Source organism: Phalacrocorax carbo, chromosome 5, assembly GCF_963921805.1.
Source record: "Phalacrocorax carbo chromosome 5, bPhaCar2.1, whole genome shotgun sequence".
Classification (NCBI taxonomy): Eukaryota; Metazoa; Chordata; class Aves; order Suliformes; family Phalacrocoracidae; genus Phalacrocorax; species Phalacrocorax carbo.
Genome location: NC_087517.1, coordinates 49,748,081 through 49,869,976, shown reverse-complemented (window position 1 = coordinate 49,869,976; position 121,896 = coordinate 49,748,081). Strand labels below are relative to the sequence as shown.

The 121,896-nt window shown below is 44.3% G+C and overlaps 2 protein-coding genes and 2 long non-coding RNA genes across 6 annotated transcripts; 3 read left to right on the top strand and 1 right to left on the bottom strand.

The window, feature by feature from the left end:
* Nucleotides 1-3,144: 3,144 nt before the first annotated feature.
* PAMR1 (peptidase domain containing associated with muscle regeneration 1) lies at nt 3,145-61,971 on the bottom strand. Of its 3 annotated transcripts, none has more exons than XM_064452340.1 (12): nt 61,722-61,971; nt 49,644-49,820; nt 48,765-48,893; nt 41,294-41,408; nt 35,855-36,072; nt 31,684-31,791; nt 14,248-14,418; nt 11,204-11,416; nt 9,517-9,583; nt 6,697-6,929; nt 5,445-5,740; nt 3,145-4,199 (listed from the first exon to the last, which is right to left on the bottom strand). In XM_064452340.1, the coding sequence occupies exons 1-12, from the start codon at nt 61,792-61,794 to the stop codon at nt 3,663-3,665; spliced, it is 2,337 nt and encodes a 778-aa protein (XP_064308410.1). In that variant the 5' UTR covers nt 61,795-61,971; the 3' UTR covers nt 3,145-3,662. The 3 variants fall into 3 exon arrangements, with proteins under 3 accessions (XP_064308410.1, XP_064308411.1, XP_064308412.1); XM_064452341.1 differs by having other exon boundaries at nt 14,248-14,397; XM_064452342.1 differs by lacking the exon at nt 14,248-14,418 and having other exon boundaries at nt 61,722-61,970.
* Nucleotides 46,619-84,799, top strand: LOC135313449 (uncharacterized). Its single transcript, XR_010373092.1, has 4 exons — nt 46,619-46,694; nt 55,979-56,081; nt 78,321-78,520; nt 83,069-84,799. It is a non-coding gene; the product is annotated as an uncharacterized LOC135313449 (long non-coding RNA).
* Nucleotides 84,800-96,603: 11,804 nt separating this feature from the next.
* LOC135313447 (uncharacterized) lies at nt 96,604-113,483 on the top strand. The gene is made up of 4 exons (XR_010373091.1): nt 96,604-96,915; nt 106,175-106,359; nt 107,621-107,761; nt 112,445-113,483. It is a non-coding gene; the product is annotated as an uncharacterized LOC135313447 (long non-coding RNA).
* FJX1 (four-jointed box kinase 1) lies at nt 97,286-100,185 on the top strand. Its single transcript, XM_064452339.1, has one exon. It carries the CDS (start codon nt 98,002-98,004, stop codon nt 99,280-99,282), a length of 1,281 nt encoding a protein of 426 aa, XP_064308409.1. The 5' UTR covers nt 97,286-98,001; the 3' UTR covers nt 99,283-100,185.
* Nucleotides 113,484-121,896: the final 8,413 nt, after the last annotated feature.

Below are 121,896 nucleotides of genomic sequence, written 5' to 3'. Positions count from 1 at the left end.
CTTTCCATCCAAGTCTGAAGAACCCCGTGTCCCGTTTCAAAGGGAACAAATGTTTCTGCCGTAGCCTGTTCCCTCCGCGCCAAGGAGGTGGCCATGCGGGAAGGTCCCCACTGCGACTGGGAGCTGCAAGGCTGCAGGGGATGCACACCTGAGCAAAGGCTGCCCGACCCTGCCCACTGCTCCTGCTCCCCCAGGACACCTTTCCTGCAACCCAGCAGCTTCCAGTACCTGTTCTTAAAGGTGGCAGGATGCAGCTTAGCATGCATTCCCCAGTCCTAACCAAATGCATATTTCTGCATCTAATCTTACCAGGGACTGAAGTTTTCAAGGGAAACAAGTTACCAGAGCAATTCCATTAGTTACTGAAGGTACGTATGCCTGAGAAGACCATGCACTTCAGTACGTCCATTTCCTTACAGTGCTAGTTTTCAGCTAAGCACCCTAGCTTTTGGAAGGAATTTAATGCACCCCCAGCCCCAAAAACATACGAAGGGAGAAGTATAAATCAATTGGCATAAGAACGCAGAGACTGATTTGCTCTTTTTTCATAGCAATCTCTTTACCGCCTTTCCAGAATGCACAGCTCTTTTCCTCGGAGGGAAGATGTGTTGCTATCCATGTTGTGCTATTTCACACCCTATCTCCAACAGATGGCACAGATCCTCACCTGTTTAGAAAGAGATCTTTGAAATTGTTTACGTCTTAAAAATAGATCCTAGCTATCAAAGGGATTGGTGATTCCAGCTAATAGGTTGGGGGTTTTTTCAAACATTCATCCCCTATTTTTCCTCATTGGCGTTAGATGTTAACCCCTGTTCTGCTCAGGCTGTGAGTATGGAACCGCTGTGGGTCAGCCTGCCGGACAGGGTGGATAAGCTGATTTGTAATTCCTACGAAGACTAGGCCTGGATATGTTGATATGACTGCCCACCCGTACGTGTGAATACATACATCATAGAACAATAGAAATAAAACATTATGGTTGCATTTAGAGATCAGCCACCATTGAATTTAGGATTCAAATATCATTGAGGTCAAGAAGTAGGACCAAGTGCTACAGCTAATTCCTCTTTCTGTAACAGGATTATGCTAAAATCTGAATCCTGGGGTTGGGAGAAGCCTGGCTGTATTCTTGCTTCTGTTTTCTTTGAAGAGCATCATGACTGCGAAGAGAAGGGGGATTGAATTCTGCTGTGCATGCACAGCTGTAGCAACCTCCTCCTGTGATTTTCATTCCATGAATTCCTTCAAGTTTCTCTTCAGGAACATACTTTTGTGTGATATACAGCCAGTGAGCAGCTAAGTTGTTGCTGCTCAAGCCCAGAAACTTTCAGTTATTCCTTGCCAGATCTGCGAGTCGTTTGAAGCCAAATGGGGGCGGCGTTCAGCACCGTGAAGGAGTTAGAAGATCAGAAAATACTAGGCATGGCTGATCTTTAGGAAAAGAAGAGTGAGGGCTAAAGCTGGAGTTAACACAGACTGTTGCAGATCTGTGTGGACTGCCTGGTTCTCTACTGGACAAATCTTAGAGGGAGAAGAAAACATTTAGGGCCTCTTCTTCTCTTGCAGTTGTAGCTATGCTATGGAGAGCAGTGCAGTCATGGTGTCATAACTGAGAAAAGAACCAGCTCACAGACCTTTATAATTTATGTTTTAGAAGATAATTTCTCTTACCATTGGAGTGTAGAGACTCTTATTTAATGTAATCATGGAAGAGCTCTGACTGGGCAAGCCAGGCTCCAACAAACAATTCTATTTCTTTCACATTTCGTTCTTCATCAGTAGTGTAAGGAAGAAACACATGTTGACTTTCTGCAAGTTTTCCCTTCTCCAAAACTGTCACCTAATTTCCTCTAACCCCTTCTGTCAGCGGGGGAGTACCACATGTTCACTGGCATGTGTTCCTCCCAGCAGAGGAATGAAACACATCTTACTTTTCACATTTAATTCAGAATTTTTGTTGCTGTTGTTGCCATGCAGTTTGTCAGCCAAGCATAATCTTCTGGCAGGAAAAGACAGAAAAACAAGGTAAAGAGAAGCAATATACTTTGGTTGTAGCCCTTAAACTTTTGGATTCAAGCAACATTGCCTGGTTCTATCGCCAGCAAAACAAAGAAAAGTGCAAAAGCATGACACATGAAGTCTTTCTGCCCAGGAAAGCAAAAAATAAATTACACAGAATGACCTCCAATACTAATTGCCCTTTTAGTAGCAATTTTCAGATCCAAAGGTAGGCAGAAACTAGTGAATGCTAAGAAAAAAGATTTCACTGCATAGAGAATCAGAGCTGAGATTGGGCTTGTTAGCTTGCAGTTGCCGTAACTGTGCAGTAGGCTAGGCAGAACACGACTTCAGGCTCTGAGTCCTTGGTGAGACTACTAAATCCTTTCATCAGATCCCTGGCCTTCACATCCAAGTATTGCTGTGAGCTGCTTTGGGACAATAGTAATTTGGAGGTCCTACAAATTCCAGGGCATCATAGATGACTTATCCAGGAGTCATTACTGATGGGAGATGTTCCCCTGTCACTCCTCCCCAACTTTTTCTAGGGCTCATATCTAGTCTTTAGCCACAACTGAATAGAGAATGATTTCGTGAAAGAGCAGTGAGTAAGGACCATGAGGAGACCAAAGTCTCTCCCCTGGACAATGTGCCCAATGGGAGAATTTTACACTTGGATGTCAAAGGGTCCAGTCAAGAAAAGCCTCTGCTAAGTGAGAGGCCTGGACATTATTCTTCACCCTGAAGAGTTATGGAGGAGTTGTTTTGCCACAAAACTATTTGAACTGATGGAAACCAGAAGTTTTTCTGAGGTTTTCATAGGTCTTTGAAATAATCCACAAGGAAAAAAATGTTTCAAAATGTATGTTTCAGGTTTTCATCTGTTCAGAATACAAGGTGGGAGAGAACTCCCCTGCACATTTCATTGCAATGATTCATGTACAACAATAGCAGCACTGGATGTATTAGGGGAAAAAAAATCTTGTTATTTATGTAGTAATTGAAATTTGTGCTAATTCTGCCTTTCAGCGAGCCTGAAGAGTCCCAAGTGAGTCACATGCAAACAGACAAGGGCAGTAGAGAGTCCCTAGAGCATGACACAGATAAAGCAACACAGAATCTAAATAATGTCAGACATGGGTATGTAGGTTAAAAAAACAAACCGCGGTTTATTTAAATGTGTAAAGTACTTGGGAGGGAAAAAGATTACATTGTACTATGGCAATAGAGACAGCACATACTGTAACAAGCTCATCCATTGTAATGAATTCAGGCTACTCTTTCCAGTCTCCTAATCCGCTCAGTCACACAGATCTTTGGGAGACGCTTGCCGTCGATTTCTCTAGGGGACTCCACACTACAGATTTATTTCAGTGAGAATTTGCTGTCCTGTTTCTCTATGTCAGACTGAGGAGCAGAGCATCATCCTCCCACCAGGGGAGACAGGCGAAATATGGCAAAACTTCTCATGCACTAAGACCCTCTGTCATGCGTTATGTAAATCTAGCCTGATGGAACGTCTGACCCTAGGACAAATCACCAGGCTGTCTGCCTTAACCTTATCCCAGATGTGGCTCATCACTGGGATGAGAAGCCTAAAGCAGCAGAGACTGAGAGAGTTATTATGATAGTTATAAAATCCCATTTCCAGGCAGAGTGTTTTATTTCAGGTTCTTCTCAATCCAGTCTTTGAAGGGAAGAGCTTTGGTGTAGCCACTGTAGAGTTCTAGGCTGCAAGTCTTATCATAACCCCAGCTCACTAATCCCATCAGGTGCCACCTGAGCTCAGGAGATGCTTTTCCTGGCAGAGTTATGGCTGCAATCCCACCAGTCTCAGCAGGGCAGATGTTAGAAAAGGCTGTGTGGTCTTGTTTGGCACAGAACATGCTGTCAGTGATGCTGACTTGTATCCCATTATCCTCATACTGTTGCTCACACAACAGTGAATCCACCATCCGAACAGCTCCCATGCGGATTGTGTCATTCTTGTATCCCGGATCTTTAATGTCAGCCAATACCTTCCAGCCAGTAACCATTATTTTTAAATCCTCTGTGGATGAAGTCAAGTCATGAGAAGATGACAAGCAAATGGGTTGAACACGACTGCTGATTCTGGCTTTGTCCAACAGTTTTATGATAGCTATGTCAGAGTCAAGTAATATAGGGTCATAATTGGGATGCACTATGATGGCAGAAATCTGGGGAGGAAAGAGATTAGGAAGAATTGTAGAGTTAACAGCGATGGCAAGTCAGCAGCACTCTTTCCATACCACTATAATATGTGTTCAGTTTGCGTACTTCTCCTCTACCCTCCACTCCCAAACTATTTTTTCACCATAGTGGTCACTCAAATGAGAAACACGCAAAGAGATCAAGCATCTTCTGACTTTTTTTTTTTGCCTTGGGTTTCAGGACAGTTTTTATTGCATGAAACTCTTCCTAATGAAAAGCAGTCAGGACATTTTCAGCAAAATGAGGAATTAATGTGCAGTTCAAGCTTTTTCCACTGTTCACTGAAAAAATTTTACCTGACATGCCTATAGAATTTGAAGGGGACAGGGGGTGTGGGGGTGTGCTTTGAATTAGAACATTATCTTCATATTGAAATTCAACCATCTTCCCATCCAAAAAGAATACTAGAAATACATTACATAATGTTGGGGCTAAACCTTTACTGCTAGTGATGAAACACTACAAGAACAGATAGGATTTATGTAAGGAAATACTGTAAAAAATATATTTCCTTACAGAAAAAGTCTGAAAAAGCTGGGATTAAAGAAAGAAACTCAAAAGGGGGAGGCAGGGGGGGAAGGTCAAATTAACTACGATTTCTTGGATAAAATCCATTAATTAACTCACATACCTCCCCACTCCAAAAAAGAGACACACACAGCCAAAACTGCTGTATTTCTCCCCATTTTTATTTCAGTCTTTCTAGTTTTACTTCAAAAAACCAAACCACTCTGGTGAGCCCGAGGTGCTATTTTTGGAGTTGGAGTCAGACATGAACTTCTTTTGAGTTTAGAGCTGTACAGCCTTGGGGCTGAGATGTGAAATGCACTCATGGCATCAAACCAGGATCCAGAGCACAAGTGTTTCATAAATTATGCTAATCACTTTCGACAGTAGCTGGCATCTCTTCTACTTTCTTTCTGGCAATATCACTCAAGACATTATGGCCCATGGAACCTGAGCTGTTTTCTTAGTAGTCTGTGTTAGGGGGTGAACATACAAGTTGGACAGTGTCAGGGGAATTTAATGAACTACAGCATGTGCCCTCCTTGTGCCATGACAGCTCTGTCAGTTGAGTCTCTATATATGCATTTCAGAGAACAGTGTGTAAACCAATATACTGCTCAAAGGATAACCTTTTTCTCTGCATACAAGAAGGATGTGAGCAGCATCTGTCTGTGCTCATCTTTTTCCGCTCCCAGCAGACTTACCCGCAGGTTCTGGATGGCCTTTTCATCCCTGTCATCGTCTCTGTAGAATTTCCCCAGAACCACCTTGAGCTCTGCTGTCTTGAGTACGATGGTCTTGCCCAGGTCAGTGACGCAGTGAGCTGCCACCACCACAGTGCGCTCATTCACCAGGGCCCCGCTGCAGATAAGGATCCAGGCCCCTTTACGGAGGCTGTTCTCCTTCACCCCGTTGGCTATCCGATAGATTGCTGCTTGCCAGGGCCACCTGGTAGAGGTCACTGTCTTCTGAAGGGTGATGTTTTCTGCTTTTCCACAGACTGAGGAAACATGAGCCAAGAACGAGGTAACGCCTTTTCCCCACCAAAGAATCTGAATATCACTCTCGCTTCCCGCTTAGGATGTGCCAAAAGAAACCAAACTGCAATGGTTAGCATGAGGGACAGCTTTCTAATTAACTTCTGTCTCCAACTTGCAAAATTATAAGAATATTTTATATAGCTTTTTAAAAAAATCTTTCAATTTTTCCATTATTATCTGAATTCCTGGCTGAAGCAGGAATATGGTTTTAGCACTTCAGCAGGTGAATTTTCATGACACCCTTATCAAGCTGCACTATAATGAGATGGCTGCATAAAGAAATGGAAAGAACACCTCTAATTCTTGCTTATAATAAAACACCATAAAGCCAGCAATGCACTAAAACTAACCCTAGGCAGTCACAGTGTGGTTGTGAGGTCCTCTCCTAGAACAGACCTTGGCACAGATGAGTTCATGCCTATGAGAACAGACTTGTCTTGCAACAAAAACCTTGAAGCAAATGCATCTAAATCAACAGCCATCCTGGGGAAAAGAAAAAGTTCTGCCCTGTTCTAGGAATATATTACCCAGGCTCGGACCTGGGGTAAAATCTCCTGTATTAGGAAAGGTTTACTTCAGTTGAAAGAGTTACGTCACATGGTCACATTTTTTAGTCTCCCGTAGGACTTTTTTTTCCCCTAGGATGTAGTGTGCGTATGCCCATAGTGAAAAAGTTTGAATGAAGTACTTTTCAATACAAGAGATTATCTCAAAGCAAAACCACAAACAAGAACTTTAAAACTTCTACCGGTGGATAAGAAGAGCCGTGTATCCTCCAAGCTTTATTGCTCCTGTCTCCCAGCTGGAAGCATAGGCAGCCTACACCACTGGGACTCCCTAATTATCTAAGATGAATACAGATCCTGTTCCCCCATCCACCCAGAGATGTGTGCATTTTTTTCCCTTGGAGACTCACTTGGAATACACACAGGGGCTCTCCCACTCCATTTTCCTGTCTTCAGACAAGTCCTCCTGCTGCTACCCAGGCGGCGATAGAAAGGAGAAATGCACTCGTACTGCAGCTGAGTGTGCAGATGCTGGTACCCTGGGGGCAGTTCTCCAAATGGCAGTGCTGGCTTCTTAGTTGGATAGATTTCAAGCTTTTGCTTGCTGAATGCAGATGAGTAAAGTTGATGCAAAGGTGTTTCCCTATTTCAAGGCACAAAGAAGACAAGGTAATAATAATAATATTATAAAAGTGATTATTAACATAGCTATATCACCAGCTGTGTTAAGTATCATTTCAAGGCATGAAGTTTGCTTGTGAAATAAGGCAAAAATGTAATTCTAACGTAGTTTAGCAAAACTCCCATTTGCATCCCAGCTATTTTTTTTACATAGATGTAGAATCATAGAATCATAGAATGGCTTGGGTTGGAAGGGACCTTTAGAGGTCATCTAGCCCACCCCCCCTGCACTGAGCAGGGACATCTTCAACTAGATCACGTTGGTCAGAGCCCGTCCAACCTGACCTGGAATGTCTCTAGAGATGGGGCATCAACCACCTCTCTGGGCAACCTGTTCCAGGTCTTCACCACCCTCATTGTAAAAAATTTCTTCCATATATCCAGTCTAAATCTACCCTCTTTTAGTTTAAAACCATTACCCCTTGCCCTGTTACAACAGGCCTTGCTAAAGAGATTGACCCCATCTTTCCTTATAAGCCCCCTCTAAGTACTGAAAGGCTGCAATAAGGGTCTCCCTGGAGCCCTCTCTTCTCCAGGCTGAACAACCTCAACTCTCTCAGCCTGTCCTCATAGGAGAGGTGCTCCAGCCCTCAGGATCATCTTCATGGCACACATATATAAATACATATAAGTTTATAAATTTTCTATTTGTATCTTTTTCTTTTTTTTTTTTTCATTTTATGGTTTCTGGATTGCAACCAGTTGTCTCTGAATGTGGAAGTTTTTCCCATTCATAAAAGGACTGAGATACCATGTTTTTAAATAAAGAAATTACACTGGAAGTTGGCATTGCCATAATTAATTCTCACTAGAGAAGAGTTAGGCACATCTTTTCTCTAGTGACCATTTTAATAGGCAGTATTAGGAATCGATTCAGATTAAATCATGTTGATAAAGTTGCTTGATTTAGCAATTAACAGAGATAATTGCCTCACCACAGAGATTTCATAATTGCAATAACCACCAAGCTTCCATTTAGAAATTGTACTGATTAGCTGAAACATGGCACATAATTAAAAAAAAAATATATGCACCAGCCTAGATACAGACCATAAGGTTGACTACAGTCATACTTAAATTTTCATCACTTAGAATGTGTCCCTTGCTTTAATGCTTAAATGCACACATCTACAGAAAAAACTATTTACATCTGAAGAATTCAGAAGGAAATTAATTTCCCTTGAGATTTCTGGTACTGCCTGCATCCAGAAAAGCTGTAAGAATGGTTTTTCACATGGTAATTCCATTTTTGATCACAGAGAGACACAGACTGCCTCCATCATGTAGGATCTGTCAGGCAATGCATAGCAGCACTGAAGGAAAGTAATCTTATTAAGAACAAAAGCAATGGCAAGTTTCTTGTATTTTGGAAGAAGGATGAGAGCTGCTGTGGTAATGCTTAGACTGCCAGGGTCCCATTCCCTACTCACATCTGACCTTGCAATATTGCATAATCCACACTTCGCCTCACTATTAATCTTTGAAATGGAGATCCTACTTCAAGGGATAAAAACAGTCCACGAACATGAGCTGCCATCATGATGCTATGGAGGTGGGGGCATGTATGCGCTCTCATATAGCTGGAGTTAATATCTGAAACATTTAGCATAAAAAGACCTGTGTTCAAAAGTGAGCTGAGAAATTTAAGCAAGAAAAATCCCCTGATGGCTAGTAAAGCCTCTTGGTGGCTTCTCAGGGGCATCTCTACAATCATACATTGCAGAGCTGGAGAGTGGGAGAGTATTTGGGATGTACATGCTGGCCTTGTCCCTAAAGTCTTCTCTAGGCATCTGCTACTGCCCATTGCCAAAGACAGGATATGGCTTGAGCTGCACTTTTATTCTGACCTGGAATGGCTGTTCTTAAGACCAAAGATGAGAACAGTCCTTGCACTACATCTAAAAATAAATTAATTATTTACTGCAAAAAAAAAAAAGGAAAAACCTGAAATGAGAAAGTACTACTTGGACAAAAATGAACCTGAACATTGCAGCATAACTAATTCAGATTGGGCTTATTTTAAGAAATCAGCAGAAGGGTAAGCCCAGACAGGGTCCAGTCTTTTATTCCTTCCCCCCTTCCTACTCTACTTCCTCCTCTCCCCCATGCCTACCCCAAACTCAACTTTATATCAGTTGTGCTATATCGCTTTGGGTGGTGAAACTTAATGGAAGCAGGTTACCTTGCTACACCCCCTTCTCTCCTTGTGCTTTCCCCACTCATTTCTTCACTAAGACAGCACGTATTCATATTTTAAGACACATCATTAGACCCAGGGAACTGTTCTCAGACTTTTGTCATAGCCTGTCATAAGCTTGCAAGTCTAATTCTGGCATCATCCAGTAGTTTGCACATCTCTGCGCATTTCTTCCTGGCTGCCTCCAGCAGCTTGCAAACCTGTGCTTAATCAGACCTCCCCTCCCAGCAGCTCTCATTGCTTGCTTATCAGTGGAGTTGTAGGAATGGCTGCTCAGGCAGGCTAAACACACAGAGTGGAAAAGAAATCACATTTTTTTCTTTAAACTGTAGTTGAGATATTGCATTCTCACCTTGACTGAACCTGCATTGGAAGCACTTTCTGTCTCACCAGGTCAGAGATCTTTGGCTCTCTGCAGGCTAGAAAAAATATAATGTTGCATAGTACTTTTCCACATTCACAGCTCAAGTGTTATGGTTCATACACATTTCTACTCTTTCCTCTCACTAGCTATAGTGGACTGGATTAAGAAAAGAGGCAGTAAGTTACATGCATTAAAATAAAGATAGGCCCTAAAACCTAAAGCCTTGGAAAAATACTTCCCCACACATCACCAGATCTAACCCATTTACTGGGGTGGAAGCAACTGAGCGTCTTCTGCACTGGCACTTTCAGCCATGGAGGAAGATTTGTCTGTCAGTGTGTCTGAACGGTAGACTTAAGCCATGACAGCTGATGGTCTGGAATTTGAGTAAACTTTTGCAAAAATGGAATTTTATTAAAAAATACTTAAATTCCATCTGTGCAGCCACACACAGCTAATCCCAGTGACTTGGCATACGGAGAAAGGCCGCACGATGTTACTGACTTCTAAGAGTCTTTTTGCTTGTGCACCCTTTGGAAGGAGCTGGAGACTGATTAAAAGGAATACCTCAGAGTTACCTGAATATACACAAAATTACAGAAGGGAGACCCAGGATTTCTAATTTTGCATATTCCGTTTATTTACTTTAAGAGCAGGATAAAATATTCAGGTTTATCCATTCAAATAAGTGTGCTACGATCTCCTTCCTTCTGCGCACAGTGGAAGAAAAGGAATTTTGCAGGATGGATTTTATCTGTATGCCTGATCACTTGTGTTCTGTGGGATTTAACAATATCCAGCTCTTTGCAATTACTGTATGTATTAACCTTTATGTCGCTATCAAAGTTAACATCAATAAAGATGCTTTCCACAAATTATTATAATCAATAAAGATGCTTTCCACAGATGATTATATGCTTCAGGGAGAGAGTATTTCCATCTAGAATAGCAGAATAAAGCAAATTCCCTGGGGGACAGATATATTTCCTTATATTATCATTACTTCAGTTAAAAAAAAATCCATTACAATATGTGTCAAACAATTGCTTTGGGAAAATTAATTTGGCAGGTCCCCAGCCCAAATTCATTCATCTATTCAGGGTTTCAGACATGCTTAAAGTAGCTGCAGGTCAACAGCATAAATCCCTTTCTGGAAAAGTATTTAAAGATGTGTTTCAGTGTTTTGATGAATACAGATAGTTTAAGCATGTCCTCTAGTGGTTTTCTGAACCAAACCTTCAAGGCTCCAACCTCCAGGCTTGGCCTTTTACACTCATGACTGGTCCAGTTGATTTAAAAGGGTTGTGAGAGGAAAGCTCGGCCCTATGACAGAAACTCTGACTAGACAATTATTTCCTCCTATTTCAGTTCCCTCCTGTTCTTCTTTGATTTTGCTCTTACGCAGGTTTGATCCTAGAATGAATGTAACAAGGGTCTTTGGGAACATTCCTTTCCATGTTTAAAGATGGAAACATCTTCTGGAATCGCTGGCATCTTCTCTGGCTGAGTTTAGCAGCTAGTAGAGCTGGCAAACTACCAATCTCAGTATCAGGTGTCAGCGAGGTGGTTTGTTCTTAGCAAAAATGATTGTTTGACCAGTGTAAATTATATAAAACAAAGTCCAGTAAAGCCATAGCAGCTTTTGTGAGTTGTGGTAAAAAAGATTGTAAACTACCTTTTATGCAGATTGGCTGCTTCCCTGACCATTGTCCATCATCTTGGCAGGTCCTCTGTTCATTCCCACTAAGAACATACGAGTTGTTACAAAAGAAAGCAATGACTGTGCCAATTTTTGCATAGCGTCCATTCAGGAGCCCAGTGTCTTCTACTACTCTTCTGTAGCCATTGAGAGGGCCACCAGGATCTGAGCAGTTTTTTTCATCTAGAACTAATGATAGGGGAAAAAAATAGTAACTATTTTATCAAGTTTACAGCGCCATTTTCACCCATTAGATTGCTTGGTATTTCATTCAGATGTTACTACACAATCTATACTTTATTAAAGATGCCTTTTTGAGACCCATCTGGGATCTCTGTCTTCAAAAAGGTCAAATATTAAAGAAGAAATGATAATATACAGATGTCTGTTTTTAATACACACTTTAGTCTTCACTGAAAGCGTAAGATTCCTAAATTGTTAGAGAGACCTTAAAATGTAGCCGACAATCCTGAAAAAGAACCTTGACTTTACATGATGTCAATGTCCCATTAACATTAACAGGGCTACTTCAAGAGCATAAAAGGATGCACTTAAACTATATGCAGGAAACAGGCCCTTGGCATTCTTCTCCCTTTTCTGTACTTTCAGTACTTCACTGGACTTGGATAATAAAACTAGACTACTTAATTTTACTTTTCTGTTTGGCTCCTTTTTCATTTCTTAGCACTGAGAAAGAGATTTCAATAACCCAGGGAAATACAGGAATTGAAAGAGAACCCAGGGAAGTGGTTGACTCGGCCACATTGGACACTTTTAAGAGTCACCTGGACAGGGTGCTGGGCCATCTTGTTTAGACTGTGCTCTTCCTAGAAAGGTTGGACTAGATGATCCCTGAGATCCCTTCCAACCTGAGATTCTGTGATTCTGTGTGAGAGATATATATATATATTTACTGATACTAAAAATTTAATATGGAAAGCTTACTTATGCTAGATTCTGCCTATAAAACCTCTTTTACTTCCTCCTTCCCAATATTTTCCCCTTCTTCTTATTTGTTGTTGTGGCTTTTTCTCTCAATAAAATTAAATTTTTGGCCTAAATCTGGATGACAGTATTCCCTGATGTGATGCTAATAAATGTTTTTCCCTATATTTTGCACTCCTCTGCTCTTTCTATTTAGCAGCCAAAAAAGTACTTTTTTTTTTTCTTTGGATTTCATCTCAGTTTCCTTGTCAGGCTGATAGTAACATGCAATTCTGTTTAATTCCTCTGTCTGATATCCCATTGGATGATAACCAGTGAACATCTAGTTTAGACAGCTAGTGTTGGTGCTGCTCTGCTTATGGAGGGCTGAGAAGACGGAGACATATCAATTGACCAGAAATCACCTTTTCACGTCATTGCTTCAGACACGGCTGCCTGCTGAGCCTCACTTCACAAAAGCACCAACGTATAATAAAGCAATTAAATATTTCTTTAAATGCCTGTGAAGTCAGCACAGTAACAGTGCATAGGTATGGCCCTGTCCTGTTCTTGTATCCTCATGTCACCAGACAGAGCACAGCTCAGCAAAGCACATAAGCACATAGCTGAACGTAACACGTTCAATGAAGAGCATATGCTCTTAACATTGCGTATATAATTCAAGATAAGCATATATTTCAGTGCTTGCTTTAACAACATTGGATTTTAGCATATGCTGAAGTTTGTATATGTACTTAAATACTTTTCCACATGAGTCATATTCAGTAAACAAAGAGGATGTCTGAACTTCCTCTCACCCAGAAGGGAGAAGGAGAGCCCTGTCTCCTTTTAATTTGGCTCCATTTTTCTTCTCTGTACCTCACAGGCTCTCCTACTTGTGAACCACAAGTGACTGAGACTTGATAACAGCTAAAGGCGACAGGGAATCACCCACAGTGTAATGCTTTATTTGCAAGTTGCTTTCTGCACTGATATCTAGCCTAGAGGCATCATCTGATGAGTGGAGTGCATGTTTCTAAATATACCTAAGCTCAACCAAATAAGTCAATGAAGGCCTTCTCTTATTTCATCCTATGCCTATCATTAACTTGGACAGTAATTCTCTTCTTCCCTAAGCTCAGGGTTATGACTTTTTTAATGGATTAAAAACAAAGATAAAACATCTGGGAAAGAGAGACCTAAATTACACCACCTAGCACTTCAGTAACAGCCAAGTCTAGAGACAGATCTTTCAATAGATCTTTAGCCAAGGACATCATGCAGCAGGGACTTTAGCACAATCCTGATATTACATTTACTGCAACTGGAGACATTCTCTTCAGATAGAAGAATGCCCATTGTTTGCTCTTTCAGATGAACTTATATACAGCCCTGTCACAACACTCCTCCCAAAATTTATGTTGTTTGCCACAACACACTTGTAAAAGCACTTTTCCAATTGATACAGATTATTCTGGAATATTGAAACAATATTGTGCAATACAAAGCAACTAAAGGAAAATTAAAAGCCTCTTTGGGTGAGAAGAGGGGCTTGGAATTTCTCAGCTGAATCAATGTGAATGGTAGGCATGCCAACTTGCATAGCCAAAATGAACGGAAGTTTCTCTTTTATCAGTTTTTCTCTAGGATGGGAATTCTGTTGAAATAAGAGTCTAGTCTTCATGCAGTAAGCCCCCAGTCACCTCCACAGAGTGCACCAGACTTCTGCAGAGAAGGTATCAGAGGTACACAGTAATGGAAGTAGCTATTCATTGTTGCACAATGTCTGTCACTTGATTTTGGTCCTAGACACTTTCAGTCTGTGTTAAGAAGGATGTATGCCTAAAGTCTTTGAAAAAAATTATTTTTCGGTCATTTGATGTTTCAGTCAGACCATTATATAAGCAAGTCTTGCAGGCTTGAGCTCCAGCAGAGTAAAATAAGAATCTCTACTGCTTTTTAAAGACAGGAAGACAAAAGAACATCATGTTAAGCCATGGATCTTCCAAATTTCAAGTGAGATTTGGATATTCTAGTTTCATGTGAATACATTGGCCGAAACATTTGATAAGAATCAAAACTTAAAGTGACCTTACCACATTCAGGATGATGTGTTGACCAAATCCCATCAAGCTGACAGTAGGCAACACGACTGCCTTTTAAGCTGTAACCTGCGTTGCACTTGAAGTAAACCTGGGCCCCGTATTTAAAGTCATCTCCTTCCACAATACCATGAGCGGGAGCACCTGGAGTCCTACACATCACCACTGACAGTTCAGATATTTCAAAAAAATCCACTTTATTACAAAAACAGGACTGTGTTAGGATGATTTTTTATTTAGAACATTGAAAAACCAATTCAAATGGCCACAGGAGTCAAAATTACAAGACAGGTATATGCCAATCTTTAGAAAGTTGTTTAGACATCAGTTCTACACACACTTACATATATGCCACTTTTCAAAACATATTTAGATCCACTCAGTTCCATGGGATTACTCAGAAGTGTGAAGTGATGATGTGTCTGAGTGTTTGTATCATTAGGGTTAATTTGCTCAAAATATTAGTACTTGAAGCACTTCCTATCTTAACAGGGGTTTTCAATGGACTACCATGCTTGGTAAAGAAAAAGTTTAGATCCTTAAAAGCCTTATATTGAAATTCTTTCAAATTCTTCTTTCCATTTTTATATAGTGTTTCAGATAACCTCACTGAAATATTAAAGCACCACTATTTGTGTAGGTCATACATTATCATAATGACATTAAAAAGGAACTTTGATATTTACTGAACTGTGATATTTACCCTTTCCACAGGGTTTGCTCTATTGGGACAATACTTAGAGATAATGGTCTATGTAGCTACTGCAAGTAGTAAATATTAAACACGGTAAGCAAGATTTCTCTGAGAGCATCAAACCAGCCACACTGAAAAAGAACAAAGGTCCATCCAGCACAGAAACCTGTCTTCAATGGTGGTAAACAGTAGATTTGATGGAAGGAATATAAAAACAGAGCAAACATATAGAATACTTTCCTGGCATATTCTGGCAGCATTCAGCAATCTGGGGCTCAAGGACTACCTGAACTACAATGGTATTTTTGGTATAACATACCCTGGTGATTTTTTAACAATTTGTTCAAGTATTTTCTAAACTGAACTATATACTTGGTGTCCACGAGTTCTACAGACTAAGTGTCGTGTGAAAAATACACTGCTTGCTTTGGTTTTGTTTTTCTCCTGCCACCTGATAATTTCATTGGATGCTCTACTTTCTCCATAATGAGACACAGAGAACATCCATGCCCTATTCACCTTCTCCAAATCACTTTTTAAAAACAATTTTCTGTATGTAGAAACTATATGTAAGTAAGTATTTCTGTATGTAGAAATTACAACAACGTAGGAAACAGGTTTTTTTACTATCTACACAGTTATCCATCTCTCTGTGTGTCTCTGGCTTTGCCTGGCCACTCATTGTGGAAAACTGCATAGGAAAGGATTCAGTGCAAGATTTAGATATGCATATGGATTTTTTACCTGGGAGCTGTGTTACTCCGCTGAAGATAGATAGATGAATGTTAAAGAGCTCATCCTTACTTTATGCTTTTAGAATATGACTTTCTCTGTTTTGCCTCATAACAAGTTGCTTCCTAACCTACAGCCAAATTTTGATCCTTACACTTCCAGAGGAAGAACTTTTCTAAGGCCTCAGCCCTGTAGTCCTTACAGAGTACACATGAATGCATCTATTTATATGGATTGTAGACCATCCAATTATTCACGTAAGGCAGAGATTCTTGAGTAACAGTCCTAAAGCAGCAGCATTCACAGGAAAAAGGGTCCACAGAAATTCCCCTCATTTTACAGATTACTACAAACATCAAACAATGAGTTGGCAGAATCATTTGTGCACTAGTAGCACAAGCCTTGGAAAGAACAACTGTCTAATACTTAAGCCTTAGAGATGGGCCCAGACTGACAGTTCCAAACCAAAACACATCCAGTTAGGAGAGCTCAACATTTTCTCTTGGCTGCAAGTGTTCTGAATCAGTGTCATCCTTAGAGAAAGAGTAATGATAAATACTCAACAAAATTCACTCCTAGCCCTTGATGTTTCTCATGCGAAATATAGTCACAGATACATATACATGCATATATAGGTGCATATGTGTATACACAAGCACATGCATAAATGAAAGGGAAATAATGGGAGCAGAGATTTTCTACTATTTTAAATTCTCAGAACACTTGTCTTCCTCGTCATGATCTTTGCTCTCCCGGTCACTCCCTCCATATCTTTCTCTGAACAGGAATTTATTTCACTACATTTATATTTCTCTCTTTCAATGTAAAGTCACACTCAGCTTGTCAAATGAGAAAAGAAGATCACTGGAAACATCTATGCACCACTCAGAGTTCTTCTTTTTATCATAAATACAGGTTTTCTGTTTTGCTTGTGGTCCAGGTCAGCTCTGCAGAACAAATGTTTTGGTGCTTTTGTGTTCTAGGTCCATCCTGGAAAAAATGTCACCAAGCTACACTTACTTTTTTTTCCACAAACTGTAAGTATTTGTTCTTGTTCAGTGTCTTAAGTGATTAAGATAGTTTATAGTCCTTTTGATTTGCTTTGTTTGTCAGACTTTCTTTAGATTCTCTGTGATGGTATGGCCCAGCTGGAAAAACTCTGGTTTTATTTATGATGTAAATTCAGTGTTGCGTGCACAGATTCATTTAGTACTAGAACTATGGCCTAGAGTAGAGGATATGGAAGCAGAAGGTCATGAGATCTAATCATAGCTATAAAACTGTGGCCATGGGTAAGTTGCTTCATCTGCTGTATGTAACAAATGAGAGCACCCCTTTCCTCACAGGGATGTTAAAATCATTAGCTCATACCCACTTGTGTCACAGAGTCACCGTAGGGTTTCTCTGATGGCAAAACAGGGAAGTATTATTAATAGATATGTCCCTTTTGTTTCCCATGCCTTTACCTACTGGTTGTCTGTTCTACTGTAACCTTATGGCCTGTCCTGTTCTCTAAACTTTGCCACTGGAAGCACAGCCACTCATTTTATTTTTTCTTTGGCTCATTTTGTAAGTGCATTCTTTCTCTCTACAAATCAAATGTATTGTTTTGAATCTTGAGATCTGCCCTGCATCTCAGCACCACAGCTGAGCTCTCTGTTTTCAGCTATATTATCTAGCCTGAAAGACACATACAGTTACTCTAGTACCTGCCTCCACTGCTCTGGTTTAAGCTCTATAGCTTTTTTCCCTCTTCAGTTTGACTTCTTTTTATCCCTTTCACCTAATATGTTTCAGGCAGCTCTTCTGCACCTTTTCCCTTCAGGCAATGGAGCTTTGAACAGTCATTGTGAAGGGAATCCTAGCCCCGGTGTGCCTCCTCCAATTCTCTCTTATCTTTTTGTAGATACCTTCCCATCAAGAACACAAATCTGATGGGTTCTCACATATTTCAGAATGTGCAGTATATTCCATTGAATTTTAGGACATCCTCCTTTGAGATATGTTATTGAAGTCTTTCAACATTCTCTCCTGGTGTAAGACTATATCCAACTCTCCAACAGATGTTTCTCAGAAGTAAAAAGAAAGGAAAAGAACATTTTGTGAATGTCATTCATACCTAGCTCTGCCCTTCCCCTCTGGATACACACTAGCCATAAAATCCAACCACCTGAGCTGACCCAATTGTCTTCAGTTTCTAAGCTCTCTAAGATATTTGATATGATTTCAGATTCCCTTGCCTAGGCAGGATGGGCCTGATTCTGCCATCTACTGAGTATTTCTTAAATCAGTCCTCCTTCTCTGTGTGGTCCAGCTTTCACAGTCATGCAGGCTGGATCCCGCTCCACAACCCTCACCCACCCACAGCTATCCCCATCCCACCTTGTATCCATCCCCAGCTACATCTGTGCTTGGCCTAGCCTGACTGCTACAGTGCTACAGCTGTGAGCCATTTGGATGGCACTTCCTTGGGAAGCAGGTGGTGGGCTGGCCTGGAACACTCCATGGTCTTAAACTGTCCGTAGGCCGCTAGTTAGACTGCTCTGCTCCACATGAAATAAATGAGTCCTACTACCCTGTGACTCTGGTTACTTAACTTCAAGGTGTCTTAGGCATGCTATGGTGTCATCACACCTATAGAGATTCTGGTGAAATTCTATCTAGAAAACAATAGGAAAACTGGAGACATTTCAGGAAAAGGTGAAACTAATGTTAGGGAAATACAATCTTGAGAATGACTAAGAGCTAAGAATGAGCACCCCAGTCATGCAAAAGCTAAAAACTACAATAATCTAAAATCTAAAACCAGAAAGGATACAGTAAAATGTTTAAAGGAAGACAAAGAGGTATATTCAGGCAGGATGAAGTTAAGAACAGGAGAATTCTTGCTCAAGAAAAACTCTATGAAAGTCTCGTTGACAAATGTTTGAAAGGCATAGTAGGATGTAAGTGGAAATTATGAGTTTCATCATTTGAAAATTGAAACTTCAGCTAAATAAAACTGGAACAACTTTGGAGAGAACAGGGCAGCACTAGCAAGCCCATTATGAGCTGAGATATTTTTTTTTATTTTAATTTTTCCATATTTTGCTACACAGTGTTCTTCCTGGGAAGCTCCACAATTAGTCTATACCAGCATATAGGTAATCCTTGTCACTTTAGGGTCTGAGGTGAGTTTTGGCCTGATACAGCTCTGTACAGTTCATAAGAGAGCAAAGTAGGAAGGTATAAGACAAGGTGGCTACAGGCACCTCTGGCAGAAATGCTCAGCTGTGACAGTCCAGTTGTTAAGAGAATAAAAACCAGTGCTGCCTCAACTGTCTCACAGGTGCCTAAAAAACTCACAGGTTCCCAGTAAAACTTATTACCCTTCTTTCCTCTTACTTTGGTGTCTTGGAAAAAAGAGAACAGTATTTCTGTCCCATATAAAACATTAAAATGGCTCCACATTTCACAGACAACTTTCCTCAATCTGAGAAAAACTAGACTTGGAGGAACAGTAAGTCCCTGAATTTTTAAGTAAAATGTTCCATTATTAATAATACCAGTACAAATTCCTCTCCCTTTTAAATTATATGTAAGAGCTATTCCTCAGATCTGAATTATCTGCCATTTAGAAATAGTTTTCATGCTCATTTTATCAGCAGTGAGATAAATTAGATGATCTCTGAGCTACACTTTTCTCTCTTCAATATCCTTCAAATCCTGCCTGATGGAATTATCATTTGCTTTTATCCCAGGGTCCCTTCATTAAATGAACACCATTTTTGTCTGCTGCATTCCTCTCACCCATTTCCTCATTAAATAATATATACCCCCTCACACATATCATACATTATCTCTAAATTCTGCACAACCTTTCAATAATATATTGCATGCCTGAAATAAATTTCATTTCTCATTGCTGACACTAAAAAGGTGCAAGAGCTTGTAATTGTATGGAGCTTTGTTCTTAATTTGCTTACAGGATTTTTTAATACTGCTAAAGAAATTTATCTTGTTGTATATTCCCAAGTCAGAGTTTGGCTTTCAGGCTGACCCGTGCTAATGTATATAGCACATTTTGACTATCTAGTAGTGGCTCTGGGGATCATTTTTCTATGCACTTGTAATATGGCTTTCACATAAGGTGTGCTGGCATGCTCAGTGGAGGCCAAACGCTGAAAATGGCCACAGAAACTGCACTTGGTAACAAGTAGGGGAGTAGAGCAACTTCTGCTGTTATGAATCCTAGGATACCTCTTCTGCAGTGAGAGAGCGAGCTGTGGACTTGCTTTGGCAGCCCAGGTGCCACCATCTGAGGCAAACCAGTCTAATGACTGTCAGAGAAAGCCTGACAGAGACTGAAACTGAAGAAATTTAAATATCTATCCTCAGAAAGAGGACATTTTTTCAGGACAAAGCCTAAATGACATTCCTTTCTTCAGTCAACACTATCATGACCCAGGGTGCTGCTAAAAGCCACAGCAGCCCCTGAGCCAGAGAAACTCTGTGCAGGGAACCTCAGCACCAGGAGTTTGGATCCTGAGCTTTGGGGTTTCCTGGCTCCACGGCAGTGGCTGGCAAGCGCTCTGCAGGCAGAGAACCTGGAAGTCCCAGAAATCACAGCTCTAAGAGCTGTTGCTGGAGGAAGCATAACATGCAGAGTACATGGAAGTGATTCTTTTTTTTTCTCTGATTAAGAAAATTATAATTTTAAAAAATCCAGCAGAAAATATAAATTCCTTTGAAAATTTACTGCTGTGAATCCATTCTAACAGAAAACTCCCAGCCAGCTCTACCTACATGCACTCCATGCAGCTCACTGATATTCACAGTCCCTGCCTATAGCCAAGCCTCCTAAAGTCAATAGTGGCAAATCCCATCAGGTTTGACTTTTGGCCTGCAAGTCTCTGATTTGATCAAATTCTTCTTTCTGGCTTAACTTTTGTTTCGAGGGCAAGTCTGATTAAATGACTACCTGAGTATCATTATATAACATTCCTTAAAGCTTATAATCTCTGTATTTCCAAAGTTTTTTATAAAATTAGTGTCAGTCTACATTTTGCTGCTGGGGAAGCTATAGCATGGAGATATCAAGTGATTTACCTGAAGGCAAGCAGTGAGTGAGTGGCAGAGTTTGGAACAGCCCTGCCATCTTTCTTACTATATTTACAGTTAAACTGACCCAGCTTTGTGCAGAAATCAGCATTAAATAATTATACCATTACATAATCCACTCATTATTCTCAGCAGTGGTGTTTTGTACAGAGGTGATGGAGCCGTATGGGACAGGCAGTTCAGTGTGCCTGAATGCAAAGCATGGGAGCTAGGGTGGGAACCAGCTGTGAACAGCTTAGCAGTTACTGCTGGGTATTGATGCCCTTTGCAAAGCCCCATGAGTAAAGAGCAATTCTGAATACAGACTTCCAGAATTTGTTGTCTTCACTCACAACAGAGCTCATTTCCTAATCTTGGCTCATGAGCTCTGTCTGTCCATGTAAATCTCTGATACCATTTATTCCTACACATCCCTTTTCTTGCCAATGTGCATCCACAAGGTGAAGACAGCCCAGGTTCTCATAGGTTTTGCTGGCAGAAAAGAACTGACGTGGGGGAGGACTCAGATGGCTCTCCTGAGACACCATCCCTCTGCAGCTTGGCATAGCAGCCCAGAGACAGTTGATGCCTAACACAGAAGCCCACAAAGTCTAACTTTAGCAAAAAACATAAGGATATTGGTTGTCAAATTGTTTTTGGAATGGCTGTGTCCTCAAGAAGGGAATGAGGTGAGGGATTTCTGGAGGCTGTGGCTCAGAGTGCTCAGGAGAACTGCATTTTTATTCCTTCTCATAAGCAGTGAGCAGGGCTTTCAAGCAAGGGCTTTCAAGCATATGAGTTTGGCAATGGGTTTCATGAAACAGCCCACCAGCATCAGGAGGCATCAGGCCATCCTGCCATCCTGAGGCAGTGTGGCTCTGCACTCTCCTCTGCCCAGGGCTTCCAGACTTTGATGTATCAGGTCACACACACTATGAGGCAGGAGCCCTGACTCCAGGCTTATGCTTTAGGAGTCCCAGTGTTCTTGTCTGGCACCTTTCCATCTTCAAGGTTCTCTGCATGCTGGGATCATGGGCACATCATAAGTCTACTGATAGCACCATAGGATTCACGAGGTCCTGCAACACCTCATAAAGCAAGCTGTGTAAGTTGTGGAGGGAATGTCCTTCTCTCTGTGACACCGCTGACAGTCTCCTTGAGCCTGCAATCATTTCAGCGGTACTTATACTTAGAAAAGAGCCTGGCATCTTCTGAATCTGCTCTCAATATCAACTCTCAGCCCAAGCTCTCCTGAGTAAATGGTAGCAAACACTGCAGGCTCCACCATAAGGATATTAACCTTCTTGCCACCACCTCCCTGAACCTCCTACCACCCCTGCACTGGAGAGCACTGCTGACTAGGGAGCCACACATGGACAAGAAGCCCAGCTTTTCTGCTCCAGACCCTGGCAAGAGCTGGATGTGAATGAGAGCAGGAGATGCTTGGTGGCATTAGCTTTGCTATGTGATCATCATTCTTCCCCACAGCAGGAACAGACAGCTGGGAGCTGAGCCACTTTGGAGAACAGGTGGTCTTGGTCAGGACTGTCTGAAGGAAATGCATCCTGGGGGTGGTGTGTGTTTACATGGGCCATGTCTGAGGGGGCTGGTGATGTCTAGCACACTTGCTGGTCATCTTTGTTGCCCCTCAGAATTTTTGCTTTTTGGAGCTGGCAGGCTCTGTATTTTAGGTGAAAGAAGAGCGTGGTTGCAACTTTTACAACCAGAAATTAGAAGAGGGTGAACAAGGAAAGCCAAGAGTGCTAAGGTTTGGATTGAAAATTATTTTTTTTAAAGCAAAACTCTCAAAGCAGAGAACATATGTACATGCAAACACTGCAGCAGATCCTGTACAGGAAAGGGCAAGGAAACCACTGTGATAAAAAGGTGTTCACAGTGATGGCAGTATTATCTGGGATAAGAAGACTCTTGGACCTTGACCAAGATGAACAAGGATGCCCTGAACAGCTGCAGCCACACACCCAAGCATGCCTGTCACCACAGAGTCAGCAATGAGTGGGTGAGGCTTTAGGCAGAGGTCTCAGAGGTACCTCCAACCTCTGTGTTATCACAGGCACTTTAGCTGGCAAGGCTAAGATACTAACAGCCAGCTCCACAAAGGTGCCTACATTTCACTTAGGAACTGGCCTTCACTGTCAAATACAAGTCCTGGAGGGGTAACAAGGATTATTCCCCGAAAGTGTCCCCCTGCACTGCAGTAGCTTCCATTCGGGTTGCTAGCAAGGGTGGATTTTGGATAAACTATCTCTGCCCACACTCACTGGCGTTTCAAAAGACAGGAAACCCTCCACCCTCCTTCATGCCTCTTGTGATGCCCCAGGACACTTTCTCCCAGCTCCATGCCCGGCTCCAGCCACAGCTCATGCAGAAATGCTGGGACAGACAATTCACCACAAAGATTTTTGGCCTTAATTTATCCCACATGAAAGAGCCCTGGAAGTTCAAATCTCCTTTCATTGTTGCATTTTTCCAGTCCTCACATTAATCCTGGAGATGTCAAAGGAAATCATAACAAGAGCAGCTGATCAGCCAGCCCCAAGTACCAGAGATAGCAGATTTCCAGTCCTGCTCTCTGGGCCTCTTCACTTTTGCAGCAGTTCCACCAGCTAGGAATAATTACACAAAACTATGACATAATCCCTACTGAAATCCAAATCTTTTCATTCCCTTCCAGCCAATTGGAACTCACCCCTGATGTTTTCCAGCTCCCTGCTTCTGTGAATGAGACCGTATCCATGTGAAAATATGCTTGGATCACCCACTGTGATTTATTCATCCGGAGGCAATTTGGAGTTGTTGCTTACAATTAGCCACTTGATCTTTATCAGCATTGTTCTTAGCCCTTAGAAAGCTGTGTCTCTGGATACAACCTTTCCGGTACTTGGATGGCCTATTTAATTATACAACTGGACCTGTTTGTGCATGGGATACTGGAGTGAGTGAAATCCTAATGATCCTCAACATTTACTTTCACTATCACTGGCAAGAACTAATATTTAGAATAAGTTCCCCAGTGTGTCCCTTGGAAAGTATCACAATATCACACTGCAGAGGACAGCACTATCTGCTCAGGGGGAAGATTATAGGGCAACAGGGAAGCTGATATGCTCATTATTATATCAAATTACAAAGGAGAGTAAATAATCTTGAGGTGTTTCATTTTGGACATGTCAGCTTTCCAGCTAAACAGGGACAAGCCCAGGCAATGCTGAATGAGAAAGGCACTCTAAAGAAATGCTTTGAAACAATTTTTCAATTGTATTTAAATTATATTTCAAATTGTATTTCAAAGTATTGCTTTGAAACAATGCTTGTGAATATGCATTAACTGTAACAGGAAAACACCATTTAATGATATAGATTCACCCTAGCATAACTGACAGAATAGTTTATTTAGGCTTTTGCAGGGATCTGAGCTGGATTTCAGACAGAAAGGAAGATCTGGCATTGCCTGTTTAAGAAAAAGAGATGGAAATTACGAAGTGTTGAGATGAGAATGTAGGGAAAAAGAAAATGAAAGGAACTAAAAAGCAGCAGATTACTAAGGAAGTAGCAGGACAATTCGGTTGGCTGTGAAATGCAGTTCCTGAGCTCTTGAAGAAAACAAAGAAGAGTATGGGAGCCATAAGAAAGAGCAAGTGGGATACTGCCTGGTTGTTTGTAGCATCATTCCTATCACCTGGGACCATTCTGCCTTGGCAATGTTTTGTGTCAGCTGCAAAGAGTGTGCAAGACAGTGAAATCATGCCCAAGAGCGCAACAAAGGGAAGTGTGTAAGGTAGCTTGCGTCAGAGATGTTTGAGTATGAAATCCTCAGGGAGGAACAAAGCCTTCGAAAGAACTTTGTGGGGAAAAGAATGAAACTGTCAGCATCTAAGCACGCTGGTTATTCCAGCAAACTTTCAAAGTAGTCTTAAGGTTACCTCAAAGCACTTCAAGAATGTGCAGTCCGTATGTTTGCACCCCAGAGGCTACAGTGTATCAGCAGTCTTCAGAGAGGACATGGAGTGGTTAGAGGAAGACTCCAAATCTATCATCTACTCTGGGCCCTTCTGTCATTTCTTCTAGCTCAAAGAAACCCAAAAGAGATATCTTTTTCCCCTCTCAGCTAGGAGGCAGAAAACATCTCCATCAACAACTTAAAACTGTATACCAGCCCCCTGTTGTCTGTGACCTTTGCAAGAGGTGGGAGTGAGACTACAGTGTGCCAGTGATGCAGACTGGTTTTTTAGCCTGCATGCAGTTATTCTGTGCTGAAGAGCTGATTTATGCTGTACATTAGAGCAGACCTGTCAGGAAAACTTATTCTCCTAAGTGATTCAGTGATGAAACGACAGAGAAAAGTATCCTTGTCCCATCCAGCCTGGCAAGAGTACCTGGAATGTAGCTTGGTCCAACCTGTGGTTCCCTATGAAACCATTTAATGTGGTTTAGAAATACACGTCTTTTCATATGGCAGGCCTATCCTTGGATGGATTACATTAACAAAGAGACAATTTCTGATAGCAATGCCTGGGGCTGTGCTCTGGGCAGAATACCATGGGTTTTAACCAGACATGTTTCACTTTCTTAAGAACTAAAAAAACTGGCTAGTTAATAGACACTGAGAAAATAACAAAGGGACAAGAGGAGTTGTCAGTAAAGCAGATGTCCTGTCTCTTTCAGCCTTGCTGTCACCTGTGCTTACTGGAGTTTCAGAATAGTATAAAAATATTATGAGATCAAACACTGCTAAATGGTATGAGCAACTTCCTCCCAGAGACTGCATGACTTGCCCAATCCGACAGTTGTATTGACAGAGCTAAAGGAAAGAGCAGTCCTAGGGGGTAATTTTCTGCAGGCTGATTCACAAGCAGCAGTTGTTTAGTGATTGCTTCAGGTGTTTGTAGTAATTTCCATCCTCAGCCATCAACCTGATTTTTCTCTTAGGTGTTTTTGTCCTCCTATGGGGCATCTTGGATGTTTGTGTAACAGGAGCCAAACAGGTTTAGTTTATTGCTCGGTGAATTAAGACAATCCAAAACTGATGTTAGGTTACCTTATAGCACCGGACATAATGTTTGGTGGTTTGGCAGTTGCTGTGTAAACAGTTCCAGCATCCTTCTAACCAAGGGAGAAACCTCCAGGAAATACACTGAAGTGAAAACTGGGAGCAGAAATCTCTACCTCCATCTCAAGCCAAGCCCTTCAAATTGCCACACTAGGCACTAAACAATACAGATCTTGCCTCCTAAACACATGATTCTCCTGGAAAGGAGTATACTGTGGGCCAGTATGGGGCAGCAAGGTTAACATCCCAGCAAACATCTAGCCAGCATAACAATGTTCTTCTGATCAACTCAGGAAAACAAAAGAGGGCATTATCCCACCACAGCTGAACTCTGAAGGTGACTTAAAAACCTCTCTGAGGACTGCAGTACTATTATCTTACCTGGCTTTACGGAGATACATGGGTCAATGAAGCCTCCTGTATGACTGCACTGGCCATGGCTTCACGGCAGGATTATCTCACCCTGTCTGAACTGGACTGAACAGTCTTGCCCATAAAGAGCAGTTTAACCAAGTAATAGTGCTCAAGGCACAAGTAGCGATACTATGTTGCCTCTGGGAGGGAACCCCAGGAAGGTCCTGGAGAAGGAGCCACCTCTGAGAGCATCCTGCCTGTGTTCACATGACAGGGTTGCTGTATGACAGGCTAAAGGGTGATGCTGCTTTAAAGTTCCAGCCTGTAAACCCTGATGGGTCTGCAAGACCTGAGAACTGCCACATTCCAGTTACAGGTTTTTGCTAGTGTGTGGGTCTCAAGGCAGGTGAACCCTTGGATTGTGATAGTGAAAAAAAGGCCACTAGCCTTTACTCCTAGCAGCTCCAGGCACTTAAGTGCTTTGGCAGCAGCAGGACTTGTATTCTTATTTCCAACCCTATACATGCAAGCCTATAGGGAGGACAGTAGAAATGTAATGGAGAAAGAGTACTATTAATTTCATCTCTTTGACATAGCCATCAAAAATCCACCTTGACACAAGCGGGGAAGAATTCTGTCCCTTTAAAAAAGCTGTAATAAGCTATTTTCCACTGGAAAAAAATAAGCAAAGCCAACAACCAACCAAAAAAACCCTATGGCAGGGCTAGGACTAGGGAAAGTAAGAGTCATAGTTCTTTTCGGAACATTTTCCCTAACTGAAATAGGACTGATTTCCAGGCCAGAGTGGCAAGAAAGGGCAATTTGGATATACCCAAAGTTCTCCACTGTAATCATGCAATGTAGGTATGGTCTAACACATGTGACCATTGGCCATTACATTGGCCATGGAAATGGCAGTGATTATAGACAGTCATTATGGCACTCCTTGAAACCTGTTACTGAGAATCTTTCTGACAAAATTTAAAAAAACTCCAAGCATTCACTTAGAAGACTCTACATTACATGTCCATGGTTAGGTAAGAAAACTAGGGTTAATGCCCAGAACCTCTCCCAGTGCCTCATCCTAAACTGTCCTGGGATTAAAATTCTGTATAGCCTAAGCCAAGCACTGACAGCTGGGCCCCTGTAGCAGAACACGGCGGGGGATGGGGGAGTGTTAATGCTTTCTTCCTATCTTAAATATCAGTCAGCCAGTCACTAAGGGTGAGGGCATCCATAAGAACCAGCCCAAGTCACAGTTGTATGGAGTCAAGAAGGATGGAAGAGGATTATACCAGTAGTGAGAAAGGGCCTGAAAGCTATATTCAGAGGCTGGTTGGAACATAGTAAGGCCAACCCTAGGAACATCAAAGGCTACAGCAAGGAGATAGTTTATATAATTTAGTCAATTGGATTAGATCCTTCATTAGGATGCAGAACAAACCTCTTCTTGGCAGACAGGAGCGAGAAACAGAATAAAAATGGAAATCGGATCTGAGCCCTGAATTCCCCATTCAGCACGAGTTCCTCTTATTTGCATAGGAACTCTAGTTTGCCTGGCTTTGTTTGAAATAAAGGTAACAGGAAATTTCAGGGCAGGATGAGGTCAAGGTCTCTTGCTTTGGGGCCAGCAAGCCCTAGGAGGACTCTTGAGTCAGAACACCCTGTTCTCCTAGGAGGAGGACAAGAAGAGGGGGAGAGTGTTTGCCATGGGGTACCAGCAGTACCATCCCTCTACAGCTGCATCTTCAGCAGGCAAACTCAACACTGAGATGTTGGAAAAGACCTTTCTTAGTCTGAATTGAACAAGTAGTTGTCACGCTGTCCAGTCACTGACAGTTTGATACTTGAGTGGATGTTCTGTAGCATGCAGAGCACCAGGATGAGGCCACTAGTCAGCTTGTTACGTTTTCCCTAACATGCATCTTTTGCTGCTTTGTTTCAGGGTATTGCAGGCTAAGAGAACAAGATGATCTGGTTTGGAATTTTTTATAATGCCTCTGATTGCAGGATTATTTACATTAAAATCAACAGAGGTCAGACAGAAAAGCCTGAGTTTGACCTCAATCATATCAGCATGGCTAAGGGGTCACTGGGAGGGGTATGCAGGTATACTGCAAATTTAGTTTAAGATCAGAAAGAAGCCAAAGTATTTAAAATGGGAATTATTTTTCTCTACTTACTGTATCATCATAAAAAAGCATACTTATGTGTAAGAAGGTATTTGCTGCTGGTCTCTAGGACTTGTCTTTATTGTGTTTTAGGGCAGAAGAAAGAAGGGAAGATCTCACTCTATTGGTTAGCATGTTTTTTTACAATTTCATATAGATTTTTTTAAAACAGTCTCTGTTGTGAAACCAGATATATTTAGACAAAATATTTCTTGCCCTGAAACAGGACTGATTGAAATATTAACAGCTGTTAGAGAGACAAATGCCTGCATTTCACTTCATGCTGTTGAAGCCTCTAAATCACTATATTAGCCCTTCAAACTGTAAACAAAAAAAACACCCCAATTTCCTGGCTGCCGTAGTAAAAGGAAAAATAGAAGAAAAAAGAGACTGCTAGTTATAAGCAACATGTGCCTTTAATTATTTTATTAATATTGCAAATTGTAATTGATAGAACAATTAGGGTTGAATATTACCCCAGGAAAGCAGCTTAACCAATGTTGATCATCCTGTTAAATAGATGGAATTTAATTTAGCAGAGGAAAAAATCGGTTCCTTGTGGTTTATCTCATTAAGGTGATTTCTATAATTCCAATAGTGATTCCCACATCTTTAAAACTAAACTTGGTAACAGACAAAAAGACACAGCTGCATTGGGATGGTGAGGGACTTGGAAGATTTCTGATTCTGTCATGAAATATCCATAGATTAATTTGTTTAATTTGGCCATAACTTATTCCTCAATGAGATAATCCCACAGTCTCCCTTCCTCTGAAGTACGTCCCTTGGATTTCTTTAAAACCCTCATATCTCTCTGGGTACCTTCTGTTGCACCACCTCAGATCTTCTACATGCATGTAACACTAAGGGGCTCTATTTTTCTTCTCTTTTGTACTTATTTTTCATCAATGTAAATCCACTTAATTTAATGAGATTGCACCTGACTTGCTCCAAGAAAACCAGACTGAAAGAATCAGCCTCATAGTGTCCAAAGTCATATTCAATATTCCAAAAGTGACCCTTTTGTGATGGTTTTCTGCAGAAATAAATTTATTTCCTTTAGCTCCACCTCACAAGACAGCACTGTTGTTGCTGCTGTCTAACAAACAGAAAGATTCTGAGCATGACAAGATCTCCTTTTAACATTTAAACTGCAATGCTGTTCAAGAAACTACATGACTAATTTTTAAAGAATTACAGCCACAGATATTTTTTCCAGTTCTTCCCTTTGCTCTTAAAAAACAAATCAAACTCTAATTTTCTGCCTTTCCCCCCCTCCCCCCATACACTGGAAAATACTTAGGATACATTTTGGCAAAACTGAAGGAAATATCTTAAGAAAAAACTTCTTTGAAGCCACAGAGGACAGAGATTTGCCATGACGTTTTCCCACTGGGAGGTTTTCTATTCACATATAAGAAAAAAATGTCAACCTTTGTCTATGTAATAGAAGGCAGCAGTATAGGTGTTGGAAAAAATACTTCCTAGCATAAGCAAAAGGCAAGCATACAGCCACAAACATCATAAAGTAACAGTATTTTATCCACCTAAACTGTTCTTTCACAAACCAAACTACAGGGTTCCTGTCAAGTTAAAAATCTTACTGAATATATTTTTAAGTGTCTCCTCCCTTTTATTCAGTTACTAACTATACCATTCATTGTTTACAATAAGACAGAAGTCTCATCCTATTGCTTTTCAACTACCTCTGTTGTTTGCTCTGTGTGTTGCATGGGTGAAGTTTTTATGCTGGAAATACAAAAGAAAACTAGTAAAAGTATGTGAGCTTCATTTCTTGCCTTGACTGTAGTGTAGAGCCTGCCAAAACTAGGGTTGAGGTTTGCTGGAAATTTAATTAATTTGAAATTTAGGTTGTTTCTGAACCAGACAGGAATCTTTTGGTTTTTTTAACTCTCTCCTAAAGACAGTAACAGAATTAATATCACTGAGCAGTTGCAAAGAGCTCGGGAGTTTCCAGTCCCTAAATGACCTGTTAAACAACTGCTCACAGGAAAGAGGTAGCAGAAGAGACAGCCACATTAGCCCTGAGGTCAGCAACCCTCAATTTTCAGCAACCCCTTCCCTACAGAAAGCATACAAGAATCTGTGCAATCTGGCAGAATGTGGCATGCTGTTCAGGAGCAAAACATTTTCAGGCTTACAGAAAATGTAAAATTGCCTCTCCACTGGTCTGCTGGGAGAAAAGTCAAGTCTTATGAGCCACTTCCAGATATGTAGAAATCAAAAGGTCTTTTATCTCAAAATGATCCATGCAAGTTGCTACCACATCACTATGATTTAACTCCCCTGATGAAGTAAAAGCAATTCCAGGAGAGAAATCCACTCCTGACAATGGCACGGGTGGGGAAAAGATTTAGAAGTAGTGAGGTCTAGTGTATATTGGCTGCTCTGACATACGATTGAAAACTGTGGAAGCAGGCAAGGCACTCTCTGCTTTACAGCCAGATTAATGCCACAACAGGGCACAGTAAGCCATGCTTTCTGTCTTGGGCCAAATATGATGCCAAGTGGATTTCACTAGTATCACTGAAATCCTCCAGGGTCAGCTGGAGCTCTAGCTCAGTGACTTTAAATATTGCATAATGCACCTTTCAGCTAGTAGAGATGATATTGCCTTTATCATAGCATATATTGCACAATTCTTACTCCTTCTTGCTCTTTCAAGCCCTGTTAGATGAAGACATTTGCTCAAGCATAAAGAATTAAATCACTAGAACAGACAATTGATTTGAACTCATTTGAACTCAGTTATTTTACAGTTCGCTTGGCAGGACAAAAACAGGTGTATGACTATACCTACAGTGAGAGCCACTAACACAATATGGACAGAATCTACCCTTTTTCATTTGTCTTGATCCCAAGTCTCTGTTATTCATGGTGCCAGAACTCTACCTTTCCTGTGACTGTGAGGAAAGACAAACTTCCTAAGACTGACTCTGGCTAGAGCATCAAGCACAGTGCTCAGCTGGGGTTTGTGCTTTTAGAAGAGAACAGCTGATCCACACAGTGGAAACCAGCAGGCAGCTATATCTCTGTCTGATGAGCCTAGTCCATTACAAGATTTCTTGTGTGCTGTTTCCCAGCTCCAATTCTGTTTTACCTTTTTACACATAGATATAAAGGTCCAGAACTATTCAGTGGAAGCCTTCATAAACTGCAAGCAATGTGTCTTTAAAAATGCCACAAGGTCAGTGCATTCTCTGGCACTATGACTGACCTAACCTACATATCAATGCCACTCCTAACACTTAATGGCCTGCATCAGTGACAACCCTGGGGGCTGGGATACACACAGTGCCTGTACTCACAGTTTTCACAGCGATTCCCTGTATAACCAGCCAGGCAGGCACATTTGTAGGTCCCGCTTTTGTCTAGAATGCACGTTCCATCATGAAGACATGGAGATGAAGAACAAGCTATAAAAGAAAAGCAAGAACATTCAATGTCTCTCACAGGATGCGGGTCTTATCTACTCTTCCTCATGATAATTGTGTCTTGGGGTAAATTACATATTCTGGCTGAAAGTTAGGAAGACACAGTAAAGGGCTTCATGCACGTCAAAAAGCCTTCTGCTCTTCTTCCTTACTGGAAAGGGGATCTTATAGGGGTGGGCGTTTCTTTTCCCAGCACTCATCACTTACTCTTACCATCGTCCTTTATCTGTAGACAAGTGGTGAGAAAGGTAAATAATTTACAGCAAGCTCGAACAGTGTTTAGAGCGTAGCCTAAATTAAAGAAGCTTAATATCAACCTATATTTCTCCTGCTGTTCATCCTACAGTTTAAGGATAAGTTCTGGGATCCATGGTTCTGGTGGGTTTTTTGGGTCTCAAATCTTGTTGTCCCAGACTTTGGGAGTTGCTTTGCCCCTGAGCAGCACTTCTTTGGTGTTGGGTTCAGGAAGCTCTGAATGGTCTTGACGACCCTAAGTCTGCTGGGGAAGCTCTTGAACACCACAAATCCAGCAGTGATACACATCAAACTGTACATATTAGCATAAATTAATATTAGAATGTGTAACCCAAAATTTCATATCAGCAAATTCCACTGTGCAATAACGCACACGCTTTGTTTTGTGCCTGCTCTAAGGGCAGATGAGTGAGCAGAACATAATTTACTCTCAAAATACAAATAAATCATTTCCACTTAGGTTATTTTCCAGACTGAGCGTGGGTTTTAGCATACAGAAAGTAGAGCCAAAATCTCAAGATTTAGATCCAGTTTAAGATTCAAATAACTCCAGCACCCGAGGAGTTCAGGATCTGATGCCCCACTTCAAGTCCATCTTAACAAAACAAGTCTTTGCAGTGAAGTTCACATCTGGATCCATACCAGAAGTTGAGTTCAGTTGCAGCCCACATTGACTACAAAACATACTCCTTGCCATCTTAAAGAATTATCCAAGTATGCTTGATAACTTGGAGATTAAACATGGAAATCACAATTGCTAGAAAGGTCTGCATTCTAACTCATTTGCAGATCATCTTTGTGCTTCTGTGCTAAAGACATTGATTACTTTGGTTGTAACAGAAATATGAATCTTTGTACCAGCCGTTGAGTGTTGCAACCGTGAGCAACCAGCCCTGGGGGACCTATGGTGAGTTTGTGTATTATTACATTTAAAGCATTCTCTCCGCTGCAGTCCAGAATGACAGATACCAGAATCACCAGTTTTCCTTGCAAAGACTTCACTTGAAGCATAATCTTTGAGTCTGTTATACCCAGATGGCAAGAGACAAGAAATATATAGATGCCACATACGGATTTCTCTGGAGATTTCATGTGGTGATGTAACAGCAATTCATACATGGCTGGGCAATTAATACCTTCCAGGTCTCACTGGAGAGGCTGACTAACACAGTAATTAATTTATTAAAAGGAATATATATGTGGCAATTGTACTGTATCCAACTAATGCAAAATATCACTGAGAAAGAGAAGGAGAAGCAGAAGAGCTGGTACAGACTGATATTTTGTAGTCACTGGTTTGAAGCCAGTGAAGTTTCAGCTTTATCCTTGCCCCAGCTTTGTCTCATGATTCTGTAAAAGTAAGCATGTCAAGGGAACAAGGATAAGTGCCAGATATTGTCCTTGAAAATTCCTGATACTCGAAAGCGCTAAACATTTTTCTTTTTAAAGGAGTCTTGATTTCCTGGCTTCAGTCAAACAACATGGGACAGTACTACAAAAGATTAAAGCCCCTATGCTGTGTCAAAGATCACTAGCTTGGGGATACAGAAAGTAAAATGTTATTGAAATTCAATAACAGGCTTTCATCTAACTAGATCCAGCATATGTCTAATACCTAAGAGACCCTGATGCCCGCCCATCTGGCCTCCCATCCTTCTCATCTGAAGTCTGTTGAGTGACTCCTAGTCACTCATGCCAATTAGTCGTTCCCATTTAACACTTGGCATGGGATGGGACCTGCTTCCAGTCCAGGCAGCACAGCAAGTTGTGTGGTTTTGTTGTTTAATAACCACCCATGCAGTGACCTTTCCTAAAGGGGATACAGGCTTTGCAGCTTATTTTGTATCAATCAAAACCCTTCTGGCAGTTGAACCAGTGACCTCTGTGCAGTTGGTGCCACTGTGTCAACAAGCTATTACTTATAAGCCAACACAGAGCTCATAGGAAGGGAAGACAGAAAGGGAAAGAATTCAGTTCTGACAGCTCAAGATGCTTCTTCAGTCCTCTCCATTACACCACTAAGATGCTGGGGATATCAGATCACCTCCATGGCCTGGTCCTGTAAGCAGAAGTGCTGCTGCTGCTCTCATCTGCAGCACAGGCAATTGCTCTAGCAAGTTCTGTGCAATCTGTTCTGGGGACCTCAGCTTTTCCACAGTGCTGTGCACAGAAGGAAATTTCAGGGGAAATGCTTCTTTTTGAAATGTGCTGCCACCAGAGCTTTCAATCCTGTGCTGCCCCCACTTTCAATTCTATGCTGCCCCATGCATGCTGTATTCTTCCCCTACACTGTCCTGCTGGCCAGGTAATGCTTCACATAAAAAGACACTGGGAGTGTTTTAAAAGCCTTTCACTTCAGCTACACATTAGGCCAGAACAGCCTCATAATAAAGTGCACAATAAGACCTCCTCACAAACTCTAAGAAGCCCTTTGCAACGTGCCCTGTATGGATTACCACACTTGCAGCCACCCAGCCTCAGAATGATTGCCACTAAAAATGGGGCAGAAATAAAGTGCTCAACAGTACTCAGATAGCATGTGTTCCCTGCTGGGCAGCAAAACCAGAATCAATTCAGCTTGTACCATATGGAAAATGTTACTTCCCTGAGTGTAGGCAGCCCTTATGCAACACAGCCTACATCACATTCATTTGTTCTATATCACCTCTCCTGCTGTAAGCCCAGGCAAACTACCAATAGCTAACTGCTCCTGCTTTGTCACTAACAGGTCCTAAAGGTAACATTTGAAGAACAGGGCAGGCTAAGAAATGGCATAGGCACTGCATCCAGTGGTATGCACATTTCAGATTGCTGGTTACACCCCTGATCATTGCTAACAGCTGATCCACTGGAGGTTTGTGTATTTATATAAGGATTATAGAAACTAACTAAACTTCCTGAGCCAGATATACCCTGGATGACCTCATGAAATGTGGGTCACCAGGGTGTGCAGAAGGCAAGTTATGGTGAGTCATATATCCTGCAGGGTTCATCTATGGCAAAGCAGCACACTCCGATTAGCCTTCTGTGCGAGGAGTACTGTGCATAAATTTGACCAAAATTCTCCATGTAGCTAAACAAGGAAGATCCAAGAAGAGTGTAGAGGCTGCTTCAAATGCAATGGCAAAATGAAGACCCACCTACACTTTCAATGTTATTTTGCAGCCAGAAAAATGATGGAAAGCTGTATGGGGGACTCAAGCACTAAGTACTAATAAAAACACAGGAATTCTGGAGCCCTGCCTCTGTCATTCATAACACTGAGTTCATCACAGAATGGGAAATGGCTTTTTTTTCTTAAAGAAAATAATCTGTCCTTTGTATGCACTTTTTTTTTAAGCCCTAATGGTATGAAAATGAGCCAACACAAGAGTCATGTCAGGGCATTTTCACTGAGCTAATTATGAGACTTTGCATCAGGTTTTTGATAATTGAGACAGTGACTCTGCACCTGCACTGAGCAATTCTGCAATTGCAGACACACATGCCCCTTCCTCTATTTTCTTCCATGCTCTTAGTTCTCTGATTCAAACAGAACAGTCTCACAAAACAGCAGCTTTTCTGTGCTGGATGATATGCTTGCTTTTCACACAGGTAGAAGGAATGCAGCAGTTGTTAGAAGAGCCTTACATTCACATGCCATCTGACGGGTTTTGAATCTTCCCTGCACCGACTTTGTGTAAGTTGGTGTTGGCAACACAGCATGAAAGTTTTTAATGAAGCAAAACAGGGAGAGAGATTAGTGAAATTGAATTAATGAGTGGCATGTTCCACTTTTGGATTATTTTACCTGTAATTTCTTCAAAGACAGCATGAAATCCATCAAAGTTCTTGGATCCATCAGACTGGAAGAGGACATGGAGTGAAGACCCAGTGCTTTGGATGGGAGGCGGCCTCTCATTTCCACAGAATTTCTTAATTATTCGGCTGTCCAAATTGTCTCCATCACGGACCTCAACATAATCATACTGGCACATATAGTCAAACTCCAGGCTCAGCATGGAAAATCTTGGGGAACAAGGACACACAGTCAGACTGCATACTCTCACCTGTGCACCCAGCCTCTGATTTATTTGGATGTTTAGTTATGTTAGTGCGTGTCCCCCCCTTCAGTGAATCAACAAGACCGTAATCATAGAATCATAGAATCCTTAAGGTTGGAAAAGACCTCTAGGATCATCAAGTCCAACCGTCAACTCAACACTACCATGTCTCCTAAACCATGCCCTGAAGTGCCACATCTACATGGTTTTTGAACACCTCCAGAATCACATGAAGTCTCCCTCACTTCATCTCAGTTTTTGCATCATGATCTTTGGATGCCAGCTCAACTTGACACAGTTGCTCCATGAGAATATTTAAGTGGTAGAACAGTGAAGTCTAAATTGAAGTCATACAGTCTGTTCACAAGCATCATGTCCCTAACCACATTACAATGTTAGAACTTTCATGTGGGGTCAGGCACTGTAGGGGGCATATTTCTATTTGTGGCTGTTTGCTACAAATTGTTCTATTTCCCCTAAATAAAGTTCTAAGTACTGAAAGTAACAGTATCAAAGACCAAGGCTCAAAAGCTATTTACATTGTGCTGTTCAGAAGTCAGCAATTAGGGGTACAGGGAAAGCTTGGGGAGGTAACAGAGCAGAAATAGGAACAGAAAGGGAATCTGAAACACTACAGCACATTTTGCATTAGAAAGCAAAATAGGAGTAAAAGCCCAGTGTCTGGCACTTGCTTTTCTTCTGAGGACAGAAATCAGGGACAAGAGTTAGTGCAGAAGGGAAATCTTTAAAGCCTTTTCCCCACTATGTCTATCTTTCCTAGCTTTGATCCAGCCACTGCGCGAGGCTCTTGATTGGTAGCAGCAATGTTATATGCTGCTGTTTGAATTCAGTGGGACACAGAGCCAAAGCATCCCACCAGAATACGAATGAGAAACAGAGTGAGAAATACCAAGTGCCTCTGGAGCATGAGAAATGGCCAGGGGTGCTGTGCCCAGCCTTGGTACAGCAGGTAATAATGAGGAGATCTGGGCCTGGGAGATGCCATGCTACTAACTGTTCAGCAGAATATTTTATAAATGAAACTTGTTGTGTACTCAATCTTCCTGAGAACTCCTAAGGCCGCAGATGTGTATTTAGGATTAGGCTAAATCTCCCACACTGCCTATCCCAGTGTGGGCCTAGTAATTTGCAAATACTGCATTTTCATACCAAAAAGGTGAGACAAAATTTGGCAAGAGAATGTTGGAGCCTATTTCCTGCTCTTCTCTTCTTGGGACTCAGGCCCCCGTGTTAAGGAATCCCCCATATTATGTGAAATGACCTTTGTTTGATGACTCGTGTGCTGACTTAAGAGGCCTCTTCACGCAGTTACCTTTGTTCAGGTCATATAGTTGGTTTTAAAGCATCAGGAGCGCACTACATACGTACAAATGAATGAGCAGCTGTAGGAAGCTACACCAATGGAGCAAAGCCCCTCATTTTTTTAAATCATCTGGTGGAATATAGAATAAGAAAAAAATGACATCTGCTTTTAATATGCATTAGAGAGAGATTAATTCAACTTAGCTTTGCATAAAATGCATGAGCTGAATTCTATTTCCGTCAGGTTTGCCAGAGAGATCCTCACAGGCATCAGGTTATACACTACCTCTCTGAAACATTCTTTCACTGGTAGATCACACCCCAGGGATCTACCCTTACTGAAGTTATGCAGCAGTACAAATTAACCCATTCATCCTTGTCACACTTATCAGGCTACAGTTTATCCTGACTCAGTACTGAAAATATTTACCGGTTCTCTGAACTGGTACATTTCTGATTAAAATGAAGAAGAAAAGTTTCTGGGATGCCCACCAAGTAATGGGAGCAGTATTATTTATAGATGTAAAGGTAAACCCTGTCTAGCGGTGTGTTCCTGAACACAGAATATTAGGAGATACTCACCCAAAGTGAAGGCACAGAATGAAAGAGCCATACACAGAATACTGTTTTTAATTGTTTGCTTTCTCTGCTTTAAAAGATGACAAAACCAGAGTGGAAGATGGAAAAGCATAGGGGGTTCTGATTTGCATTTTATTTAACTTAGCATAGAAGCAGATACACTGTACTGATGACATGGGATCCCATGACTAAGGCTCAGAAATGGCAGGTCAGGAAACCTGCTAAAGCTTTTCAAAACCTCTTGGCTATGGCCCAGTTGACAGGACCCCTTACAGACCACAGGTCTATTGCTGTTTACATCACAGGTACAGGCAATATAATGAACCTCAGTTCCCTCACCTGTGAAACTGTAACTATATAATAATTATCTTGGATATTACGAAACTAAGCATGCTAACTTAGTCCTGCAGGTCATCAGATACAAAATGCAATGGAAAGTATTGTCTTGATTTCATCAGTGTCTGCAGCATGAATACATTCATCAGTCCCTCTGAGGAAAGCTTCTAACCAAAGGAAAATACTTAAAACTGCATCTCTGCTGAGGCATTAAAGAAAATGATTGAAAGTTGTGATCTACTTCTAGTGTGGTATGACACTCCTGACATGGCTTGGGCTGAGGGAGCCTATACATCACAACCCAAAGAGAAAAAAGGCTAGAAAAAAAGCAGAGAAAACAAGCTACCACCACAATCTGGGCACCACTTATCAAAACAGTTCTGCTTAGCCAACTGCCAAAGGGTTGTTGCTTGAAGCGATGGAAAATTTATTGGTGCTCCTGAGAGTTTTACTCTTCCTGCCCTATGTAAGCAGAAACAAACCACTTTGTTCCCCTTCTCTATGACACTGCCCCCATCCCTGCGCTCACAAGCCATCAGAGTGGCAGCAAACAATATTTGTGGACAGAGAGAATAGAGAAAGGAGTTCTTTTGTTAGCAGTTGTGCTGATTCAGCACACTATTGGCTGTGCATTGCAGCTCTAAGCAGAGTGAGCACCTGCATGGGGGATCAGCGCATTTATACAAAAACGCAGTGAAGACAATGATACAGCATGGATGGCAGACCCAGGAGGAAGACTCTGGTGGCCTGCTTAGTTGTACCTGCCCTTCTGTGTAGGAATGGCCTAAAGGAGAAACTATGGCCTAAATGCAACAGTATCTAACTGCTGAAGTACCTCAATGGCCAGCTTTGAGGTGGTCCACCTTGAAAACCTCAGCTGATTTAGAACACACTCCAGGGTTACCTTATGTGAGGTAGATAAAGGTCCTCACGTACTGTGCTTGCCCTGGACGCTTCCTCCAATGCCTCCTGACTTGCAGGGTGGCAGGATTAAGTGTGGACATTCAGGACAGTTCCTGATCTTTCCCAAGAAGTGCCGTGTGATCTGCTGGGATCTTTAGGCACCCAGGCATCAAGCTCAGCTCAGGCTGGGCACAGGGCTTTAGGCTTCTCCAACGCTACCCAGCTCAGATAAATGTAGTGGCTGACAATAGAAGGTTGGTAGCTCAGGCTTCCCTCCTGGAGACTTTCACAGTTGGAACATAATGTTATGTTACAACAATGAGATGCCTAGTATTGTACTTGTTTGACTGTAGCTTCAGGGAGAAAGAGAAAGGCACTCTGAAAAATGCCTCTCATGTTAGTTTTGCATCTTCTCATAACAGCAAAGTTAAACCAAGTGAACTGTACAGATCTCACGTGACACTAACATCTCCCTAGCATGCATGTGGGTGGCCCTCCGGATCTAGAATGGAGGTCTGATGTCTCCAAGGCTAGAATGGCGGTCTGCTTCTCCAAAGAGTTAGTACATCTGTTAGCTTACTTTATAGTATTCCCCATTCCTCTGCCTTGCAAATGGATGACAGTTTCCTTAGTGTAGTCACAGCAAGTACTGCTGTTCGATCTAGTGCCCTTTGCTAAAATAGCCTTTCCTCCCTTTCTTGTACCTTGCGCCTGGTGCCACCTGGCTGCCAACTCTACCCGGAGATGGGTGCATTCACTAGTGATGTGCACGCACAGGATCCATTTCCACTCTCACACCCTCCCCCATAAAAGTGAAGACAGGGTGACACCTTTAGCTCTTGAAGCACTTTTTAAGCCTTACAATTGACAAAGCCTGGTGTAGAAGTGTAAAAACCACTAAGTTACCACCTCCCTGAGCTTTTGTTGTGCAAATCATACACCTAGCCCACAACATCTTTTAAAAACAAGATAGGTACAGCTCATACCTGCTGAGACTGATATGAAATTGTGTCATGAGAACACGCTCCTCCTCACAACATTGCTCCTGTGTCTCCTATACATTTCTCCAGAGTCAATAGGCTCCAACACTATCAAGGTAATAATTGCAGCTGCTCATAACCACACAATAGGCTTGCATTTACAAGTCTGAAAAAAGGGCATTAGTGTGGGAATGCCACAAGCTATTCTTTTCTATTCAATTAATTTCTCATCCTCTTATTAAATCTCTCTTTAAACATATAGGAAGAAATCTTTTTGTGTATCTAGCATAGTCCTTTTGCCTGGGCTCCAAAGCTGGTGAAATATTGATGTGAAGGCTCTAGCTACTGTTTTGATTATATTGACTAGCAGGTTTTGAATGCAATCCCCTGCCCAGCTTCCTGCTGTATGTGTGAGCTCCCTGCTACACATGTGAAAACCAATCAAGAACTGTGAGCTTGAGTCAGCAGGGATGGGTTAACATGTCTAAGCATACACAGGTCAGAGGAGCAATGACTTGCAGGAGAAGAAATCACATCCTCCAGACAGAGGAAAGATGAGAGGAATAACTGAGGCTGGTAGAGGACAGGGATGGTAAAATGAGAGAAAGAAAAATAAGAGAGGGAAAATGTAGGCTAAATGCATGGTAGGTCCCATGGGCAACTCTTTCTTGGCATGAGACATCATATCAAAATGTTCCTACAGCTTTTCTTCAAAGAATGCCTTAGTTCAGCCTGGTACATTCTTCAGAGAATATTGGGTGCTTTCATATCAAGGTCTTAAAGAGACCTCTAGAGAGATGCATTGTACCCAGTATCTAAGAAACTCTCCTTAGCATCCAGCTGTCCTAAACGGGAGCTGAAGACACAGCATTGATGGATGATATGTGCAGTGGCTGCCCATCATAGGCTAGAGCAGGGGAAAGAGCTGAGGTACCACATGCAAAGTGGTGGCAGTATCTTCACTGCCCCAGGGCTCCCAGCTGTTGACTCTCATTGACTCTTGGTTATCCACATGCCCCAATGTCCACCTGAAACCAGTGCTGGCTAAAAGTTAGTATGACCTACCTTAATTCAATGTTAAATCCAGCTTGAACGTGAATAGTCCATTCACATCGTGCATTCAGTGGGTAACCCTCCAGCAAAATCTGACCTCTAGAAGCCCGAAGAACCTGCCCGCACCCTGGGGAGCAAAAGAAGAAAAAAATTCTATGTGAGGGACCTTCAGGAGGCATTTGAAGAAAATACATGTAGAAACAACACTGGAATGAGAAGACAGGGTGGCTTAAGGAAGATATACACTTTCTTACAAAGCAGTATATAAAATAATGGGACAATGGCATAATGGCTATAGAGAGTTATGACTCTATTAGAGTATTGTCTAGGCTAAGAGCACCCCTAGAAAAGTTTTAGTTGATTGCTTCTCCCTGGTTTGCAACACAGCCCCATGAAACCGTTTCTTACAACTTTTGCCCCACTCTTGGTTAGCCCACCCACCCGCCTAGCTGACTCTCCAGCTCAGAACAGTTCTCATGGATCTCGTGTTGACCTGTGTAACCACTGAAGCTGAGGAAGCTGGTGGGAAAGTGCCCAAGGTAAAGTGAAGACTTGAATTAGCTCAAGTGAGTGAAACAATGAGAGGAAGAACTGTTGCACCCAACTTCATAGTTTCAAGTCCTTCACGAGGAGACTCTTGGAGGAAAAATAGCTGATGTATTCCTAGAGGAGACATCTGTTTGTCCTCAGTATTCACCATACCATCCTTACATGTTAATGCCACCATGCCAATTGAGAGATATAACCATCACAACTCCTCCACAAATGACTCGGTGTAACACATATATAATACGCAGCCCTCACCCCTTCTCTTAGGTTCATTCCTATCCTTCCTCTCCTCCTGTCCCACTCTGCCTGTGTCACTCTCAGCTTTTCACCATACTATGAAATGTACTTCAGTGCCCAGCATCAACAGAATAAGATTAAGTACTCAGGTAATTTGTGCCCAGTCTGAGAAAACCATCAGAGTACAATGACCTGAACAAACAGCAGACAAGGTCACCCACCAAGGAAGCAATATCTTTTCGTGGCTATCCTGCAGCTGTCACTAGGCAGCTGTCCAGGGATCATTGTCCTAATTCCCCATCTTGGATGCTGAACATTTTTAGCCCAGAGAGTTCTGTCACCTTCGGTAACCTCTCCCTTTCCCCCAGCTATAAAATATGACTAATGGTATTTTCCTCTGTGGGAGAAGTAAAGCTGTTTAGTGATTTTTGTAGAGCCTTTTGCGATCTGTAAATGAAAGTGCTAGCAAAATGCACAGTTAAATCATTATGCATCAAACAGAGCTAATTTCTTGGTTTCTACCTTCCTGACTACATCTTTCCAAATGGAGTTGTGCACATGGCTACATTCCTTGGTAAGCCTTCTGTTGCTTTGCTGAGCAATGAGGCTGTTTCCATAAGCAAGAAATGGCAATTGGGTATTACAGCATCACTGAAACAGGGGACTCTGTCAGCTGCACACCACAGATAATGAGGATAAGTAAAAAGACCAATGACCCAAAAGACCACCAGACCAACTCTCTCCCTTCTTTTTACCTCTTTAGTCCAACAGAAAGCCCTTCTGCTTCCATCTGTTTCCAGAGAGGAACCCTAAACTTTTAACCAGTAACACAGGATGAATGTTTCCTGCTGAAATGGTGGGTTTTAACACTTGCCTCAGGGCCCTTCCTTCCTTTGGGAAAAGAGGATGACAGTGACCTGATTTGGTGAAGTACCAAGCATCTGCAGTTCCCATTGATCTTAGTGTCTGGAAATCCGTCCCACTGCATCTGGTCTATGGGAAAACGTGAAAACTGCAGGTCAACTACTTCTCTTTCTTCTTAAGAAAGTGTTGCTCAAATGAAATACCCTTTGTTCATTTACCCTTGGTTACCCTTAATTAAGGAGGACCCAAGGAAACAGAAACCCTACTCAGAAGAGTTCCTCAAAAGTGTTTCATCCTCCTCTGTGGCTCTGTGCCCTCTGTAAAAGGCAAGAATTAATGACTGTGCCCAGCAACCACATTAGGATTCAGTGAGTACAGCAGGATCTGCTGTGGTGCACATGATAATGCTCCTTCCCACAGCAAGAAACAGGACTTTGTGCTGCCGCTGGCTCCTGCCTCAAAAACAACCTGAGACAAAGCAGCTAGAAATCTTCAGATGGTTTGACAGGGGGCTTGGACCACCTCAAAGAAAGTTTCCCTTTCGTCGCAAAGGGCTTTTGAGTTTCTGATGCCTTTAACAAAGGAAAGCCAAAGAACTGGTGCAAAGAGATACTTGTGTGCATGGCATACTAAACACACTTTTCTGTTTGCAGTGGTACAGCCTGAACTCTCTGAACACTGGTGCCAAGGAAGTAGGTTTGGCCAGCAAAGCAGGTGGTCCAGAGGCTAAAGAGGAGCCATTCAATGACTGCCTCCAAAAGAACGTTCTCAGATTTGCTACCGCCCTTCTCTGCACGAAGCACCTTTGCAATCACATCAGATCTGTGCTTTTGTATCTCCAGTCCTTCTAGCAGAAGTTAGGCTGACTCCCCAGACCAACAGTTCAATCATCTGTTGATCAAAAGGAGTCTTTTCTCTTCCCATTCTGAATCTGTGGGAGACCTGGAAAGCTCTCAAAAATAATTTATAGCCTAAACACAAATGCTGGCAAATTTTCCCTCATTTACAAAAAAATAATCCACTTTGGCAGAGTGTCAACATCCTTGTTCCGTTCCTGTTCCTGAAAAAAAGGCAGCTTTCAAGGCCACAGTAAGCTTTCCTCTAAGGCTTGTTACTAACAGAAAACAAAACAATTCAGGAGACCTCTGAGTTCTAGCCCACAGAGACCCATGGGCTGATGGAAGGAGAGGTCCTGAGGAGACCTCTGGTAAGAACTCATTATCTGCTGTTTGAGTGCTACAGCATTGATGGGGGGCTCCTTCAAAGGTCAAGAGGATTGAACAGAGGAGAATGAGAATAGAAATGTTACTGGTACTCAGAAACAAACAGCTATGGGAAGGCAGCTGTCACTCATCACACCCTGCTGCTACCTGTCTCTTGTTGGTCACCAGTATTATGTGAAACACTAACGTTCGCAAAGTCTCTAAAACTACAGGTACTGTTGTTCGTCACAGGGACCACACTCAGCAAGACTGAGGACAGCTGCTAGATAATACCACTTTATCCCCTGCTTTGATGGAGAATGTATTCACAAGCAATGTGACAACTGAAGGTTGACAAAGGCTGTTGCAGTACAGGGTACAGAGGAAAGGGTCCTGCAGGATAATTTTCCTTCTGGTTTATATTCTGACATGCCTTTTAGGGCATGATAGTCCAACGCAATGAACAGTCCCATTCGGAAGTGTCCCAGCACCCAATTAACTCTATTCAGTGTGGTTTTTTTCCTAAGAACATTCCTTTGGACAGCCCTACACCATTTCTCTTTTTACCAGATGAACTGGTGTCCTTTGGCTGTTTTTCAGCCACATCCACCTATGCCAGTAGACCGCATGAACTGGATGGCCACATGGGCCAGGCCACGCTACTTCTTCCTTGCCACAGACCTCCAGGCATATCACCACTTTTGCTGGCAGTTCCCAGAAATTGCTCCCAAGGGCTCACCCTGCCCTTGTGATTGCAGACAGCCCCTTGACTGCTGCCCTGTGGCTTGGGGCAGTGCTATGAGCCCACGGAGCCAGATGGGGCACCCCAGGGCTGCCCCATGGGCAGGCCTCGCTGCTCTGGGGTAACCAGAGCCTGCCCTACAGGTGACACAGCAGTGCAGTGTGGTGCTGGCACTAATCCTACCTATAGGCTAAATTGCAGCACCCTGCTTCTCTGCATCTGGGACCAGTGCTGTTTAATATTTTCATCAATGACTTAGTGGGATTGTGTCTATGCTCAGCAAGTTTGCAGATGACACCAAGCAGTTCACATGCCAGAGGACGGGATGTCATCCAAAGAGACCTAGACAAGCTGGAGAGGTGGGCCCATGTGAACCTCATGAGGTTCAAGAAGTGCAAGGTCCTGCATCTCAGTTGGGGCAACCCCCAATATCAATACAGGCTGGGGCATGAAGGGATTGAGAGCAGTCTGCAGTACTTGGGGCTACTGGTGGATGAAAAGCCAGACATGAGCCGACAATGTGCACTTGCAGCCCGGAAAACCAACCATATCCTGGACTGCATCAAAAGCAGCGTGGCCAGCAGGTTAAGGGAGGTGATTCTGCCCCTCTATTCTGCTCTGGTGAGGCCCCACCTGGAGTGCTGCGTCCAGCTCTGGGGCCCTCAGCACAGGACAGACATGGAACTGTTGGAGAGGGTCCAGAGGAGGACCACAAAAATGATCAGAGGGCTAGAACAGCTCTCCTACAAGGACAGGCTGAGAGAGTTGGGGTTGTTCAGCCTGGAGAAGAGAGGGCTCCAGGGAGACCCTTATTGCAGCCTTTCAGTACTTAGAGGGGGCTTATAAAGAAAGATGGGGTCAATCTCTTTAGCAAGGCCTGTTGTAACAGGGAAAGCGGTAATGGTTTTAAACTAAAGGAGGGTAGATTTAGACTGGATATATGGAAGAAATTTTTTTACAGTGAGGGTGATGAAGATCTGGAAGAGGTTGCCCAGAGAGGTGGTTGATGCCCCATCCCTGAAAACATTCCAGGTCAGGTTGGACAGGCTCTGACCAACGTGATCTAGTTGAAGATGTCCCTGCTCAGTGCAGGGGGTTGGGCTAGATGACCTCTAAAGGTCCCTTCCAACCCAAACCATTCTGTGATCTCTGGCACTCATCCCCTTCTGCCTACAATGCGCGACCATTTCCCCGACTGGCTGCGGGTACTGGGCGCGAGGCGTGGGGCCTCCTCCGGGGCTCCCGGGCCCCACCTAGCGCCCACACGGCGGCGGTGCCGCCGGCCGCCCCCGGGCGGGCCGGCCGCCTGAGGGAGATGGCGCGGCGGGAGGGCGGAGGCTGTGCGGCTGGGGGAGGGTCCCCGCAGCGCTGGGCCGTGTCGTGCTGTGCCCAGCCCGGGGCGGTTTCTTGGGGCGGTCCGGTAAATGAAGGGAAGCAGGCGGAGCGGTGCCCGCTGGCCACCGGAACGCTCGCCCGGTTATGGCGGAGCCCTCCCGAGCGGGAACCCGGTGCTGCGCGGCAACGCCTCCGGGGCCTCGCGAGAGGGAGACAAAGCCCGGCGCTCCCAGGGCGGCGGCGGCGGCGGGTCCGCCGGGCACCCTGCCGGTCCGCGCTCGCTCTCGCCCGCACTCGTCCGCGCTCGCTCTCGCCCGCACTCGTCCGCGCTCGCTCTCGCCCGCACTCGTCCGCGCCGCGCTCGCTCTCGCCCGCGCTCGCTCTCGCCCGCACTCGTCCGCGCTCGCTCTCGCCCGCACTCGTCCGTGCTCCGGGCAGCCGCCCCAAAGCGTTCGTGCGTGGGCGGGGATGTGAAGTCTTGCGGGTGGGTCGCCCTCGGCGCAGGGGCAAGGTGGGCGCTGGGTAGGAGGAGGTAAAATCTTGAGGAAGAAGTTTTAGCTGGGGACCAGCTCTGTCAGGGGGAGCCTTGCTTTCCGGCCAGTTCAGCAACGCTGCTCCCTGCAGCCGCAGCTTGGTCAGGGCGGGTCCCGTGGACTGTCCGTGTGTTTGCTAGCAGAGGGCACCAGCGTTTGCAATATAGGATGAAGCAGACATATTACATCCTCCAGTTACTGTAGTTGCGCTCCCTTGTGTTCCTGGGATTTATAGGCATTCTGCCGCAGGCGAGGGACCCAGTCAGGCTGCGAAGTTCCACATGTGATCTTGCATGCAGATACCAAAGAGACACGTCTCCTCTTTCACTCTCCTAAATGTGTTAACACATCCACTGCTCCAGCAGCCAGTGTATGCTGTTGTTGAAAGGCTGCTCGCTGGCTGCCCTCCAAACCCAAAGCCACATAGCTGTGAGCCTGCAGGCCAGCACCCAGCATGGTTATCGGCTGCTCTCTGGACATGCAGTTCCTGTGTGCCTGAGCCTACTGTCAAGGCCAAAAGTGGGGTAGCCATGAAAGTCAGAGCAGGGATGCTCAGGAGTGTGCTAGGTTCACAACTGTCCCTTGTCCTCCTCTTTAAGAGTGAAAGAGGCAATAGTGCTATCTGCCCATCCCACCCTGCCTCTGAAGTACCAGGACCACACAAAAGAGACTACATCCTCAGTGTCACGCTGCTTCCCTCAAAAGAGCAAGAAGCAGGAAAAACACTATTAAGATAAGGCTCTATAAAATTTCAGTATTGCAAAACGTCCAAATAGGCTGCAGCATGAGGGTATATTTGCTTTAAAACACAAGTAGGCAGAGCAGGCTGAAATATACTGTAGGCAACAAGTCTACTCGGAGGAAGGATTAGATGAACTAATGATTCTTTCCTGGTTCTAATCTTATAAAAAGTGCTAGGGGAGCTCTAGCATCAACCCCAAGCAAACAGGACTTTAAAGTGCTATCAGAAATCACACTATAAACTGTAAAAGACTCAATTTATCAACTTCTGAAGCACCAAGACTGAGTTAGCTGTTTTGCTGAAATGTGATGATTCCCCAGATTCTGCTGTTTGAAGCAATGGTTTTATTTTGTTCGCTTTCATCTCCTAAATGGTCATGGGCTGTGTTGGGACAGCAGGTTCGAATGTTACTTTAAAATCAATGACTAAGAGAAGACAAGACTAAGGTGTGTAGAACAATGGACAGAACAGGGTAGGAAAAGCAGACTCTGCTTTCGTCCCTTTCAATGAAATGTGAACAAAGAGACAGTCAATAAAAATTGAAAGAGCATTGGTGAAAGGCTATACCTTCACCAGTGGGAAATTGGTAAAGGAAATACTAGTCTTAAACTGTATCCAATTAGCTTATAGAATTCATTAAAGATAGCGCTGGGACCAACAGCTTAGCAAATTCCAAGAAGTAGGAGCTTTTGTACGCTGTTGGGAACAAAACCTTTAGATATCACAACCAGAGCCTGGAACACTTCTGGTCTGTCCTGGCACTGTTAGCAGTTGCAAGACACTGTTTTCCAGAGCTGCCATGGAGTGCACGGAGAGAGGGAGCACTGGGACTTCCTTGGGGCTGGTTCTGCAGCCCAGGGGTTGAAGGAGGACAGAGGAGAAGCTCTTTGATATATCTGTTGCCCTTGTAAATGTTTATGCTTTGTTGAAGGCCTCTGGGGAATCAGTTATGCTGAAGTATGTCTGAGAAATGCAGAGAACAGATTTCCAGAGTCACAGTAGTTAAAGTTTTAAAATAAACCAAAACAGACCAGAAGTTTAGTAAGGGTTGCAACCTCCCGTGACTTGGGGCCCAGGCCAGTCCCTAGTAGAAGAGCACTGGGAGAGAAGTTTTCTCCACTGTAGATCTGCTTACTGCTTGGTTGTGTTTGTCCTGTCCTGCCTGTGCCCTTTGCAAGAGTCACCATACAGGAATAGCTGGAAAGGCACAGCTTGGCTCTGGCTCCGTCCCACCACTAACTGTCCCTTACATGCCTCCCTGTCCATGTAGGACACTTACTCATGCAGTCCCCTCCGTACCAGCCAGCTCTGCACTCTGCACAGTAGGTCCCCTTGATGTAGAAGTCGTCAAGTGTCCCTCCCCAGGAGCCGTTGCGGCAGGACTTGCAGTTCTGGAAAATGGTGCAGCCTGAAAGGAGAGCCACTGCATTAGAGGAAAGCCAGGGTGGATTGTCCTGTGGGGAGAGGAGCAGCCTTTCTTTTCCACAAAAAATGCCAATGACGTTAGTGACTGCTGTGGTGCTGACAACTTCCCGCTGTGAACCGTACCCAACCTCCACCCCCAAACCCTAGGCAGCTCAGACTCTGAGATTTGGAGCCAAACTCCCAGTCTGACTTGCCCAAACCTCTAAATGTCATTGCTCAGACCATAAATGCCTCTCTCAGAAGTCTGACTGTGGATGCTGGTGCCGCTTGGGCCCAGCCCAAGTGATTCTGATGACTTCTAACCTGGTCCTGTCTCCTCCTGCTCTCACCTTTCACTTCGCCCTTTCCTCCTTACTAGCCAGACTTCCAAGTCATCTCTCCCTTCTTGCTTTGGGGATACAAATCATCCCAGAGCACCTACAAAACACTCCTGGTGTGAAGCCAGCTGCAACATCACCCTTTGGCAGCTCCCAAGCCTGCCCAAAATGCACTGAGGACAACACTGCTTGTAGAAAGTGGGGGTTTTTTTCTGGCAGTGATGCTACCTGCTGCAGGGGCACCTTGCCAAGTGTCTTGCTGCTGTCAGCAGAGTGAGTTCCTGAGGAGATGCAGGGCAATCCCATGCCCCAGTGAGATGTGCCTGCCGTCGCCACTCCCCTGCCCAGCAGCTACCATTACATGCTGATGCCTTGGCCAAAGATCCGGCATGAACACAGTGTGGCCCTAAACATACCTGGGTGGATTAAGCAGGAGTCGCATTCGTTCTCCTCATTCCTGCAGCAGGGAATGGTGTAGCCCACTCTTTCTTTCCGTCCTGGGCAGATGCACTCAATTTGGTCGTATTCGCAGCACTCCCGACACATGATATTCCACTCAGCACCTGGGCAGTTTTCATTGATCACTGTGTACTCTGCAAGCGGGAGACAGAGAGGGGAACACATGGAAATAATCCATTATCTGCTGAGGATCAACAGGATCTATTGCTCAGCGGTTTGTCAGATCATGTACAGCATGAGGCTGGCCAAGGCTTTTGGCCCAGGAAATCCCAAACTACATGGTAACGTGCGCAGAAACACCAGCTAGGTTTGCGTGTCTAAAGAACATGTGGGCAATTTTGCAGTGCCAGCCAGAGGAGGCAGGCAGGACAGAGAGAAGGAATATATTAATTTCAGTCTTTTCTCTGCAAGGCTCTCCCACTTCTGTGGTGAGAAGAATAATTTAAAAAAAAAGAGGATGACATCACATGATAAATTCTTCTTCAGATCGCAGGACTGATTTATAGCCTCATATATGCTTTTATTTAAACTGTATTAGCATGTATTGTTTATATTTCAGTTTGTATTTCTGTTTGTGAATTTGCTACTTTTGAAGACTAGGGTGTCCACCAGGAAGGGCCAGTTTTGAGGCTGGGTTTTAGCTGATTTCGCTCCCTATTTTCACTCAGAAGCACACAGTGTTATGCTCAGCTTCACTGCCAAGATTTTTCTTTATCTTTAAAGATTAATTTTGTCTGGCATTTGTAATATGGTAACATTATTGATATCTTTTTATTATTTAGCATAAATTCATATGATGATATTTAAACTATGCTGGAAGTGCCTTTTAGGAAACAACCTCAGACTGTTACTCTGGGCTGCCACAGTACATGCAGAGCCCAACTTTCTCCGCCAGCATGCTGTCTAAGTTCTACAAAGTGAACTCTAATGAGTGCATGGTGCTGTCAGCATGTCTCCTAATCAGCTGACAGAGCTGATGACTGTTTTCATGGAGTTTGATGGTAAAAAGAGAGAGCAGTCTAGAGAGATGAGACATGAATGAAACATAATGAGACTATCTCTTTCTTCTTCCCTTTCGCCTCCCTTTTTTTTTTTCATTGTGGTTAGGTAACATCCTTTTGTTTTAAACTCTGAGTAACAGAGCTGCCTTGTCATTGCAACAAGCCGTACATCTCTAAGGTGCAGCACTCCTGTCCGTGCCTGTACCTGGCTCCCTTCTCACACTGCTGTTTTTTTTTCCATTGTGCCTCATAACCTAATCACTGTCTGCTGGAGCTCCCTACCACTGAACCTTGCTCCTCTGCCTCACTTCATTTTCCACGGCTGCACGAAGCTCCTCGAACCTTATCTTTTCCCCTAATGGTATTTACTGGGTTCATAAAACAGGGACCACCAGAGTGTTTGTTCTTTTTTTTTTTTTCCCTTTGGCTGGGAAATAAAATTCAGCCTTTCATGTTCCTCAGAACTGTGAACACCCTTGTGCCTGGTGTACCGACTGGGGAGAGTCCATCACCACTCTGAGTTTGGAAACCAGGCTGCTGTTTGTGCTGAAACTTTTCTATTCCCCCTCCTTGCACCCATAATAATTCTAAAAAGAAAAAGAAAGCTGCTTCTGTCATTTAATAAGGTTCTGCAATTTTTTATTCCAGTAATAAAGTCCTGCATCAAAATAACCTCAGTGTTTAGCAGTTACATAGCCTTTTGCCTGTAGATCTCAACATGCTATACAAAGTCCTTTTTCCAGATGGGAAACTGAAGCACAAGGGAGGTAAAGTGACTTTGCTGAAGGTTTCAGAGAAAAAACAATATCAGAGCCAGGAATTAAACTCATGCCTTGTAACTCCCAGAACAGCAATCAGCTTGGCCAGTTTGGGACTTCTTAACCTATGGTTCCTATTCTATTTTATGAAGCCATTTATCTATGGACTCTTATCTGATTTAAATTCCAGAGCAAACTGATTAAACATGTCTAATTTTCTTATTAGAACTGACACTCGATTTGACACCTCTCACCATACATGACTGAAAATAGCTGTTTCTGTGGTATATGGGGGTGGGGATCTCACTCCTTATTGAAGGAGCACTCCCCAAAGTGTGAGTCATAAATAACTACCCAACACTCAGGAGCTTTTGCAAAACTTCCTTCAAACTCTCATGTTTCCCAACTCAAGCTAGAAATCTAATTTCTCTCAAAATTTCTGAAACTTATTAATAAAATGGCTACATCCATTTGGTTTGTGGCTGTAAATTGCCCAAGAGGCATTGCTATCTGTAAAATTATCCAGATGTTCACAGGCAAATTTACACTGGAGTGACTAAGGCATGTCTCCATCCTTGCAGGAATTCAAAACCTGACAAGATAAGGCTGCCAGCAACACAACATAACTTCAAAGTTAGCACTTCTCTGAGAGAGGGACCTGACCAGATGACCTCCAGAGGTCCCTTTCAACCTAAATTACTCTGTGCTTCCATAAAATATTACACATGTATTTGTATGTGCGTAGACATTGTGTGTATGTGCATATGCATATTTATTTTTACATGTAGAGCTTGTGCACACAACAGGGCCAAAAAGCAGATGCCACACTTATTCTTGGTGAATTGAATGGGTGTATTTGTAGTGTAAGCTGAGTTTAAGGTAACATTTAGTGTTAAGATGGGAGCAGCAGATCTTGGCCCTTAAGGAAAAATACATTTGCTGCCACCTAGAAATGCTGTTCGTTGACTTCTTGCTCTTGTCTCAACTGAGACAATGAAAATAAGCTGTCTTTTAATTTACTGACAATTCCCTTTCATCTTCTCAGGTGCTTCAGTTTGGGCAACATATATAGCCTTGACAAGGAAATATGGGGACTAGAGATTTTTTAGAAGTGATCTTCTCTAGGATTTTCTTCACAGAAATAAAGCTATTATTCTGAAGTTTTGTAGAAGCTATTCTTTAAAGAAATTCATGTGAAGAGGTTATGCACCTCTTTAATAATGGTAGGATCCCTTTTGTTTTGCATAAGTATCTCCAGGCTACTGAACAAAAGGCAAAAAACCTTTCCCTCAGAAATTTAAGAGGGACATGCACAGAGCCGCTAGCGTGTTTAATAAATGTTTGTTTGTGTTGCTGAGCTCAGCCTGGACTCCAGGGAGGAAGAGGCATAACCCCGCTCCCCTTTGTGTGTTTGGGGAATGATAACAACCAACTGGTGGCTCCCCAGACCCACAATGGGCCATTATTTCCCCAAACCAGAAGAGAATGAGGCAGAGAAGAGCAGGGGAAGATTTACTGACTGAGTAAAACACTGGAAGCCAGGCCTTGGCCAGCTGTGGCAGAGATAATTGTGGGGTGCTTTGTGGGCCTGACTTTGATAATCCCCCAAAGCAGGCAGTCTGACTTGCAGGCAGTGGCTGTGTTTCCCAGCGTCAAACACAGTTTAGAAAGTTGCTTGACCTGATTTTGGGAGAAGCAGGAAGAAGCTGCTTGACAACCCATGCAAAATATTTAGCTGAAAAGAACAAACAAGTCTCTGGACAGGCAAATAAACAGTGGATTAATTTATGGGATTTTAGTGATGGAAGAAAAGCCCATTAAATCCAGGCATAAACAGCACTGATGGAAACAGCTCAAGACCATGGAAACCAAGCAAGAAATGGCTATGTTGGGAAGGCACGCAAACCTCTGGGGAAGGTGCTGGCGGGAAGACCTGCTTGGCTCAGGAGCCTGGCGGAGCACAATGCAATGTTTCACCCAAAGCTTAGAGTCCAGCCTGAGGGCCAAGTGAGGTGGGAGATGAGCACTGAGACATACGCAAGGTGGCTGGTAATTCTCATGCATTTCCAGGTTCAGGTGGCAATACATTCATGCTTTTCACTGATACCTGCACCTAGCAAGACCACCTAGTCCCTATAGCACATTTCAGATCCCAAAGGCTGTCAGCGATGGATTTTGTAAGACAGCAGTACGAGGGTATGTTCCCAGTCAATGTCCTTTCTGTTAGCAACATCAGTCTGAGGTGCTGAGTTACAGCTCATCACAGTGATTCTGCAAACTCCCCTGCTCCCCAGTGCTGAGCTGGGCCTTGGGAGGAGCCAAAGGCAGCTCACTTTGGGGAGCCTTCCCCGCTAACAGGTGGGCCCTGAGCTTCCCCTGTGAAAACCTACATGCGGGTGATAAGGCGCACCAAGGAGAAGATGCAGCAGGACTGTGTGGAGGGGTGGGCTGGCTGATCCTGCTCTAGGCTCCGCTGGGCCAGTGCTGGGAGCTGAGCTGCTGAAAAGCACATGAAGAGCATCAACAGAGGAGCTGGCGCTGAATGAAATGCACAGCCAATTTGCTGAGCCGTTTAATGCTTACTGACTTCCCCTGTTGGTAACAGGACTTCAGTTTCTCCATAGATCTTCAAGACTGCAAAGGCAAAACTTTCAGCCTTTGCTCTTGATTTTGACTTGGCTCAGTGTTTGCCTTTTTAGAAGAGGTGCTTGCCTGCCTGCCTCTGTACCATGAACCCACAGGAACCAGTGAAGGGAAGGAGTGGACGTATGTTACCCCTGGTGCTGTAATAGCTTGAAGGGTAAATAGTTTTGATCTGCTGGACTATCAAGCTCCTACTGTCACTCACTTCCTTTACAAAGTTGCAGCAAATCCAGCTGATTTGACTTGCCAGGCTTACCCACATCCCTCACTTTCTCTGGCCCACAACTGCATTTTTTGCTTCTTATTTAAGCTTTACCTTTTCAAAATGTGCCGACTTCCTTGGCCAAGATGTGCTTGGGCAGCCTGGTGTGTAGCAGAGGAGCTTGAACAGTTAGTGATGTAGCCATCATCTCCCTGACACAAGTGTGTCTTTTTTTCCTATCGCCCTCATGGTCTGGGCACACATATGACTCAGCCATGTCTGTCCTCGCTAAACCTCAAATAGTAGTCTGTTCCAAACTGCAGGATTTCTGAAAATGAGGTGATAAAAACCACATCAGAAATTCTTTTATTAGTACTTGGGAAGGGTCATGATGGAGGTTTGACAGAAATATTGTTTGAAATTGAGTGGAAGCACAACCTTCCAAAAGGGTAGTTCTTACCACACCATTCTGAAAAGCCAGATATCCTTGGAAGATAAGTGAAGACTCCATAGAACTCACCCTGAAGACTGGAGTTGTGTTACTTATGCCAGTGAGTTCAAAGAGGATACCCAAGTAATAAAAAATAGCTTCAAGGATAAGACCGTCTTAAAGCACTAGTTGTATTCAATGCAAAGTCGGTTGGAAAGGATAGTGATGAATCCTGGGGGATATACAATGAGCCCAGTCAAATCTCTCATTCAAGGAAAAAGCAGGGACCTATCAGGGATGGAAAAAAAGTCTGATCATCAAAGCAAGTGATGTCTTAGACCTCAGGGACAAAGCAAGAACTGCCAAAAGCCAAGTTGAATTTGACCTTGCAAAGGAAATTCAAAAAAATAGCAAAAGGTTCTTCATCCATAAAAGAAAAAATAAATATGCGAAGAGGAAGAGAGACTCCCGTGGGATGGGGGTGCAGAAGAAATGTAAGACCACAGTAGAGAATGTGGTGAGTTATTAGCTTTCATCTCCAGGGAGGTTGTTTATGGTGAACCTGTGAGCAAGAGTTTGAGGGTGTGGAAACAAAGTGTGATCCACATATTAATGAGCTTCTAACCAACTGCAGTTTGCACCTTGGGATATTCAAGTAGACCAACTTCAGTGTTGGTTTATCTCGCTAAGTCAGGCTTAAAGCTTTGGTGATTTGGGACCAGATTCACAAGCACATTGCTGCCTCAGGGGTGGGTCAGGCAGCTCATTATGGTAAAACTTCAGCTTCAGCACACTTGTCTTTTGCCATGGTGAATTTGTGAGTTATAGATACCTTGCTAGATGGAAAGGGGATTTCTGTTCCAAAGGTCTGAGAGCTGGGAAAATTATATGGCTAAGAACTAAGGTAAATTGAAGGAAGCCTGACTACACCAATTAAGTCTTGTGTCTTCCAGTTCTTTGGAAGAATGACTTTTTTAGGCTGAAGTCACTTTAAACTTATATAAGCCCATGCTGCTCCCGAGATGGGACACTTTCCTCCCTTCTCACCCTGACTTCCCATTCCCAGTCCCTGTCTTTGTGCTGGCATTAGCTGCTATGTGGAGGGATCAGAGGACTGATCCAGCAGAAAACCATCAGTTTGCCATCTCCGTCCCTCCTTGGGGGAAAAAAAAAGAAAAAGTTTACAACCTATCTGTGCTCTACAGTCCTCCAAAAGAGAGAGTGCCTTAGGACCCTGCTGTATGTATGTATTTATCAGAACTCCTGAAAGATGGAAGAAAGAGCTTTATAAGGACATCTGTATCTTGGTCTGAACTGAGGGAACTTCCCATGCTACAAGTCCATTCTGTTATCCTGCAAAGGTGAGTTCTCCTTCCATTCCTCAATTTATCCACTACATATGCTCAAAGAAATATTACTTCAATTGCTTTGAAAAGTGCCATACAAATTAGCTGTGCATTTTAAGTAAGAGCAGATATGAATAGCTACATCTCTAAAATTAGAGTCCATAGAGGATAACTTTTTCAAAGTATTTATTCAACCAGTTCATGTTCCACAGATGAGAACACACCCCTTTTTATTTGATTGTGTTCTAATTTTTCAGAATCATGCTCAAAAACAATTACTGCCTTCTGCAGAAAAAATAAGCATTTCAGTTTGAAGAAAGGTCTTACAAGGAAAAGTTTGGCCATGTAATAATTATGAAATGAAGCTTTCTTATTTAAGGAAAAAATAGCTCTAACAGAGATGAAACCTAGTAACAGCTAATATTTTCTTTAGGTCTGTCTCATTTTATTACTATTTTATCCTGCTCCTTTCTTACTCAGCTCTACTATCGTTGCATGGATGTGTGTGGATGTTAACATTACCAACCAGAAGAGTTCTAGAATTTGTCAGCTGGAAATGAGAAACACGTTGGGTGAAACTGTGGCTCCACTGTGATGAATAGTAAAACTCTCTATTTGATTTCAGTAAGGCCAGAAGGAACAGATCTCGGAAGGGAAGAGAGATGTTCCCTTTAAGAGGCTTTTACTGGGACTCTTAGAAACCAGTGTGCCCCAAATCATTAATAATGAAGGGAAGTGCAGGCCTTTATTCTTAACCTCTTTTTGCCTCAGATAACCTATTGTGCAAATGATGCCTGTTTTCCTAATAGATGTGTTAAGAGGATGAAAGGGATAATGCTGTCTATAAACCCACTTGCTTCTCTTTAGAAATTATGTACATATTATTCTTTTTGGCAGCTGAGCTAATTAAAAGTGGAGCGAAAATATATCTGTGCTTTAGTTTTACTCAGTGTGCTTACTTTATGGGTTGCAGACCTTTGCTGGATAATTAGACTGCTTCTCCTACAGAGTCAGTTAGCATCCTTTCCTGGCCATTAGTGTGTGCTTTCACACAGCAGTAAGAGTGGGGAGGGAAAAAAAGAAAGGATTTCTATTAAAAAAATCAAAGCCAGTGGGTGAACACGGGGAAATCTACTATACTAAGCTGAATCTGTCCACTTAATAAATGTGCAATAACTTGACTGTCTTTTTTAAGTCCCAAATGCAGGATTGTGTTGAAAGCAGACTAAACTACTACAGAAAGTATATTCTGTTTAAGAAACGCATTGAAAACAGTCTAGTGTAAGTACAACTGTGTTATGCTGGATGAGACCACCATTGTCTTAAGCTCTACCTTTTTAACAATTCAGATCATGTTTCACATAGAAAAAAAGGCTAATGCACATTCTGCTTTGATTCAGGAATTGGGGTCTGCCTAATGTTTTTAAATAGGAGGGCCTCTATTCTAGGTTTCCTGTTGTCATGTAGTGTTTAGTAGCTATAAATTCAGAAATAAATAGTCCTGATGTTGTTGCTGATAGGCCGTAGGTTTGCCTCATCATGCTCTAACAGCAGTGCCTTTTTACATTTGTAAGCTTCTATTCTTAACTAGGCTATGACAAACAAATCATAGACTCCCAACACTTCTGCTCCAAGGAGAGAAGAACTGTTAGTTCAATTAAAAAATATATTTTTGAGGTCTCCATCAGGTCCTTAACAGGATTTCCCATGTGACTTCCAAAGCTTGTATCTCTCTCCGTACGGCCTTGTTTTCTTTGTCCGTGATAAAAATCAAGTATCTTGGTGTAACTAAAAGAAAACCCAAAGAAAAATTGTGCTTCATATTTGTGAGGTCTAGACTTTGCCTGTCTGAGGCCTATAACGGTGGGTTAATGCAAAACCAGCATAACACAAATAGCTCTAGGGTTTTCTGTTTCCAGTCTTAACTGAAAATGGGACTGTCGATTCAGTCTTCCTACATGTTAAAGCCTCAGTAATCCCACTGTCCCTCAGCCAAGGGTTGCCTCAGTCATGATGCTCACCCGTTGTGCTCCACCATTTTCCTCTTTCAATAAACCTGCACACCCTGCAGCCCCTCCTCTTGCCTGCTCTACCCACTGCTACAGAAGGGACTGACAGGTAGCTCTAGGGTTGTTCCTTGCTTGTTCCTATTGGAAACTTCCTGTTCTGTTTCTTCCTACATTTCAGCAGCCCTTGTTCCCTGGTGGTATGCTGTAACATGTAAAACACAGCCATACTCCACACCTCCCAAGAGGATACTCTGTTCCTTTCCCCATTTTCTTGCACCAAAGCCTTATATCCCCTCCTTTCCCTTTATGGACAGGCTGTTTGGGCCATAGGTCCAGAGAGCTGCGTCGAGTGTTCAAGTCAAGCCTCCACCATGTTTCAGATCCAGTTCCAGTTTAAACCTCATTCTCCTCTGCATGCATCTTTCCCTTGCCCTTGAAATACCACACAGCTTCCTTTTACTGTACCTTTTTGTCATAGTTGGATTCAAATTACAGGCCATCTATGCCACTAGCCAGGATGTTTTTAGCATCTAAAGCAACCTGAAGAAGTCTGCCCTAAACCTCCCTCTTCTTTGGTTTCTTCTCTGTAATTATGAGTTGGCATTTGTGATCTTACTATCGGCGCTGTGGCCTTGTGTCTTCGTCCAAGAAGGGCTGTGACGGGATAAAATAGCCAGGGTAAGTCTAAAACTCAGAGGTTGCCACATTGCCCTTCAGGTCTGGATTTCTTTCTGGGCTAGAGGAGCTTATTCTGGCCAGAAAAAAGACACTAGTGTGATCAGGACGAGATTTTGTTTTCTATATGCTGTAAGACAAGGAACAGGAACAGGTAATGAATGTAGCACTTTTGAGTTAGTGACAGCATCGATGATATTAGAGAACCCAGCCTTTGCTAATGGGGTCTGGGGGGCAAAACCGGACTTCTGCAATAGGGGACAATATTTGGGAATCTGTGGGGAAGCAGCAGCTGCAGTATTGAAATTCATGACCACATAACATAAGAATGTGCTTAGAAGCATGGAGGAGTGGTGCTGGACCTTGCTTGCCATAACGGTGTGAGACCTGGAACACACTGGCAGTTCACTTACAGTTAACGTTGCCCAGATAGAAATAGACCACTCAGACGGCAGCAGAACCCCTGAGTCTCCATCTCAAATTTTACTCCTGACAGCTCCCCCAGGGGTGTGTAGTCCAGCCCTAACCACGGACTGCAGATGCCCTCAGGCTGCCAGCCCTCTGTCCCTGCTGATAGCTTGCCTCCCTGCACTATGGCTTCCCTCCCTGTTTGCTCCTGCACCGTGCCCCTGGTCCTGCAGGAGGCAGAGGGTCATCCACGTCCCCAAGGGAACGCATGCTACATGGCAGCACCCACACATCTCTGCAGTGGTGAGGGCTCCCTCTGGGCCAATGGATGGCCAAATCCTGTGCACCAGCAGACTTACAGGGGCTCCTGGGTGCTCCCTGAGGTGGCCTCAGGGTCGAGAGTGAGTAACCCCAGCTTTTCTCCAAAATAAAAAGCAAGTCTCTTTCCCTTTGTCCATGCTAGGAACCTAAACACGTGAACTGAAGTAACCCATTTGCTAAGATTGAAGGCATCTGGATGTGTCTGAGTGCATCTGGCCTCCACTTCTCTAGACAGAGGCTGGAGGGGGAGGGGAAGAGAGGTTGGGAAGGGTTTAGATAGGCAGAAACACACAAAAACACATATATTTTTAAGGAAATATGAGTCACTTGCACTTTAAGTTTATTCCAAAAATCAATTCCCAGACCTCCCCGACTCCTGCCCCCAACTCTTGAGGCAGGCCCTGTGCAACTGGGTGTGATAAATATGAATAAAAATTGGATACATCTGTGGGGAGGAGGCAAAATGCTATTTTCCAACCTGCCCTGACATGCTAAGGCCACCATGCTTTTAAATCACTCCCCTTGCCTCTGAGTGCCCCTCCTGCCGCTGCCGGCAGGGAGCTCCTGGCCCCCTCCTCATGCTGATAGCTGTGTGCTGGGCAAGTGTCCGTGCTGGCCGCTCCACTGACAGCAAGGCAGGGGAGGCACGGCAAGGAAGGAGAGGGGGCAGGGGGATGGCTGTCCTCCATGCATCCACCAGGCCTTTCTCACACTGCTTCTGGCACGTGAGGAGCTGGTGGCAGAGGGAACCAGCATCCTCCCTCCCAGGCTCGCAGCCCCACAGCCCTTATGTCCCATTGCCCATCGTTTTCCTTCCTCCTGCCTCCTCTCATCACTGCTGCCGAGGGGGCCCCCAGCAGTCCAGTGTCTGCCCACTCTGCAGACCAGCTTCTCACCATAAGAGAGATGTGCCGCCCCTGCATCAGGAGAGATTGGTTGCCCGCCTAGCCACTTGTCAGCTGCAGCCCATGCCTAGGGCTGCTCTGCCACTGGCAGGGCTATTTCTGTGCCACTCCAGCACGTGCCATGGAGCCACATCGCCTGGCCAGTGTGCCAGGTGGCACATGGCTGAGGGACAGGCCACCGCAGGGCCAAGTCCGTGTACGTGGGATGGAGGTGTGGAAAAGCTCTCTGTGCTTGTGCCCCGGGGGAAACTTTGGCAGGAGATCAGTCTCCCTGGACAGCTGCAGGTGGCCAGCCTCAGGGACAGACGTCCCTGGTCACTACCTGTCACCTGGCCCCGAGGGACTGGCAGGGAAGGACACTGCAGAGGCAGACCCTCTGCTGCGGCCCCTGGTGTGGCAGGTTCTGAAGACAGACCCTGACACAGATTATTTATAGCTATCGCAATCAGAGCGCCTGCATACCTGACAGCTCCCCTGGTAAGAGACACATACCTCGCCAGGTGTGATGCAATCTGTGGCAGCTTGGAGGGTGGGTGATTTGAGGGCACCTCACCTCCCTGTCCTTAGGGCTGCAAATCCTGAGAAGCAGCCTGCGATGCTGACAGCTAGCTGCTGCAAGCAGTTCCAGCCACCTCCAGGTGTAAACAGCCCACGTTCGTGGCCATAACAACAGCAAATTTGCACTCAACAGTAAATGCTTTTTGCTTAACCTTATCAAGAAGAAATCATACACGCTGGTTCAGCAAAAACTGGAGTGAGGCTTGAGTATAAAAAAGATCATTCTGCTTTAACAAGGCTTCCCCTTTGAAAGAATAATATTGGCAGAACTAAAGCCCAGATCGGAAACAATGTGTGGCTTTTGTTTTCTTTTTTTCCTTCACTTTTTTCCTCTCTTGCCTTCATTCTTGGTGTTGGGGCTGGAGAGAAAAGTCTCTGTCTTGCCAAACTAAACAAATTACACTTTACAATTCAGAGATTTAAATGCCTCTTTTTATCATCATTTCCTTAGCACTGAGTGTTGAGAAAATAAAGCAGTAGTGAGCAAAGTGATTTCATACCCTTTTCTTGATGGCCAATGGCAAACAAATCCAGCCAGTTGTTTCTCTTTAAGGCTATTAAGTTTGCCTGGAAATCATCTCTGGGCAAACCTCCCCCCACACACACTCCTTGCTGGCAAGAAAAAAATAAATAAAGCAGAGCCCCTTCTTTCTATTATTACCATCCCTGCAGATCCCTCTATTTCCCATGACAGCACAGGAGATCAAACCCCTCTGACCACACTGAAGGGAAGGGACTCATTCGGCCATGCCAGGAACGCACACACTCACTTACGGTACCTCTTGGCAAGCAGGAGATGAGCAGGAGCTGGAGGAGAGTGAGTCCTACATGTGTCCAGGGGGCTCGCTCCATACTGCCCAGGCCGTGCAGCGGTGTGACTGCTCAGGAAGGGAAAGCAGGCAAACAGCTTTTACTGGGACCTCACCAGCTCCAGGCTGCGACGGATCTCAGATTTCAGACCTCAGCTCGCTCCCATCCTCACCAGAGGGGAACTACCTTCAAGAGACTTCTCAGGCGTCCAGAAGCACGACGTCACCCCAAACCTCTCCAACTGCTGCCTTAACCCTTTCTGGACTCTGGCAGCCGATCCCTCTTGTGATGGGTTTATTGGCTCAGTGCTCAGCTCTGAGATATCGATTTTCATATTGGAAGAAAAGATATTGTAAAGGAGGAAGAAACAGAAGTGCAAATATATATTTATATGAGTCATCCCAGTTGCCGTGGATGAGCTGAAGTTACAGATGTCTCCAGAAGGAGGCACTTTGTACATGCTCCCTTTGGGCTTGCAGGGGTTGATGCATCCCCGGGGTGCTGCCCAGACAGTGGGGCTGGGTGTGGAGTGGGTGCAGAGAGGGATTCCTAACCCACGCTCCTGTGACCAGGCAGTCTGGCCAACTGACATGTTCCATTTTCAACGTGCTTAAAATAGCCATGCATTTTTATGGTGGGGCAGATGAATGAATGAAGCTCACTGAAAGTTCACTCCACAGTGGATGAAAACCACAAAACACAAAAAGAATCACTTGGCATGCATGCGCTTGAGCTAGTCAAAACCTTTTTACGGAGTCCATTTTTGCCAGGAAATGCAATTTTGGCAAAATTGAAATGTTTTGTCAGAACATGCTGATATTGAGGAAATATTCAATCCAAACAAAGGAGACCATTTATTTTGGATTTTATCTTTGTGCCATATTTTGTTTTGCCTTTTCTATTAGCACATGCTACTGATTTTATCTGGTCTTCAGCCCATATTTCATAGCAGCATACTTTAATTTTTCTAATATTCTTCTTGCACAATTTTCCAATACTATCCAAAGGAAATAGTTCATAGTTCTAAATCAGAATTTCTCCATTTCATTCTGTAGCAAGTTTTCAAAATTTACATATGTTGTGAGGCGGGAAAATTGAAATACTGGCATTTTCTTTGAAGTAGAAACTCAAGCATCTCAAAAAGCTTTAACAAATACCTACAGCTGTTTGTAACGCTCCTAGGCATGTTGAGCAACCTCAAAAATTTGCGAGTAGTAGCCAATGGAAACCTTGAGTAGTTTACTGCAGTGGAAAATCCATTACACCTTCAGGTGGTCTTTCATGGGGTAAATTCCTTTATCCAGACATCTCTCTAGGTTATGCTTGACTGCCTACCAACCTATTAACTTTTAGCTGTGAACGATCTTTGTAGTGTTTGTGCACCTTCCATATAAAACAATACCAAAGTATTAATTATAGTCTTTCTTCTCTAAATCTCCTAACACTGATGAAACCCACCGTTGAGAATACTAATTTAAGAATACCTGAGATAGACACCAAGATTTTAACCATTATGGCACATAGTGGCACTCAGAACATGTCAACATAACGTGGTACTTTAAGGACATTTTGCACATAGCTGCCATTTGACTTTCTGCATGGCTCCCAACAGTGGAACTGATGCTAACTGCAAATACAGTAACAATCAGTCAATTTCAGTATGATCTATAGATACTGATTGTGGTGGGTTAACCTCAGCTAAGGTCCAAACTCCCACCCAGCCACTCACTCACCCTCCCTTCTCAGCAGGACAGAGGGTGAAAATAAAGACAGGGAAGTTCGTTACCAGTTATTGTCACAGGCAACATACTTGACTCGATTTATTGACAATTAAAATAGATTTGGGTAGTGAGAAACAAAAATGAAAAATAAAACAATACATCATCCTCCCCTCTTTCCCAGGCCAAGCTTCATGTCTTCACTCTTGACTCCTGCGCCAGTGCAGGGGGTCAGGGCGCTGGGGCTACGGTCAGTCCATTGCAGCTTCTCTCTGCCGCTCCTTCCTCCTCACACTTTTACCCCACTCCAGCATGGGCTGTCCACAGGCTGCAGTCCTTCAGGAAACTTCCACCTGCTCTGGTGTGGGGTCCTCCAAGGGCTGTGGTGTGGATGTCTGCTGCAGTGTGGGCTCTCTGTGTGCTGCAGGGGAATCCCTGCTCTGCCTGGAGCACCTCCTCCCCCTCCTCCTTCTCTGACCTTGGTGTTTGCAGGGCTGTTTCTCACTTCTTTTCTCTCTCCCTCTGCCTGTCTGGTGTTTTTTGCCCTTTCTTAAACATGCTTTCCCTGAGGTGTCACCAACCTGAGGGGCTCAGCTGTGTCCTGTGGCGGGGCCATTGGAACTGGCTGGAACTGGCCGTGTTGGGCATGAGGCAGCCCCAGCCTCTCCTCACAGAGGCCCCTGCGGCCCCTGCTGCCAGCACCTCACCACGGACACCCATGCAGTAATTAGTTTCCACACACCCCTATATTTCACAGTAGCTCCTGTTCTCCACCTGTCATCACAGGCAAAATGTTTGTAGCTTTTATAAAAGGTGAAGAAACCAAGGCTGTCAAGTGGAAGTCTCTTTCTGGGCACAGGAGTCATTGCAGTGATGGTCCGTAGCAGTCTCAAACTGGAAGTCCTAACAAGCAGACTAAAGCTTTTCTGCCAATCCTAGCATGTGAGCCATCCTCGCTGAGCCATCCCGGCTGGTGCCCTGGGTGCTTGGCAGCTCAGGAGGAGGCTGCCAAGGTTCTCCAAGTCCCACTGGCCCCTATTTGGTTCAGCTACCACGTTCCCCCAGAGCCCTTGATGGGCATCTTGTGCCCCAGAGCCCTGAAAGCCTGCCTTGGTGGCCCCCTGCTCCTTTCTGATTGCTCACGCATATGCTCAAAACTCTTTCCTCATTCCAGCTTTGGGTTCCTCTGAGAAGCCATTGTTGGTCAGTGGCAGGTGGAAAAAAACAGGGAAAAAAACCTGAGGCCCCCCAAAGCAGATGAAAACAGTGAGAACAGGGAGCCTTTACCCCTTCACAAAGAAACATGAAACTATTTCAATATCTGTGGAATAATGATTAGTTTATTTCCTAGCCCTTATTTCTAGTAAACAATGAAATTATTTAACCTAGTAAGTACTTTTAGGATTGAAAGTTGGCTAACATATCTGAGGCTTAGACATCTCTGAGTCTTCTGAGGATGTAAGCCAAAATCTGGTTTTGTGTGTGAAGTGAAGGAAGATCCCAGAGTACTGAATGAGGCTGGACACAGGGAAACAGAGTGTTAAGGCCAGATGTAGAGCACCTAATACTTAGGTTTCTCATAAAGGCCAGAACCACTGGGGAAAGCAAACCCACAAGGGCCACAACTGTTTGTTTATTTGAGCCAGTTCCTGTGGCAAGATGTTCAATACGGTAGAAAAGGAGTAGCTGAAGTTGTGCCTTTGTCCTGTGCAAGGAGCAGCTCTGCAGGGACACCCTCTGTTCAAAAAAAATGTGTAGACGTGGCATTTCAGGACATGGTTTAGGAGGCATGGTGGTGTTGGGTTGATGGTTGGACTTGATGGTCTTAGAGGTCTTTCCCAACCTTAATGATTCTGTGATTCTATGATTCTGTTTTAGGGTGGAAAAGTGGTCTTTATGTTTTATGGAGGAGTGGGCTACAGGGGAAAACTGGTAGACCTATGACACTTTTTTGTTTTTCTTATCTCTGAGGGAAGATAATTATACCACCAGGAAATATAATTGCACTCAGCATTACTCTACAGTGATTAACTTAGATGGCACCTTGCAAAATGGGTTTAGTTGGTGGGTCCACTGCCTCCTTCGAGAATGGCTCAGCAGCCATGACCCCACAGATTTGCACATGGCCTATTTACCCGGGTTGTCTGGTGGGATGTAGCTTAGCCCCATGAATGACTCTGGGCAATTTGCACAGTGCTCCTGAATGCACTTCCTGCATTCCTTTTAAGAGGCAGGGACCAAACCAGGCAGATTGCACCAGCCAAATATTTCAGGCTGTATATAATCCTCCATGAAAGAAAGCTACAAGCTTTTAACCATGTGTCTGTACTGTTGAGGAATTGGCTGCAATGTTTGTATCTGCCCTATTGCTAAACATATTTAAGTATGGGTTTGAAAATTACATTCCACTGAAACGGAATTGTACAAAGTGCTATAAAAATTGATAGAGTTATCATATTTTAATAGTCATTTTAAAGTACCTAGCAATCCATTTCAACCTAGAGTAAACCAAGCCCCTTGGTAATTAATAATTTACCACTGAGTGAATAATTAATGTATAATTAATACCATTAGCTTGTACTTCTAATAATCCACGATCAAATCAAAGACATGAAAACACTGTGTGGTCCAGTCTGCAAGAACAGAAAGAACACCACTGTTTTATAGTGGGGAAAAACTGAGATGCAGGGAGATGAGCTGAGGTTCATATCCTGAAGCAGTGGCGGGTCAAGAAGGGAACGCAGTAACTTCACCTCTGTTTGGTACTTGAAGCTCTGGATTGTCCTGCTTGAGGGGACTCAGTGACGAATAATTAGGGATGAATGTATAGCTCTGAATAAAATCAATTTAGGCTTGAAAAAAAATCACTGTCTTGGAGCGAGAATGACTTTTTTTCAGTCTTTGAAATTTTAGTCAATATTTTGTTTTCCCTCATTTTCACAAACTACTGAAATCTCTTCTTTCTGTTACTGGAACATTACAAGAAAACTCTTCTTTTGTGCCTTCTGCTCAGATGATTCCATCCCTAATGGCCCTGATGATCTTCCAAAGCTCCAGAGGTTCTGCTGGAAGGAAATCTGTGATTTTCAATGTTACTCATTTATGCTACTACAGATTGGATGCCTTCACAGGACAATTCTTACAAGAACATTTGGAGCCCATTTCTCTCGCTTCTCACAGGCAAGATTCCCACTTAAACTAGTGGTGTCTTCTGCCAAAGAAAGAGTTTGAATCATCTGAGCTCAAATGTGCTCCCAGCAGGGTTGGTGGAGTTAGGTCTTGAACTTGAGTGACTGCCCAATAATGCCCATCCCACTCAAACAAAAACTGAAGAAACCATTTGAAAGACATTGTAAAAGAAAATGGACCTATTGAGAGGCTGGAAAGGGCTTGTATCTCAGAGGTAAAATAAAGTTCAAACGTAACTCAGACATGGAGCTTTAAGAGCAGCAGCAAGAGTAGTTAATGAAAGATTAGCCCTAATGTTTTATTCCTCGCCTTTTAGATGTGAGATTACAAAGTGTTTGCTTTAAAACACAGCTTTTAAAAGAAATCCCATAGCTTATTGTAACATCTGAGGAACATTTTATAAGTTTCTAGGAGTATTAAGAGTATACTTTGCCCTTTGGGCTTCAAGTTCTGCCAAATGTGTGCAATGCAATATCCAGCATTTATGGACCACAGTAGAATTGCGGCAGTCTACCTACACAGGCACCTACAGGCAAGGGCACTTTGTGCAGCTTTCTCTGGCCTGAGCTCTGCAAACTATTCCCATATCTGTGTGGGATGTCCATCCTCAGTGACCAAGGCATCACAGTCCAGGAAAGCTAAATGGGTGAGAATGGGAAAAGCCAAAAGAGCTAGGAGCTGTAGTGCCAGCACACATTACAGCCCCATACCTAATGGGACTTGTAACAACAATAGTAATGCTTGTACTTGTTAAAAAGATTTTGTCAGGAAAATCGAGGTAGTTTAAAGTTTATGATTCCAAATACATTTCTGGGCAGGTGATCAGCAAAATGTGGCCAGAAAACTATGACTGCTTAATGGCACCCAACAAGCAATATGTTTTTTTTCAGTTGTTATTTTGTGTTTTAATCTGTGTGGATGTTTTTTTCAGTGATCCTTCCATGTTTCACTTTTGGATACAGTCTATGATGATCTTCACCGTAGCAACATGTAAGAAAAGACACAGGTGGAAGATGTGGTTTGAAATAAAAACTAGCCCGTAGTCAAGCCTACTTAACAATCAGTCAGACACTGATATTACAGTATAAGGGGGTAACAAAAAAGGGCTGCAATTACATGTTTTCCTACGTGGACATGAACAACTTGTAGATTCAGTCATTCTCATTATATACGTTTTTGCTTCATAGGTTAATAAATAAGGCTTTCTAGGTTAATGAATAAAACTTTTAGTCTGTAGAACAGAATCAAACTGATCACCAAGACAACAGAGACACAGAAAATTAGCAACTGTTTTGGCTTATTTAAGTTGGGCGTATGTTTTATGGTCTTGGGTACATGTGAGTAAGCATGGAAGCCAAGAACCATGCTCCACCTAGAAGGCCAGCCTAGCACTGCAGCATGGAGTCCAGCCATGCAAATATGTGCATGAAAAAAAGGTCAGAAAAATGTATGTTGAAAGTAATTGGTAGAAGGTCAGCTTTTCAGAGGTGCTGAATGCCTGATTTTCCAAACTGGAAATGTGAAAGTATAGCACTTCTGGAAATATGATCCACATGAGCTGTAACTGCATTGCAGTTACATAATGGAGTGAATTTAAGACTTGAGCAGTGCTGTCCAACAAATTAAGAGCTTAGTTTGAAGTGCAGGGGTTTTTTGTGATCTATTTTTCTCCTTTCATTGATCCCCATAAAAACTGAAATTAAGGCTCTATCCATGTAGTTCAAATTTGCCAAAATGTCCTTATGAATGTTCTGTGAAAAGCCCTAGTTAGGAACAACTGTGAAATTCTCATTACAAAGAGTAATGAAATCATTCACCTCTTATACAGTTGCCTTACATGTCATACAAGTAAATAATCAGGAAATGTACAGTAACAGATCTTCCCAATGATCTTTTGGGAGTTCTGCCATCCATCATTTAACATCCTCTTATGCTAACCATTTCCCAGTTTTTCTGTCCTTCTCCCTTGATTGACTTGACTGACCTTGACAAAAATGGGGGGACCAGAACAAGATGACAAAGACAAAATACAATGAATCAGAAAGAGAGAGCAAGATTGCTCAAACTAATAGACAAAGTGGCCGAGATCTTTCAGAGCAGTAGTCCATTCTGAGAACAATTGGACAAGGTTACCAGGGCATTGCAAAGTTTGATCTCGTGATATAAAAAGGCCAATATGCAATCATGTCTTCAATTTTATTTAAAAAAAAAGTCATCAGCATCTTCACTAGTGCAAAACCACGTGCTGAAAAACAAGTTGCTGAAAAGTAGCATCTTGTCCACTTCTTCTGTCCCTATCAGATATTGATGTGGCAGTTGACAGTCCTGATGATCCTGCTTCCACATACTTGTTCTCGATGTTGTACTTGTCATCTTTGAACTCTCGCATAGAACAGAATAGATTCATAGAATGGTTTGGGTTGGAAGGGACCCTAAAGATCAGCTCATTCCAAATCCTCTGCCATGGGCAGGGAAGCCTTCTACTAGACCAGGTTGCTCAAAGCCCCATCCAGCCTGGCCTTGAACACTTCCAGGGATGAGGCATCCACAGCTTCTCTGGGCACCCTGTTCCAGTGTCTCACCACCTTCATAGTGAAGAATTTCTCCCTTATACCTAATCTAAATCTACTGTCTTTCACTTTAAAGCCGTTACCACTTGTTCTATCACTACATGCCAGACTGCTATTGATATTTCACTTAAAAACTTGGAAAAAAATAACGGAAAATATTTCCTAATAGTTTTTCTTTATTATTTTTTAGGCAGTGATACTGGGATATGAATCAGAAAGATCCTATGTTGTAACATACTGTCCCACAGTATTTAAAATGCGTGTAATTCTAAAGCATAGATCCCACCCACTGCCCTTACATTAATTCCTATGGGAATTAATTATTTTGCTATCTGTCAAGTCACTATTTGTTGCACTTTTCAGGAATGCATGCTCAGTGAGTAGTAAGATACGTTTGTATCAGGAAATCCCCTTCTGTGTATCTAATGCCACAAAAAAAATTCATATTCTCTTACTTATAGTTATATAAGATGGGGAGATTTAGAAGATTTATAAGCTGTTAATCAAGGGAAAAGACTCTATACCCAAAAAAACCATGAGCTAAAAAGTTAATTCAAGTTAATGGAAGACTTTTATAGCTCATAAGACCTCTGTTTAAAATATCCATGAAGATACTACACAGTACTGATCACAATGGTATTTTAAGCTCTGACTTAGCAAAGACTTAAGCACGTGCTTAACTTTGGTTAAATCAGTAATCCCACTGAATTCAGTGGGGCTAAAAGACACGCTTTTAAGTTTTTTAAGCCTAAAAGTCTTAGTGGATAATGTGAAACTGGGAGAAGTGACAACATCAGGGGTCACAGGGAAAACTTTCTGCCCAAGTCCTGGGCTGGCTGGATTTCCTGCACCTCCAGAGGTGTGAAGCGTTGCTAGCATTACTGCTGTTGCTGCCCTCAGCAGCAAACAGGAATAAGGCTCTCATTTTGCAGTGTGCTGCCTGCTTTGTACAAGAAGTAGAATGAAATAGATTCCATCAGACCAGATTTCCCACTGGGATTACCAACAGACCAGCACCAGACCACTACTTCAGAGATATTGAAAAATTGACGGGAGTTTCTAAATAAGACAGCCTTTAACATTCCTTGTTAATAGGTGTATCAGAGTTTTTAGTAAATATTTATGTAGCAGCCTCCAGGATTAGAAATCAACACTGCTGCTTCCCTTTAAAGGTTGAAAACTCAGCTGAAGCAAAGTAAAAGATTTTACCACACTGCTGCTGCTCCCCGTGACTGTTAGCATTCAGTGGTGTGCAAGCTGACAGACGGTATTGATTTTTATTACTTTGAACATTTCTTCATAGAAAAGGAGCAACAAAAAGGAGTAGAAGAGAAATAATAGCAATTCTTGTTTTCTCCAGCAGGACTTCGATCTTACAAATTCAAGCAGCAAAAGAAAGGAATAGTCTATTCCATTGCACTCTGTTAGAAAATCCACATTTATCATCCTTATTATTGTATCTCTAACTTCAAACCACAATGAGAGCATGTGCCTCATGACAGCATAGCTTTAAACTTCTGGTATCTAGTGTTGGCTCCTTGAGACCTTAGGCTTCTCTTCATGTATTTTTCATCCAAAACAGCTTCATCCAAAGCCATTTTCATTCCAAAGTGAATGGAAAGGCTATCACTGAGTTCAGGGGCCTTCAGAGCAGGCCCATAAGGATCCTGATGATTAGCTGATAACAAATTTGTCTGAAATTGAAGGCCATTATCTATGCTATGTTGAAACAAACCTCTGGAGTGTTTATGAGCCTGGTTTGCTTCCTTTCCTGCCTGTCTTGACTTAACTCTTGGCTGGCCTGGGCATACATGATCCTATAGATGACGGAAATGGTGTTCCAGTTGTACCTCAGGCCATGCCTGAAAGCTCACCCTATGGCAGATAGGCAATTCATCTCCTGGGGCAGCCATGGCACCATCCTCTGCAGGCAATATAGGCGTAGTTAATATGAGTGTGCCACTTCAAATAATTTTATGATCTAGATCCATATGACTACAGGCAAAATTGTAAATTAAATATAATATTGCTCATGAACAAGGATTTTCCCAAACACTATCCAAACAAACATTAAGAAGAAATTTCCTGTGTGGACTCTTTATGTTGTAACTATCCAAAGTTGGCTTTTCTATGCCTTCAGAAGTAGCCACTCTCAAAGACAGAAGCACAACTGAGTACATCCAGCTATTTGATCTCTGAGGGAAATTCTTCTGTTGTTGATGTCCTCAGGTGTGTTTCCCAAATGTTTTGGTGTGTTAAAATTTATTATCTATGCATCTTTCCTGAGTCACCTAGTAAGCATTGGCTTTTAGACATTTAGCTTGTAAGAGCAGTATCTTAAGGCTGAAGCCAATACCAGCACCTTGAAGTGTTTAATTAGTTTTCATGTGCAGCTTTTATCTCTCTGCTCTAAACATACAACTGTCACACATGTCATTATGAGTAAGAGATCTTAGGCAGAAGCCTACAATAGCAATTCAATGACCCACTTAATGGGATTGTTGCCTAAGATGAAATATTACAATGCATAACTAAGGTGGACAGCAATCACTTTCCTTTTCATAATACATGGCATCTCTGCTCTTTGAATGGGGGTCAATCAGTGAAAAATGGTTCTCCTGCCTCATCGTCTGCTCCTGATCTAAGACAATTCAATCGACATGTCTCAGTCCTGGCCTCTAGCATTTTGTACTCTTTCATGGGCCTTCCATTTCAGACATGAGGATAGCATCCATCTCACCAAATGTTAGATGATTTTACGTAGATATCTGAGTTAGTGCTTTAGGTGCCCTTCATTATAAATGGAGAGAACTAGAAACTTCCGGTATGTGATTTATTAGCACTCTTTTAAAAATCAGCATTAAGATGAGTTTTCTGTTCTTCTCCATGCACTAGAAAGGTTTTTTAGATTAATATCTTTGATGTAAACACTGACATTGAGGGTGACTGATGTTAGATAAGGTGAACCCAATCCTAATCTGGTGAATTTATGAGAGGACTGCATGCCATATAAAAAAGTAAAATGCAATATTGACTTAATCTGCAAACCTGTGCCTCATGGGACAGATTGCACTGGTTCAGGTTGCCATTTGTCATAAAGCAAAATATTGTCTGCCTCTGCACAGTACAGATGCCAGAAGGGTGGCAGATGAGTACCATGTGAGGATCTGGCCTTCAGTGCCAGCACTTCTCTGCTGTTTTAGCAGAGTAAAGCCTTACTGGCCAGCACAGTTGAGCTGCTGTAAACGTTTTACGATTTTCTCAACTGAAAGAAGCCACATGGGCCACAATGTAAACAAATAAATGAGAACAATAAGATGCAGACAACAGAGATCTGCAGTCCCCTTCCTCCACATGATCACAACGCAGGTGGAACCACTGCTTTCTTTTACAGCCTTTCCCTTTGAAGTATTACGTATCAGCTGCAAAAAGAGGAGGAAAACATTAATCAGGAACCCTTAGTAAATAGTACTCCAAACTAAGTTGGTGAGACCTTTTAATTTTCCTCTGTACACAGGCACAGAGTAAACAGGTTAATCAGTTTAAGATTCTTTTATGAGGTCACTGTGCTCAGTATGATTAACTGGAGATGAAATTTGGCAGGCAACACATTCATAATATGATCTAATCATGTTTGGTAGTGTGGGGAGGGAAATAAAGAAATTGGCTGAGAGAGGATTGCTTAAAAATTGGCAACCTTGCAAACACTGTAACTTCTCTATGGAAATCTCATCAGAACGATGAGCCAGCCAGCATTTCCGAGCCTGTCCAAATTTTTCCTTTCAAAATATTTGTGCCTGAGGGATAATGGATGACTTCTATCATTGGATGGCTCTTGCAGTGCACTTCAGTACTGACCTGAAGTATCCCTTGCTATTTCATTATTGGACTATGAACTGCTCTGCCAAAAAGCCTCACTCCTCAATCCCTCCTTTTCTTTCAGGCCTAGGGTTCATAGGTATGCTGGAATAGTCACATAAAAACAGTCAGGCCGGACAAGATTAAGTAGCCTCTTTGTATAGCGTTCAGCCTCCAGAAATGACCAAGACCATATATTTTGACAGATATAGGCAGGAAACTTACTGGGATAACCTGTTCCAGCTTACAGTTCTATCCTGTTCTCCACTAATGAAGACTAACTCAACTCCTGAAGTGTTTATGGTTTAGCAATTATACTCCTTACCTCTTGCTATCTACATACATGTCTAATATCCCTTTTAAACTTGCTAAGATTTTGGTCCCAGAGGCATGCAGCGGAAGTGATCAATTGTGTAACTACATGTTTCACCAAGAATCATTTGTTTCATTAAATTACCCTTTGATTCTGTGCTGGCTTTGGCCGGGTTGGAGTTAATTCCCTTCACTGTAGCTGGTACAGTGCCAGGGGCACAGTGATGCTTTCGTTGCTGTTAAGGAGCGGCTCAGTGTCGCTAAGGAGCGCCTGTAGCAGCCAGGGGCCTTCCCAGCTTCCCGCTCTGCCACGAGGGCAGGAGGCCGCGGGGGCGGGGCCACAGCCGAGACAGCTGCCCCCGACCGGCCAATGGGATGTTCATTCCCTACCGCGGGGCGCCGGGAGCGGGACGTTAACGGGGGCCGGAGGCGCGCGGGGGGGCGGTCGCGGCTCGGGGACTGGCGGCGGCGGGGCGGCGGGCGGCTGCGTCACGTGCGGTTGGTTTTGGTGGTTCCTTCCCCCGCCCCGGGTTCCGTCTCTCTCGTTATACTCCTTTCCATTGCAGTGCTGTTATTATTGTTTTATTTTAATTATTAAACTGTTCTTAACCCACGAGCGTTACCCTTCTGATTCTCTCCCCCATCCTGCCGGTGGGGAGTGAGCGAGCGGCTGTGTGGGGCTGAGCTGCCACTAAACCACAACAGCCTCCTAAAAACCAAGGCAAACGCTTAAACCATACCTCTCTAACATTTTCTTGATTCAGCAGGTTACTATTTTTTTATAAGGTAATTCTCTTTTTTTTTTTTAATTGCTACCAAGAGACCAGTTTAATGTTTTTTCTCTGCCTCTCCCTTTTTCCTCTCCATTCTCTAGTCCCACAGCATCCATTTGAAATGCAGTGAGTGGGATGACGTGAGCATCCCCCAGGGGCCATCCTGCTGATTAGATCAAAGCATCTCATCTTTCTCTTGATCATGCTCTCTTCTGTCCATGTTTGCTGGGCTACAGCTGCCACTGCAGCCACCACCTCTTTGGCCTGCCCAGAGCAGGACCCACCCAGCTCACTTGTCTGAGCTGATATAACTAACCTATAACTGAGAAGTGCAGAGGTAACTTACTCTTCTGATGCTTGTATTGAACTCCGCTTGTGATGTTGTATGTTTCCCTAGACCCTTGCTTAGACTATGCTTGGACCCTTTGCAAGTTCCTGATAGACATTCCTTGGTCTGGACTGATCAGCTCAACCTCATGCTATCTGCCACAGTTGCTAGGTCTCAGCTCACCCCTCTTTAATATGTGTTTTAAATTACATATGAATTTACATCCATGTTAGACACCTCGCTACACTTAAGTTGTCAGGTATGAGGAAAAAAAAAAACCATTTGTTCCTACTCTTTCTTCCTGTCTCTCAGAGTTTTGACCCATATACTTTGTTTCTCAGCCATGATAGTTTAAATTTATTTCTGACCTTCTATAAGGCACCTCAGAAGGGGCTGCAGGGAAATCCAACTGAGCTATGGCAACCAGCTACCCTCTACCTGCCGTTTTACCATCATGTAAATTCACTGGATTTCTGTCTTGCAATGCCCATTGCTATTCTGAGCCAAGAGCTCTTCACAGTGCTAGCACAGCTACCATTGTCTTCATCTGCTGCAGCCTTAGATGGTTCCTGCTGAACTTCTGTCTTCACCTGCACAATTCCCTATTATTTACGATGTGGATCTCACTGTTAAGTGTACATACAGCCCCATTGGTATGAGCGATCAGTGTGAGCATTGCCTAATTCTACCACAGGAATTATGATTTATTTTTTTTTACTGCTTCATGCACTTTTTTCCCATATCCTCAAATATTCAGGCATTAGGTCCCATCACAACATCACTTCATGTATCTGAAATTTTTGCAACAAAAAAATTTGCTTACATTACAAATGTGAAATAATAGCACTTCTGTCACTAAAGAATGATTCATTATTCTGTAGAGCTTTGGCAACATGACAAAGGGCAAATCTTCAGGAAAAGAGAATATTTTCCCAGAGTTAGTAAAATGTTCAACAAAATAAATATGAACTCCCTGGAGATCACAGACAGTGAACATCTAATTTCAGCCTTCACAGAAATGCATCATTGTTCCTTTCACTCTTTGTAGTTCCCTAGAATAAGGAATGTATTTATGGAAGAGTAATCTCTAGATAGTGGGATTCCCATGAAAGACATTTACCTTTTCTTTACCCTCTTTTGACTCTTCAGAAACTAACACACGGGTGTTCTGAGTATTAATTGCCAGACAGTTATTTGGTCTGGGGTGCAGCCTCGGAAACACACTACTGGAGAGATTCTTTCAGCATTGCAAATTGCCTATGATTTACCCATCTTACCTGTTGTGTAAATAACTTTTAATTTATGAAACACAGTATTAAATAGGTGCTGTGCCATTGTGACGACAAACTCCATAGCACATTCTGCAAGTACCTTTATTCAAGGCACAAATTCTGCTTTGGAGCAGATGCCCTGGTTCCAAGCATAAAGCCTGGCTTCCAGAACTGCTCTGCCATGGCAAGTGGGCCTGTTGCGTCTCAGCAAGTGCCTGCCAGAAAGGGAAGGTGTCAGTCATTAAACCTTACTGACAGCCTGCTTAAGGGAAACACTTGGAGAGGATGGGCTGGCTACAAGTGTTCCTTAGCTCTGCCAACTTCTCTGCAAGAGAGAAAGGGGAAGTGGAAAGTGGAAGATGCCTAACATCAAAGCAAAAGGGGCAGATGTTTGTGATGGGCTGTAGAAAACGGAAGAATTCACAAAGGACAGGAAATCTTAGCAGGTGATAGGATCAAAGAAATGTTTTCACAGCAGAAGGTCTTCTCCTAATGTGTGGGAATAGGCAGTCAAAGCAAGCTGTTCTATAGCAAGGAAGACAAGAGTGAGAGAGAGAAACACTGTGACTGAAGAATGAAGTAATTTTCACTCATTGGTCAAGTCAAATGCCCGTCAGAGAAAACTAAGGTACAGGCATTTTTCACTACATTGTCCAACACTTTTTTTTTGTTCTTTTGCTTTTAAGTAAATCATTGTATTCTGCAAGATTTCACATCCAGAGTGTTTACTTTCCCTGCCACGGGAGTTACAATATTATCCCAAACACCATCCAGGCAGAAATTCCAGGAAGAGATGCTTCTATTCCTGTGTGCCACAGGATGGCAGGAGCAAAACTACCACAGTGACACTTCCATAAGGGCAGTTTGGCACTGCAGCGGCCTGCTGAAGAGGGCAATCCAGCATCTCTACAGATGGTGCCCTCAGACAAGCAGGAAGAGACAGCACCTTATGGGGAGGCCCAGTCATGACCTGGTGGCTGGCTGGTATGGGGAACTGCACCAGAAACAGGCAACCCTATCCTATGGTGGAGCGTACACAGGCAAAAAAGCTCTCAAACAGATGCTTTTCTTCATAAGGATAACATTCACAGTTGGATGGGTCCTTAAATGCTTTCTTGAATGGGGATGGATGAAACATGTTCACCAGCCACAGTTGTTGCACTATCATGAGGGGAAGAACTGTCATATCAAGATCATAATCTGGTTTAAATTGACCTATCAAATGTGAGGCCTACAAAGTTTTCAGATGTCTCCAGAAGTGTAATTACCTTATATTCCTGGCATAATGGATTAGCTGCTGTTTCTTCTTATCCTTTGATTTTTCTGTCCTAACTCAGTCTCTTGAAACATACTATCCTTGTGTAATAGAGAGAAAAGATATGATTAAAATCACATGGCTAATAACATGGCACAGTTCACAGGAGGAGGAAAGTTATTGATTAAGCCAAGTGATACAGCTGGAAAAAAAGACATGCTTTCAAGCACACAAGCATGAGTGAGCCCAGAAGCTTGTCAGTTTTTCCCAGCCACATCATTTGGTATAACAAGAGCTATTTCCTCTCTCTGTGAACTGGCTTGTATGGATCCTCTGGGGCACAGTGTGGAGAATGCACTAGAAGCAAGGGAACCCACTGAAGTGTCCCTAGCATCCCACTATAAGTTGGCATAGCCTTGGGTGAAAAGTGCCTTGTTATGATCTATTTGCCTTGAAATTGCTCTTAGTTCAAGCCAGGATAAGATCAGCTACAAATAAAAGTACTTATTAATGAGATCCAAAATAGATAAAGTTGTTATAAAATGTATAAAAGGTGAAGCAATGGAAGGAAAAATACATTTGAGATTCAGTAGGGAGGGACTCCCTTTTACACTCTTTCTCCCTTTCTCTCTGCCTTTCTTCCAGCAGTTCTTTGCAGCCTTTCCCCATGCTCACCTGGCAGGGGTGGTCTCTGTACATATGCCTTTCACCTTAGCCTGAACCTGCAGGAGAACTCAGCTGGGCAGATCGTGACAGCTCCCAAGCCTGGTTTCCCCTTGAAGCCTTCCAGGGGATGTGGGCAGGTGTGATCTCTCTCCCCGAAACAAGTTTCTTTTCTATCCAGGCAGGAGCCTGATCATTCTTCATTAAAATATGGGTTGCTTGACTTTCTTGGGGACTTAAACATCTCTACAATGGACCAGGTGTATCTTCCATTCTCTTCTGACCACTTGCCCATGCATTATGCTTCCTTCCACATCCTCCTGCTGTCATACATGTGTCAGTCTGCATTTGTGACCTTACACTGAATGCCATAGTCATAGTAATCTGTACCTTAATGAATGTGCTTGATATCAGCATCTCTGTGGGATAACTGTATACATCTCCTGACTGGATTTTGACTGAAAGCAGACATGAAGGTAATTAACCTCTTTATGGCAATAGTGGATTTATGGTTGTTGACTGAAAATATCTATCTTCTAAGCATACTCAAATAAGTATCCTACCGTTGTGCCCCATAACAATTAATGAATGCTTTCTCACAGCTCTGACTATATCTCTTTTTTTATTTGAGGGGCTGAGACAGATGGACTGACAGATTAAGCTCAGGAGTGTATTTGTTTCCATGGACTAAAATGAGATGCTTAAACAGGTTTTTGTTTCTATTATTTTAAATTATGTTGTTTCCTCTAACAGTACCAGAGCGGACTCCCATTGGCTTCTGTTACTGCTGCCAGTGCCCACCCTTCTGCTGGTTAAATCTTCGAGTGGCAAGTAAAAAAAAAAAAAAAAAAAAAAAAAACCCCAACATAGAAAAATCAAATGCAAATAGCTGAAAAGCTTGGCTTCAGGAACCCGGATGAAGCGTTTGGCTCTTCTGTGCCATTCTGTAACAGAACTGTGGATAAAATCTGCAGGATTCTGCTTCCCTGAGCAGAAGGCACTCTCCTTTTCTTGTATTCCCTGAATTAATTTTCCACAGTACTGATTTCTGGAGGATGTAAGGCAGAGGTCTGACTAGTTCCCACCCTGATAAAACACCATAAGGCAACATCTTGCAAAGCTTTTCCATTGTGTCATTTTGTACAAGATATGCAAAGCAATTGGTAGAAATTGTTATCTGGATAATGCACCTTTGTTCAGGACTTTTGGTGCTCCCAGAAAACCCTGCTGTCTGAGCAACCCCTGTTTTGTTTTTATTTCATTACTTTAAACATTCTGGGATGTTTCAAGCCCAGAATCAGTTGCAAGGTTGTCTTCTCAAGGCTGAGGGGAAGACACGCAGCTGGGCTGCTTGCCACTTGGTGACTCTCCAGTCAGAAACTTTTGCCTTGACTGCAGCTCTTTTCTGACATTTCCTGAGGTATAAGGAGAAGCAGAAAGGTAAAAAGGCAAAAGGAGGTGCAAGTTGAGTCTGTGCTTGTCTTGTTCCTTTTTGACACAGATAAAAAAGGCCTGAAAAGTGGGACTTTTTCTCCTTCTCAAAGTCTTCATTCTCTTCTCTTTTTTTCACCTTTGAAGCATCAGAAAGGTCAAAGCTCATCTTTACTGCTTTTTCTTGTGAAACTGCATGGACATCTGTGATATTGGATGTATAGAGCAGACTGAACTGAATCTTTAGCAAATGGATATTTTTTTGCTCCAGGTTGCATTAAACACGTACTAACAAAACCCAGCATTTTAAACAGTCTAGATAAAATTTAGTTTCTGTCTCAGCTATTCATGCTATGCCTTTGTCATAGACATCATAATCCTGTTAGTTCTCAAGCTGTCCAGAGAGTCTGTCAGGAACTACAGTAGAGACAAGATCTGAATTTTTCATGTACAAAGTACCTGCTGAAAAGGTATCTCAAAATATCTATAAAATAAAAACTTTCAGGCTTTCTTTGTAGCTAGAAAAGGAAAGACATGGACCCATTTCTCCCTTTCTTGAGATAATCTCCAAGAGCTGGGAAAAGAGCTGAATTTAACTTAAATAAGCTCAGCTCAACTCTTACCAGGATGCCATGGCCCAGGCTGACCACGGCCACCAGTTTTGAGCTCTGACACAGATAACAGCCCATTCACTTCAGCACAAGAGCCAGCAAAGCTCAGTGCTGGGTCCTGCACTTGGGTCACAACAACCCCATGCAACACTACAGACTTGGGGAAAGCTGCCTGGAGAAGGTCCTGGGGGTGTTGGTCGACAGCTGGCTGAACATGAGCCAGCAGTGTGCTCAGGTGGCCAAGAAGGCCAACAGCATCCTGGCTTGTATCAGGAATAGTGTGGCCAGCAGGGGTAGGGAAGTGATCATGCCCCTATACTCAGTTTTGGGCCCCTTAGTACAAGAAGGACATTGAGGTGCTGGAGCGTGTCCAGAGAAGGGCAACAAAGCTGGTGAAGAGTCTAGAGAACAAGTCTTATGAGGAGCGGCTGAGGGAACTGGGGTTGTTTAGTCTGGAGAAAAGGAGGCTGAGGGGAGACCTTATCTCTCTCTACAACTACCCGAAAGGAGGTTGTAGTGAGGTGGGTGTTGGTCTCTTCTCCCAGGTCACTAGTCAGAGAACAAGCGGAAACTGCTTCAAGCTGCATCAGGGGAGATTTAGATTGGATATTAGGAAAAATTTCTTCACCAAAACGGCTGTCAAGCATTGGAACAGGCTGCCTGGAGGTATTAAAAAATATGTAGACGTGGTGCTTAGGGACACGGTTTAGTGGTGGACTTGGCAATGTTAGGTTTATGGTTGGACTCGATGATCTTTAGCGTCTTTTCCAACCTAAATGATTCTATGATTCTAAGAATTTGCTGATTTCTCCTGCTCTGGGTCTGTAGGCTGCCTTCCAGATACAAGAGGCACATAGCTGACGTAGTGAAAAACAAAAACCTTTCAGTCATCAGAAGATGTTCATATGAACAATAAAACCTCTGATCCCACTGACTATTATTTTTAAAATATTGAGTTCTACCTCCATGCAGTATATATCAGGGTTGCATTAGGAAATAGTGTCACAGAGATTTCCATTGTGCCTTGAGCAGTACTCTACCAACACTTAATACAGACAGAAGCTGTTCATGTGTGTACAGAATAGGCAGGCAAGTGAAGCTGAAAGCACTGGCACTATGTTATCCTCTAGGAGCTGGCACAAGATGAGAACCCTAGTCCTGAACAGAGCTGTGTGAAATGTGCTCAGCTGAAACACAAAATTGCATGGAATGAATGTTACACACTTGAAACCCAGCAGTTTGGTAAAAAGGATCCCTTCGTCTGGAATGTACCTGGCCCCAGTTCTGAGAAAACTTGGATGAAATTGTGAAAACCATAAACAGCTTTATTTTTTTTTTTTTTACTTGGAAATTGCTGAAAGTCAGGGAACACAAATCCACTGAGACAGAAGCCAAAGAAAAAGTTTGTCATTATTCTCATTTACCTTTGTACCCACCTCTTCATGATGCCTTGCCAGGACACACATTGAGAAGTTTAATAAGTCCTTGGATGAAGGAACACAACTCTTCTTTCTGTACAGAGAAAGCAGATACATTTTGGTGTGACACCAGAGAGTTATTCAACAATGATGATATTTGTACAAATGAGAGACTTTGTCCAAGAGGAGGATGTCTGTGATGCTGATAAAGCAAGTTATCTGTAACTTCTATATGATGTTTTTCCTCCTTGGATATCAAAGGACTTCACAAAGGAAGGAGGATATTCTTATCCTGTCATTATAGAAAAAGAGAACTTATACAACAAGAAGTGAAGGAACTTGTCCAAGATCAAATGGTAGATCAGGGAATGGAAATAACCACTGTCCTGTTCCTGTCCCCCATGATTACCCTGCGCTGCGAAACATGTTGAAGGTGGAAGTTGCTTCCTCAGCCTCTCTCCCACAGCAAGGGCCTTGGGGTAAGGGCGATATTGCCTTACAGGAGGAGAAAATTGGCTGGTCCAGGGAAGACATGCTTAGAGCAGCTGAATAAGAAAAAGAGATGGGGTCACTTGCCTGAGATTGAGATGTCATTGCCATTGGGTGCTGAGAAGCAGAGTCTTGTGATGTCATTTTTTTTTTAATTAAAAAAACAGTTAAACACAATGGAGAATTGCTCCATTTTTTACAAGGAAATACATCTGTTTCACAAAGATGACTTCCAAATTATTACACATACATCATTAGGAGGTAGCAGCTCCAGGAGCCTGGAAATCCAGGCACTGAGCTTTGCAATGTGATGTGCTGCAAGGGACCAGCCTGTCAATACCTTACACAACAAGTACACCCAATGGTTATATGGAAGTAGCTTCGCCAGGTCTCAGCTCAGGTTGAAGCCTCATTATGGCGGATGCTGTACAATCTACACAGGAGAGATTCCTTGCCCAGATGGGTTATGGTCTCTCTAACAGAGACAGTTCAGAGCTTGAAGGCATATTGAAAGGGGATGCCTTGTCAAGGATCTCAAAGGAAGTTTATGGCAGAAGTGCAAACATATTAAATTGAGATCTGCTGAGCTGGAGCCTGTATCTTGACTTCAAAAGCCCCTGCCTTCCACTGAGCACTTTCAGACTACTTTTTACCTGTCTCTCCTCTCCAGATGTTTACTTAAAACTACTGTGCCATAATGGTTAGAGATTCAGATCCACAAAGGAAATAAAAGAAACAAGAGAAACCTCCTTTGGGCTACTCTGGATAGAAGTCAGAAGGTTTACGTATGGAAATTATCTCTTTGCCAGGGATTTAGGGGTTGAAGGGAGACCTGTGAAGTGTCGTTGCTAGGGCCAGGATAAACTGGGACAAACCCCAGCATATCCTGAACACATACGTCATTTTCAACAGGGAGCTGTCAATTAGCACAGAGCAAGTCAGTTGTCTCTGCTCTTTGGGGAAGGGAGGTATCTCTCTGTGACTCAAGAGCGGATGGTTTGGTGGCGGCAGCTCAGCCAACTCCCATCACTGGATTAACAAATTACACAGATATGTTCCCTCCTTTGTATTTACAGCACATGACTGGAAAGAAGGCTCAGGAAAAAAAGATAATGTGAGAAGAGCTGAGTTTCCACATGTAATGTCAGCTGAGTGGCCAGAAGGGATACTGATGAAAGCCAGCAGCCTGCAGCAGGATGCTGCCTGTCTGTCTACCTCTAGTGCATATACCTTGCTGTTCAAGGGCATAGGATCCCATCTCCTAATCCCAGATAAAACACAGCATTATAAACTACTGATATTTCCCTTTTTCTAATTTCCAGTGCTTAAATTAATGCTGAGCCTGTGTCTTTAAGCCCTGTTTGTTGCTCCTCTTGTTGCCATAGCATTTAGTGTTTCCATGTTGGAGATTTACTTTTTTTTTTTTCCAGACATTACCCCATCAGCACAATTCCAGACCTGGGATTCCAGCCACTTTTGGCTAAAGGGAAACTCATTTTTGTTGCTATAAAAGTATCAAGCCATGTAAATGCCTGTGGCTCAAATTTAGGTCCTTGTGTCTAGGAATAGCAGCACAGCTGATGAGTGAATGAGAGGAGAGGAAGAAGCAAACAGACCACTGTGCATCTTGTCTCATTCCTCTGAGTCAACTTGTCCTCTCAAGGACAGCAAGAGGAACAGGCCTTTGCCATCCCCTGGCACAGCAGCAACCCTTATAGCTTGCCTCAGGGTTGCTCCTGCAAGAGAGATGGCCAAGGCCAATGTGCCCCACCTGAAGTGCTGACCCACTGGGCCTGGTCTGAGCCACAGCTGGGAGAAGGAGTCATCCACTCAAGAATACAATGACTCAGAGGCAAAAGAAATTGCTCAGCTTGCCTTGATCCAAAGTCCAAGACAGCAGAAACTCAGCCAGCCCTTTAAGGTGCTGGTCCGTGGTTAAACCCAGCTTGTTACTAAGGTCTTTGCTGGCATGCAGTGGATGTGGGAGGAAGCATGACACCAGAGGCCCCTCCTTTGCTACATCCCACCTTTGCAGACTGCATAACACTGGAGTAAAGTCTGCTCTCTGCACTCAGGGATGAGCAAGATTAAGGGCCCCTCAAGAGACCAGAAGTGGCTGGTGTAAGAGGAGAGATAAGCTGAGCCTTCTGAATTGAACTATCTTCTCCTGAATACCAGAGAGTTCAGAGGGAAATTTTGGCTGTGTAGAGTATAAATGCTGTGTTGTTTCTTGTGCTGGACTCCTGCAGCATCTGCAAAACCCTAGAAAACAATGGTGTGGAAAAGATACAGCTGTACCTGCAAAATGCAGATCCCAGATATTAACCCTGCCCTGAAATCACTGCACTGCTCTGAGCTTCTGGTTGCCTATCTGGAAAACAGAAGTAATGAATGTATATTTAATTGTCTTAGTAAAGTGTCTGCTGATAGAGGGATGGAAAATATGAGCTAAGCACAAAGTACCACTAATATTAAGCTATTTCTTACAGCATTGTTAACACTGCTTTCTGCAAATCATTGCTGTTGACTCACCCTGTCACTCAAATAATTTATGCTGCACAAAGTGTCGATCTGTTACATTGCAGCACAGATTGAAAGAAGAAGATGAAATAATCTAGGGAGTATGGCATGAAGTTTTAAATAGCTCTAAGGAACAGCTACTGCTAGTTATTAACATTATACATTTTGCTAAATTACATAAAAATAATATTAAAATAATAAAGCATTTCAGCTACAGTATTACGTCATACTGTAATATATCAGAAGCAGCAGTGCATGCTAATGTATGAGGAAATGACATTTTAAAATGCAAATAATTTTAAAAGTGGGGAAAATTAAATTAAATTTGAAGTAAAATTGTGATGCAAACCCAATCATTTTCTACAGTGCTTTTTAAATTTTGAACACTTTTTTCATTCAAATTCTATTACTGAGCCTTGTGGATTTTGTGGAGAAGCAAATCCAAGATCATTCCTGGAACTTTTATTGAGACTAAAATGGGAAGTGTGGTGCCAAACACAAACAATTTTCCTGTTTTCTACCTCCTTGTCTTTTCTTGTGGTTTTGGATGAATACTTACTGTCTAATATTCATGGGTTATGTTGCTGTACAGGGACAACCCCTGAAAGAAAGTTTTTTCAGTAAAGAGCTTGTTGGCCATACTACCATGATTTATTTTTATTACCACTAGATCCAGTATCTTCTCTTTTTGGTTTGGTTTTTTTTTTATTTTGCACATGAAAGGAAGAAATATTTCTGTCAAAGGGATAACTAGTCAAATCCTCAGGGTGAAAGTGTCTCATTTAGACTTTCTTGAAAGCCCAGGAGAAAAGACAGCTAATGACAGCAGCAAGACTGAGGGAGCTGGATAAATCATGGTTAGGGAAGTAGAAAATTATGATCAGCCATGCCGTTCCTCAGCAAGCAGGAATCCCCAAGCCTTACTACCAGAGCAGTGTGTAACCACGCAGAAACTTGCTGCTGCAGCAGTGAAGAGCCACGGCTCTGAAAAAGCACAGGCAAGTGTTCTGGCTTCCCTGTGGAGACTCTTCAGTAGAGGCTGATAAGCTCTGGCATACCACAAAGTGGGTCTGCAGCAGAGCAAGGATTACAGGTACATTTGTTGGGCAGCCCAGACAAATGACTGGTGGACAAGGCCTGACCTTCCCGACAGATCCCCACCAGGGATTTCTGTTACCTGAACAGTTCACATCCTTGTATCTCTCTAGCTTCGCCAGGATCTGTAATGAAGTCTATTCAACTGGCCAACAAAGAGCACCACAAGTAACTAGCAAAGACTGAGAGCTGCGTAAGGCTATCTGGATCTTCCCCTTTTTCAGGCTCCCTGGCTATTAGTGAACCTGCCAACTTCTAGGCAAGTCAAATCAGAGCCTGCTTTAAATACCAAGTGGGATATAAAAACATTTGTAAAATCAAGATGCATATTCAAGCAGAAATGCAGTTGTGAAAATCAAATCATGGCTTGAGAGGGGAAAACATAAGCTGCATCTAAAATCCTAAAGAGGATTTTAAAGGACCCTACAGAGGATCCTAAAGAGGATCGTAAATAAAGATACATGACAGATGGAGTTTCACGAAGATTGGAGACATACAACCATGTACTGAAACTGCACATAGCAAATCCTCAGCTTAAGTTTCTTATTAGTGTGGGGTAAGTCAGGGTCGGGGAAGCCCTGGATACACCTTCTCTTCCCTAAGCTCCCTTCTGTATGTGCCAGGCTACAGATTATTTCTGTTCCTACCTCCTCACCAGCCAATCCAATTGCCCAGCTAATTGCCCTCTCACCAGCCAAGTTAATAGCCAAGCTAAATTCTATGTTCAGATTTTCACCAATAGAAATATCTTGGGAATTTTGATAGCACAACCCTTCTCCTACCAAGGTTGCCTGAAGGCAACTTCTACAGGCAATCAAATTTCCTGGAGCAAAGATTGATTCTATCTTCTGGTGCTTTATTTTAAAGATCCAGACCCCAGATGATGTCATCTTTTTGCCAATTACACCCCTGTCAGCACAGTCAATCGCATCCAAGACTACAGGGTGTCAAAGGCTCTGAGCTCCAAGAAATGTCTCAGCTGGCTCTTGGCTCCCCTTGGCTTCTGGACACAGCGCTCATGTGCACAGAAGGCAGTCACTATCTCATGTCAAAACTGACATCCCAATCTGTAGAGCTCTCATCACGAGGACTGATTTTGATTGTGTGGTTTTGACTTTCACACACACAGTGATAGCCCCATGTGCTGCAAACACAAATCCTGTGCAAGCTGCACGTGGCAGAGGTATGATCCAAGTTAATGTCCTGCTTGTTCACAAAAGAACCTGACCTCTCTTGTTTCTGTGACTCCTTTTAGCTCAATACCTCATTGATTAAACACTTCGTTTTCATGTGCCTTTTGCATTGTTGAACTAATTTCATCCACGGTGGGAAAGAAGTCTCATATAGACAAGTCCTGAGAGAGCTAAGCTGTTTATTTCTATGTTGGTATTCTGACCATTGAGCCCTACTAAAAACAATAAATCATGGAATAACTTACATTTAAGTAGAGACTCTTAGTGATACACTGACAGCATTTTAACTGCTTTGGGCATTTCAGAGTATTTGACCATGAGCAGGCTCAACCTTGACATTTTAAGCTAATAAAGCAATTAAGATGGGTATTGCACATTAGATATTGTTTTGTTTCTGAGCAGAATTCATAATATAAGCCTATCTGAGCATGTTGCAGCTGTAGTCTTAAGCATAGCCTGAGCATCATCCTCACACTGCATATTTAACCCAGTGAATATTGTGCTTTCTTTGGTTTTGGCAGCAGGAGATGGGAAACTCTCAAAGTCCTCGTGTGGGCTCCTGAGTGCTGCAACTCCTGGTGAGAGGATATACAGAAGGAAAGTCCAAGGTCTTCACATAGGCTTTGTCCTTGTTGTCCTTCACCCTAGCAGGCAGAGGAGAGAGCACTGAAAATAATTTTAGGTAATTGCTTCAGGTTACGTGTCCATACAGTGGCATAACACTGGAGTACAGAGGGCTGAGAAGGTTCATGGCGATGCAAGCCCTACAAAGCTGAGTTGCTCCATGTTGGTGCTTAATTTGAGGAACTATGTAAAAGGGCAATTAAAGAAATGCAATATATTTCTTACACTTAGTTCTGTCCCAGGATACTAAGCTCTATAGCTTGTGAAGGGACCTGTAATGCCTGTATCTGCCTCAGCAATTCCAAAATCCTAATGCAGACCTTAAAGACAATCTTTAATGTAAGGACAAGGACCCAGAGCGGGGTGTAGGTGGGTCCTGGTGATTTGAACTGGGGGGCTGATGCAGCACACATGCCCATGCGGCTGCTTTTCCAGCACAGAGACACCCAGGATGAGTTCAGCTCCTCCACATCACTACTTGCCTTTTCTTGTGGGGCAGATTACATTAAGCTGCATCTCTAGTGCCACTCCATATCTGAGGAAGTTCAGATGTCTGTTCAAATCCATTTCAAAGCTTAAAAAAATAAATGTATATTTTCTCCATGATGCCTTTGTTTGTGCTGTCTCCTGTTATCTCCCTGGTCTGGTTTTTTTTTGTGACTCAGTGGAAAGTCAGCTCCTGTGATGGCTAAAAAAGAACAGGAGGAAGAGAGAGCTCACTTCAGTAATCCATGACTATGTTTATTTTTCTCTTCTTTGGGGGATTTATTTTATGACTCTCACTAAACTGTTTACAGAAAGTTCAACAGCTAGTCAGAAAGTCATTTGCAAGGAAACTGAGCTAAACTAAAACAAAAATGTTGGTCAGTTTCCCAGAGGAAAAAGTGCTCTTTTCTGTAATGGCTGTGCTTCTCTTCCTCTCCACCCACATATTGGGGAAGTTCAAATGCAATAACAGGGAGCTGAGCTGGGGTGAAGACTGAACTATAGCTGGTCTGCAAGATGGGGAAGCTCATTTATCCCCCAAAACTTTTTGCTTTTTTCCAATCTTTAGCTTGAGATCAATGAGAAGGACACAGTCCTACACAAGTCAGGAGTTATGTGAAATGACAGTGTATAGCAACAACAGAAATAATAAAATTCTAATGCGTTGTCTTTCTTGAGTGTGCACCAGCTCTTTCCAGCTCTCAAGGAGAACTCAAAGACCTCTTTAGACATCATCAAATAACTTATCTTCACAGCATCACAGTCTGCAAGTGGAGAAACTGAGGCACAGGCAAGCTAAGTGGTTTACCCAACATCGCAGAGGGGAAATGTAGTAGGGCCAGTTTTAGAAACTAACACCCACATTACCTGTCTTGCCAAACTATTGGATGCAAGAAAGGCTGAGAGAGACTTACCCTTATGCTCTTGTATTTCATCATTCCTGATAAAAGACACACGTTGTGCAGCACCTGTTAAGGACAACGTGGAGCCTCTTACACTGCTTTTAAATTGGCTGCCAGGAGTCCTAAACCTGTCCCAGGTTTCTGGAGGAAGATGAGCAGCACCTCTTTCCCCAGCGAGGTGGAGGAGGCAATTCCTACCAGGGCACATGGCAGAATGTACAGCCCAGCTGTTGTAGAACTGTAAAGCAAATCTTTATTTTGTAGTTTTACAGACTAAAGCTCCAGCCACTAACCAGCATTACTCCTTACCTCTGCACAGTTTAGTGGCCAGCTGTGGGCTTTGCAGGCTGACGAGCTAAGTATTGCTTTGGGCCAGTTAAGTGATGCAGTAACTGAAATGTTTTCCTGTTTGTGGGTAAAGTGTTCGGATTTCATTTAGAGTTCAAATACATTTTGATTTAACAAAATAATTATGGTATTTTTGATAAAGCCTATTAAATATAAAAATGTTTATGGCACTTAGATATTGGGCAGATTCAGTTCCTGACTGCGGTCCTTAACCTCTGAAGGGTACTTTCCCAGTTCCTTTTAAATCACATGCAGTATTGCTTGCTTCTGACTCTTTATTCATTCCATAAGAGAATGTTAGTTAAATACCAGATAAGTAAATACGTAATCAATGAGACATTTATTGAATGTTAATGCTGTGTTTAATAGAGCTTAGAAATTTAAATGGGTCACATTAAGATGTAGAGTGCGCAGCAGGGAAACTTCTCAATGTCACCAACCCCAATCACAGAAAAATAATGAGCTGGGACCTTCAAAATTGGGACACCTTTGTGACTCGGGGGCAGGGAGGAGGGAGGTTATTTTGTTCCCTGCTTCTAACCCCACCAGCAGGAGGACTCCTGACAGGGGACAGCAGACCTGACTGTGGTATAGAGACCCAAACTGATAAGACCACTGGAGTCTTAATTTAGGCTAGCCATGCAAGTGTGGCAGCATTCCTGTGCTCATAACCTGAACCCAGGCTTCTGAGCTCAGACAGGGGCCCTGGCTAATGCAACTAGATCACGTCCAGGCTCAGCTGGCTTACCTTCAGACAGTTTGGCTGTCCTTACACACATCAAGGCAGACTCTATTTATTTTCTTCAGTGAAGACTGAGAGTGTCAGTCTATAACTTCATCCCAACAGCTGGAAAGTGTACAAAAACTATTACAATAGAGATTACAGCCACAGTCAATGCTCCCAGCGGAGACATCTGCTGGGTAGAGCTAAGAGGGGTGGAAATCTCATCATTTGAGTTGCTTAAAATTGGACAAAACAAAACCCTAGAGACTGTGGAGAAGGAAGAATCTCCACAAGTGAGGAGGGAGCCTCAGTGTGGCCTGATGCAAAAGACTGTATTGTCACCTGAGATGGGACCATACCTGTCCTCAGTAGTAGACTTGCTCCCCATATGTGGCTGGAAGTCACATCCTAGAGACCATGGGATGCTGCTGGTTCGGCATGCTATCGTACAGCCCTAAGTGACTGAGTGTCAGACCAAGAATGCCCCTATAGGCAAGCTACAGGCTCCCAGGAGTGCCTGCTGTGGGTAAGAGATGGGCAGGGCTGAGAAACCCCGCACCATGCAGGCACAGCGCAGAGACAACCTCTAACAGGACCTGTGGGCCAAAGGCGAGGGACTAGGACACTGCTCCCCATTTCTCACCACTTCACCTCAACTCACAGCTTTGTGCAGGGACAGAGGACACCTTCAAGGAGGAGAGATGCTGGGGGAAGAAAAGCAAATGTCCAGGGAATTCAAATGTTTCTTTCTTCTGTGTCTTCCCCCTCCAGCACTCTTGGCAGCCAGAGGGGCTCCTCTGTCCTTGGAAAGAATCCAGCTGCCTCTCCAGGCAACACTACAGAGAGAAGATATTAGGGACTTGGAAACTGCCTGGCTTTGCTATTTAAGCTGGTCCTTTTCTCTGCTTCGCTTAGAGAGAACTGAACAGCTGGTTTTCCATTGGTGCAGCCGGGGTTTTTACCTTAAGACTAATTAGAACAATTTCACTGGCAGTGCAAAAGCTGCACTTTTTTAGGACTTGCTGAAAAGTTTAAGATGTGTCCTGGGTGTATTTTTGTAGTAGAAGCTAAATTTTATGATCATTTTTTTTTCCTTCCTGTAACAATAGTAATTCTGCCTTTAGCCTGGCCTCATTTTTCTAGTCAAGTCTGGTCCATCTCAGTGTTTAACTGGGCCCATCACAAGGCTGCGTAAGTGCCTGGAGAACACATTAAAGTGAGGATATTTTTAATAGTGAGGGTATTTAACCTCTGGCCCAGCTTACCAGAAGGTGATGGAGTGTCTCTACCTAAAGGCAGTATCTTTCAAAATCATACATGCTTCTTCAAGTACAATTTCATGGGCTTGCAGGATGAGTCAGGAGGAAAGAAAGTCTATGGGTTATTTTCAAGGTGCTTTGACCTTCTCTATTCTGGAAGGACACCAAGTTTGGGTTTCCTCTCTCTCTCTTTTATGCTACACCAAGGCAGGTGCCTGGAATTACTGCAAACTATATTGAACAATGTTCTTCACTCACATGTTTTCACAGCCAGAAGGAAGTAAGAAGAGTTATCAATATATATGGCATGAATATTGCAGGCCATGGGATCTAACCCTTCAGGAAACCCTACCTGAAAGCAAAGCCTAGTACCCAATGCATTATTTATCCCCTCATGTGGTAATTACCTTTTGTCTCCCTAAATCGCCTCAGCAGTTTCACTGGAAGAGGTTTCTCAAAGCTCTTATTTCCTGGCCTAAGAAAACTGTATTTTTTGTAATGGGCACAAATGGCTACTGTGTTTCCCTCCAGAAGGGGATGTATTTCAGGGTGAGCAGGGAGCAGTGACCTCCCAGAACTGTTCTAATGTGGGTGCTGCAAGTGCAGCTTTGCAATTCAGATCAGCCACGGAGCTCACCCCAAGCCATGAAAAACAAGGCCATCTTGCCTGACGTTGCTTATATGGAAAATCCTTCCAGCTGAATCATGAGCTGACAGGAGAGGCTGCGTTGTGTTTGTATAACGGATGCTGCTGACCTACCATTTCAATATATTTCTTTCGTGACTGTTCTGCAGAGCCTGCTTGTCGGAGACCCTGAGAGCATCAGTCTGAGCATAACAGAAATTTCTTTCTATCTTTGCAGTTCACCTTTAATAGGGACGAGAACAAATCCCCTAACTGCCTGAGCATCATCAGGCACCTGACAGGTCTTATGAACACTTTCAAGAGCCAGGAATAAGAGCTCAAGCACTTACTCATTTATAGCTTTGATATTAAAAACAGAGAGTCAACAGAGTATAGGGGAGATAGGATCTTTTCTGTGTACGAAAATTGCCTAGCTTCACGTTCTACATGGTACTTCAGATGACAAAAAAAAATCCTTGTAGGGTCCCATCTATCTGGGAGCTTTTCTGCAAAACCAAATCTGGAGGCAAAGTGACAGAAAAGCTTCTAGATTTCTCTATTCCAGGCTGAGACAAGTTTGTAAATACTTCCAGAAATTGCAAACACACCTGCAGGGCAAGGTCTCAAGTTCAGCTCCCTGCTATGAAATGCAGAGCACTGTAACTTCTTCAGCCCTCCCCCAGTCACCAGCTGTAAATCCTGCCCTTCGGTTACTGGAATATCTCATCGTGAGGGATACTTTATTTAGGTTGAGAAATACAAATTCACCTTGACAGAGCCATAGTCAAGCTACATTGCTGATATATTTGTACAAAGCACTCCTAGTGTGGAAATAACTTATAGTGACACGAAACACATAACATTTTTGCACAGTAACTTTTTGCCAGTATACTTTATTCCAAAATTACCACTCTTCCCAAAGAGAAACATGCTGTATTAGCAGTAGCACTGTTTTGATGGTAACCCTGCATCTGTACTAGATGGCTTTGCAGGCACAACTCTTCTCCCCTAGCCAGCTAGTCTAGGTAACTTCCTTGCAAAGGGAAGAATTGAAACACACAGGCCACATGGACAAGGGGTCTGTGCAGGATCTGCCCTTCCTCCAGGAGGCCGCAGGTTCAGACGGTGCAGAAGGGCAGCATAAGGTGCTCTCACCACCAAGTAAGCTGGCACTGAAGAGCCTGTGTCAGGAGGAACCTGTCATCAGCAGAAAAGGAGTGCTGTAAATCACCCAGTATAGGTTACTGGGATGTGGAGAGCTGATATTGCCCTGATGGAAGGCTCCCAAGACTCATATTTTCACTGATCCAGTGGCTCAAAACACAAAGGCGGGAAGAATGAAGGGACAGGACATGCAGCACTGAGGAGGCAGAGGTATTATTTCACTACAGCCCATCTGCAGCAGCTTTCACGTCCCCAGGGGAGACCCTGGTTCTGCAGGTGCAGGTGCAGGTGCAGGTGCAGGTGCAGGCACGTTGTGCCATGTGCTCAAATCTCCTCTCCTGATAGCAATCTCAGCTATCACTACTTGGGGAACTCATTGGCACCAGCTCACTGCCAGGAGCCAAAGCTTCTAAATAGGGGTGCGAACAAGCTGCTTAGGGACAGCTGAGGAAATGCTGGCTAGAAATAGGGGTGTTTGGTAACACGGTGGACAAAGAAGAAAGTGCAGCTAGAGCAGTACTCAAGGTGGGAGCAAGCTGTATAAAAAAGTCTTAGCTTAGGAGGGTGAAATCTAGAAAAATTATGCTGGACTGGAGTAAAAAGCCCCTATTCCCATCCCACCTAGGATCCTGAACCACAGCTCAGAGCAAATGAAGGACTTCATGTGTTGTGCTACTGAGAGAGGTCACCATGAAGCAGTAACTCAGGCTCACCTACTGCAGTCTCCAGGGAAGGAACTCACAGCCCTACTGAGGTTAATGTGGCAGCTGCAAGACTCAGTAACTTGGTGTTGAGGTGAGTTAGATCTGGCATTGGGTATATACCAAAACCAAAGACGAACAAAAAGTGTCTGTCAGTACTCAGCGAAGGGAGGGGAGAGACATTTCTATGAGCCTGGAAAGGGTTTGCTGGGAGGGGTGGGAGGACTAATCTTGGTAGCCCAAAAAGATCTGTGCTTCCCAGCACTTCCATGGCAATGCCTCTGAAAAGTAGGGTTTGAGGGCTTGTACTGAAGCCTTTAGCTGTAGGAGAGTATCAGATGAAGATAGGCAATGCTACCATAGGCCAGAACTTGCCTGAGCCAGAGGGAGCCTGTGTGTGGCTGGGGCTGTGCTCCCTGCAGGGGGCTGGAGCTGCACCCCCTCTGCCAGCTGCAGCTCCAGCTGTGGGAGGAGGCTCCCTCCTGCCCCAGGAAGCATTGGTGGATCTCTGGGTGCTTTGGAGCTCTTGATAGTTTTGGGCTCTGGTGCAACAGGGGCTCTCTCTGTGCCTGCTTTGCCAGCCTTCTGTGCCTAGCAGAGATTGTTAGCAGTGGCAGGGCCCCTCAAGTCTAGCATAGGCAAGCTGTGCCCAGAAAAATAAAGCCTCCATCTGCTTCACCATGATCCTAATCCTATTAAAGCCTGTTGACTTGAGTACAAAACAACTTTCACTGCAATGGACACATCTTGAAGTCTCTGTTTAGTCCCTGTTTCTTCTACCTTTGATGGGAGGAATCACTGCTGTGTGTGATGACAGCTACCCCACATCACCGTGAAGCTGGGGCTTGGGGGTCAGGAGGGGAATGAGGAGAACAAAATCTTCACGAGTCTAAAATAAGTGAAGAACACTAGCAGATAGATATTCTATAAGCCTAGCTTTGTTAGGCAGCTAAACTCAAGTTAGTATAAGAAACAATACAGGGAAGCCAGAAATTACTTTTTTATCTTTTTACTTGCTAGGATTCTGGGTCTGGACAGTGGCCAGCTCTCGCTTCCCCAGTATGGGGCTGAGAAGCCTGGAGACTGTTGACCTTTATCTCCAAGCTGCTCATTGCAATGTCTGCAAAGCAGTAACAAGACATCTGATTGACCCAAATACATCAGTGATCATGGTTTCAGGAATGCTTAGCATGCTGTAAATTGAACAACAATCAGCTTGGCTGACGTTTAACCCGCTACCAGTTGTCCGGTTTGAAAAGTATTCCAGCTTGTGAGCAGGACTATAGCTAGTGGCATGGCTCAGCAAAACTCTGGCTCACTCTCGTTATAAATACTGTAGTTAAGAAGCTGAGTATTTGGGGGAGATGCTGTTTTCCCAGCTATTGATTTAAGGATGTAGTCACAGCATAGCCTGTTGATTAGCTACTTAGCTTACAAGAGGCAAGCTGTAACTGAAATGAATGTTGTGCATAACATGGAGCTTATATTCACCTTAATAATAGGAAACGTAGCGTCCCTATTCATGGCAATAGTACTTCTCCAGGGGAGCTTCCCAGTGCAGCCACTAGCAGCTGGATGCTCACTATAAGCATAGTTCACCCTGAAAGAAATGCAAATAATTCACTTAAAATACATGTCCAACCTATGTACGGAATAAAATTAATTTTCTGCTTTCAGTCCTTTTCCAACAAACTAGGAGTTTTCTTAAAGCTATTTCAAGCTGAAAGTGGCAGAGAACAGAGGCAATTCTGTGCCATTTCCTTGGTAAAAATATTCAACCTACCATTGGATAAAAGCCTCCTGCTTAGTGTAATGGTACCGTTCTTATAGGCCACTGTGAATTGTAGCAATCACCAGCTCCAAATCACACACCCGGTGTTCACCGTGCAGCTCGTGTGACTTCAAAGGGTGAAAGTGTAAAGCATCATCTGGCAATAAAGCTTCAGGGGTGTTAAATAGCGTGAGACCTGAATTCATAGGTAACAAGAGGAATGATTACTGCTTCCATTGCATTTGAGGGAAGTCAGGATGGTGACTGTTTCTCATTATTTCAATAAGTCCCTATGCACATGAGGGACCCAACAGCACCAGCGCTCCCAGTTACAACAGTCACAGTTAGATGCAAGGCTTTGTTTCGGAGGGATCTGGACAGGCTGGATCGATGGGCTGAGGCCAATTGTATGAGGTTTAACAAGACCAAGGCTGGGTCCTGCACTTTGGTTGCAACAACCCCATGAAACACTACAGGCTTGGGGAAGAGTGCCTGGAAAGCTGCCTGGAGAAGGTCCTGGGGGTGTTGGTCGACAGCTGGCTGAACATGAGGCAGCAGTGTGCTCAGGTGGCCAAGAAGGCCAACAGCATCCTGGCTTGTATCAGGAATAGTGTGGCCAGCAGGAGCAGGGAAGTGATCGTGCCCCTATACTCAGCACTAGTGAGGCCACACCTTGAATGTTGTGTTTAGTTTTGGGCCCCTTAGTACAAGAAGGACATTGAGGTGCTGGAGCGTGTCCAGAGAAGGGCAACAAAGCTGGTGAAGAGTCTAGAGAACAAGTCTTATGAGGAGCGGCTGAGGGAGCTGGGGTTGTTTAGTCTGGAGAAGAGGAGGCTGAGGGGAGACTTTATTGCTCTCTACAGCTACCTGAAGGGAGGTTGTAGTGAGGTGGGTGTTGGTCTCTTCTCCCAGGTCACTAGTGATAGAATGAGAGGAAATGGCTTCAAGCTGCATCAGGGGAGATTTAGATTGGATATTTGGAAAAATGTCTTTACTGAAAGAGTGGTCAGACATTGGAACAGGCTGCCCAGAGAGGTGATGGAGTCACCATCCCTGGAGGTAGTTAAAAGATGTTCAGATGCGGTGCTTAGGGACATGATTTAGTAGTGGACTTGCAGTGTTAGGTTTATGGTTGGACTCTATGATCTTAAGGGTCTTTTCCAACCTAAATGATTCTATGATGCTGTGAAAAAGGTGTCAGACACACTTTTTAGTATGCACTGCCTGTCCCTTCCCTGCCTGGCACTCCAGTTTCTTGCCAGGAGACCCCTTCACCTCCTTAGGGCTTCCCACAAGCCGGTCCCCTCGGCCTGGGCGCCGCTGTGCTGGTGCGGGGAGATGGATGCGGCGGGGCCCGGCTGCCTGCCCGGTGCCGGCGGCTGTGGCTGCAGCGCGGCGCCGCGGCCGGCGGGAGGAGCTGGTGCGACACGGCCGCTCCATCCCGGCTGGGGCGGGGAAGGGGCGCCGGCTCCGCTCCCCTCCAGCCCTGCCGGGGCCCGGGGGCCGCCCACGCGTGGGGCCGCCCCCGCCCGCCAGCGCTGCGATCCCGCGGGCGGGCTGGAGCCAAGGGGCGATAAGGCATCGGCGCCTCCTGGCTTTCCTGGAAAGGCTGGGGAGTCCCGGTTTAAACGGGAATGAAGCAGAAGACAGGAAATTCGGGTTCTGCCTTCCCCCCCCCCCCCCCCCCCCCTCGGTGGGGAGTGTTGAGGGGGATTAGGAGAGTATGAATGTTTTTAACAAAATCCTCGAAAAGAGGGAATTCCCTTTTTCCTATATTAAAAGAAAATAAATTGCATTCCATCCAACCTGGCAGACTGTGGTGGGGCTGGAAGTTGTGACATCCCAAGTGAGCGGGAAGAACTGATGTGAGAAAGAGGAAGGGATTTTTTTCTCTTGCGGTGTTCACGATTCTGTACGTGGTGGTTTTGCTTCGCTGATCCAACTCCAATAGTACTTTGGGGGCCTGACTGGAGAAGGGAGAGGTGTTTAATCTAATTCAGCTCACAAACGCGTGCTTCCCGAGAGAGGTCTCCGGTACAATACAGACAGAGCAGAGCTAAGCTTCTTTGCCTTGGGAAGGCAGGACACTGGAATGGGGGTGGGGGAGCGGCGGCAGAGCAATAGTTGCTTTTTCATCTTCCAGTATACGCCCTAAAGACCTTTAAGGAACAAAACTTGAAGAGCGGGACTGGCTGGCGTTCCCTCGGGCAGGAAATCCCGCGGGGCAGGACAATGCTCTGCCGCCGGCTCCGCAGGCTTGAGACTCCCTCTCGGGCGGGGGGTGTAAAATTCCAGGAGAAGCCGGTCCGCACCCCACACGCCGCGTATCTCCCCCCCCCCTCCCCGCGACGGTTGAGAACGCCGCAGGCACCCATCCGTGGGTGAGGAGGCAAGGGGCTCTCCCCTCCCTGCAGACGGGCCCCGCAGCAGCTGTCTGAGCGGGAGGAGGTGATGCTTTGCGGAGGGGGCGCCCATCCACCGCTGACCGTGCCGGCGTGGGCGGGAGGCTCCGCGGGAACGCGTGCACTGGCATGGGCGCCGCTTTCTCCCTCCCTCCGTGTGCAGGCTCCTTTGTGCTGCCTGCAGCGGGGAGGAGAAAGCGCAGCCCCCACCCTTCCTCCTCCTCCTCCACGGGGCGTCCTACCGCGAGTGGGCCGGCGGGGCATCGCCGCTTTAAGCGGTAGGGCCACGCCGGGGGAGGGGGGCGGGCCGGGCGCGCCCCCCCGGCTCCCCCGCGTGGTGCGGGTGCCCGCGCCCGTTCCTCCCGGCTGCCGGCGGAGTGGGTCGCACAGCCTGCGGGACTGCCGCCGGGGCTGCCCGGGCTCGCCTGCTGCCGCTCCCCGGGGTGGTCCGGCCCCGGTCCGGCCATGCACCAGCGCCGCCCCGAGCGGCCGAGTGGCGGGGCTGCACCGCCGCCGCCACCCGCAGCAGCGGCGTGAAGCGGCGGGAGGATGAAGAGGGTGAGGCGGAGCGCGCGGGGCCCCCTGCCCGCCCTGGGGCTGCTGCTTCTGGGCGCTTTGCCGGGGCTCTGGACGGTGCTGCTGCGGCGGGAGGCGGCGCCGGAGGAACCGGGAGCGGAGCCGCCCGGGGAGGCGCCCCCGGGGCGGTGGGGCTGGGGGCGCTCCCCGGCGGAGCGGGTCGAGCCCGGCGGAGGGCAGAAAACTTTCCGGGCGCTGCTGGCGGTGCCGTCGGCGGGCCGGGAGGAGCGGGGCGGCGAAGGGCGGATCGGTGCGACCGCCTCGCCGCCGCCCTCCTCCTTCTCCTCCTCCTCCCCGGTGGAGCGGGGCATCTTCTGGAGCCGTGACCTGGAGGAGCAGGTGCCGCCGGGGTTCGGCGCGGAGGAGGCGGCGGCGTGGCTCTCGGCCGCCCGCGCCGCCCGTGTGGCCTCGCTGGAGCGGGGCGGTTGCGGGCGCAGCTCCAACCGGCTGGCGCGGCTGTCGGACGGGAGCCGCGCCTGCGTCCGCTACGGCATCAATCCGGAGCAGATCCAAGGCGAGGCGCTCTCCTACCACCTGGCCGGAGTGCTGGGCATGCAGGAGCGGCTGCCGCCCATGGCCCTCGCCCTGGTGGAGGCCCGCGGGCGGCAATGGGAGCCGGTGCGGGAGGAGCTGCGGGGGTCGCACTGGGCCGAGGGCGCCGTGGTCAGCCTGACCCGGTGGGTGGACAACCTCACGGCCGTGGTGGCCCCCGCGCCCTGGGGCGGCGAGGCGGGCGGCGGGCGGCGGCTCCAGCCGCTGTCGGCCCGGGAGCTGGGCGCCCTGCCGCCGTCGCAGCTGGTGGAGCTGGTGCAGTGGAGCGACCTGATCCTCTTCGACTACCTGACGGCCAACTTCGACCGCCTGGTCAGCAACCTCTTCAGCCTGCAGTGGGACCCGCGGGTGATGCGCCGCGCCACCAGCAACCTGCTCCGCGCCCCCGACGGCGGGCTCGTCTTCATGGACAACGAGGCGGGGCTGGTGCACGGCTACCGCCTCCTCGCCATGTGGGACCCCTACAACGAGCCGCTGCTCCGCTCCGTTTGCGTTTTCCGCGAAGGCACGGCCCGGCGGGTGGCCGAGCTCCACCGCCGCCGCAGCGCCGCCGCCGAGCTCCGCCGCCGCTACCGGGCGCGGGAGCCGCTCTGGGCTCGCCTCGGCTTCCTCTCGGAGCGGCAGGCCGAGCTGCTGCAGGCCCGCGTCGACTTCGTGCACCGGCACATCGCGCACTGCCGCGCCCAGGCCGCCGTGCGCTGACCGCCCCGCGGCGGGCGGGGGTCCCGGCCGCCCGCGCCGCCCCGGCTCCCGGCTCCCCTCCGAGCGGACGGGCCACCCGCCTGCCGGGGCTGCCGGGAGGAGCGCCTACTTCGCCTTTGTCGAGGTCTCGGAAGCTGCAGAGCGCCGTGGGTGTCATCCGAGCCGCGTTCCGCTCCGGGCTCTGCTCCCAGGGCTTGGGAAAATGAGAGGATTCGGCACCGCGAGCGCTTTCCTTAACTCTCGCCCTCGGAAAGAGACCCTGCAGGAAAGCTGTCGTCTTTGTCTGGATTGGGGTCGACTACCTTCTCCTTCCAAAGGAGGCAGGCAGAAACATTTTTTTATATATTCTTCCTTTTGCAACAGCCTATTTAAGTATGAACGTTTATATTCATAGACCAAGAACTGATTGCACAGCAGGGGAGCCCCCAACTAGCAAACCCGCCCTATTTATGAAGCTTGTTTCTTACCGACCGTCTTTAATAAGAGTGAATCTTTCCACTGGTTGTTAAACTTTGTCGATGAGAAGTGTATAGGAAGCCCATGTTCCCTTAGCTCTTAGTCTTTGCCGTGGCTGCGTCTGGTTCAACTGTTTTGATTCTTAAGGGTCTGTTTGTAATCATCACCATCGCCGCTTCAGCTGCTCAGTAAAGTGACTGACTAATGGGTGACACGAGAGGATCTCCCAGGTTTTAAACACGTTGCTGTGTGCTAAGACTTTGATGCAATAGTTAAAGTGGAGGAAAAACTGTTTCATGCACTTTACTTTGACTTTTTAATTTTTTTATAAAAGAAGACCTTTTTATTTTACAAAGTCTGCCTTTTATGTACATTCTATATGTTCATAAGCTTTTCTGTAACATACTAAAGAAACTGATATTTCAGTAAAGTGTGGTAATGTTTTGCCTTCTTTGTCCTGAATGCTTGCCTGAGCTTTGACAGGGAAGCGCACACCTCCTCTGTCTTCCCTGGTGGGCGGCAGAGACCACCTCTTTCCAGCTTCTCACTCCACCGAACTGAAAGAACTTTTACTCTTCCCTCTGAGGCAAGGAGGGGTAGAGTTAGGCTTTCAAACACTACCCTTCTCTTGCTCTCTCTCTTTCCTCACTGTTGTGTCACTGAAAGGGCAAAAGCTCTTTGAGGGGCTAAAATAATGTGACTAATGCATGCTTCAGCTGAATAGACTTTTGTCTGTTTTTTAAAGCCTGACACGAACTGCCTTGACTAACACTGAGACAACTGAGAAGCAGTTAGTTTCGGCAAACTGGGATAGCTGGTGTGGGCTTGGCTGCCCTCAGCCTCTTTGGGGGCTGGGGCTTGGACTGGGTGTACCAACCTCTTAATACAGGTCACGTCAAGTGATACTGTACCAGGAACGTCCCCGGAGGTGGCGGTTGTTTTCTGTGGGTGTTCATACTCGTCCTTGGTCCTCTCTTCCCGTTTTGGTTATCTTTGTGATGGGGGATGAGACAGAATTGAAGAACAGGAAAGCTTTTTCAATCATGCTAAAGTAGTTGGCGTTTTTGTTGCTACAAAAGTTTTGTTCTAGGTAGGGCAAAGCGGTAGCAGCAGGAGTGCAAAATAAACTATCTGCAGTTCTCGTTTGCTTTTTTACATGTACTGGTATTAATAGAAGCAGCCATTGTATGCTCAAAATACAGCCAGAATAAGGACAAAGGACAAACTAATCTTTTTTAAACCCCAAATGCAGGTATATATTCTGCTGTAATCAAACAGCAGCATAATCTCTTCTGCACCTGGACAGGCACCTTTCTTGAAGGCAGCAGCGTGCTTAGTGGCTGCTGCACAAGTAGGTGCTGCCTTTAGTGTGCTAACCTTCCCCTGAACTCAGAGAGGGGCTGTGCATTCATACCTGCAGGAGGTCTTGGGCCTGTTAATGTATTTAAATTAAACTTCACATAAAGACAATTTTCTTTGGCCATTACAGTGTCTTCCTTTTTTTTTTTTTGTTTAATAGGATGACAACAGTTTTACAAACAACTTACAGTTAATGGTCAATTAGTTCACTATATTAGATACTGCAGTTGTGTGTATTTATTTTAAAATGTACCAGCAGCCTCCAAGACTAGCTTTCATTCAACTGCTTAACTGACAAGGCTGTCTATTGAACTTGTATTTATAGTTCACTGCATTTATCTCTCCAAACAATGCACAGAATCCCATGTGACGTTCCCTTGCCATTTACATGATAATACACAATTTAACTGTGTAATTCTTAATTCTTCTCTAGCATTGCTTTGTAACTCAAATGCAACAGCTTTGTCGTAGTCACCTAATGAAAAAACATTTAAATAATAAACTGCTGGCATAAATTTTAAACCACTGTGAAGAGCAACCTGCTGTGCCACAAACATCTTGGGTTTCACTTCTGTTTAAGTGGTGCTGGAAGTATGGCACAACTGTGGTTTTGATGGCTAATCTCCTTTGCAACGTCTTCAGGGCCAGAGCCTAGAACACCTTTTTTCAAAGAAACATGGTTTTCTATTTGGTGACTGGTAACTACCACAAGTTATATTTAGGGTACGTGTTCAAAAATGGCATAGTTGTAGGCTGGTGTGAAACTAGAGGTGCTGTGCTAGAGACGCTGTGCCCTACTGGGGAATGTGTTTATTCAAAGCGGACGGGGAAAACTGCTTCGATGGATGGTGATACTTCACTTTGTTGCTGCATTTTATTCTTCTGGTACAGATCATCTGTGCCAGAGAAAGCTTTGAATTACCGTCACGTTAAGGAAAACTTACTTTCTTCCATTTAAGGTAAACAGTGCTTTGTAAATCAGTGGTCTGGTACACTTTTTGCATGCCGCTTGGGCTGTATATGCTGTCCGATGTTTAACTGTCATCCTGCAGAACCAAGGGGGTGAAACTTTCAAACCTTTTGTAGTATAATTTCAATGGCACTCATCTAACTCTGCTTTCTCCCAGTGGAGTTTCCTTTGAGTTACAGTAATTGGACAGGCAAGGAAGACCAGTGCTTTTTTGAGAACAAGAAGACTTTAGGACCTGGAAGTTGTGAGTAGAAGGTTTTTCACAATAACAGGATCAGCCGGTTCTCACTGTGCGTTGCTGGCAGCTCAGCAGCACTTTACCTGAGGCTCAAGGAATCAGCTGTGCAACTTGTATCAGAATGGGTCTGTAAGGGCTTTAGGCCTTGCCTAGCAGAACACTTAAGGATGCACTTAACTTCCCACCACTTCTCACAGGCTTTCAGTGAAGTATGTGCTTACAGGTTGGCTGCACTGGTGCCTCGGTCAGGTGTGGGCTGTTGCACAGATCTGCGAAGAGTCTTGAAAAGGTTGGGTGGATTTGGCAGCATGCTGTCTGTCCCAGATGCGAGACAAGAGGTCTGGTTTTCAGCTCTGTGGAGACTCATCTGCTTAACTGATAACACTTGCTTCAGGAAAAAAATACCTAGAGGATATTGTTCATTCAGTTCCATATATCTTTGTTTCCCTGACTAAATTCAGAATGCCTCTCCCAGATTTTTTCTTTCATTGGAATCTAAGGAGGCGTGTAGGGTAGGGGGTTGTGACTCCTCCCAGCTTGAGTTCAGAGTCACTGGGAGGCTACCTCCAAACCGTAGTAGTGTGAAGGGAGGACCGAGTTCACAGTTTTTGAGAACTGCCCTAGGGGGTATCAAAATTTTTCTTGCAGTGGCTATGGCACACCCAGAGAGCACCAAACAGCAGAGCCTGTGTGACTTCAGTGGGCTTCCCACTTAGTGAAAAAAGAAAGACTGGCATTCGCAGCACAAATCTCCTTTGCTTTTGTTTGCTTGCATCTGAAGTAATTTCCAATCTGGATTTATTTTCATTGTGGGTTTCATCTTTGAGAATTTCCCTCACTGCTTGGGAAGCGCTTTCCAGGTGCAGAGTCCTCTTGCCTCTGACACAAAAGCAGTTGCCCTGGGGATGGAGCTGAGCTGGTGCCACACTTCGCTGCCAAACTGAGGCCATGTCAGCCCGTTCAAAAATTCAGCAAATAACCTGGGGCCAGTGGAAGACAGTGAAAATATAGTTAGTTGCACTTTGACTTACTGGGCGTACAGCACGCTCTTAACATCACCAGCACAGGTTTTGTGGTTTGCTTTCCCTTTGAAGTTTGGTGCATTTTTAAAAATGGTAATAATACTTAGAATTTTCTCACTGATTTTACTAGGTGGTTCAGGACTAGCTTGGATGTGAGATCACATTAAGACTTAATCCCATTTTGTGTGTTATTCCTACTTTGCAACCACAGCATAAAATTTAATCGCTCCTTCAGAGCTGCGCTCCCTGGGTTGAACGCAGCGAAGCTCCCACGAGAACGGGCTGGGCTGCGCAGTGAGCAGTGCCTGCCAGGCACCTGCTCAGCTCCTGCGACTCTTGATGACCTAGAAAACCTTTCTTTCACCTTGCCATCTTGGGTGCTGATGGAGCTCTCCCCACCTTCTAAGCAGAAGTTGTTTCCCAACATGGTGACTCGTGTCCACAAAGAGTATTTTGTTGTGAATCAGCTGGTGTTTTAACGCATGTTGTCAGTCCCACCCTCAGGGACTGTTTAATCTAACTCGGCGTGCTTTGTGTATGGGGCAGGAACAAGGTGTTACACCTGTAACATCGTAACCCCTTCTCGTGCTGTGGCTTTCCATTGCCCACTCCAGGAGGAGGTGCAGGATGAGCTTATGGGAAAGAAGCACGCACAGAGGACCGCTGCTCTGTGCAGGTGTGAAAGGAGCTGCTGCAGGCAAAGGAAGGTGAGTAATCCCATTGGAAAGCAAGCCAGTGCTGCACTCAAGGAAAAGAACTCCAGCTGGATTATTGGAGGAAAAATGACAGTAATAGAACAACAGAGAGGGTCTGATGCTGCAATCGGACTGGCTGTTTTTGAGTGATCCTGCTATTCAACCACTTCTTGTGGGTTTTGGGTTGTGGGTTTTTGTGCATGTCGTACTCAGACTGTTTCTGCAAGGAAACAAACCCAAGGGAAGACTGGCTGCAAAACACAGCTATTGCCAATGCAGGGAAAATTGAGCAGCCATCCTGAAGACCCAGACCCTTCCAGTTCTTATCCCAGGGACGGGAACACAGGCAGAGGGATCTCAGGTGGGATACAAGCAGAATGCAAGCTGGGGAAGAGTAACGTGCAGTATACTGTAGTACAATGAATACAGGCAGATTTAAATTGCCCTGTTACATGCACTGCTAGCATATCATCACGCTTGCCTACGCTCTGTCACCTGGGCCTTCTTAAGTGTCACGCTGTGTCGAGCCAGTTCTTGGTGTCAAGCCAGCAGAAAGCATTTCAAAGAAGTAGTCAAAGGCATAAAAGTTGCAAAAAACAAATAGATTTTGAGGCACTTAAAAGTAGGCGAATTCCACCCCAGCTATGTCTGCAGCAATGGGACATGTTCAATGAATTCAGGTGTGCCACCTTGCAAGGTATAGAAAGGCACAGGAACGGAGGGGAAAGCACTCCAGAAGGACAGAGAAACAGCAGAATCCTTGGAGATGCTGGGGATGGCAAGTGGCAAACATCCTTTGAGGAAATTGCACGGGTGCAGAGGCAGCATGTCCCCCACAGCCCCCTTCTCCACCTTCTGCGACAAACGCTGAAATGGGTCTTTTCTAGGCAGCCTGTGTCACAGAACAAGGAGAAAAATGTGTGTACCAGGAGGCCTTTGGGCCTTCCCCTGTATAAACCACTGACAATTTGTGCCCTTGAAAGCACAGGCTCATTTTCAAAACCTGTCATTAAATGTTTGTTATCTGATGTATTTCAGCCTGCGTAACATTTTGTGTGTTCAATAATTTTCACCACCCTCAATATTTAATTCAACCCATTTAATATCGTTTACCAAAACTCATGAAATGTTGAAAATGTTTTTACTTTCACCATTCTGAGTTGTAAGTGGTTCATTAAAAAGCTCCCTTTTGATGCCAAAAAATCCACGTACGTAATTTAATATCCAAGTACCTAACAGCCCAGGGTTTCCCAAACTATTTGGACTAGGGGATTCTGTCAGCCTGGAGGCATCCTCAGAGCTTACATCTGCAGCTGTACAATGGTGAGGATCCACAGAGGTTTGGGTTCAGTGTGGTTTTGGGTGAGGAGCGAGGCTGGGAGGGCCCCCTCGCTGCTGCCACTCGCTGTTCCTCATGTTCCCCAAAACAACATGAGGGAATCAAAATTACCGTTTGTATGGACTGAGTTGAAGCCGATTTTCCTCTTTTAACTGAAATGTAGTTGAAGGGCTTTCTTCCCAGGAGTATCTCACAGAAAGCAAAAGGCACCTGTTAAAGTCTCCGTGTCCGTTCCCCACCCCCAACTACCCTTCTCTTAAACTCCCTCTTCTGCCAAAAGCCTTCTCCCCTCATGGCTGGGATCTTAAAAAATACTTTGACAGACAGGCTTTTACCTCAAGTGATATTAACACACTAGTGCAACCCAGTAGTGAAGTAAGGAACGAACATGTTTTATATCAGTATCTCCAACCCCAGCACAAAAGAAGAGAGGTATATTTCTGCATATCATATGTTTCAGTCAGAGGAATCATAATTTTTTAATGTGCCTTGTGCCTGTCTTCCCAGTTTCCTTTTTGTGTCCTGCTGTGGAGGAAAGGGCATTAATAAACTGTGGTTTAAAGCTGCCGTTGTGAATTTTTTTTATCCCTGCATGATTTCTTATAGATGAGCTAGGAATCTGCTCGCAGTATTTATTTAAGTTATTGCAGTTAGCCAATTTGCTTTAGTTTAGCTGGGTCATCTTCATCATCCCCAAATTTTCAATGCCCCTTAGTAGGCTCAAGCTAAAGAAAAGTAATTGCCCCCTTTGTTTTGTTAAAAACATACAGGATTTACTCAGCTGACAGAGAGTTATTTTTTATTTTTTAACAGTGCAGTGCAAAATCAGGTGGCATACATTATGGATGAACTGGATGCAAGGATCTGGAAGATATCAATGGTATTATTTCCCTTCACTCCAGCTACCCAGCAAGGCAACTGCTCACTGAAGATATTCCTTGTTTGATAGCTACCAGAGATCAAAACCAGGCCCTCTGTTTGCAATTTGTTCAATGCAGGTAACAGGCTAAAGTATTTTCTGATTTACAGCCCTGCAGGGGTAAGAGCATGAATTTGCCTGCAATATGGATGCAAAAGCTGGTGATGGGTACATCCAAGATGAGTATTATTTAAGATACGCTTTGTCCTGCTTTTAGAAATTACAAGGGGGAATGACAGTGGTGCTTCCCGCTCTTTTCTTTGCTGACCGAGCCAGCAGACTGCTGGGAGCCCAGCTAACCAGAACCTGCTGCGAGAGTCAGGATGACAGGAGGTTTTATGAGCTCCTCTATCAAGGAATATTCAGGTTGTGCCAAAAATGAAGCAGTCACCTTTTGGCTCATAAAAACAATTACCTGTGTAGAAATGTATCAAAAGTAGCAGCAAAGAAGAAAAAAAAAAAAGTTCAAAATTGGTACAGCTATATTACTTTCAAGGCTTAATTAAATTTATTGCTTATTATTATTATTGCTTATATTATTATTTATTGCTTAATTAAAGCAATTAGCACATAGCATTGAGTCACTCCCTTCCCAAAAACGTGGCACAGTGTAGGGGGGGGTGGAAACAGCCTGGGGACCAGCACAATGCGTTAGGTGGGATGCTGTCCAGTGACAGAGTCTGAGGCTCCTGAAATCTCAAATGACAGAGCCCAGTGCAGTCATTTAGCCCTCCATTCAGGACAGCACAGAGGAGCTGCTAACCAGGCTCTTCAGGTGCCTGTCCGCTCCAGAACAAAGGACCACAACTGATGACTGACAGTTTTGTTACCAGTTTGTCATTTATTATGTAGCTAATGAAATATCTGACTTTCTGAAGATGAGTGGCTGGAGCTGATACAGATCGGTTAAACAGGTGGTCCTGTGTTAAGTCTCCTGTTTTTCTTTAAGAAGAAAACCAAACCATTTCCCTTCCCTATGTTTCAGTTAGTGCTTCAGATGATTAAATCTAAATTAGAAATGTAATTTACTTGTCAGTGAATAGTTTAGATAGTTATTGTACTTGTATTTTGTTCTTCCTAGTCAAGGCACATAAATGAGGCCCTTTTTGTCAATAATGAATCTCCAGGCAGTTTCATTTTTTGGACCTCTCCTACACAGTCAGGATACTGCAGTAACTGTACTGTAGACTCTACAATTGGTATTGCCTGAAATTAAGCTGGTCCCATAAAAATCATTAAAATTGTTTCTTCATATATTTTGTAAAGGAGAATATTTATGATTTCTTCCTTGTGAATCTTAACAAACCAGGCTACATTTTTTTCCTCTTTCAAACTGTCAGGTTTAGCTCCTTCATGCCTATGGGAGAGCAGACAACTGCTTCATGTGGCATCATCTATTTCCTATAAAACAGCATGACAATCCCATCTGTCTTAACAGTGCTTTTGGTGACGTCAGGAAAGCTGTCTCTGATCAAAGAGAGGTAGGGCTGAAGTATGGATCTAAGGCTTGGTTGCTTCATGGGTGATGTACTGATGCTGTGTGAAGGTATGGGCTGTTTGCGTTAGTACGTAGATCATGGATACGTACGTAGTGTCAGCAGTTGATATGAATCAGGACACTGGTGAGTGCAAGTGTTAAGAGAGGCTTTGTTTGGCCCTGGGAGAAAAAAGCCCCCAGAATCAGGCCCAGTGCAACATCTCCCTTCCTTCTCCTCTGCCTCCCACCCCCTTTGGTTGAAAATAGATTTTTAAGCCATGGAACAACCCAACATTCATTCAGACAGGATCAAAACAGGTGGCCTGGGAAGCTGCGAGATCTGTGCTAACCCCACTGATTACAATCCAGCATCGGCAGAGTGGCAGCTGGTGCAGGGGACACAGCTGGGCTCCTCCAGGAGCAGTCACCCTGTCTGCCACGAGCACCGTGCCATGGCTTGGCGCCCTGGCTGGCCCCAGGCACAGCCAGCCCCACAGTTGTGGGGCCACATGTGCCATGTTGCTGTCTGTGCTTGGGACCAGGAGCCAGGACTGGCACAGCTCTTGTCCGACGTAAGTGGGAAACTCAACACGTGATTTCTAGTAGGTACTGAGTGGCAAAAAAATGGTTGTTTCTGTATATTGGCTAATGAAAGGTATTGCGTTGCTCCAGTCTTGGAGCTTCTCCCTGCCAGATTCAGCCTCAGCACTTCAGCAGCTAAGGCATCTCTTGAGACACAGGGTTCGACCTCGGAGCTGGGGGGCAAAGGCAGAAGGAACAATCAGAAAGCAGGAGGAGGTGTCTCGCAAGCCAAGGCTGCGGCTGTGTGTCGCTCAGCCGAGGTTCATGATCCCTGCCAGTGGAAAGGCTGGGACAGGGGCACCACTGAAATGTGGGGGTGGGACGGCTGCTTCCTACAAGAGAATCCGCAGAGTCCGGCCAGCAGGAAGGAACATGCTCCAGCGAACTCGTCTGTTCTGATGGCACTTAAAATGCTTAAATTCTTATTTACTGGTGCGTTTGATTGCCGTGCCACGGGCTATGTGGTAACAAGCAGCTGCCATATCTGGAAAGGGAACCTGAGCATATTGACCTCTCGCCCTGTTCAAACCACTCAACTCCTTTTCTTTACCATCTAGATCATTTTTGCTCCTGTCCACACCTTGCTGCAAGTTCCCAGACACCACTGATATTTGCACATGCTGGTACACGTTATACTGTACACAGACAAGTCTGCCTGCCCCATGGGGCATGCTGCCTCCTTTTTGCTACTCTGGGCTAGGAGGACCTGCCCATACTTATATGTAGTGTCCCAGAAACACCAGCTAGGGTGGTAAGGAACTCATGGCATGCTATTTTATGATTAAATGCAAATAAGTGTTTTCTCACTTTCTCACAAGTTTTTTCTGTCTGCTGTCAATGTAAGGGTATCCATCCGTTTCTTTCAATTCCAGCAACTATCGGTATGTTCACAGTCATCAAGAGAATTTCTTCTCAGAAAGAAAAGTGTACTCACTGAACAACTTTTAAAATTATCCTGCCTGATATGAATTACTCACAAAGCTCATTAACGTTTCAGTTCTCAGTTTGCATAATAGCTGAAAAATATAGGTGGCTGGGTGGAGACTTTTATGCATTAGAAATGACAGAATTTTGACTTCTAACATTTCAGATGTGCGTACATCTTCCTGAAATTGTTGGGAAAGGGCAAATACAAGAAAAGCATTTACAGCATCTCTGTACAACTGCCAAGGAGCTGAGATATAGCATGGGTAGTTAATAAATAATAATATTCATTCTTAATGATAATGACATGGACCTTTCAGAGACAGAAGTACAATAAATAGTGTGGTAATAGTGATGATATTACACTAGTGCTTTGGTATTCTGCAGAGCATTTCATAATGGATTCAAAGCACTTTAGAAAGATGAGTTAGGCATCACAGTGCTCTTGTAGCAAGTCTTTTATTGCCCTCCTGTTACAGAGAGGAAAACAGGAATGGAGAAGCCAAGGGCACGTTGCACGGCACTGTCAGAGCCAGAGCACCTAACTTGGCAGGAAAGCAAGGCCAGCAATGGGTGAACTTTAGCAAATATTGCATGGAAGGTGGAGGGAAGCTAAGGTGAACCTTGCACGAAAGCTGCCAGTACTTGGGCACAGGTTTTCTTCTGCTAGCCATGCTGCACGGGTAGCAGCACGCTCTCGCTTCAGAGGTGCTCTTGATGCTGCAGGCTGGCAGGAGCCTTCACCATCTGCTGTGGGCAGGAGGGGCCCTTGTTCATGGCCCCTGAGGGGACCCGCTTCCCCCAAGCTGGCAGCTGGCTGCTTAGGCCTCCCACGCTGCTGCTGGGAGCCGGCAGAAAGCTCACTCCTGCTGCTTGGCTTCCGCCGTGCCTCTGCCCGGTGCAGCATTGCTGCCCTTGCAGGACCAGCACAGCCACGTTGCGGATCTCACCCTGTTTCCCAACAATGCCAGACAGGCTTCACAGTAAAGAAAAGGTAATGCATTCCTGGGATTATAGTTACAAGCCTCAGGGTCATAACTGCAGGTAGAAGAAAGCTGTGTCATGGTTACAGCCTGTATTTACTGTGACATTTTTGTCAGTCTCATATTTCTCCCAGAGTCCTTGTGTGACACTTGCCTCAAAGGCCAGCAATGTGGATTTAATGGAATAATCCAACAGCGGGCACTCCTCAGTATCCAGATGAATTATTTCTCTTTTTCCCCATATTTACGCTATATCTTTCTGTTCTTAATGAGCACAAACGCGGCATCAATAGTGCACATGCCTACATCTGTTGTCTTCTAGGATCCCCACCTCGGGGAGATAGCTTAATACACAACCTTAAAGTATGCTGAAAATCTGTAAGGTTTTTCCCAACATTGCTGTATCAACTGTACAAATTTTCTGTTGAGACTGTGGTCTTTATGCCTTCCTGCCTTTGTTAGCAATCAGCTAGGGCATCTTTGGATATATCATTATCAAGAGACGAGGAAGAAGCTCTGTGCTGGTGAAGCCTTTTGGGCCAAGCTCCTACTCCTTAGGTGCCACTGACTGAGGAGTGTCAGGCTTGCAATGTGCAGGTACGAGTTTGCATGGTGGTTACTCTGATACATCAGAGAGCCCTCTGGGGTTGTCTCCAGACTTGTTTGTAGCAAATGGTGCTCACTACCACCTGCTGGCTGGCCTGGTCCCGTGCTTGGGTTCTCCTTGCCTTAGCAGAAGCACACGGAGCCTTACAGCACACCTGGTTCAAAGCCGTTCCTGGAAGAGCAGAGCTTTAAAATTGAAATTTGAAACTGCTTGATTGGAGGAGTCAGTGCAGCACTATATATTAGCATAGGTATGTGGACTTACAGGGGCACAGTAATGACTTAGAAAGATTTGGGATTTCAGTGCTGGTTTTTCATGTGGACAGACACACAACTAGGAAATTATTTTTCCACTGCCTTGTTGGTGGTATAGGCATTTGCACTTTTAAAAGTGGAGATCATAATGATTGTAATATTAAACCATACAAGAAATGTATAGTTTTATGCATTTTACTCACTCTGTGGTTGTGTAAATAAAACCCTAGGGATGTAGCAGAAAATCAGTCCTTTTATACTGTTGACTACCTAATTTAATTACTGTTCAACCCAACTTCAGAATAACTGGGTTTGAAAAAAAAAAAAAGAAAATAAAGAGAGGAAAGTAATGAACTTAAATCATTACACATAGGTGAGGCTTCTGTAGATCATCACATATCAAACCCAATATAATCACAAATGCCACCTAGTATTAGCAACACTTGCAGGGTTCAGGAATGCAGGAAGGACTTTCTTTTGATTTAAACCACTGCAGCTTGAAAACTGATTTTCTAGCTTTCTGCCAGTAGAAGTCAGATCAGAATCAGGGTTAGAATGTGATTAGTCCAAATTGTAAACGTTTGATCTTTCTTGGTGGGTTATTTTTCGGGGGAGGTGGGTGTCTTTTTTCTATTATTACTTTTTGAGAATGACTTGTTTGCATGTTTGTCTGTGGAGGGTCGGTAATGGGTCTGTTAGTTTGCCTTAGACTGCTAGTAATGTCAGCTGAAATAACTCTGGCATTCATATGCTCCTCACAGAGCCTCAAGTTTTGCTCCATCAACACTTTTCTTAAGTGCATTGCATTAAGGATTCTGTATGACAGGTTTGCACCTGGAGGCAAAGCCGGTTCCTTTCCCCACTCCCCCTTCTTTGAAACCCCAAGTCTTTTCACATCAAGTATTTAATTTTCCTTTGTTCAGGATAAAATGATATGTAAAGTATGTGTTGCCATGGATGCCAAACTGACACCCTATTGATCCTCCCCTTATCCAGGTAGATTTCAAGCAGGATATTTAACATCAGAGGGCACTACAGCATGGATAGCAAAACAGAGACAGATTGGGGCAGGAAGAAACAAGTTTAAAATTGAAGTTTGCATATCTTGAAAGTGTCTTGTTGAAATAAAGCAAATCTTGTGCTCCCCAGAGGGTTGCTGGACTTGCTCTCCATGTGCTCGGCAGCATCCTTCTGCCAGCACTCAGTTTTCTCCCTCCCTTCCTCCATGTGCCTCTCACCATGCAAATAGCATGGCTCATTCTCATTTCCCACCCAAACCTGCTCAGATTTGAGCTGTAACCCAGAAAAGTCTTTTTTTTTTTTTGTCTATACCGCAGGTTAAGGAGCAATGGCATACCACGGGAGAGTGGTGTGAAGATGAATGTCTGAGAGTGCTCCATGAGGATCCCTGACTGCTGAAGGACCCAGCGGGATCAAGCTGCTCATCCGTCTAGGACAAGCAGGTAGGGAGAGGGGAACACAGAGCCACTCATGGCTCAGAGACTTCTGGAGACAACACCTCTGACTCTGTGTTTTCCTCTTGCAGCAGATGAGGCCGTGCACCCAGTTTTCATGAACAGCACATAGGGTAGTGTCAAGCGACAAGTAAGAGGCAGTCATCTCACAAGAGCACTATAGTGCCAGAGAGGGACACAGAGGGGGTGTGGTATAAATAAATACATTTCAGAAGTGGTTTACAATGTTCCCCTAATTTAATGTCAACCTTATTTTTTATACCCATTGTATTTGCCATGGCTTCACATCCTTTCCTTTCAGCAGCAGCATACTTACATCAGAACATCAATTTGCCATTGTAATTATATTGGACTGTGGCCTCCACAGAACTCCACTAAAATTGTTTCATCTAATTTTGTCTGAAGACCGTAGCATTGTCTCCATAGACTTTCACCAAAATTGGCTCATTTTGCTTCAGATTATATTTTCCCTGCAGGGTTACATTATTATGGCCTGCACTTGCTCCTCGGTGCCGGAAACACACACTTTAATGCAGCTCAGGTCATGAGTTAAATGCCTTTTTATGTTTTTTTGTGGGGCGAGCTCTGCGTACTTGTGGGCAGGGCACCACCAGAGACCTTAGCGCTGCCTGCCGTGATGTGGAGAGGGCCAGAGGAGCCTGCAGTTGGGTGAGTATGAAGCTGAAATTAGCTTCTCGTTCAGGCAGCTCGATGCCTCTGTTACTGGGGTGGGGGAAAGGTGAGGGCATCTGCAGAAGCAGCGGGGACCATGGCTTCCCTTGTTTCCAACAATCAACCTGTTGTAGGGCTCTCACTCCTTTGTCATTCATAAGAGCTACTGCAGCGGAAAGGCACTTTCTTTTTTTCTAACTGAAATGGCCTTTAATAAAGCTATTGTATTTGATCACTGGCTAAGGAAACAATAATTTAGCATGATAGGAAAAGATCATTAATGTTCAATGAACCTAACACTCTGCTCCAGTTTTTGCTGCCCTAGAGAGATAGAGTAAACTCTTCTTCCTTAATTGAAGACTAAACAGAGTACATTTCATTTTTCATTTCCAGCACTTTTTCCAATAGGCTTGTGATGTTTGCTAATGCGTGCTGAAAGGGGTGGACTGCCTGGCAGCAGGGGAAAAATTGGGTGGGAGGGTTTAGAGCACATAAAAACTCACTTGCTCTTCATCAGATGGCTCTCTAGGGCCTTCAACTTCTTTCTTGTCAAGCCTCATTTCAAAAGCCCCTAAGGACCGTGCCAAGGAGATGCAGTGGCCTGTTGTGTTATAAAATAGAGAGAAGCAGAGAACAACTCTCAGGTCCTCTCTCCCACAGCCATCCCTCCACAGGGCACCTATGGTGGGGAGCTGCACTGCTGATTTCTCTACCAAGGGATTTCCTTGGTAGGGGCATAGAGGGGTTTTCTGAGCTGCCAGGTTAGTGGCTTTGCTCCTGTGAGGGTCAGGTGGAGGAGTAAGGGCTAAAATCCGTGTCCGGATGGCATTTTGACTGCAGCTGCAATTTGGTATGAAAGCAAGCTAATAAATGCTCACAGGTTTGCTCAGGGTTTGCACCACTGCAGCTCTGGATCCAAATGCCACAGCCTGCTCCCCTGAAAGCGCAGCCAGTGTACTTTGCACCGGAGGAAGCTCAGGACCGCATGCACCTCCACTGATGGCTTCAAACACTTCAGCACCATCATTTGCGGTCACCTGCGCTCACCTCCCCTACCAGAGCCACAGCATGGTTCCATCCTCAGCGCTCCCCTCATGTGTGTGGGAAGGTGCCTCTGTGTCCTTGTCAGTATTTTTGGGTGTGAGGTTGGCGCTTCTGCCATGGCTGGTGTGGGAGGGAGCGCTGGCCACATTCACCTGTGGAAGACAAGGAGGTGAAACACACAGCAGCCCTGGGCCATGGGCATTGCTGTTTCAGCTCTGCCCAGGGAACCACTGGCTGGCTCGCTGCCTGCAGGTAAAAGGTGAGCCACTGCAAGCGTAAGCACTGGGCTGGCTGGATCTGATCGAATAAAATGCCTGAGCACTTCTGTAATGAAACAAAGCATCTCCACAGAAAAGCTGGGATACAGCTAATAGCACCATGTTAGCCTCCGGTTAGTGCAATAAAAAAGGGCACTGCTAACGACAAGTGTTCCCTGAGAGTTTTCCTTGATGGATTTTGCCATCGGAGAATGCACCTTCCTGCCCTCAACCCCTGCCATGCAAGAACAAAACTAGAGGACACTACAATCAGGGGTAAGCAACTAGAAGCAAACGGGTAGCAGTGCTGCGGTGGGAACTTACCCCAAGTAAATAATAAAAGATTTACAGTGCATATGGCTACACTGCCTAATGTTCGTGTCAGACATCACTGATAACAACCATGCCAATTGTAGTGATAATTAACAACAAGATTAAGGATAATAGCTTGTTCTGCAGCAACAGCGAGTCCCTGATGATGCAGAGCAGATTCACTGTCACTGAGGAAACTCTGTGCGGGTGTGTGGGTGTGTGGGTGTGTGGGTGTGCATTGCAGAGCACTGCGTGTTTAGGCCACCAAATGGTTCAGGAGGGTTTGTTAGGAAAATATCAATCCTCTAGCCTCCAAGTTGCTTCCAACCGTGATGGAAGGCTGTTGCCATGTGATGGCCATAGGAGCTATTGGTAGTGCAGACAGCATAAGTGTTGTCTCAGTTGGCAGCGTTAGCAAAAAGTCTACAAGTGAGAGTTTTTTTCCAACTGTTAGATTAAAGCACAGTGAGAAAAAACTTGCACACTGTTATGATTTAGCACGCTTTGTATGTAAAGCTGGGATTTCAGTCTCCAGGGTTTATAAAAACAGCTCCTGTTCTGTGCCTGGGGTTCACTGTGACTTCAGTGGAAATTAGGCATATTAAATGTTCCAAGAAATGAGGGCTGTTATCTAGGGGAATGGAAGAAATGTGACTTGAAGTCTTCTTCTAGGGAGTAGCCTGTGGTCTTTCTTTAATGCTTCAGGCTTCTTCTGAAGATCATAGCTTTCCTTTTTTCTGAAGGAAGTGACATACCACAGACTCACTACAAATAAGGTTGCCATATAGCTGTGGGTGTTCTTGTTTGTCCATGTCTGTCTTTAGACATTAAGCAAACCAAGAAATCCAGAAAATCAGGAAGAAACATGGCTGGCTGAGTTTAGTTTGGTCTTGAGCATCCCTGCTTTTGGAGGAGGCAGGAATCCCTTCTTATATTTTGTGCTTTGGTTTAAGCTACTACTAACAGAAAGTACAGATGCTTGAGTGCTTGAGACAACTTCATCTTCTTAAGGTCTTCCCCGGAGTCTGTTTTGGATCAAGGTGGTCTCTGGCTGGCTTGGTGTTGCAGTGAGATTACTGACAGTCCTTTCCATCACTGCGTGACCCCCCTGCTCCTCACAAGTTGTGCAGAATCTGCCCTTTGTGCATCCTGACTCTTCTTTATATCACAATGTACACAGGTTAAATTAATTGAATGTTACTGATTTATGTTTACCCAAGTCTAATCATGATGCTCCCATCTGCATTACGGAGAAGATAAATACTTGCTAGCTAAAGCTTTAATTTCCTTGGAGTACTATTTTTCATGAAATGAGCTAGCAAGTTTGTGTTCATCATGTGTCCTGCTGACAGCCTCCCAGGCACTAGGTACCTGGCTGCACCATGTGAGGTGGGCCTTGGCTGAGGGCACTCACACAGGTAAAATTGTTACGAATTAGAAGTGCTTTGTAGGAAAGCATTCCCATCTATGCATTGGTAGACTTCCTGCTGCATGAAGGGAGCTTGGGTCAGGTGGAGGCAGAATAAGATGGATTAGTATTTGCGTATGCTTCAAATTGTTGGCTTTGTCTGGACTGGAAAGGTTTTATTGGCTAACATTTTTTAGTGCTGGGATGCATTCACATTGCCTGTAATGTGTGCATAAAGCCTAAAGAACTCACCTCCCACCCCTGAAAAGAAGCCCCTCTGCATGTTGCCATTGTGTCCATTTATTAGTTTATTCATGCTTCCTTAAGAGAGAACAGTAATGCAAACAAGTTGGGACAGTACCCTCCTCCTGCAGAAAAGCCATACAGCAAGGGAAAACAGAAGTGCAGAGACTGCCCCATGCTGATCAATGGTCAGAGCAGTGAAACTGCCAAACTGGAGCCAGGTCATGGCTGAAGCTGGAGTCACGTGGAACTCGTACATAAATCTCCTTGATTTCATGTTCAGTGCCTGCAGTGCCTCTTGAGAGAGGAAAAAAACGTTCTTGCTCTTTGCTTCTATCAGTCAGTTCAGGGGGATGTTAATGGACTATTGGGATACTTCTTGGCTCATTTAAGTTATTCTGCCTTCTGTCTTGAGTATTACTAGTCCCTCAGGACACTTGACACTGATACTTTTTTTTCCAAGCAGCATCTATTTGGAAACAATCCTGCCAGCACACCATATGTTACTAGTTTAGGGTTACCTTGTTTGGTGACTTGGGGCACGTGTGTGAAAACATTGATGGTTTTGATTTTTATCTCTTGCTGCTGTTTATACTTGTTATGTAACATGCTGATTGCTCAAGAGATAATTGTGCTGTCCAAAGTGGAGGATGCTGTACCTAGGAAGTCTAGTGATTGGCACTCCATAAGCATCACAAGACTCAGAGCAAGAAAGGAGGGTGGGGAGCAGGGGAAGTTCGTTCATTTCCATGCACCATAACCAAATACATGTGACATAGGATTTGGTTTTGTTTTGTGACAATCTGGTAAATGCAGTTTAGAGGGACTCTTCAGCAGTAGGATGAGTACCATGAAGTGAAAAAGTCTTGAGGTAGCGGTAGTTGGCAGTATGGGAAGTGAGCATTCACCTGCATCAGAAGGGATGATGTTAGGGTCAGTCAAGGGGCATCCAAAAAACCACATTGTTGGTACTGTTGTTGGAAGCCATCAGTGCCTTTAGGCCTCCCCATGTCTCCAGAGGTAGAGTTAGTTTAGCCTTTGCAAGACTTCTGTACTAGTATTGACCACCCTTGTCAGTGCCATGACACATCCCTGGACTGGAAAGTTGGGACCATGGTTAGATAGGATATGTCCACCAGTTCTTTGTTTCCAATTGGGAGTGGAGCGCAGAGCCGAAGTGCCTGATAGCAGGTGGTGCCAGATTGGTGTAGCTGTCTGTTGTCCCCGGTGGACTGTGGTGGAGGGTGGTATCAGGAAGAAGCAAAAATAGTGTCAACTTGATGTCAAAATCCAGTAGTCTCACTAGTATATGGGATGGGTGGCTGGGCAGAAACACAAAGAGGACCTTTTGCATACTTCCCACTCTTCAGTATGTGAATAAGAGGGAGTTTGTCCAGAGTGGTGTCTATGAGGGGCTAGATTTGGGAAAAAGCCTTAGTCTAAGCATCCCATCTCCCAGCTTTGGAGTCATCAGGCAACTACTGTAATACCAAATAGTCTTCTGGCTTAGGCTTCCCCTGTTATGTGTGAGAACTGTTACTGCCTGAGAAGGTGATTTAGGAAAGCCAGAATGTGGATCCATGAGGTTTACAGACAGAAATGCTTAAGAGACATATATAGTTTAAACTTTATCCTTTGTCTTCCATGCCAAGGAGAACACCTGTTTCAGCTTGGGATATACAGCAATGAATCTTCTCCTTTTTCTGTATTCTGACTGATAACTCATTATTTATGCAGAGAGAAGGAGATACTGAGATACAGAGACCTGCCCCAGAAGGGCTAGCAGACCAAGAGAACACTTCTCTTGAGAGGACCTGGCTTCAGGCCTATCAAGCAGACAGCATCATGGAGCCTGATCTTTGTTAGAAGGGTGCTGGCTATGCAAGACAGGGGATCATGACAGCATTGCTTTATTTTGTTTTACGTGTGGCCTGCCTGTGTCAAAGGCAGAAGAATGGTTCAGTGGATGAATTAGATGGGAAACAATGTGCAAGGCTGCTGCCAGGCTGTTTGGTCTTTGAGACTTAGGTGGTCCTCACCGCACTCCACACTAGAGGGGTGGAAAAGGATATCTAAAGTATTTTGTTGGCAGACGCTCAAGTGTCTTTAGGATTAGGTGGGAGGTTGAGGATTGACATTTTTGGATGTTGGCATTTGAATCAGGGGTTAGTTATCTAAGCCTCTCTCTAGCAAGGTGTCAGCACTTTTTTCAGATTCTCTTCTGTTAAATGCCATAGCTAAAATCAGAAAATGCTTCTGGAAAAAAACTCCATTAGACTCTGCCTCAACTCTTTCATTTGTCAATAAGCTGCTGCCTCTCAAATAAGAGCAACAATTTTTTGCAGGGAGTAGTTGGAACAAAGCAAAGTTGAAAGTTGAAAGAAGGAAGCAAATATTTCAGGTATTTGTTAAGTGCCTCACACTTCACTTTTTCTTTTCTGAAGCATGCATCCTTGATTGCTTCCTTAATTAGTACTTTAAAAATCTCTCTCTATTCTCACTTATAAATAAATCAAAACAGAAATTCAGAGTATTAATTTATCAGGTACTCAATGTGCATTCTAGACAGTGAATTTAACACCTGTACATGCAAGGACTGAGTGCCCCCCCGGCTCCTGAGCCACTGATATTGGGTAGAACATCTTTCATAGCCCAACTTCATTAACTAGGATGCAAAAAAGACATGAGAAAAATGAATTGCCTGTGCAATTGCATTTAATTTTAATTCTAGCAGGTTTCTCAGTTCACTTGGCAGCTATTCTTTCTTCCTTTTTTTTTTTATTTTCCCAATTCATGCTTTCTTTTTTTTTTTTTTCCATTCTTTCTTTGTCCTTTTGACTGAACAAAAGCAGTCCCACAAGGGCAGGCTAATGTATTCATAGTTTTGCTGCAACTTGGCTGATAGAATAAGCTGAACAATTGCTGCCTCCCATTGTTTACTGAGAATCTTTGTTGTGCTTTGTAGAGTTGAAATAAGTGCTGTCTAGTGCCCTCTGCTCTCCATCGTTACAGAACAGAGCCTGTTGCACTGAACCTGTTCAGGCTGGAGATGGTGGAAAGGCTAAAGTTCAAGTTCACAGACCCAAAAGTAAGTTACAGAGGTGGCTGCTTGTTTGAATGTTCGCTTGCTTGCTCTTGCCTTTCATTCTCCTTGATCTAAGTGCAGTGTTTTGTTAATGCCTATCTGAACATTGCATTAAGCTCTAATTAAGGCTGTCAATCAAAAAAACCCAGAAAGCAGGCTTCTAATGTGCCTGGTAGTAAGTCATATTTTCCCCCTCAATTTTCTGACTACGAACATGTAACTGGTAAGTGTGGGTTTGCTGTTGTTTTTTTTCCTCTGAACTGCAGACAAGTACTTAATGAGCCTTTACCACAGTGTTTACCTTAAGGGCTAACTTTCGTTATAAAATGGCTTTGGACAAGCATCACATGAAAGGTCCAGACTTTGCCAGGCTGTAGCTAAGGTCTTACTGGAACATCACAGAGACGTCAAAGTTGTTCTCAGCTTTTCGTGCAATGTCAGTAAACATATTAGAAGTAATGTGATCAGGAGGAGTGAATATGATGAAGTTGTCTGGAAGGTCTTTCTGGAAATAAGAGAGAAGGTGCAACATCTGGAGTACTGGATCCTCTATCTGACATTGGAGCAAGAGCCGCTGATAGTTACAGCTAGTGTAGATCCTAATTTGCCAACCAAAATCCAGAAAATGGAAGTATCAAGTGATGTGGCTTTGGCGCTTCCACTGAGGCATCGGGAGTGAGGAAGCTAGAGGGCAAAGCCACAGTCTAGTATTACCATATTATAAAGAATTATAAAAGAAGAAAGGTGGGCTCTGATCCACAGCATATTTGTAAAATAAAGCATATTGGTAGGATTGAGATTATGGTGTTTTGTACAGGAAGATTTTAATGACTGTAAGGAAAAACAAACTGGGATCACACATTATAAAAAAGTCCCAAACCTCAAAGTCAGTAATAATCTTCCTTTCAGGAAGACACTAGAAATTTAGTTGCCTTATTTAGATATAAATTGAGCAGGATAAAATAATAGCATAACCCAGAGACTAGAGCGACTAGCCAAGGCACCCCAACAGGTCTTTCCCATCTCTAACCCTCAGCATCTATTTTCCTGTGGAGCACAATGATGGTTTCTGCCCTTCTGAGCTGCTGAGTCACTTACTTTAGCGCTTGGAGGTTTGCATCAAGTATGGAAGTTGCATAGCAGTGGCAAGCCAATGCTAGACATCTGAAAGGCCGTGGAGAAAAGTTGTGAATGAAGATATGCAGCTCCTAGGTTGGTTTTCCTGGCTTGTGGACCTTAATAAGAAATCTGAGACTAATTAAGCTTTAATACTGTGGGTAGGGAAGGCTGACAGATCTGCTCTAGCCTGACCCATTTCTCAATGTGCTTTTGTGTCAGCCTGATTTTTTTCCCCTTCCTTCCCCTGCTGTAATCCTTATGGAACATCTGCCCCAACCAGGAACAAACGGCAGCTTGTTCTCTGGATGCTAGGTCCTTTTTGGTACGCTCAGGTCCTGAGATCCTTCCGCCCTTTGTTCCTTTGCTGCTTTTTTCCCCCCACTAACACTGCAAGACTTGATTAATCCAAATGCTGAAATCCTTCAGGCACTGGGGTTATTTTTAGCATTAATGTTAGAGCTCTGCAAAGGGTGGATGAAGATTTATGATTTTGTCTCCTACAAATCTCGCAGCCTTTCCTTTCTCTGCTACAACTTGGATGGATCCCAACAGCCCCCCAGTGCCCAAAATTGCCTTTTATTTCTCTAATTAAAGAGCTGTGAGGACCAGCAGTCTTGCTCATGACCTTGGAGCAGTGTCCCTTCTGGAGTTCAGCACATCTGTTTGTGGTCATTAAAACTTTGTAAATCTTCATTCCAGAAAGAGCCTTTTCTGTGCTTTCTGTTGTGAGCTGGGAGACGAAAGTTTGCTTAAGCATGTGAGCGCCCAAATAGAACTTTCATGGTGGAAACTTGCTTTATTTTCTACTTTAATGTTTTCATCCACTCTTCCATTTCCTCCTGCAGCTAACGTATCCACGCTTGACTTCAGTGGGCACTGAGTTTGCCCTTGTGAGGGCTTGGGGAAAGGTTTTTTTTTCAGTAAGAAATGTCAAGAATGAATTTGGGCCTCTCTCTGCTTGTGTCTCGTGCATTACTGTCCTTCTCGGGCTCTGCACGTCCAGGCATGACTGTGGTGTTACGGTCTGACTGGGATACAGTTGTTCCCACAGATTATTTTCCCTAAGTTAGGCATACTGTATACCATTTCTGTTTCCTGGTGCACCTAAGTCTAGTTTCCAGTTTACACCCCAAAACCCCATTCAAAATGAATTTAATGCATCAGGGAGGCAGCT

Coding starts and splice junctions, on each gene's coding strand:
- PAMR1 (XM_064452340.1), bottom strand. CDS start 61,794: ATGGAGCGAGCCCCCTGGACACATGTAGGACTCACTCTCCTCCAGCTC. Junction 41,409..48,764: donor GTACGGAGGGGACTGCATGA/GTAAGTGTCCTA, acceptor TTTGCTCCCCAG/GGTGCGGGCAGGTTCTTCGG. Junction 6,930..9,516: donor CCAATGCAGGTTCAGTCAAG/GTGAGAATGCAA, acceptor GCCTTGAAATAG/GGAAACACCTTTGCATCAAC.
- FJX1 (XM_064452339.1), top strand. CDS start 98,002: ATGAAGAGGGTGAGGCGGAGCGCGCGGGGCCCCCTGCCCGCCCTGGGG.